This window comes from Malus sylvestris, chromosome 10 (genome assembly GCF_916048215.2).
Source record: "Malus sylvestris chromosome 10, drMalSylv7.2, whole genome shotgun sequence".
Lineage (NCBI taxonomy): Eukaryota > Viridiplantae > Streptophyta > Magnoliopsida > Rosales > Rosaceae > Malus > Malus sylvestris.
The window spans coordinates 39213668-39330550 of NC_062269.1; the positions used below are offsets into that span (position 1 = coordinate 39213668).

The 116883-nt window shown below is 39.0% G+C and overlaps 13 protein-coding genes across 39 annotated transcripts; 5 read left to right on the forward strand and 8 right to left on the reverse strand.

Moving 5' to 3' along the window:
• Positions 1-383: 383 nt before the first annotated feature.
• Positions 384-2622, reverse strand: LOC126587173 (dof zinc finger protein DOF5.3-like). Of its 2 annotated transcripts, none has more exons than XM_050252167.1 (2): positions 2278-2622; positions 384-2151 (listed from the first exon to the last, which is right to left on the reverse strand). In XM_050252167.1, exon 2 carries the CDS (start codon positions 1474-1476, stop codon positions 622-624), a length of 855 nt encoding a protein of 284 aa, XP_050108124.1. In that variant the 5' UTR covers positions 1477-2151; positions 2278-2622; the 3' UTR covers positions 384-621. The 2 variants fall into 2 exon arrangements, with proteins under 2 accessions (XP_050108124.1, XP_050108123.1); XM_050252166.1 differs by having other exon boundaries at positions 384-1730; positions 2034-2622.
• A 6985-nt stretch (positions 2623-9607) lies between these two features.
• On the forward strand, positions 9608-16626 carry LOC126587174 (B3 domain-containing transcription factor LEC2-like). Of its 19 annotated transcripts, XM_050252186.1 has the most exons (9): positions 9609-9866; positions 11694-11806; positions 12130-12228; positions 12339-14459; positions 14546-14620; positions 14869-14969; positions 15083-15129; positions 15225-15298; positions 15873-16626. In XM_050252186.1, the coding sequence occupies exons 4-9, from the start codon at positions 13926-13928 to the stop codon at positions 16458-16460; spliced, it is 1419 nt and encodes a 472-aa protein (XP_050108143.1). In that variant the 5' UTR covers positions 9609-9866; positions 11694-11806; positions 12130-12228; positions 12339-13925; the 3' UTR covers positions 16461-16626. The 19 variants fall into 19 exon arrangements, with proteins under 19 accessions (XP_050108145.1, XP_050108143.1, XP_050108134.1 ...); XM_050252188.1 differs by having other exon boundaries at positions 9608-12228; positions 12339-14081; positions 14112-14459; XM_050252177.1 differs by having other exon boundaries at positions 9609-12228; positions 12339-12890; positions 13047-14459.
• A 14728-nt stretch (positions 16627-31354) lies between these two features.
• Positions 31355-33863, forward strand: LOC126587175 (30S ribosomal protein S5, chloroplastic-like). The gene is made up of 2 exons (XM_050252189.1): positions 31355-32149; positions 33471-33863. Exons 1-2 carry the CDS (start codon positions 31470-31472, stop codon positions 33718-33720), a joined length of 930 nt encoding a protein of 309 aa, XP_050108146.1. The 5' UTR covers positions 31355-31469; the 3' UTR covers positions 33721-33863.
• A 954-nt stretch (positions 33864-34817) lies between these two features.
• On the reverse strand, positions 34818-37127 carry LOC126587176 (uncharacterized). The gene is made up of 3 exons (XM_050252190.1): positions 36908-37127; positions 36622-36779; positions 34818-35489 (listed from the first exon to the last, which is right to left on the reverse strand). Exons 1-3 carry the CDS (start codon positions 36986-36988, stop codon positions 35369-35371), a joined length of 360 nt encoding a protein of 119 aa, XP_050108147.1. The 5' UTR covers positions 36989-37127; the 3' UTR covers positions 34818-35368.
• Positions 37128-37826: 699 nt separating this feature from the next.
• LOC126587177 (nonsense-mediated mRNA decay factor SMG7-like) lies at positions 37827-42939 on the reverse strand. 4 transcript variants are annotated; one of them, XM_050252192.1, is made up of 6 exons: positions 42433-42939; positions 41600-41738; positions 40901-41485; positions 40664-40786; positions 40395-40555; positions 37827-39989 (listed from the first exon to the last, which is right to left on the reverse strand). In XM_050252192.1, exons 2-6 carry the CDS (start codon positions 41660-41662, stop codon positions 37982-37984), a joined length of 2940 nt encoding a protein of 979 aa, XP_050108149.1. In that variant the 5' UTR covers positions 41663-41738; positions 42433-42939; the 3' UTR covers positions 37827-37981. The 4 variants fall into 4 exon arrangements, with proteins under 4 accessions (XP_050108149.1, XP_050108152.1, XP_050108151.1 ...); XM_050252195.1 differs by having other exon boundaries at positions 42379-42939; XM_050252194.1 differs by having other exon boundaries at positions 42361-42939.
• An 11717-nt stretch (positions 42940-54656) lies between these two features.
• On the forward strand, positions 54657-55459 carry LOC126587178 (protein RALF-like 19). The gene has a single exon (XM_050252196.1). The coding sequence runs from the start codon at positions 54754-54756 to the stop codon at positions 55117-55119; it is 366 nt and encodes a 121-aa protein (XP_050108153.1). The 5' UTR covers positions 54657-54753; the 3' UTR covers positions 55120-55459.
• A 1766-nt stretch (positions 55460-57225) lies between these two features.
• LOC126587179 (protein RALF-like 4) lies at positions 57226-58020 on the forward strand. Its single transcript, XM_050252197.1, has one exon. The coding sequence runs from the start codon at positions 57360-57362 to the stop codon at positions 57726-57728; it is 369 nt and encodes a 122-aa protein (XP_050108154.1). The 5' UTR covers positions 57226-57359; the 3' UTR covers positions 57729-58020.
• Positions 58021-63707: 5687 nt separating this feature from the next.
• Positions 63708-64736, reverse strand: LOC126587180 (VQ motif-containing protein 4-like). The gene has a single exon (XM_050252198.1). The coding sequence runs from the start codon at positions 64608-64610 to the stop codon at positions 63858-63860; it is 753 nt and encodes a 250-aa protein (XP_050108155.1). The 5' UTR covers positions 64611-64736; the 3' UTR covers positions 63708-63857.
• Positions 64737-78149: 13413 nt separating this feature from the next.
• LOC126587181 (non-classical arabinogalactan protein 30-like) lies at positions 78150-79405 on the forward strand. The gene is made up of 2 exons (XM_050252199.1): positions 78150-78795; positions 78914-79405. Exons 1-2 carry the CDS (start codon positions 78225-78227, stop codon positions 79210-79212), a joined length of 870 nt encoding a protein of 289 aa, XP_050108156.1. The 5' UTR covers positions 78150-78224; the 3' UTR covers positions 79213-79405.
• Positions 79406-85430: 6025 nt separating this feature from the next.
• LOC126587182 (eukaryotic translation initiation factor 3 subunit D-like) lies at positions 85431-88370 on the reverse strand. The gene is made up of 2 exons (XM_050252201.1): positions 86566-88370; positions 85431-85909 (listed from the first exon to the last, which is right to left on the reverse strand). The coding sequence occupies exon 1, from the start codon at positions 88258-88260 to the stop codon at positions 86569-86571; it is 1692 nt and encodes a 563-aa protein (XP_050108158.1). The 5' UTR covers positions 88261-88370; the 3' UTR covers positions 85431-85909; positions 86566-86568.
• A 1169-nt stretch (positions 88371-89539) lies between these two features.
• On the reverse strand, positions 89540-92029 carry LOC126587183 (transcription factor bHLH162-like). 4 transcript variants are annotated; one of them, XM_050252204.1, is made up of 3 exons: positions 91605-92029; positions 91068-91421; positions 89540-89863 (listed from the first exon to the last, which is right to left on the reverse strand). In XM_050252204.1, exons 1-3 carry the CDS (start codon positions 91755-91757, stop codon positions 89834-89836), a joined length of 537 nt encoding a protein of 178 aa, XP_050108161.1. In that variant the 5' UTR covers positions 91758-92029; the 3' UTR covers positions 89540-89833. The 4 variants fall into 4 exon arrangements, with proteins under 4 accessions (XP_050108161.1, XP_050108159.1, XP_050108160.1 ...); XM_050252202.1 differs by lacking the exon at positions 89540-89863 and adding an exon at positions 90479-90977 and having other exon boundaries at positions 91605-92022; XM_050252203.1 differs by lacking the exon at positions 89540-89863 and adding an exon at positions 90479-90977 and having other exon boundaries at positions 91638-92015.
• An 8172-nt stretch (positions 92030-100201) lies between these two features.
• Positions 100202-103396, reverse strand: LOC126587184 (serine/threonine/tyrosine-protein kinase HT1-like). 2 transcript variants are annotated; one of them, XM_050252208.1, is made up of 4 exons: positions 103220-103396; positions 101666-102800; positions 101001-101456; positions 100202-100660 (listed from the first exon to the last, which is right to left on the reverse strand). In XM_050252208.1, exons 2-4 carry the CDS (start codon positions 102419-102421, stop codon positions 100385-100387), a joined length of 1488 nt encoding a protein of 495 aa, XP_050108165.1. In that variant the 5' UTR covers positions 102422-102800; positions 103220-103396; the 3' UTR covers positions 100202-100384. The 2 variants fall into 2 exon arrangements, with proteins under 2 accessions (XP_050108165.1, XP_050108164.1); XM_050252207.1 differs by having other exon boundaries at positions 101666-102882.
• An 8937-nt stretch (positions 103397-112333) lies between these two features.
• On the reverse strand, positions 112334-114076 carry LOC126587186 (uncharacterized). Its single transcript, XM_050252211.1, has 3 exons — positions 113778-114076; positions 113427-113652; positions 112334-112915 (listed from the first exon to the last, which is right to left on the reverse strand). Exons 1-3 carry the CDS (start codon positions 114000-114002, stop codon positions 112485-112487), a joined length of 882 nt encoding a protein of 293 aa, XP_050108168.1. The 5' UTR covers positions 114003-114076; the 3' UTR covers positions 112334-112484.
• Positions 114077-116883: the final 2807 nt, after the last annotated feature.

The following is a 116883-nucleotide window of genomic DNA, read 5'->3' on the forward strand; positions in this document are numbered from 1 at the left end:
ATTGATCACATTGACCACATAACCAGTTCGAGTCCTGCATACTTGTACACACGAGTTGAATATATCATCTTTGTTATTTAGGTCTGTCTTCAACATGTTAGTAAATCTGGTAACGAATCACATACGTCAGTCTTTCTAAGGCAAGTCCTACGTACAATTCAAACACTTTTGTGTTTATTAGATTTGTCTTCGACAACGTGCCTAGTAAATATGGTATAAATAACGTTAATTTTGGATTATTAAATGAGAGCAAACGATAAAGGCATAAAATACCAAAAAGAAAAGCACAAAACATTTAACTCAATAACTCTAGATGATTTTAAGTTCAAACACAACCACCTAAATAACCCTAACTCATGGAATTGAACAAAAGGCTATATATGTTTACGACCCAAATATTATCCTTTTATTCACAACATAATATATATCTTTGTTCAATGACAAACAAAGATCATACATACCTGAACCACCAAGTACAATTAACCAATTTAGTACATAATTATAAGCACTGAAAATTAAGGGGACACTTTGAGATCCATATGGTAATCTCCCTTTGGTATACATAAGCAAATATATGATTAATTTGCATGCTTGTAGGGATATGCATGCCTTAAAAGTCTCTTAATTAGGAGAGCCATATGATCCGGGCAGATCAGGCAACTGGTTTGGGTTCAGAGAAGTGCTGCCGCCACTGCTGCTGGTGGTGGTGCCCATGGGCCACAAAGCGCTGTCAGAGGCTGCTACTGCAGAAGAAGAAGCATTCAAAGATGGTCTGTTGACGAAGCTTTGGGGGGGCCACTGATCATTCTCAGATGGGTATGGACCAGCTTGATCCACCAGATTGTTGCTCCTACCGCCGCCCATCTGATAAAACTGCTGACGCTGCTGTGGCTGCGTCGCCACCAAAGGAGCTGAGAGATTGAACCCCTGCAGCAGGCTCACGTTCGAGGCAGGATCATGACCACCCCCAACATTGAACGGCTGAGATTGATTCAGAGATTGAAGCCCTGCAAGAGATGACAAGTACCCATGAGAAGCACCAGGGTAGTACTGATGGTGAATAGCCAAACCACTGCTCGGGTTTTCCGTGGACATCCCAACGGAGCCGCCGCCAATTCCCAGAGTGTTCTGCATGTCCTGCTCTTTCTGTGGTGGCTGCGGCTGCTGAGGCTGCACGGTCCTAGCTGCAGACGCCGAGGAGGAACCCGCCTTGCCGCGCTTCCCCTTTCGGCAGCCGCCTCCGACGGGGACATTGCGGAGGGTCCCACCCTGAGTCCAGTACCTCCTACAAGCCTTGCAAAAGTACCGCGGCTGAGAGAGGCTGTAGTTGTTGTAGTAGCAGAACTTGGTGTTCATGGAGTGGCACCGCGGGCACCTGTGTGGCTGCTGGTTCTCCTGCTCCGCCGCCGCCTTCAACCGCTGATCCTGGTTCTGCTGCTCGTTTTGCTCACCCCCCTCCTGCTGCTGTTGCTGCATGTTGCTTTCTCTCTTATGATGATCTGAAATCGTTTGATGGGTTGATGTGAGTCTTCAAGCGACATGCAGAGGTTTATAAAGAGGAGGAAGAAATTGGATTGTTGTGAGGGTGTGCTCAACGTGTCCGACGCTAATCCTTCAGAATCTCTCGACACTCAAAACTGCCAAAACTAACGGCGATCGTTATCGTTATCGTTATCTTGCTCTCTCGCTGCATGCCGTGTGTGCCTTCCTCTTGTTTCCACCCACCCACCCTGGTTACAACCAAAACCATCGGCCATTCATTTCATCATTCACATTGAATTAATGAAAATTAAAGCCCAAGTGATATTTGAAATTTATGGAAAATCTGGTCTTGAAATCGAGCGATATCCGCGAGGATTTCTTTTTCTCCTTCTAAAAATGGTGTCAGAGAGTTTGAGACGATGCGGTTTGACTTGCTTCTTTTTTCTAGAATTTTGGACGAGTGGCGGATATGCAGAAAACCAGAAACAGGAGAGAGAGAGAGAGAGAGAGAGAGAGAGGTTTTAGCAATCTATGGGAGCTGGAGATAATACCAGAAACGATTTTCGGTCACATAACAGCATCTATCTCATCAAAATACAGGAAACCCAATACAGAAAGATTCAACCTTCACCGGAAAACGGTCCAAAGACTCGGCCTTTCCGTGCCGATCTGCAAAAATTTTCAACCCGTTGAACAATATCACCATAACAAACCCAGAAAATTATGAGAAGAAAAAATGAGAGTTCAACTGTACTGGGTTTTTAGATATATGGAGGTGTAGGGTAGGAGATGGACCACAGTAACAGGAGAATAAGATAGACCAGAGTCTGCAGAGGCTGCTGGTCTGGGAAGAAGAGGGTGGCTGCTGGCTAGTGGCGGCCGTCGATAGGTTTTCGTCTGCTGTGTCAGACACTCAAACTTCAGCAACTACTATTTCTTCTCTCTCTCTCTCCTCTGCCTATCTACTACAATCATACATACCCTCGAGTCTTCTATTCACAATTTTTCTTCTTATTTTAATTTTGTGTGTTTTTGTTGGGCGGATTTCTTCTCTTGTCTCTGACATCACCAAGCTAATTGGATGCCAATTCTACTCAGAAAGACAATCATGTCCCTGTCACATTGAAAAAAATTTCGTTGATCAGAACATTTCCATGGTGACTTTTTCTTTCTCTCTCTTCTATTTTCTTGTAAACTACTCAAGTACTGGATTAGTTAAAGTCCATTGTCATTCTTCAACAAACTACTTTTGTCCAGTCGGTGTCAAACTTATGTTGACATTCCAAGAGGAAAATATATTTACCACTTGTGCATATTATCAAGCTATAGAATTATGAACTAGTTTAGCTAAGGGGAAAGTCATGGTCAAGTTATCATTTGTTGACATAGTTATGATACCAAATTGTTGTAGGTTTATGGTGATATGATCAGAATAATTTCATAAAATTTGGCTTAATTGGTATTATTGAATTATATAACCTATGTTTTTAATAAGCAATAGTCTAGACTAAATTCATCTAAAATACGAGCATAAGAATTCGAATTTGAGTATAAAAGAAGGAGCACACTGTTTTGCTCTAGTGCCAACTTGAATAAATTGAAGCTAAAAAATCTATTTCCCATTTAAGAATATAATTGTATGTGAATGGCAAAAAAATAAACAGTTTCCATATAAAACCTTCACATTTAAATCTTTCCAAAAAAAAAAAAAAAGTCAGCACACGTCCAAGTATGTTCGAATCTCTCTTATCTCGTTTACCTAAAACTGTCACCGTTAAAAATGTTAACGTCAACGTACATTCGAATTTGTCATCTGGTTGATCAAAAAGTGTGTCAAAAAACCGAATCTCTCTTTTTATCGGTGATAAAAAAAATTGTGCAGAAAAATATAATACCACGTGGTGATTCGAAACCAGAGTAGATTTGACGCCACATGCGTTATTAAATAGGATGAAAAATTAATTATGTGTCAATGTGTAAGAGATTATACTAATAATGATTATTAATTTAGCACAACAAAAGTAAGATTTTATTGGGTTTTATATGTTAGGCCATCTCCTACACACCAAACAATTTGGACTCAAATATTATATGTGAGTTTAAATATAACATTTTCCTATCCAATGCATTCAGAAAGTTATAACATCTTATATAATTTTTTAGTTAACTTGAAGCTTACATTTTGGTTTCAATCTATGTTTACAAAATTTTAGTCTAAGGTGCAGCCCATGTTAACAAGGAAATATATTATTTCAAATGTGACAGTCTGTCTCTAATTTTACGATTATATAGATTTTAAAAATGTGATTTTACGAAAATACCCTAGAGGTGAAGTTTTTTTTGGCTTTCGTTGATCAACGTATAGTGAGACGTACGAAATTCTTTTAGCGTATTCATGAAGTACTCGACGATATAGACGCGTAAGCGCAAGCAACAGTTAATTTGAAGTTACGGTTAAAGTTCTACGGAATCTACAAATCCGAAAAGTCTGTGGGTACGGACACTATTTATTATTTTATATTTTATACATTTCTCATAATTATATTGTTTCTATTTTAATATTATTGATAGAAAATTTGGAGGGATGAGGGAATCATGGAAGAGGAAAAACGGAGGAGATAGAGAGAGAGAGCCCCATGGATTGGGGGAAACAGAACAAATCAAGAAGGAGAGAAAAGTGGAGGGCCAATCTGAGAGGAGGAAAAGGAGGGAAATGAGAGGAGAAGAGAGGCAGCAAATTGGGTCTTGGACGACCCATCTTGTCGACCCTACTGCAGACCCGGTTTTGGGTAGCTAAATCCGGCGTTCCTCATCAATTTTTTCGACGAATTCTACCTAACCCTTACCTGCATATGAAACCCTAACCTCCATTCTCTCATTTCTACTTAAAAATATGAGGGTTTTGGCCTCTATTTCGTGAGGAACGAAGCTGACGGCTTTAAAGACACCTGGCGGTAATTCGTCGTATTCTGCAACCCTTCCCGTTGATCTCCACCATCAAATAGCTTCTCTGAAGTTCAGGAACATAACCCAGGCAATGATGGAGGCGTTGGAGCACGTACGGACGTCGAATCGAAGCACACCATTTATAGGGTTTTTGGCCGGTTTGAGTGAAATTGGAACATTTCCCAGCCAAATTGGACTTGGTCACGGTATAAAACTTGCTATACTCTTGGAGATCTTCATTTCTGTAAAATTTGGGAATTTTTTTAAATAGTTGGATTTTCCGGCTAGTCGGAGCGACTGACCACCACACACGGCGGCGCATGGCCATGGGGTCATCAATGTTATTCTTAGGCTAAATTAGATACCTTGAATTCAGTTCTGATAATAGTATGACGCAGGTTGATAGTTAGAACTTAAATTCTCTACAATACGTGATTAAGTCATTATATGAATCGATAATCCAACCGTTGGATCGTCATCAAACTTTAATAAGTTATTTTTCGTAATATTTGAGTATTATAGGAACTTACGGATCAGGAATTCGTCGCACGGATCTTTCCAAATTGGATTTGTAAGTTCGTAGAATAAAACGTTAACAGCCACTTGGTTTTGGCAATTGGCGAAGATCCGACCATTGGATCGTTCCGAAATTTTAAGATATTGTTCTAGAAGTATAATGTGGATCTTTGGAAATTATGGATTTGAAATATGTGATGTGGATCTTCCGGATCGAGTTATGTAGGGTTGTGGACCCTACCGTCGATATTTGACCGACGGTTGACTTTTGGTTAATTGTTCTTAAATCATTCTAGAACGTCCTTAAGGATGTGTTTTATGTAAGTTACGTGTTATATTGATAAGAATTCTAAGACATTAATTGATAATTATTCCAGGCGACGATGGTTCGTGACGCCTTGATATTAGGTTAGAGAATTGTAGCGCAGACTTCAGGTGAGGGGGTCTTTTTCTTTTTATCATATATATATGAGCGATAATTCCACAATTGCTTTTAAATTGTTATATGCATTTTATGCCATGTTATATATATATATATATATATATATATATATATATATATATATGTTAAAATACTATGGTATGGTTGAGGTTTAGATTGCATTATTGTATATCTATATGCATATTATCGACATATAATTACTGTAAATGCTTTAAAGTACTAAGTTGAACTACGAATGACTTGATCCAGTTTGAGGGTACGTAGACAGTCTAACAGGACAGTTAGATGTAGCCATAAAACAATCTAAATTTAACATGGTACTTAATTTCTTTAAGGTAAGAAGTTATGATGGTTAACAACGTAGAGATTAACCATGATTTTATTATGGCCTATCACTGGGTATAGTTCTGATTAAGAATGTTGGGATGTTAAAGTGGTTATGTCAAATGATGATGCGGACGCCAGGTAAGCTTCATGTGAGTACATGTTGATGGTAGTGACTGTAGTGGGTATGATTGTGTTGTGAGGTATTTAGAGCTTATTGTCCTGCACCCCGGTGTTAGTGCTCCACTCGAGGACATGGCCTAGCTTTCACGTGATCGTTCACCTCTCGCACCACACACTCACTTTGGATCCAAGGTAGGTGCCAGCCTGTCGTACAAACCACATTAGGTGGTTCTGACTTGTAGGTGACTTGCGATACTTCGCACAGCCTTCATGTGATCGTAGCACTTGAACGTATTTTTTTACACCTAGCCTGTCGTACAGATCACTTTAGATGGTTCCAACTCATGTGCAAGAATTGATTGATGAGATATGGATGAGTCGTACAAGTCACTATAGGTGACTCCGACTTACGTGCTAGCATTGATTGATGAGATATGGGTGAGTCATACTGGTCAGTATAGGTGACTCCGACTTACGTGCTAGCATTGATTGATGAAATATGGGTGAGTCGTACAGGTCACTATAGGTGACTCCTACTTATGTGCTAACATTGCTTAATGAGATATGGGTGCAGTCGTACAGGTCACATCAGGTGACTCCGACCTGTGTGCTAGTATGGATTATTAAGTACCTGATTATTTATATTGCTGATGAGATGCGGTGTCGTGGTATACTTATGGGTTTACTATTAGTATGCAATGGATTTCATACTTATACGTAGTATGATTTTATAGAAACTAAACAGGTGTTACAGCGAGGGGTTATAACGTTTAGAAATCTTTATTAAAACTTTGTTTTCATGCCCACTCACTCTAGTTTGTTTTTCATCCCTTCAGGTTTTATTAGCTAAGCTTTCTAATCAACGAGGATTCGTGGCAAATTTTGGTATTGGAAATTATCTTCATTGGTATGATCCTTAATCCACTCTACAATACTTTACTTATGCTCTGACATCACATGTGAAATGAGTTTATTTCCGCTCCCAACGCACTCTCGTATTTAGGCACTTTTAGGTTTAAAATTTATTCACATTTTTCCTCATCACTACACTTTATGGGTTCGTCACCTTCCAGGTGTCGGCCAGCACACTTCGATTCGGAGTCCTACTGGACTTTCCGGGTCGGGGTGTGTCATACGAAAATTAGTTTTATTCTTTTTGGTTTTGGTGAATTAATTAGCTTTATGTTTGGTAATGAAAATTACATAGAAATAGGTATATAAGGAGTGGCAATTTAGACAATTCAGTATGATCGTATGACTTAGATTGAAATGTGTGTGATAAATGCGTATTTGGATGTGATGTGTGTCGAGATATATTAGGATGATCTCTGAGAGAATGTAAGTGGCACGTGCCCCTTAGCCCTAACCGCGTAATTACGTAGCACAAGTAGAAGAAGAAGAAGAGTTAGCAGATGGACCAGATGGTGACGGTGGCGTCCGTTAGGGGTTGCAACTGCTCCCCCACACCCACACCCCCTCCACTTTTGGACACATTCACTCACTCCACATCGTCCTCAAAGCTCTCTTTGTGGTGGGATAATGCTACTTCGTATCGATGGGGTTGATTTTTTAGTGTGACTAGAACATATTACATAAAACGGTATGCTACATGTCAATATATACAATTGGAATGACACTTGAAAAAAAAATTCTTTAAATTATACAATGATATGTGGGAATGAACACTGAAAAAATTCTCGTATTTATGCCATGTCACATATTACAATTTGTGATTTCAATATAATTGTCGGCTTACTGTTATTGGATGACATTCCTATTATGTTTATGGTTTTTTTAGTTGAGGATTATATACCCACATTCTCAGTCAAATATTTTAATGTTTCCTTATTTAATTAATTAAGGATTAAGTACTTAAAGCCCTTTAATTTTTTGGTGTTATTTCAAATTAGTTTCAATCTTTTTAAACATTCCAAATAAGTACCTAACCTATTGAAAATGTCACATCCATAAGTCCTAGTTAATTTTTCTGTTAAATGTACTTGTGGCAACAACAAATTCCACTTATTTGCTTACTTGGACTCTAAAATAATAATAAACATAACTTCAAAAGAGACATGAATATGGATAAATAAAAATAATTAAACAAATTCACGAATAAAATGGAAAACAAAAGGAAGATCGATAAATCTCCTAACAAAGAAGAGGGTTAAAACATTCAGATAGGGTTTCAATGAGCATGTTTATGTTCATGTGATTTGCTCATCCGCCAATTTTCGGCTAGTAAAGCTTTCACTTCTTTGTAAGTGGTCAAGATGGTGGTGACCGCATCATAACAGTCTATACCATTTCAACAACCTCCTTGACCTTCTATTGATATTGGAGACAAAATAACTCTAATGCAACAAAAAATTTAATTGGAGTTTCACGGATGAGACATTTTCAATAGTTTGAGTACTTGTTGAGAATGTTTAAAAAAGTTGAAACCAATTTGAAATGATACTAAAAAGTTGAGAGATTTTAAGTATTTTATCCTTTAATTAAAAAAAAAAAAATTTATCTATTTATTGAAAAAAATAATAATCGTTAAAGAGCGACATTCAAAATAAATTTCAAAATTATCGTGAAACATTGCAAATTGAGAAGTAAAGCCGAAAAGAGAGAACAAAAATGTTCGAATAAGAAGATTGCTGACATAACGTTGAAATCTAACTCATGCAGTTTACTAATTATAGTAATTTTTGAACCCAACCAGAGTTGACTACGTCACTACGACAATTAAAATTTATGAACATGCTTTCACCTTCTACAGTTACATCAAAATGTTGAAATTAAACTTGACGACGTTTAATTAAGAACCTAAATTCAGTTGAGGAGGATTCAGCACAACAGGATGTACAGTTTACGAACAGCTTCATACATCATCCTCTCCTTAACTCGGCCGGTATTCTCCTATGTGGATTTGGATCCTCTACGAGGCAACTGGTCGGGATCCTCTGACCAGTATTAGTGGACCGTTGGATAAAATCCAACAGCTACAATTATTATAACTTTTAGAGGGGCCCATATTTGTAGCCGTTGAATAAGAATCCAACAGTCCACTAACACTGGTCAGAAGGATCTGACCAGTTGCCTCGGAGATAATCCCTCCTATGTATCTCAAAGTGGGCCCAGTTTTTAAGGTTGTGGGGGTTTACAATATCATGGTGGGTCGTTGACCCGTTCACTGTTGGACTTGGTTCAATCTGGCCTGGCTGTTAATTTCTCTTGGGTCGAGCGATGCACTATCAATTCATCCAAAGCCCATTGATTTGGCTCTCTTCCTCTTCTTACCTGCCCTTCGAAAAAAAAGTTACCGCTGTCTAGAGGGTGCTATGTTTACTTCTCACACACTAATTTAATTTATAGATCACTAATTTAATTTATGTATTTTGATCCGACGGTCAAAAAATTGGAAATCAAGAAGGAAACAAGTTATTCACCAATGTTTAAAAAGATGGTGCTATCCACATATTTGTTTTAACTTTCATACATCCATGTTAATCTATGTCAAGTGATCTCCAATGGATACGCCATGTATGAAGTGGCATATAAGTCATTTGACTCCTTACTTTCTAGCTTCTTTTTTTTTACAGCAAACAAAGAAGGAGTCGAATATATTTAATTTAATTTTTTTAATACATGGATCCCATTAACAATAAAAAATGTGTTGTGCCCTTGCATGACGGCATGAGTTCGAACCCCATCGGTGGTTTATCTAACATTTAACTTACGACCGCTATTGTTTCACTCCAAAAACAAAAAAAAAATTAATTTTTTCACTCTGCTCTGAAGTCCCCACCACCGTCTCCTTGATCTTATACCCTGTCTCCTTCACCGCCCCCCACGCCCTCTTCACCGTGTCCTTCGCAGTCTCTGCCGCCTTGGTCGTCCCTTCCTTCACCTTCTCTGCAACCGTTTCCGCCACGTCCTCTGTTTTCTCCTTCATACTCCAAACATCAGAGCAAGAATGGTACTGACAAAAGTTCCGGTACGACTGCCTCCGAGGCTAGTTTCGGAAGTCCACCATCTTCAGGTACTGACAAAAGTTCTTCTCTTTGCTTGCTTTTAATCACATATCCCTCTCAATTAACAAGTTCGTATTCAAATAAAAGTAGCTTCATTTGGTTGATTTGGTTCTGGAAGCTTATACTCTTTGAGGTTTGTTGTTAATTGGTGTCTCTCTTCCATGTTTAGGTTTGTATGTGCAAATCTATGTGGCTTTGAAGCTTCAATACATTAGATTTCTTAAGATAAATCATTGGCGGGAGCTGTTATTTGCATTCCAAAAAAATCATTCTGCACTTTTCAATGGAAAAGTCATATTTTTGGTTGCTTGCAGCCAACGGTTTAAACTTACTATTAGTTTTGGTAAACCAGGGTTACATTATAAAGTTAAGTAGAGCATTGTCATGTAATTTGACAAACAAGTATCTTTTGTTAATGTTGCATTACTGAAACAAAAGTATGAATACAGGCTGCTCGTGCGAGGGACTATAAATTCGAGTATTTTTAGGACACTTGAAGAGCAATAATGCTTAGTTCTAATTGTGCTATCATTAAAAAGAAAAATTGAAATTCTGTGAAACAAGTAAATGTGGCTGGATGTTATGAATGCATTGCAGTTGCAGATACAAGCAATACAGGTATCTAGGAGGAGAAGCCATCTTCCGCCATTCAAATTGTTCGTATTCTTTGTTCATGATAATTTGGTTTGGTGCTTACCCTGACTCATTTATATGTTCATTAGTTCCACATTGATTTTGCTTAGCTTTCATGTAATCTCCTGCGAGTATCATATCTACATATCTATCTGTGAAGGATTCCCTTGCCCATGTGTTTGAATTAAATTTTTAAATTTGAAAGTTCCAACAAGAATATTTAATGTTTATGTTTTCAGTTTTCAGTTGCTCAAATTGGATTGACTGCTAATGATATATTTAGGTTCTCGTATAGTTGTGTGCGTAAACATTTCTAGCATTATACTTTTGGGACCGTCTTCTGAGAAAATTAACCAACAAAAGCTTCATTGCTCCAAAATTCTATAAATCACGTCATTTATGCACCTGCTCTTGGCCTTTATCATTTTCTTCAAATTTAAGGAATATGTTCTACATATATTTCCAGACTTTCTATAGAATTGGTGATAGCTAATACTTTGTCGTGGTTGCGTTAACAGTATTTGTCCACTGAATGTGGTAGGACTACATAGTATCTATTTGCAGGAGGATGAGTAATAGGTTGTCTTGTAATGGGTTAGATCTCTCAATATGACCCCATTTGCTTCTCTGGCGTTTCCTATCCTATTGTCCCTGGAGATTTTTACAAAATTGTCATGTTGGTCTAGATTTCTGTCTTTTGAAGATTTAATGTATTATTGTTGAATACTGTGTTGTGCTTGAATTCAAGATCTAGAGCAAACAAAATATAGCATTGCACCGAATTAGCACACTCACCTATATTAGAGTTTTGTCCGAAAATTACATCATGATTAGAAAAATATTGAATCCTTCTTTATTCTTCCTCCTCCCTAAAAGGAATTAAACCTCACTTTGTTCATACCTTATAAGAACTAATCTCAAACAGATAGTCTAAAACCTAATGATATCCTTCCTGTCAATTCACTTACTTGAAATAAATTAAAGGAACAGACATAAATGATAACGGAGCTGTTCACACCCTTTTTAGCATCTCTCACACCCTTCTTTATTACTGGCCTTAGATAAATCAAACGGAAACAATGGACAAGAATAAACAGGGGTTGTAGGAGGAGAAAAATTGTGTGTATTTATCATTTCCCATGTTAAACTGATTTACTTACCAATCTGTCTTTTCGACCATCAGTTCTTTCCACGTTGAACAGGTTAAGCGTTTTTCTCCGTGATCGACATCTATGTAACCGCCTGGGGCAGGTGTTGGCTTGCATGCAGCTTCTCAAATTACTTTCTCACCTGGATATGAATCCGCGTTGAATAGGTTGAGCGTTTTTCTCCGTGATCAACATGATAACATCTATAAAACTGTCTAGGGCAGGTGTTGGTTTGCATGCAGCTTGTTGAATCTCTATGCATCCACGTTCCACAAGTCGAGCATTTTTCTGCATGATCAACATCTATACAACCATCTGCGGCAGGTGTAATCACCTAAGCATGTTTGGTTTGCATGCATTTTTGTCGAGCCTCTTTATTACCTCTATAAAAATCCCAGTTATCCTACGGTCTCATCACAATTCAGTATTCAAGTTTTTTCTTCCCCGTCATTGCTATAAATCTGCTAAAGCTTCTTTCTTGTAGAAGCAGTTGAAGTTTTCACTATCCTGGTGATGAATATACGAGCAAATTGTTGTCATGGAGTTTCCTAGTCAAAGTGATTACCACAGTTATTCTGTGGCCAACTCTGTAAGTACTAGGCAGCAATACAGCATTCATATGGCTTTTTTATGATACGGTTTCTAATTTGCAGCTTTGATATGATATATGATATATACATGAATTTCTTTTTTCAGCAGGTACCATGTGTGAATTTGTATAAACGGCTTAAGTTAGCAGGCCTCTGTTAGGATCTCCAGCTTGCTTATGTGCTGTTTGGATTACCTTCTATGCTTAAATTTTGTCAGTGATCCTGTTTAAAGTTTCCTTTCTATTACCTTATGGAGGGAGTCGGAGTATATCAAAATCGTACTCTAAAAAGGAAGCTCATGAAATAGCAAAATCTTAAGTATAATTCGCTTCTAATTTTGTCCAAAAGCAAAGATAGTAGCCTCGTTAGTGGATACAGATGGCAAACGCGTGGGAATAGAGAAGAAAAATAATAATGCAAGGCACTATATATTCAATAGTTTTCTGTTGTCGAACAGATTATGTTTATGCAACCACGAAATTGCTAAGGAGATTTTTTTTATTTTTTTATTCTTTGATGTAGGATGGACTCAAAAGCAGCTTTGATTCTCGCCTTGTGATTGAAGAAATGACAAGCAAGCAGGACATGGAATCCAACCGTGAAGTTGAAGTGGTTCAGTGGACGACGAAAATGAAAACACAAGTTCCATTGAGCTCATCAGGTTGTGCTACCCCCTTTACTCACATTCCCAACATTATAACAATCGTTTACTCACATCCCTAACATTACGACCTCTAACCCTCTAACTAAAAAAATCTTAATATAAAAGTTTAAATACAACAACTTAAGAGGGGAAGTTCTGGGTTTGCTATTTCAGGGGAGGCCTTAATTTGCAATGTTGGGCTTCAGTCTGTCTCGTATGGCGTTTGTGGTACTTGTCGTACTACTCGCTGTGGGGTTCGGTTGCAAAGAGAGGAAATCATCCCTGGAGATAGCAGTCCCTTTACTTCTTCCTTTTATAACGTTCATAAGCTAACACTGACAGGCCAATCCACCTCCACCAGTTGCTCTTGGGATGCTGGCTTTAGAGAGAGACAGGGTGTGAGTCTTGAGAGTGAGAGAGGCAAAGGAGCGAGAAAATGTGGTTTGGCAGAAGGCAATGACTGTATGTGGTAGCCCTGGTTTTCCATGGCGTTCTGTGCGAGAAAAGGATGGAGGAGTATGGCTCCACATATGTCCATACAGTCGTAGCCCTAGTCTGCCAGATTTGAACTAAGAGAGGCGCCAGAATATGTCACTCTCTTCTGCGTCCTCTCTAACTCTCCCTTCTCTCTTCCATTCTCTGATTCTGTTCTCTTTTTACACACTGGTCAGATGGATATTCCTAAACCACCAGCCTCCGGCCACTTGTCATTCGTTCCTCACCTCGTCAAACTTTCCACAACACTGCCAATGTGCTCTCTCTTGCTTTCAACCCAATTTCCTCACTCTCTGGCATTCCTCCTCAGCCTTTTCTTTAATTTCTTTTATCCTCTTTTCGTTCCCTCACGATCCTTACCCCACTCATCTGCACCCCCTTACGTGTTCTTCTCGCTTTGGCCACACCTGTGCTCTCTCCACTGGCAGCATCACAAGTTTACCAACTATACCACGGCCTGCAGCTTATACAACCCCACCCTCACCCACACAAACATATAACCAGCCCCTACCTCTCTGAAGATCATCGCTATCAACAAACGCTCTGTGTTCATAGACAATGGAAAACTTCCATCCACCTTCTGTCCCCTCTACAATGACTGTAACCTCTACTCACCAGACGAATAATTCGCAGTCCTCCACTTGTGAACCAATGAGCTGTTTGCCTTCAACTACTTGTAGTCCTTCAGCCACTCAGTACAGGTATTACCCGGAACTCCTGTACGCAAGAAATTATTACCCGTACCATCAGGCCGGTCTCCCCATGTATCCATTCCTGGGTGGCGCCCAACCGAATATGGTTCTATCCAGAGAACAGGCCAGCCTAGACCGATCCGGATGGATATTGAATGCCCTTATGTCTAAGTCTGCAAGAAACGAGAGAAAGATGGCGAGACAGAGGAGTCTCAGTTTGAGCAGAAACGCAGCCAATACTGCTGTTTCTTGTTCTCCCCCAGTGAGCAGGCATCGTCCATTTCATGGGAATCATGATGATGATACTTGTGGAATCATTTCCACGTCATCATCTGGTAATGGTGCTGATTTGCAGAACACCAAAGAACAGCTCTACCCGTTCTGCACGCCGGATAACAAGGTACGGGTTGATCTTTTGTCTTCTTCAAATCTGAATTTCAAATGAGTTTTTCTTTAACTATTATTTCCGTGTATTCTTATTTACAGAAACTGAGACCGCTGTTTAACAAGGAGTTGAAGAATAGTGATGTTGGACCTTTGGGCAGGATTATAGTACCGAAGGTGAGGTCTTTGTTTGTTTCGGTACTTTCTGTTCCTTTTACTTCTTTTTGTTTTTCCCTTTCTGAGAAACTATGACGGAAGAGAAGAACTAAAAAGGCGGACCAACCAACTTCTTACTTTGATTTCTTTCTCTTTTATTGACTGCTGCAAAATGTTTCTGATTTAGACTGCCTAGTAAAAAATCCCTTCCTCCTTTCTAAGTTTTTGCACCAACATTTACTCTTTGTATGTTTTCTCCTCGTTCACAGAAAGAAGCCGAAAATAACCTTCCAATGCTCTCCGGCAAAGAAGGCATCCAGCTGACTGTCAGAGATGTACATTCCGACCAGCATTGGGAGTTCAAATACAAGTAAGCGTATAGACAATACTATTAATTTTATATTTTAATGCCAAACCATCTATGCAAGAGTTTTCTGCCAATTAATTAAAGCCATTTTTTTCTGCTTGGTTAATTTTACACAGGTACTGGTCAAATAACAGAAGCAGAATGTATGTGTTCGAATATACAGGTAAAAAGTAAAAACCGATGGAATTGCTCTTAATGTTCATTGGCAAACACACGATATGTCGTGTTTACTGGGTATCCATATTTTCAATGTAACAGGCGCTTTTGTTAGGCAAAAAAGGCTGGAGGCGGGAGATTGCATTTATCTGTACGAGGATGAATGCAAGAACATCGTGAGTCCTCTTTTCGTCCTTAATTAATACAGAATCTGTTGCAAATTAAAGTAGGATTTTGAAAGTTGAATACAAATTAAAGAGTCTGAACTGCATGCCTTGTGACAATAACTTTTTCCGTTATGATGACGATGTCCTCTGGAGGATAGTGTGAAGGTACATAATAAGGTGCATGTATGGATAGGATAGGATGGCCATTGATGAGCGCCTAGTAGATTATGCGTTGTAAAGCACGGGTGTAGCACGAGTATTTTGCACGTTGAACCGAGCGTTTAGAAACGGCACTAACTAGTTGGCAGGAAGACTGAAACGGGAGTTTTAGGCTTGGATTATGTGTAGAATTCAGTTCAGTGGGCCATAATCCCCTGAAAATAATAATATTCCCAAATGAGAAAATCTGGAGTTAACGGAAAGACCATTAATACGGAGTCATATCTTATACAGATTTTGAACTGTCATTGTTTTCTGCATTGTTGGATCTAGATTTCAGTTTGTGCATAATTAGACTGTTTTGCTTCTCTTAATATGATGTTATCTTAACTAAGCTGCTTTTTTCGTCCATGCGAGGAAACAGTACGTCTACGTAGAAAAGGTGCCAAGACCAGCACGTGTAGCTGAGCCCTCCTCCTCCTCTCAACAGCGTAATACTACGACTAACCATACAGACCAAACTGCCAACATGAACACTAGCCTCGAGGCCAACAATACCGACAACAAAACTCCCAACACCGATGCTAAAACCCATGGAAGTAACCCCTATGTGGCCTCAAACTTGTCTTCACCTTCACCTTCCCCTTCACCATTTACCTATGTAGCTGGCTACGAAGAAGACGAATTATCTCTAGAACTACTTATGGAACAACTTAAGCAAGAGCAAGAAGCTAACGTTTTCGCGGATGCTGTGTCTATGACCTCTGCTTCTTCATCAGCCTATATGGAACATGAGGAAGCTACTACTTTGTCCAACAACATCGCTAATCGCCATATTGAGATATCTACCAAACCACCGTCCACGTTGTCTGCAGGAATCGATCCTTCATCGTCATCATCTTCACAGAGTAGAGCAATGGTGAGGATGGTAAATGATGATCAGCCTGAGTTCGATGACTGCTACAAAGGCCTTGGGACGCTCCCAGAAGTCGACCACTACAAGTACGTGTGACTATTGCCTCTTCGATCACAACGGGGCCGCAGCGGACGACAAGAGAACTGAGTGTTTCATGTGCTTCAGAAGATATATAGGAAAAACAAATTATCGATGTGATATTAATTTTTATATTCTGATGTCAATTATATTCTCAATGAAATCAAATTAAAGTATTTTCATACTTTATTTTTCTTGAGTTAGTTTTACTTGCTTTCCAAAATTGGAATACGGGAAATGCTATTAACACTTCAAAAATCTCATTTGTCATTTAAAATTTTTTATATTTAGAAAGAAAAATTTACTTGCGAAGTGTACACAATAAGATTTTTGAAATGTCAATAACAATTTCGTTAAACTAATCTAAATTATTGAGACGAAAATTCAAATGCGCATGTGTAAGTAGGAGCTTGTTCGCTGAAATCAATGTGACTACATCCATTACTCCAATTGATGACCACACCTGCTCATATAGTGAGTGACTGTTGACTCTTTAAATGGACCTTTTCGCAAAGAGATTCTTGTGTTTAGAAACTCACATACCGCATCAAACATAAGGAGTTAAATTGAAAAAATCTAGACAAAAAAAATAAACTATTTAGCATTACTCAGACCAAAATACTACAAAGTGAATGTATGGTAAGATGTCACGTGATTTGGCCGTCCGCATTGACAAGTCGTACGAGGGAAAAACGACTAGCCGTGTAATCCTTGATTGACAATTGCACAGTACACATCGAGTGAGGATTCTCACCTGATCTTTTTTGTGAGGATTTCGGAAATCCTTCAATCACATCTATTCATTATACATCTGTTTAGGCCCAAAATAGTAGTTTGGGCCGAGTATAGAATCATTCTCGACCCGGAAGGCCTTGCGACAAGGGTGCTACGGATCGTTCAGTACGTGGGCCTCCAAACCTAGGTCGGCTAGGTCATGACGTAGAGCAGGCCGAGTCCTAGTGCAATAGGGAGTCTCGGCAGGATTAATAACCCGAAAGCGAATCCGGTTCAATAAGGGACTAGGTTCACAGTCATAATGAAAGTAGGATTGGTCGAGTCAATGTTTGATCAGGGGAAGAAATCCTAGTCCGAATAGGGTTTTAACTCGACCTTGGGGGATCCGTTGCTATAAATAGAAGAGGTTGTGCATCATTCAAAACCCCCTGCAATTCAACATACAACTGCCCTGAGCAAACTCTCTCAACAACTTTGAGATTTTTATTTTCTTTTCGCTGACATATCTTCCGTTGGCATCAACAGCACTGTGGAAGCAACCGGTGATATCTTAAGTCGGCATAGATAGCTCTGTCATCGTAGAATCAGTCGGTCTCGCAGTATCTTCTGTTGGCATCAACAGCACTGCGGCGAGGACGGTTGGTTACCTATCCAAATCTCGGTCGAGAAGGATTTCCGGATCCTTATTGATTGAGGTCATCTCATTAGCCTCCTCGACGAAGTGAGGTGTTACAGTATATCGAGCTCGGCGCATTGCACGCCGAGTTATTTTATGATTGGATACTCCCAAGTGGGATTTAGGGTTCGGCATTCGGACGGCCGAACCACGTTCACTATTAAAACTTATATTTTCTTTGAGTATTTGTGCCCTTACACTTTGGTGTCGATTCGGCGTGAGTTTACTCTCACGAATAACATCACTGTGACTGAATCCGACGACGACGACGACTCGTGAACTTCGTAAGAATAGTAACCTTGTCTTCAGGTTCGAGAACCCAAGAGGCCGAGACGCGTTCCTTCCTCGGTCGCAATCGCAAGACGCAGGAGTCAGCCGCGCACCCAACGTAACATCAACAAAGTTACTCCTCGGTCGAGCTCGACCGACGAGTTGGCACGCCCCGCATTCACCGAATGACGTAGTTAGCTTATAGATTACTTGGCCTGCGCGCCACGTAGGTTTGGTAGTTTCTAGGGTCAACATTTTGGCACGCCCAGTGGGACCTAGGGCTAAACTACGAAGTTCATGCCAATTGAAACGCGATCGGTAAAAAAGAAAACAGCTATGGGAAAATCAACAGCCGATTTGCCGATTCAGAATGTAGGACACAGTGTGCCACATGCGCAGAATCTCGTCAGCGCCGTGACACCTGAGTCCACAAGCGCAACCCGCCGAGAAAGGGAGGTTAATCTCGGCGGTCAGGTTCGCAGTCTTGAAATTCCCGACAGGAACACTTGCGTTCTCAATGAAGGAGTAATAGAAGATTGTGATGAAGATGGTGGCGAAGGATCCGATCCACCTACAAGGTCGTTTCTTCGAAAACGGCTTGACGAGCAATCTCGGACGGTTGAACAGACATTGAGTCGAAGAATTGATAAGCTTCATGACGTGATACGCAACTCCAGTGAAGCACAAACCAAATTACTCGAAATACTGGTTAGTAAGGTCAGCGATGGTAGAACTTTCAATCTTGCCCAGCATTTACCGCCGAGGAATAATCTATTATCAAGTGTACCGGTCGAGCCAATTCCTGCTCGGCTCAGGCCAATTAACTTGGAAAGAGGATGAGGGTCGAATAGTAGGTCAGACGGATCCGACCAGAGAGTGGAAGTAACACCCGTCGATATGACAGAGGTCCAACGGATGATCGATTCGGCCATGAAAAAAGGGCCGAAGTTCCCTAAGTTTATACACCCATATCCAGCTTATGTGGAACAGTTCGAATACCCTAGAGGTTTTAAAATCCCAGATTTTAGCCTTTTTGCCGGAGAATCATCCTTATCATCGTTAGAACATGTAGCTCGTTTCACCGCGCAATGCGGGGACGTCAATAGTGACTTTCACAAGCTGCGACTTTTCAATTTTTCGCTTGGTATATTAACCTCCCACCGAACTCCGTCCAGAGTTGGGAGGAGTTGGTCGAGAAATTTCATGAGCAGTTTTATCTGCCGGGAATGGAAATGTCAGTATCCTCACTAGCAAGGATGGCTCAGGCGTCCGATGAGTCACCAATGGATTATCTTACCAGATTCAAATCAGCTAGGAATTGGTGCCAAGTACCTCTCCCCGAAGTCGAATTCGTCAGGCTTGCTCTAAACGGTCTTGACGTCGAATACAAAAAGAAATTCTTGGGGGCAAACTTTCGGGATATGTACGAATTAGCCCAACATGTCGAGCAGTATGATTATTTGCTCCGCGAGGAAAAGATTTCGAAAGCTCCATCTCAGGGGACGAATTACAAGAATCCTACTGTCAATTATGCATCAACCGAGGATGAATGCGTTAGTGTGGATGCAGCTGAGATAGTGATAGATAAGCCTTACGTTTGCAAGGCACTGACTCAAGTTGACTCTAAGGAAGTCAAAATCCGCTCGGCCACTGAAGGAACACTGAAACCGTCAAAAGTTTATACTTTTGATATTACAAAAGACGATGCAATTTTTGACCAACTGTTATCAGCGAGAATCATCAAACTTTGGCCTGGGCACAACATTCCCAAGGCCGATGAGCTTAAAGGAAAGATATATTGCAAATACCACAATTCAAGCAAACATACGACAAACAATTGCGTCGTGTTTCGAGACAACGTCCAAAGCTAGATTGATAGTGGCAAACTGAAATTTCCAGAGAAGAAGATGAACGTTGATACTGACCCGTTCCCCACGGCAACAATAAATATGGTCGACGCGTGCCTACCTAAGGACAAAGGGAAATGAAAGGCCGAAGTTGTTGCGACGCAACGCTTTCGGAATCAGAATTCTCAGCCCTGTTTCATGGCCGATTTTCGTTCAAACGAACCACCTACAGCTTTAACGGGACCCGCTATTGTCAAACTTATGATGGATTACAGCGCCGATGAAGACAGTGGGACGGCGGTTTTATGTAGTAAATGTAGAGCAAAGGTCAACAGTGAGCCAGAGGGGAAGCCATCTTCGCTTATAACGGAACGACCTACGGCCGCAACCCAGCAAAATGTAGCCAACGTAGGCCATCATCAAGGGGTTTTTGATAGGCTCGGTCCTAAAGTGAGGATGGAAGAGACACCCTCAGTCAGGCGGCGCCTTGAGTTTGATGCTCCATTATATGACGAGGACTACTATATACGTAACTCTAGCAGCTCGGAATCATCTCGGAGCCAAAAAACTTTCAAACATCCCGAACCTAGAGATCAACGTTGGTATACATATCACTCTTTGAAAGGCGTCTATACCGCGCTGTCCAAATCTCAGAAACGCCGGCACCAAAGGATAGATTGCATGGCCCGCCAACGGGCAGCCCAAGAAACTTCGGTCCCTAAATGGCGGCCAAATGACACAATTGTCACTGACGATGAACGACCATCTCCAGCTATTATGACAGAGTTGGTTCAAAGGAAACGGTTGGTCAATCGAGATATCGAAACCACGTTCGAAGAGGCTGATAAACGGATCAAACTGCTTCTTCGGCCTGGGGAGATGAAGGCACGCCTCGAGCATTTCAGGCAAGAAGCTGAAAGCAAATTAGCCTCGCCGGCCATTCAAGAACCTTTGATCAAAATTCGACGGAATTTGCATCCACCATTCCTCGGGGAGGCATTGGAATATATGCGAGAATTTCATAAGAAACATTCGGCCAACGATCTGTATGGTTTGCCGAAAGCATGTCAAGACACAATTGATCTGATCCAAACTTGCCCTGATGCCGAGCAAATCATTCAGAATACTTCAGACCCAGGATTGAAAGCAAGGTTCCAGCACATACGAGAAGCTCGTGTTCTTGGATTTGAAGTCGACCCATATACTGATATAGATGCCGCTGACCTTCCTTTCTCAATAGAGGACCTTCAGTATTTACGATATCACTTTGAAGTATTTTCGGCTGTGTCTCTCTTCGACCTTACGGCCGATGAAATAGCACGTGTTGCACGATTGGATGCCTATCTCGACACCAGAGACGCCCGGATGCATTACTATGAGCAAGTTCAGGTCTTGGCCCGAAGCACACTTTCAATCTCAACCTCACCTGAGGCAATTACGCAGAACCAACAGGCTGCCAAAGAGACGCCGCAGGATCAAACCATTGAAGAAGGAACAGAAGAGTCTCTTTGTCTAACTCTGACGGCAGCGGAGGCCGCAGTCGCCGACCAGACAAGAGACGCAGCGAGCGAAGAGGATCCTAACCTGATGGGCCCGTCAGTTCTGGATAACATGGAAATCAGTATGGTTCATGTGTTGCCCGCCGATTTTTAGTCAAGCACAGCTCAACTGAGTTTCCTTGATGGTGACGTAATTGCCGAGGAAGTCGGTCATATTGACTTTGTAACTATTGCCAATGACGACTCTGCAACAAAAGATGACAAAATCAAAGCAGCTTTGGCTGAATTGTTTCCTCGCTCATCATCGGCCAACCTCCATCATTTAAAGCCATTGTATGTCACGGCCCATATCGAAGGGTATCCAGTCTCCAAAGTTTTTGTCGACTGCGGAACGACGGTCAATATCATGCCTGTAAACATCATGAAGGCGTTACGTCGCTCAAATGACGAACTCATTCCTTCCGGGATCACAATGAGCAGTTTCGTCGGAGATAAATCACAAACCAAATGGGTGCTTCCTTTAGCGGTAAATATTACCGGCTGAAATCACATGACCGCCTTTTTTATCGTCGACTCCAAAACCGAGTATAATGCTCTGCTCAGTCGAGACTGGATTCATCAAACCAGCTGTATTCCTTCATCCTTATATCAAGTGCTAGTTTTCTGGGACGGCAAATCAGTCATCGTTCACCCGGTCGATAGTCAGCCCTTCGAAACTAACATGATCCAAGCACGGTATTATGATGATCACGTCGGCTATATCACTCTACAGGGCTTCAATGACGAGGGACGGCCGACTCGGATTTCTGTTCAAAAAGCTATCGAGGTTGGCGCTGAAACTGTCCATCAGGATTCGGCGAGACTCGGTTTAGCTAATTTCATCCCCGAAGCCGATGTTTGACACCGATCGGGAAAAACGCAGGGTCGTGGTTTCATCTACTATGGAACGACTGCTGGCCCATTGGTATACTATATCGAAACAACCAAATTCGGGCGTTAACCTCGTCGAGTTCCTTGCCGAATGAGATAATGGTCCTGTCTTATCTCTTGACAAAATTCAAGCCGCCCCGGCCGAGCTCGAAAATAATCGGCCCCAAGTCAAAGATCCCTTGGAAGAAGTTAATGTTGGGTCGGCCGATGACCCACGACCTTTATTTATTAGTGTTTTACTTCCCCAACCTCTGAAGAACGAACTTCGTGCCCTGCTGGAGGAGTTTAAAGATTGATTTGCTTGGAGCTATCATGAAATGCCTGGTTTGGATCGTACTCTCGTCGAGCATGAGTTGCGTATTAAACCTGGATGTAAACTTTTCCGTCAACCACCTCGACGCTTCTCGACCGAAGTTCAACTCGGTATCAAGGACGAACTAGTTCAGCTTTTGAAAGCCGGGTTCATTCAGATAGCTCGATATGTGGAATGGTTGGCCAATATCGTTCATGTTTTAAAGAAAAATGGTGCATTGCGCATTTGCATCGATTTCAGAAATCTGAATCTGGCAACTCCTAAAGATGAGTATACAATGCCGATTTCGGATCTATTAATCGATGCTGTGGCGAATCATGCAATCTTGTCCTTTATGGATGGACACGCCGGGTACAACCAAATTTTCATTGCCAAAGCTGATGTGCACAAAACTGTTTTTCACTGCCCGGGGGCACTCGGCACTTACGAATGGGTTGTCATGCCATTCGGCCTCAAAAACGCCGGCGCCACATACCAACGGGCAATGAACACTATATTTCATGATTTAATTGGAACCATCGTCGAAGTCTATATTGACGATGTTGTAATTAAGTCTAAACAACAGCGGCCTCATTTGGATGATCTCTAACAAGCTTTCCTTCGTATGCGTCAACACAATCTCAAGATGAACCCTGCCAAATGTGCATTCGATGTGTCGGCCGGTAATTTTCTCGGTTTCCTCGTGCATCACCGTAGAATTGAAGTGGACGAGAATAAAGCACGTGCAATCATCAATGCTCCACCCCCGACGACGAAGAAACAACTGCAGTCCTTACTCGGCAAGATAAATTTTCTCCGCCGATTTATAGCTAACTCGGCAGGAAAAATGAAAGTGTTCTCAACGCTTTTGAAACTTAAGGACTCAGATACGTTTGCGTGGACTGACGAGCATCAGGCAGCGTTTACACAAATCAAAGTCTCCCTCACGACACCACCTGTCCTTGTTCCCCCTCGGCGCGGTAAGCCTCTCAAACTATATATCTCGGCGGCTAAAGAGTCCATCGGCTGCCTCATTGCCCAAGATAACGATGCCGGGCGAGAGCAGGCTATTTTTTACCTCAGTCGAAATCTTAATCAACCAGAAACCAATTATTCCACCGTTGAAAAGCTCTGTCTTGCCGTGTTCTTCACCGCCTCCAAGCTCCGGCATTACATGCTTCCGTCGGTCACACAAGTCATTGCCTAGACCGACGTTATCCGGTACATGCTTACCCGGCCAATCGTAAAAGGTGGAATTGGGAAGTGGACGATGGCGTTGTCCGAGTTTAGCTTGCAATATGTGCCCCAAAAAGCTGTCAAAGGCCAAGCATTGGCCGACTTCCTTGCTCAACACCCTTCCCTCTACGGTTTTGGGGACACCGATGTCGAAATCGGCATGGTTAAAACGCGCAACAACTATTGGACGATGTATTTTGACGGTTTCAGTACTTCATCCTCGGCCGACGTTGGGATTGTCATTCAATCTCCTAGTCACGATCGTTGGTATTTTTCGCTTAAGTTGGATTTCGACTGCACCAATAATCAGGCCGAATATGAAGCCCTTATCATCTGCCTTGGCCTCCTTCATGACTTGCGGGCCACCCGTGCCCTCGTCCTCGACGACTCTGAACTTGTGATTAACCAACTTAATGGGTCTTTCCGCTGCATGAGTTGTACCCTGGCACCCTACCACATGGTTGCCAGCTATTTGGTCGAATCATTCGACGATATTACTTTCGAGCATATTTCCCGGATCCATAATACCGACGCGGACGAGTTGGCTCAAATTGCATCCGGTGCACAACTCCTGGGAGGCAAGCTAGGCCGAGAAATACCGGTGTTACGACAGCTGTACCCAGCCTTGGTTAACCAGCAAATCCTCCGACGCGACGACGTGATACGCACCAGAGTCATGTCCTTACCCTCGTTGCTAGATCGACAAGACTCTATAGAGGTTTGTGATGTCGAGGCAATACCAGATGATTGGAGAAAGCCCATTATGCAGTACCTTGACAATCCCAATGGCAAACATAGTCGCAAGACACGAGTTCACGCCACGAACTATGTCATGTATCAAAATGAGTTATACCGGAAAGGCGAGGATGGACTGCTACTACTATGCCTCGGCCCCCAAGAGGGTGCTCAGGCGATCACAGAAATACATGAAGGGATTTACGGAGCTCATCAATCCGGACGGAAACTACAATGGCTACTTCGACGACACGGCTATTTTTGGCCAAGAATACTAAAGGATTGTATCGAGTTTGCACGAGGATGCGTACAGTGCCAAATCCACGGGCCTATACAAAGGGTCCCGACCGAATCGTTGAATTCGGTCATTAAACCATGGCCGTTTAGAGGATGGGCCATGGACGTGATCGGTAAAATCACGCCGTCTTCTGGGGCTGCCAAGCACGCATGGATAATAGTAACGACTGATTACTTTACTAAGTGGGTCGAAGCGAAATCATATGTCGAGCTAACATCTAAAGAAGTTTGTGACTTTGTGGAGGAACACATTGTGACCAGATTCGACATACCGGAAACAATTATAACCGACAATGGCACGATCTTTACAGCCGAAAGGTTTAGAGAGTATACAGCAGGTTTGAAAATTCAGCTTGAATAGTCTACACCGTATTACCCACAAGCAAATGGGCAGGCCGAGGTAAGTAATAAAGTGTTGATCGGCATTCTCGAGAAGGTAATAAAGGAAAAGGTCCGGTATGTGGCATTTGAAGTTGAATGAGGCATTATGGGCATATCGAACGTCACCCCGATCGGCGACTGGGACAACCCCGTATGCACTAACTTACAGACACGAAGCAATGTTACCAGTATAGTTAAGCATAAATTCATTACGGTTGATTGAGCAAAGTAGCTTGGTTAGCGCCGAATATAATCAGTCCATGAGATAGGAGTTGGAAGATTTGGAAGAAGCGCGACTTGACGCTTACAACCTGTTGGTGGCACAAAAACGGATTGCCGAACGAGCCTATAATAAAAAAGTACGGCAGAAAACATTTGGCGAGGGTGAATTAGTTTGGCAAACGGTGTTGCCCGTAGGACTAAAGGATCCTAGGTTCGGCAAGTGGTCGCTAAATTGGGAAGGGCCGTTTGTTGTGCATAAAGTATACGGCAAGGGGGCATATCATCTTAGAGACCAGACCGGTTTAGTTCACAAATTACCAATTAATGGGAAGTTTTTGAAGAAATACTATCCGGTCACTTGGGAAATGCGGGAGTAAAACATTCATTTCATTAAAATTGATAGAATACAAAGTGACCTGGTCGATCGGTTTACATAAAAGTCAAAATAACGTCAAGGCGAAGAAGGTAGAAGAGTGCTGAGCAGGGCTTTCAGCTCTAACCACCACACCTCACCCATGATGACCTTGGCCTGCCGGTTCTTCATCTCCAGTTTCAACTGCTCGACCCGTTTTGTGTTCGCCGCATACTCGGTTAAGCAATCTTTACCGCCCGACTCGAAGTCCTTAGCAAGCTCGGAGGCAATGGCCGACCTGCGTTTCACCAATTCGGCCATTTGACGGTCAAGCTCGGCCAAGGTCTCTCATTTTGCCTTTAAAGCATCGATCTTTGGACGGAGAGTATCTTGGACGGCCGTCGCAACTGCAGGTCTTGTTCGGCCTTCATAGCGTTCTGGAAGATACTAAAGGCCTCCCAAACCCACTCCAAGGCAGATGACGCCTGAACGATAGCCTCGCCGCTCAGGTGACCATCGGCTCCGAGGTCGTTTAGACATGCACTGAGAAAATCAAGACCGTTGCGCTCGAGTACTTGCGACTCCGAAAGCGACAAGACTTCTTGCAACCGAGTTAGAGCAGTTGAATCAGCAGTTTCAGTCGCGGCGGCCGAAGGACCAGCCCCTCCAGTTGTGCTGGACATGAGGGCTTTGAATTCGACTTCCCATGAGGCCTGCACACAAAATAAAGTTTGAGCTCAAATAAATCCTAAAAAGATAACAAGAGGGTTTCGTTTCTTTTAACCTGCCGAGAGGAGACTTCGGCCATGTCTTCAAGATCGTTGCTCGAACCTAAAGAGCTTAATGGCCAAGCCCAGTGTCTTAGGCTGCTCCTCAGTTCACGCGGCCGATGGAGGTTATCTACATTCGATGGCCATTGAGGGGGCCAAGAAATATAGATAACACCTTTCGGCGCATAGAATTTTCGATGAAAAGAGTGTGCAGGCACCTGACATTTAGTAGTTTCCTGGTTTAGAGTTTTTACGGCAGAGAACTAACCAAGAAAAGGCGGAATGAGGTACTTACAAAGGTCGAAGTAACCTCCTGTTGAGGAATATTGAGATCCTGGTCCTACGGATGAACAGGCGTCTCCGCCGACGCTTCTGGCTTCCCTACAGGTCGTTTACCGCGGTCAGCCGTAGACGGGCCGACTCGGACAGCAGCTTCAAGCACGGACGGGAGGTCCTGGTCTTGCCGGTGAACAGGTGCGTCCGCCGCTGGCTCTCCGGCCGATGGTTTGCCATGGTCGGCCATCGTAAGGCCGACCTGGACAGCCGCCTCGGACACGGGAGGAGGTTGACGGTGGGAACGAGGACGACTCGCCAGAGGCACTTCATCGCTCCCCTCACTCTCCTCCAGAACGAGGACCGAGGTTTGTGCAGAAGTTTTCTCGGTCGAATGGACTGCCTTTTCTAAGACAGGTGCAGCCTCGACCAAGGGAACAGCAACTGGCTTCCCAACCTTAGAAACAGGCCGTGCTTGGACTGCTTCCTCGGCCGGAATTGGCCGACCCTCGACCAAGGGAACAGCAACTGGCTTCCCAACCTTAGAAACAGGCCGTGCTTGGACTGCTTCCTCGGCCGGAATTGGCCGACCCTCGACCAAGACTTGGGAGACTGGGGGAGAAGGGGATACGCTAGGAGTCGTCACCCCCGTGGTTTGACTGGAGATGAGGTGAATCTCCCGTTTTCCTTTCCTCGCCAGCTTCTTGACCCGTTTGGAGGGCCGAGGGGGTTCGACGGTTAGCTCGGCTTCTCGACGAGGCCGTTTACTCAGCAAAGCCTGCGCGGCAACCTCTGTCCTTTTAGAGACGACCGATTTTTTCTTGGCCACGGTTGCATCGGCCGCCTCTACCTTTTTCAACGGTCGACTACCTGAGAACGTAAAAGCAAATCAGCAAAACCGATCAATAGTTCAAAATTAAAAAAAAAAAAAAGGAAAAATAAACAGTTACCCTGGGCTTGGGAGACAGAAGCTTTCTTAGGTCGATCACCGAAAAGCTTGTCCAAAATGGTTTCGACCGGAACACCAAAGAACTCATGGGTATACTTTTCCCACCACTCGCCGAAGGTATCGGTACTAAGTGTTTCTGGGATGGCCAGTCGGAGGCGGAAACTTTGGCATTGCTCTTGAAACTCCCTCTTGGCGATATTGCATTCCTTCTCCGAGGAACCAATCTCGCGTCCACGGCTTAGGACGGTTCGCGAAGAGAGAAGAGGGACCGGGCAGCCTTGGAGGTAGTCAAGCTGTCGAGCCAGGAAGTTGGGATGGTATACTTCCCAGCCCGCTCGTTTCCCATCACAGCCGAGAGGAAGGTCGCGAGTGAGCACGAATGACCCTCAGGACTGACGAAGGTCGGCGTCTTCGTCTGCGCCCCACATTGATGTAGGTAGCTTGATTGAGGAATGATATTCTCGACGACGGCATATCAAGAACTCGTCGTTGGAAAGGTCATCAAGGGCGAAAAAGTATCTAAATACCTCTTCGGCTTGGTGATGGGGTGTTGGTCGAGAGGCCAGCTGAGGCCCAAGCGCTTCGGTTGGTAAGAAATCGACGATTGCCGGCCGAAGGGAGGCGAAGTAAACTTGCAGCCAGAGTTGAAAGACCCAGAGGGGACCATTCTGGTATAGGTCGATCTTGTGAAGGGTCGTCTCAGCCAGGCAGCGGAAGAGATGGGCAAGAATGTTGGAGCTAAGTGACAGGGCGTGACCACTAGCCAGGGCCTCGGCCACCGGCATGTTCTCGACCAAGCATTTGTTCGATTTGGTATAACAAATGTACTTGTTGTACCAATAGAAGAGGAAAGCCTCATGTTCCCCTTCTCGCAGAGCCTCTTCTCCTCGGCCGGTAAAATGGAGATAGAGGGTGTTGTAGTTGAAGAAGTTCTTATGGAGTTTTTGAACGTCTTCTTTCGAGGGGATTTGACCCTCACTGCTCAACGTCTCAAAGGCCCGTCTGTCGAAAAGTGTCTTCAGGTCAAGGTTCGACGGGTACCCGGAGAGGGCAGCATCGATGGGGATTCCAGTTGCTGAAGTCCTCAAAATGGCGGTGATGTCAAGAATGGTGGGGCCAACGGAACCAAGAGGGAAGACTATGGTGTTGGTGGCCGAACACCAGAAGCATAGGGCGGCTAGGAGAAGCTCCTTGTCGAGAACGACATCCATAGACGAGAGGAGGATGGCGTCGTAGATACCGAGGTCCTTCCATTGCTCACCGAAGAGCTTTTCCATTCGTACAACCCAGGCTGCCCAGGTTGTAGTGGTCGAAGGCCAGGAGCCTTGAGGCTTTGCCGCATCCCATCTAGACCATTCAAACCCTTGGAGCAAGGATGATAGGCAATGCTCCTGGAGAAGTCCAGTAATGGCTGAGGGTACTGCCGCTTTAAAAAGAGGGCCCAAGATTTGGTGAGAAGTACTCATGTTACTCTCAAACCGTATGGTTTTGATCGAGCTTCGATCAAGAATTTTGTGACACTGATCACATTCCCTGGAAAGCTTAGAGATGAAGGAGGCCATTGTGGGAAGGTTAAAAAGTACGATGTGAAAGGGGTTTTTCTGGGTTGGAGACTTGAGGATGAAGACTCGGGGAAAAGGAATGCGCTAGAGCAATGGCAGGAAATTCAAAAAATTTGAACGCGTAAAAGTACAAATGAGAAGATTTCGGTATTTATAGGACGATGAAGGGAAGGGCAATCGTTCGAAATTCGAATTGAAGGGTAGAATCGACCGAGAAATTCGCTAATCATTATGAACATTCAGAAAATCCAGTTGAGAAGACCGAGGGTTTCGTGTTTCGGGGGACGCACGATTATGTGTGACGGCGAGATTTATGGTGAAAGACGGTTTGGCGTCTGCACGATGCTGAATGGTTCGTAGATCGAGGCAGCATGGTGGTGTTCAGCAACCGGACCACGATGATGTGACGGTTCAGAGGGCTGCACGCTCCAAACGTCATTATAGAGTAGCCCTATAGAAGAAGGCCACGTAGAATGGTGGTTAGCAGAATCAAGATCGTGTAATCGTGTTCAATAAATGCACCTCGGAAGGAGAGCATTTGAGGTTTGCGTTTTAATTTCGCTTCTTCAAGGCCAAAGCTCGACCAGAGGGGTCAGGCCGAATGCCTCAGAAGCGAGGGGGCAATGTTTAGACCCAAAATAGTAGTTTGGGCCGAGTATAGAATCATTCTCGGCCCGGAAGGCCTTGCGACAAGGGTGATACGGATCGTTCAATACGTGGGCCTCCAAACCTAGGTCGGCTACGTCATGACGTAGAGCATGCCGAGTCCTAGTGCAATAGGGAGTCTCGGCAGGATTAATAACCCGAAAGCGAATCCGGTTCAATAAGGGACTAGGTTCACAATCATAATGAAAGTAGGATTGGTCGAGTCAATGTTTGATCAGGAGAAAAAATCCTAGTCCGAATAGGGTTTTAACTCGACCTTGGGGGATCCGTTGCTATAAATAGAAGAGGTTGTGCATCAATCAAAACCCCCTACAATTCAACATACAACTGCCCTGCGCAAACTCTCTCAACAACTTTGAGATTTTTATTTTCTTTTCGCTGACACATCTTCCGTTGGCATCAACAGCACTGTGGAAGCAATCGGTGATATCTTAAGTCGACATAGATAGCTCTGTCATCGTAGAATCAGTCGGTCTCGCAGTATCTTCCGTTGGCATCAACAGCACTACGGCGAGGACGGTTGGTTACCTATCCAAGTCTCGGTCGAGAAGGATTTCCGGATCCTTATTGATTGAGGTCATCTCATTAGCCTCATCGACGAAGTGAGGTGTTACAGTATATCGAGCTCGGCGCATTGCACGCCGAGTTATTTTATGATTGGATACTCCCAAGTGGGATTTAGGGTTCGGTATTCGGACGGCCGAACCACGTTCACTATTAAAACTTATATTTGCTTTGAGTATTTGTGCCCTTACACTTTGGTGTCGATTCGGCGTGAGTTTACTCTGACGAATAACATCACTGTGACTGAATCCGACGACGACGACTCGTGAACTTCGTAAGAATAGTAACCTTGTCTTCAGGTTCGAGAACCCAAGAGGCCGAGACGCATTCCTTCCTTGGTCGCAATCGCAAGACGCAGGAGTCAGCCACGCACCCAACGTAACATCAACAAATTTACTCCTCGACCGAGCTTGGCCGACGAGTTGGCACGCCCCGCATTCACCGAAGGACGTAGTTAGCTTATAAATTACTTGGCCTGCGCGCCACGTAGGTTTGGTAGTTTCTAGGGTCAACAACATCGTATGGTCAGTTTTTATTAAGTACTGTTTATATTCAATTTTAAATAAAAAAATTTACAATAATTTTTAACCATACGATATATCATTAACAGATATGATTGAAGCATCCAGGATCCTCACATAATCCTCCTGGGTACACATCATCATCGTCTTGGGGATGAGGCGATGACTCATCCATCCTCCAAGCTTCTGCCTTGCGGGGGATAAGTCTCTCTGATCCAAAACCCCCACACTCCCTCACTTCTCTCCTGCCATGGCCATGTCCACAACCTCCTCCTCTCTCTCCACTCTCTCTTCCCTCTCTCTCCACCCCTCTCCCCGCCTCTCCCTTCTCCCATTCACCGCCGCAGCCACCCTCGCAACCAAACCCAGAAAACCCATTTCCCTCTTCCTCTCCTCTTCCCGACCCACCACCGTTATCTTCAATGCTGCCGCGTCCGACGTCGAGACCTCCTTCTTTGACAACGAGGACCCCGAATTCGACGGCGTGTTCGAGCCCCCGGAGGCCCCCGAAGACTTCGTCCCCCCGCCTTCCTTCGATGAGGATTCGACCGAGACCGAGGACGAAATCGCCGCCGCGTACGAGGAGCTGTACGGTCCTGCGTACAGCGGCGTGACCATGCTGGGGAACGACATTTACGTGATGGACTCGAAGGTGAAAAAGCTTGGGGCTTTTGGGAAGCTGAAGAAGGAGAAGATTAGAGATGGGTTCGAGGAGAGGGTGGTGCAGGTGAGGAGGGTGACGAAGGTGGTGAAAGGAGGGAAGCAGCTGCATTTTCGGGCGATTGTGGTGGTTGGCGACAAGCAGGGCAATGTGGGTGTCGGCGTCGGGAAGGCCAAGGAGGTTATCGGGGCGGTGCAGAAGTCTGCGGTGAATGCTAGAAGGAACATTATCAGTGTGCCCATGACCAAGTACCTGACTTTTCCTCACAGGTATTGCCATTTCGATTTATTTTTGTTTGAATTGTGCTTGAATTGTTTGTGTTTGATCTTTTGGTTGTGTGGGAAATACTGCATTTTATGTGGAATTGAATGTCATTGCATTTCGGGCTATATTTGGCTATCTGCGTATTTGTGGTCAATTCTGCATTTCAGTTGGGTTTATTTCAATGACAATGTGTCAGAATTGTGTGAAAAATGATACTTTTGGTCATTTGATGGTGTGGAAAGTTCTGCATATAGGAATTCATAGGAATTGAAATCGAATGTAACTGCAAATTCTTAGAATTGAGTATAGACTGCATATCAGTGTGAGAAATATTTGAGACAGGATGGTGATTGGTTAAACTTGGAGTCTGAGGTCTGAGACAATATGGGGAGTTGAAATTGGTTGTGTATGTGGTTTGATCACATTGCATGCTCGCTAAACTTGAAGTAGTATGTATTCTCTGAGTCTTATGGTTGATATTTGGCGAGTCACTTAAGTGTCATTTACACTTGAAGTAGTCTGTTCACCATACATTTTCTTGGGGAAGTGTCTTCTAATATTGACAAGCACAATTTGGGATGGATGAAGTACATATTTATCAATAACCAGTGAATCAGTAGGTTGGACCATACACGTACAGTGTCTCGTGAGCATTGACGTGTAGCCTAGGAAGTGATTTGATAAATGACACCTTATGTGGATTCTCATTCGATCTGACAGATTGGTCTTCTGGTGCAAACAATACACGATTTTAAATGGGTTCATAAGAATTGAAAAGTTTAGTTAAATATGACATTGCACTATTAAACTTTTGATTAAGTGTAATCTTTAATTATTCGGGAATTGGAAATTCATTTTCACGAGTATCGAAGTAGGTTTCATTGTGAGGTTAATTTAGACTACTAGCAATATTGTCATTACACTGGGCGAGTCCGAATTAAATGTGCATAACTTTGTTCAATTCAAACAGAAGTTGATCTATTGTTTTTGAGAGCAAGGATAATATATATTGTTTGGCTTGTGTGGTTCCGAGAAGAAGCATAATATGATTCAGCCCAAAAGGGTTTCGCTCATCTTGTTTTTGGTCTTAACAAGATAAGTAAGCTCTCTCCGGTTGAGAGAAACAAACTATAATGAGCCTTGTGTGATTGTTGATGGAACACGTTAGGGAGCGAAAGGTTTCATTCTTTTCTTTGATAGGGACTGTTTATATTCTTATCATGGTCCCAAAATTGAATGCAGTTATTGACGATCGGACATAAGCGATTGCCTTCCTATTCTTCTATATATTGCATCTCCTATTTTGTTGACTCTAATAAATCGCAGATCTGAGGGAGATTACGGAGCAGCAAAGGTGATGCTCAGGCCTGCTTCTCCTGGTACAGGAGTTATTGCCGGAGGGTCTGTGAGAATAGTTCTCGAAATGGCAGGTGTCGAAAATGCTCTTGGGAAGCAACTTGGAAGTAAGAATGCTCTCAACAATGCTAGAGCCACTGTGGTTGCAGTACAGAAAATGAGGCAGTTCCGTGATGTCGCTCGTGAGCGTGGTATCCCGATGGAAGAGCTTTGGAAGTGATTGAACAGAACTAAGCAAAAGCACTTACTCTGCATTGTAGATTTTATTACATCAAAATTCTTGTAGTGCAGGCCTCTTGTGTCGTAAACTTATAAGAGCCCCCTTTTTTTCTCGTTTTCAATGAAGCTTTCGATGTCTCTAAACTTGGTGTAGGCTTATCATGTTTCCGGAGAATCTCCGATACTACATTGCATTCAATGTGAAATGAACGGGTGAGATTAAAGAAATTGATAATTATACCTTCATATAGAGATGTGGCTAGAGAAAGATTCATACCCCTAGGCTTGCATATTATTAACGTGTCGTTAAATGTGGCGAATTGCTTAAAAATAGATTTTATGATGGTTTTTGTAGAAATTTCTAAAATTGATTAAATACCTTTGACTACTGTTTTTCGGTAGAGGTGTTAGTGGGTTAAATTGTTAGTTTTTAAGAGAATAGGAACCGGGTTGGGGAGTCGATCCCGCAGTAGGATATATAGGCATGATTTCCTTCCACTACTGAGGTAAGTCATCATCTAAAAGAAATTTAACGTGACATTAACATGGTAGTGCCACTTAGCGATCCGTTACTTTGATTGCCCCTCCAAATTACTTGTTCGGTGAGACCAAAAAAAAGAAATTTGGGGTCCGAACATTAGACCCCGTCAGCAATATGACACCACACCCAAGAAACCAACCGTGCCCACCCAAACCACCACCACCCCCTCCCCGCCCCAATTTCTAGGCCCCCAAACTCCTCTGGTCTCACTACTCTCCCTTTGGTCGGGGCAGCGCTGCATCCTATTCAGGTCAAATTTTGCCAACCTAAGCCAATCCGTTGCTAAATGAATCATAAAATAAAAAGACTTGAACACGATGCCAAAACTAAAGCAATAAAATCGACATCTTCCACCACCAAACATTGAGAGGCGTTCAGTGGTGCCAAACCTAGTTACTTACAATTATGAGAATGGTCGTTTCCTGTTGAGCCCACGGAGTAGGCTTATTCTGTGGGCTCAACACTTGAAAAAATAACTCGGTGAACTTTTTATTTTTTTATTTTTTTTCTAAAACAAAGGAAAGGAAATCAATATCTTATGGTAAAAACTCGTAAAATTGTAACACCACGTAGCAATCTACATAAATTTCTCCAAGAAAGCCACCAGAAAGATCAACCGACTGTGAAATCCCACTACATATTCGTTGCCTTTATGCCTCACATAGTCTATTCCTTTCCTTACATAAAGATAATGATGACACAAATGGAGAAGCAACGCTAGGCATCTATTAATCTTAAAAGAATAAAAACATAAAGTAAAGGGAAAGCATCCTGATCGGAATAAACGAAAGCCAATGCTGGAGGACGGTATATATACCGACCTCTAGACATTGTGATCCCAACACCATCAGAGAGATGAAGTTCTTGTTTCAGCTCCCGTGTTGCTCGTGTTTCTGCTTCATCAAGCCCAAAAGCAGCAAGCACAAGGAGGAGGAGGCCAAGACTGACTGAAAATGCAACTCCTCTCGTCGATATCGCTCGTGAAACAGTGCAGAACTCTTCAGCAACCTGCTTGCTGTTTTGACAACCTTGTTGTTGTCTTCTCATGCCTCTCGAAATGATTGTATCACAACTGTAGTTGTCTTTGAATGAAGTATAAGATGCCCTTTTAAAGGGATTTATCCTCGGTTTTCACAACGCCGTCTCTGTTCTCCTTTTGATCATTTGGCGCTAAGCCCATCTCACGGATTTGATGTTCAACAGAAACCAAACCAGTCTGCGCAAGAAACCTGCAGCATAAAATCAATCCACAATTCAACAAGGATCCATGAAATAATAAATTCTAGCAAGTCATGCAAATTCGAACCTCCACACTAACGCATTTCAAATAAAACAACAAAATCAAACATGCCTCAAAAATCTTAAGTTTGGACTGCTTGCGCTTTTTCTTTTCTAGTTCTACTCTAAACCCACGAATGAGAAAAAGTGTGTACCAAACACCATCACCTCAGAAACAGTGAAACACAACTTAATAAAATGTAAAGACTCGTCAAATCTATCTTATGTCGTAGAATATATAAAATAATGTCTGCAAAGTTTAGCCCTGTGCTGGCTTGTACAGAGTACCCTTAGCTTTGCCCCTAATTCCATCGGGATATGTATAACAAGTGCCCATAGTTCCAACCCAGGCTCCAAAAATATAATTTAGCCCTCTCAAACCTCCCTCAAAACAATCTTTCTGCCGTTTGTATAAAAAACATTGAAAATTAAGGACCTGCTCGGTAGAAAACAAGGTTGGACACGCTAGCTAACTGATATTACAAGTATAAACTATAAAGGCTAAAAAAGATGAGAGAGCAGCTCATATATCAAGCAAGTTTTACCCCTCCGTGTATTACAACAACTTACCATGCCTTAAAATCAAGGAACGCAATCTAATAACATGACAAATTAACCACTCTTGTTGACCGATTAGCAAGCACAAATCCATTTCTGGGGCATTCACAAAGCAACTTAATATGTTCAAACACCAGCACAACTCATCAAACAGGAAGTATAGGTTGCAATGTGAGCTATAGCATACACATAAGTTAACAATTGGACTTAAATACGCTGACGAAATTGGTAAAATTCGAAATCACGGTGACTAAATGTGATTTCGACCCAAAACACAGCAAACAAAACCGTGTTGTACCCTTACAAACAGTTATCAACAACACATACTAATTCCATTACATACCCAATAACATAAAGGCAACAAATTACTCAAAAAATAAAGCATTGATCCAAAAAAGCATAAAAATTAACCAAAAGAGGAACCACATTCATTCACCCACATCCAGATTTACCAAACTGCTAAACTTAAAAAGGAAAAAGTAAATTGTGGGTAATTTACTCGAGATACATATTCAATGAACTTACCAGCTAAGAAGCAGGAAGAGGGTCGCAGTGATAAGAACAAGGAACGCAACGTGAAAAACCAACCAAGAGTCACTGGAAGAGAATGCCAAACCCAGCATCACAGCAAGGCACACACCCAGCATCACAAACGCAAATCTCAGCGTCGTCCACGTCGGACCCTGCAAAATCCAATCACCCCCGAAAAAAAGAAGCAAACTTTCGATTACCCCTTTTCATTTTTGGCAAGAACCGTTCGTAATCGTAGCAAATACAGAAGCTACAGAAAGAAGGGGGAAAGTGTGCGTACGTTAACGCCGGGAGCTAGAGCGCCGAGAAAGACTGCGTTCGCCGACGATATTGGTTCGGGTTCTGGTTGCCTTTCGGCCATCGTGCGGGGTTTGGATCTGCGACTGCCGACTTGCGAGCTGAGAGGATCTGAGTGCAGGGGAGGTGTGGGAAAGCTGGAGCAGTGACTTTTAACTGGTGGGAGAAAAAGAAGAAAACTTTTTTTTATTTCTGCTTGGATTGAACGGTATTTTCCCGGAAAATTTTAATAGCAGGTATAAAATATTGATGATGTCGAAAATATCAGTAATTCAAAAATACGAAAATTTTGATGGAAATATCGGAATATTATCGATATCGATAAAAATTGAATAAAAACTACAGAAATTGTAAGAAAAACTTGGAAATTTTTATTGAAACTTTGCATGATGTTTATTTAGTCAATTATCTATAAGTTTATCAAAAAATTGGAAGGAAATGCATTGCATGATAGATATAACTGATTTAAGTTGATTATATAGTGAACTAGCAAACATTGTGAGTGTAGAAAATATGTAGTAATTTATGAAAGAAGTTTAAACACACCATAATCATTTATATATAATAAATTAGTACAATATTTTATACTTTATACATTGTATGGTAAAATACATATGGATAATATCGGAAATATAGGTAGTCCAAAAAAATATCGGTAATCCAAAAACACGAAAATTTCGATATAAATATCGGGATATTATGGATATTTTAGACCAGACAGATGGTAGATATCCAAGTTCTCAGATATAAAATTTTAAGAGACAAATGACGTTTTACCGCATTGACAGAAAATAATAATACTTATGCAAATTGGTCTATATTTGATCCCCTCTTATCTCCTTTCTCTTGACATTTAACAATTTAATCCACTAACGCTATTTGTCAAAAAAAAAAAAAAAAAAAAAAAAAAGGGTGAGTTTTTAGATATACAAAAGTTAATCTTCATCACATTGTGGACCGCAGGAGGATTTCACAGTTTCATCTGCTTACGTATATACAAAAATGCAGACATGGATATTTCAAGACTATCGTATCAACTTTTACGTGTTAAAATCTCTCAATCGTCCATATAACTAGGACCTCTGGCAGCAGGATCATGCTGCAGTTTAGTTTCTTTCTCCTTAAGGTACTGCAGAAGCGGCTGCTGCTCTTTTCTTACATCCGTCACAGCGCCACACCCGTAGGGGATTGGTCTTTGGTAGCCAGGAAAAGGCGGATTCGATGGCAGGTTGTTCATCTGCATTGGCGGATTAGACGCCACGTGATGTCCCCATCGGTTGAAATGATTTAACCTGGAAGCATCATAATCGTACAAGTTTCCGGGGTTACTGGGCGGATACAGAGAATTTGGCCATGCATGGTGGCCAAGGTTGAGACTCTCTCTGTACTGACGGAGCCATTCTGATGAAGTCATTCGATGCCAAGGTGGGTACTTATCCATGAAATTTAGAATGCCGGAACTATAATCAGGTAGCGCTTGAGTTGCAGTCCAGTTTGCATAGCTGCCTGCCTGTGAATATGTTGCGTTAGCGTCACAGAGATTATCTGTCATGCTGATCCCCGCGGAGCTTTTGCAGTCGCTGAAACTAGATTCGGTTCCACCATCAAACCAAACAGCATCATCTGGCAATAGAGGAGCAGAAGGCACAGGAGTTGTATAAGTAGAGGAAGAGGAATGAGTGCTCGAAATTTCATGACTACTGACAGAATATTCATTTTCATTGATGGACAGAACATCCAGATATTCCGAAGCTATTTCCTCAATGGGGCTCAAGCTCGAGCCACGTTTACTTATTTTGCTTGTGCTTTTCTCCTTATTACTGTTCAAATTTCCTCCGTCCAGGACCCAAGCATTAAGAGAGGGAGGCCCGGCTGTGATTGGAGTTTCCAAAAATGGCTGTTCCTTCACAGAAGGCTCCTGCTGTTTAAATGGCATGTTGCGCCGAAAATTAGTGATATCAGCATGAAAAGATAAGGGATCAGTCTTGGCCTGGTTTTGCGCTATAAGAAGTGATGTGGCACGGCGCAAGCACTCATCAGAAGGTACACTTTGATCCACCATATCTTTCGTAGGGTATGGATCCTTTAAAGTAGAGGAAATCTTGAGTGGTGCTGAGTTGTGCCTTGTAAGAGGCCTGAAGACAATAACTTCTTCCTCTTCCGCGTCAACAGAATGTCCGTTAGAACTCAGATTTTCCCCAGCAATCATCTGTTTCTTGCATTCTTTCAGCGGTTCGTGGATATGAAGACTAGGCATTTTCAGTTTACCATCAGGATTGTTGGACTCGAATCCTCCTAGTTCTTTCCCGTCTGCATACTCATTTGACTCTGCCATATAGAATTTGGAAAATTTTCTTCGAGATTTGTCATAGACAATCCACTTTTGAGAACCTGTTGATCTGTCTGCAATTTTAATTGCAGCCTTGATGATTCTCTGAGCACGACAATCAATTCCGCTGTCATAATTGTCAATATGTTCCGGATGATATGAGAAATCTAGTGATGCATGAACACAATCTACCGGTGCAAATCCCCTCAGCTCATAGTCTTCCCACAGAGGAGTACCTTCTGGATACTTGGCCTCATCCTCGTTGAGGTTGAATTGCTTCAGAAGATCAATGAATGCACCAAAAAAGTAAGACATCGCACTTCTGCATTTTTCATCGACCCCATACATTTCTGCTCCATCAAGCACGACAACTAGCCACTCCACAAAAACAAGCACAGCTGGTAGAAGGGGGCAAGTCTCTACTGCACCAGCCTCTGAACATCTTTCAACAAACCGCCCCATGAAAATGAATGCTGCAGTCAGTGCCAATTGTCTCAGCTCTTTCTGCTGGATATCGATTTTGTCAGTTGATCCTTTTATTTCCGGGGTCTTGATTAGATTCTGTACGGTAAAGACTAGTACAGAAACAACTTGGAGTGCTCGAAAAGGGCCTCTTCTAACTGAATCCATACGCTGATATGGCTCCAATGCAGCTTTTAGCTCTGTATCATCTAGTGCCATCAGTGCATCGAACTCTCTCATAGTAGACGCAAAAGCACAGGGGAATTCATCCACACTGCCCACATACAAAATTCCATAGAGAAAGTCAGAACACAAGCAACAAAGAATTTGATATGTAAATAAAGAATTGGAAACACAAGCATAGATCAAAGGCAAGTAGTTCCAATGATTAAACATTAAATGGCCTTGATTACAATCTTCGTCGAAACATCACTTTGCTCAAGCAATGTGAAGCAAGTTAACAACCTAAGTAACAATGTAAGCTCAAGTTAAAGATCTATTCGGTTTTACAATCTTAGCTGCTATGGATTGCGAAACCGAATAGAATTAAATGAAAAGACAAGCGATTACACAATGACATTGTAACAACAAAATGAGGACGATCACAATTCAACAAAAGATGCACCATCCAAATTCAACAGTTAAATGTAGCAACACTCCATAGTGGTTAAGTGAGTACCTTGATTTAATGTGAAAGAAACTTAACATTCCAATAATAAGAGACCATAACTTTGTATCATCGCTCGACTGTGAAATAGTCTGAACACTGGTTCTTTCAGACGGGTTTAAGAAATTAAAGTGGGCCTCGCTTGAAGGAGAATATACATGAGATGACCTGCTCTGCAAGATCGTAAAAAGCAAATGAGAACTGCTGAAGTATGAATATCAGAAGGATATGACAGTAGTGACTAAAAACAATAGATGTTTCTGTAATTTGTCAGATTTTACCCTTTCAAACAGTAGGATAAGGTTACCCCGAGCATCAGGGAAAGGTTCTTTAACAGCTAAACTTCTTATACAGTGGTACAAAGCGAGGAACTCGTCACCAATATATGTTGCCAATACAGCCAACTGCAAACAAACTCACATGTAACCTTTAACTGAGTTCTGTTTAAATAACACAGGCAGATATCGTAAAGAAATTTAGGTCTTGTAACCAAAATCTTCAGGGAAATAGAAATCTACCTGATTGTGGGGGTTTCCACTATCTGACCAAGTTGCTGCCGCTTCCAAGTAGTGAGTGGCCGCAACTGACCAATTTCGGGTTTGCACATCAGGCTTTTCATATTGTTCTCTGTATCTAGCCAGATCCCCGAGACACACCAAAAAGCGATGGCACAAAAATTGGCACTTCTGCATCTTTTTCTGCCCTGCAAAAGTAAGGTCGCCGCCTCCCTTTCTATTTATCACAGACTCTTCAGGGAGACTCTTACGTTTACTTATCTTCCCAATCATATTCTGGTAGAATTCAATTGCTTCTGATAGAAAGAGTTTAAACCCTTCTATATGAATATCATTTCGTAGCACCACCATATTTTTGCTTTCTGCATTCACTGAACTTCCTTTTAGTCTTTTGCGAAACTCGTCAATATGCTTGTAGTGTAGCTTCCACAAAGAATACTCGATGTCTTGAAATTCCAACTGCTCATGATCACTCAATATGAGATTCTCATAACCAGATCGCACTTCGCAGTACAAGTCCTGGACCTCAGAGTTCAAGAGTCCTTTGGAATGGACCACACCCCACAACTGATTTTCTTTGGTTGCAACCTGAAAGGTGAAAAGTTTCATCATTTTCGAGACTCACAGAGAAAAATCGTACTACAATTATCTCTGATCTTTGAGTAAGTGTTAAGAAGTACCAAATGTAGCTGCAGAATTTACCTCAATCAAAAACTTGGGTCTATCTCCCTGATCTTTGAGGGGCAAAGGTGAAATCGCCTTCATGTTTAACAGGAAAAACTTCTTCAGCTGTTCTTTATCTCCTTTGTGCAAGCTGCAATATGCTTATGGCATAACACATCTGTTGGTAAACATCACAAATTAGTGCCCCTTGCAGTTGCAAAACAATGGAAAATCACTTGATTCATGCAAAAGGCAAGAAAAAAAAATCAAAGTATGAGGAGCATTTGCCACAGGAAGTACCAGATTACAAGAAAATCATGTTTACAACTATATCTTGAGCATAATTGGACAACTAAAGGTGGGAATAAAAACCCTAAACTGAGCCAACCAATTGCATGGAAATTTAGGGAGGGATAAATTCCTAATCTGATAAGTAGTCAAAAGTTGAAGTGAAATCCACTAAATTTCCAAAATATCAATTCCCAACAGAGAAAAAAAGGAAAGAAAGTAGATCTGCTATTGACTTTTAGGGTTTTAGCCACCCAGAAGATAATGATCATCATCATGCAACCAATGAACGTGGAAACTGGCCTAAAAGCAACAATTTGTCCAACCCTAACTCTATTCTAACTTCTTTAATCATGTTCAATTGGTCAATTAACTGATAATTAAATATCAAATTCAGAGCAGAAAACAGCAAATGTAAGACAAAAACAGAAATTATGCAATAAATCCATGTAAAATTCAGCAAAACAAAGTTCAAGAAACAAACTTCAGCAGCCAAAGTTTGAGTCTTTAACTGATGCTGCAGAACCCACCAAACAGAAAAGCTAACAAATGGAAGGGGAGGGAGAGAGAGAGAGAGAGAGAACCAAAGTTTGTCTTTAACTGATGCTGCAGAACCCACCAAGCAGAAAAGCTCACAAATGGAAGGAGAGAGAGAGGGGGAGAGAGGGAGAGAAAGAGAGAGAGCCAAAGTTTGAGTCTTTAACCGATGCTGCAAACCCCACCAAGCAGAAAAGCTCACAAATGGAAAGGGAGGGGGGGGAGAGAGAGAGAGAGAGAGACCAAGCAGAAAAGCTCACAAATGGAAGGAGAGAGAGAGGGGGAGAGAGGGAGAGAAAGAGAGAGAGCCAAAGTTTGAGTCTTTAACCGATGCTGCAAACCCCACCAAGCAGAAAAGCTCACAAATGGAAAGGGAGGGGGGGGGAGAGAGAGAGAGAGAGAGAGGAGAGGAGAATTGGGGGCTTCCAACTGTAGAGACGAGAGGTTCAGTTTGGAAGGGAAGAGAGAGAGAGAGAGAGAGAGGGGAGAATTTGGGGCTTCCAACTGTAGAGACTAGGTTCAGTCTGGAAGAGGAGAGAGAGAGAGAGAGAGACACTCACACACACAGAGGAGAATTGGGGGCTTCCAACTGTAGAGACAAGAGGTTCAGTTGTGAAACAGACAAAGTAAAAGGTGGCTGATGATGATGAGACTCATTAGAACGAGAGAATTTTCAATGTTTTCGTTACACGAAATAGTACATCATGTGCTCCTATATAAATGGTGGATTATGTCTGTTAAAAGGTTAATAACTTAAAAATTAAAAATTTTCACCACTTGCATAAAAACACGTGATGTAACATCCTTATTTCCGGCACAACTAAAAATTTTCCCATCAGAACAAGTCTGCTGTCTGTTATCAGCTATCTTACCCAATTTTTTAACTTATTTTATTTTTCATTTTCCAAATTCTTTAGTCTTTAATTTGTAATAAAATAATTGATTATCCAATGTTAGAATTTGGAGAATAAGATAAAGTGGCTTATCATCATGTGACTCATGTCCAAGCATCAACTTTCACCGGACTAAATTTTTAGAGAGGATGACTTGTAGTTCAAGCCAAGGTAGTAAAAGTCCAACTTGTTCATATGATTAATACCGTACATTGTTGTGAGACACCATCTTTTTTATATCAAGATAGAATTGCATTTGCATTCATAATTTAGGGAGTACATCTAATATCAAAAAAATAATGTATAATTTTTTTTTAAGTCAGTGTCGTTTAATTAAGAAAAGTGCTTAAAAGATTGATATCTTTTTTTTGCGATGAATCCTTGATGAATATTATTTTCTTTGGGAATGATAGTAACCTTCTCATTTTATCTCCTCGGTTATCCCTCTCATCCTACAATGTGAAATGATAATTTGAACTGTCTATTATTTAGGTCATTTTTTAAATATCATTCCTACCAAAAAAATTAGCTAACTCTAAAATTCTTTAGTCATTTAACAGTTGTACACTAGATAGACGAATCATATTTCTCACTTAAACACTAAAATTTTGTCAAGGCTAATTGAATGGTTAAACGATTTCTTTTTTTTTTTTTTTTTTTTTTTTTTGCAAAGTTGATCTTTAAAGTGTGATATAGAATTAAACGGTTCAAATCATGAAGTAACGTGGTAGAATGATAAGGAAAGCCATGAAGGTAAAACAAAAAAGTTTAAGCGAGAAGGTTCTTAGCATATCCCAATTTTTTTCTTTAATCCATTAACATATTTAATGTTTTTTCATACACTAATCATTTGAGTTATGGATTAGTGGCACACGTGTACGCAATGAAGTGGCTGTAGTGTCCCTGGGTAGATAGGGTAGTTTGGCGCTAGGGTGTTTTTGTGACTTTGTCTTGTGCCAATCACAAATGCTTGCATGAGCTTAGTCATAGATTCATAAATAGACCCCTAATTAAATTGGGACGAAAAAAATCTTTGTAAATTTTTTCGGATTTCAGAAATATGAACTATCCTGACGAAGTTACCAGCTGATCTTCTTATTGAAAAGAAAAAATAAAATAAAATGAAGATGATGTGGATGCAAATTTTCTCCTCCTCGATCTTGGACGATTTTGCACCTACAAAACAACTAGCACATTAGGTTAAGACCAAAAGCCTCACGAGCCCACGATGAATGGGGGGGCTTTGACCGAAGAACCTCCGATGCCAAAATTAGAATTTTAGAGAGAAATAGTGTTTAGAGTATTTGTGATTTTTTGTAAGATAATTGGAATGAGTGTTTGGTGAAAATGAGAGCCTATTTATAGGGCTAGGGTTCTTGATTTAATATGATTTTGAGAGTTATGTGATTAATTGACTAATTAATTTGGCATAATAGGATTATTACCAAATGAATTAGCTAACTAATGGGATGAATAAGCAAAGTATGGCCAATTCCTTTTCTAGCAATAGATGGCCGGCCATTTAGTGCATATTTGGGGATATTTGGTGGTAATTGGGATTTTATGAAATAATTAGCTAATAATTCCTTATTTATCTTAGCTAATTATTATCATAAAAGGGAAAGTATGGTAGAAAAGGTAGGAAATAAAAGGAGATGGCCGGTTCCTTTGGGGGAGTGGGTAACCGGCCAAAAGAGGTATTTTTTGGGTGTGATTGGTGATTTAATTGGTTGATTAATGAATTTAGGAATTAATTCATTAATTAGCCAATTAATCTCTATTTATATGGAACAATTTATAGGTTATGAAGTAATTACCTAAAATGAGGATGGATGAGATAATTTGGAATTGGTTACCTTTTTTTGGAGCATTTTTAACTTGGTTGAGTATGATTGTCTACTGCTCGCGCGTAGAAACTTGGTACGCCTCAAGGGTATTTTTGTCATTTTTACCCAAAAATCCACGTGTCACCTTGTGATTATTTTTTGCTCCACAAATGCCCCCACACCTGTTGGGCTGCTCGCAGGAAAGGACAGCAGGTGTAGAGATCTTCTTGCTTTAGGAAACATAGGATTGCTTCCTATTTTGATGTAAATTCTCTCTTTAATTGGAAATTAGATCTTTCTAGGAAAGGGAAATAAATTTCTCTCAAAACCTATTTAAGTCCACCTTAAGTGGGTTATTAAATCAACTTTGGAGAGCGATTTATTCTACCCAACAAGAGAGAATATTTGTTTCCCTTCCTCTAGCAATCTTCTACATCTTGCCCGTGCAAATGACCGTCTTTCGTTGATTTCTTCGTCTTCTCCGTGCCGCACCGATGTAAGAAAAATTTAATTTTTCTTGCCTTCTTTTTGGATAGTGCTATTACAGGGCAGCCGTCGGGGTGGTGCGGCACGTCGGCTGGCAGGGGCCAGGAGTTGGCTCGTCATGGGCTGAGGAGATGTCGTGGCAGGGACCACTGCTTGGGCAGCTTGGCTTGGCTTGAGCTAAGGGTAGCTTATGCGGCTGGGGTCGCGGATTGTGGCGTTGGGGCGCAGTGCTAGGCGAGCCGCATGGCTCATGTCCTTTGGGCTCTTGGACCTGACTCGGACCAGGTTGGCGATTAAGAGAAATGAGGAGATTGTGGGTCTCTTGGGCTGCTGGAATGTTGGGTTGAACTCCCCTGCTGGGTACCACGAATGACGTTGGCTACTTTAACTCTCTTCGTTAGGAGAAACGTGGGCTGCTCCCAAAATAAGAGGTGAATAGGATCAAGGCGGATGCATTGGTTCGTCCAATCACCGTTGTGGATCCTGCTACAAGTGAATGTGGGAAAAGGGATCTTCCCTGCCTGCTCAAGAGATGCCGGTTGAGAAAAAACCAAAGACTTCTTTTGCTGCTTATACAAAGGATGAAAAGTTTATTGCTGCTTATAATCAAGTGATCCACTTCAAGAGAATCGTCGATAGGCTTGAATCCCAAGTGTTGGAACTTCAAGGTGTATTGAAGATCAACAAAAGTTTGAAGAAAGAAGTGGATGAGTTGCAGCGCGTCCATGTTGGTATTGGTGAAGTAGTTGGAGAGCTTGGTGCCCAGGCTGGAGCAGTCGGGGGTGATGCCGCTGCTGAAGGTGTGGCGACCGAATAGTCGTGGGATGTCTAGGCTGCTAAAGTGTAGTCATCTAGGTAACCTTTAAGATTTTCTTTGTTTTTCCTTGTAGCTCTTGTTTTGCTTGAACTCTTTCGGCCTTTGCTAGTTGTTTATAAACATGTTTTCCTCAGCTTTTCTTCATTTTTGCTTCTTTTGTTCATGCCCTAACCTTTAGACTTGATAGACCAGTGGCAAGCATGCTACTGTTTTATAAGTAGACAAGCTCGCGTAGCCTATGCAGCCGTAGGTGTTGGTGTAGAACTTTGCAAAGTTGTTAGCCATTAGGTTGGCAGCCGGATGCCTTACTTACAAAAGCAGACAAGTCCGCGTAACCACTAGGCTGTTAACCTTGACTTTCTCCAATTCTGTAGGTTGCATAGCAAGTATCACAACACTTTAAGACTTGGTGTAGGTTGTTCCGCGCTTGGCAGAGGTGAAGCTTATCGACTACGTAGCATGTCGGCAGTGGATAAAACTTCGTATATGCGTGTTAGCTTGTTTAACCTTTCACAAGAATGTGTGGTTGTATAAGTCTAGTGCAACTTTACTGCTCAAAGGGCAAGCCGTAGGCAGTCTTCCGGAATTCGTAGGCTACCTTAGTGCACTCGGTAGCAGCTTTAGGATTCCAGGGTAACCGTCCATCGGATGTACTGTGTAATGTGCCATCTCCGTCTCTAGGGCCCGGTTCCCCACGGATTAGGCCAAGAGACCCAAAATCCTTCAGTTAGCTAAGCCTTGAAAAAGACCATTGCGACTACTTCTAGGAATCCCGGCACAAGCCATCATGCATCTAGTTATACTAGGGCAGCCCAGCTCATCCACGTCTGGATATTCAGAGTGTAGAGTTTATCCTCCCATTCTTGGAGAGCTGACCCATGTGGGTGTCGGGGAATTGGTTTACCCTCTCGTGTTGGAGAGCAATTAGTTTACCCTCTCGCACTGGAAAGCATGGTTAGTCTCTCGGGGGGGGCACAATTCCTGCGGTAAGTCCCTAAGAAGGGCGCGGTCTTCTTTTGAAGTGCAGGAGTGATCAGTTGTTGTAAGCATGCAGCCAAGCCAAGTCGTGATTACTTCTGAATTCCTTATTGAAAAACGAGTTAAACGAACGAGAACTTAAATGTAAGGTAAGAATTGCATAACAACTGGATAATCATCGACTAGTGAGGTAGTGCCCGTCGAGCTGCTTAAGTCTTCGGGCTTTGATATAGCGAGAGGTCACACATAGTACTTCCTCAGATTGTAGGCGTTCCACTGTTTTTCGATCTTTTTGTCGTTTTATGGTGGCGAGGGTGTAATTGTTCTTGCCACATACTCTGCTGATCTTGTACAGACTTTCCCAAATGGGATCCATATTTTTGGAGCTTTTTCTGCTGGCAGTGATGAAGGGTTTTCTTATGACCAGATCTTTAGGCTGGAACTGCCGGATCTTGGCCCTTTTGTTGTAGCTGGAGAAGAGCTGATGTTGGTAGGCTGCGATGCGAGTGATAGTCTGTTCGCGCCTTTCTTCTGCCAGATCTAAGCTTGTGGCCATCTCCTTTCGGTTGCTCGTCTTTTGGTTGTGCGATATGCACATAGACATCCTTGGAGTTCGTCTGGCCATTTTCTTTTCTTATTGGTGAAGTAGTCGGTTGCCACGATCATCATCCCTTTACCCATAGTAGTCTGGCTGGTGATTAGCTAGGACTCGGAATGAATTGAAAGCTTTTTCACCACCAAGTCTTTTGTCATTCACAGGCCTGCTAGTGGGGCTTCGTACTCTGCTTCGTTGTTAGATGCTTTGAAGCTTAGAGTGATCGCCTGCTTGAGCATTGAAACATCTAAGGTGGTAAGAACCACGACTGCTCACAAGCTTTCGTAGTTGGATGCGCCGTTGACATGCAAACGTCAGAAATCTCCACTGAGGGAGCAGGTGTGGCTAAAGTGTGCTCGGCTGCCTTCGGGGCGTCGTTGAGCCGAGTTGTTGCGTTCATCAAAAAACTTACATCTGTCAGGGTCTACGCCTTTATCGTCACTGGTTTGGATTCGGCGGAATAATACATCATAATGATGACTGCTTGCGTTTGAAGGTAAAACTTAAGCTTTTGGGTTACAACAATTATCGCCAAAGTTAGCTTTTGAATTTTTAATAGCATCGATGAGAGCTTTTGAACTGTAGAATACAGGTAACTGTAGAATACAGGTAGTCGGGCCCCCAGCTTTTCTCGCATAATGGTAGAGCTTATTGCTACTTTAGATACCGTCAAACATGCGAATAAGTCATCTGCTGCTTCTAGGGAGGTGATGTCGGGTACTTCTTCAAGTCTTTGAATGTGCATTGGCGGGCCTCATCCCAAAGTGCATGCTTCTCTGCCAAAGCAAAAGAGTCTGCCAAAGTTAGATCTTCTTTCATGATTAATTTTCCGAATAGCGGGTGGTCTGCTGGAAGTCCTTTTTGGAATGCTGCTCTAGCTATCGAGTCGTTGCATCCGACTATTTTTGTCTTCTCTACTTTAAACCTCCTCACATAGTCGCGAAGCGACTCCTTTGGGTTCTTCTTGACGTCGAACAAATGGTCAGACTTCTTTTTTATCGAGCGATAGGATGAATATTCTTTGGTGAAAACCAAAGAAAGTTCGTAGAAATTTCGGATGGATTGTGGCGGCAAGGTGTAGAACCAATCTTACGCCTCGCCTTGTAGATTGGTGGCAAATATCTTGCACATGAGATCATCGTTGTTTCGATAAAGGATCATTGCGCTTCGGAAGCGCTTTAAGTGTATTTCCGGGTCTTCATCCCCTTTGAAAGATGTGAAATGTGGCATGCTGAACTCGCGTGGAGGCTCTGCTTGCTCGATCTCGTCCATGAAGGGTGACCTGCTTATGTTGGTCATGTTCCATCGTAGTGCCTCGTCGGTGACCTCGTTGCGTTGGAAATCATGCAATCGCTTGGTCAAGAGTCTCTCTACTTCTTCCTGAATTTACCTTTGTTGGGGTAATGGAGCTCTCGGCTGCCCCCAGTCATGACTTGCTGGTCTAGGCTGCTCTTCCATGTGTTTAGCTCATCTATGTCGCGGATGCAGTGCATGTGGTGCGTTCCTAGCAGGCGAGCGAGTTCTTCGCATACTGCTGGTTGAACTTGAGCTAGATTGAGTGACAGCTTCTCTCCGTCCGTCGTGCTGCCTACTCTGATGTGAGGTGGATGATGCTCCTTGTGGGCTTAGCCGCGAATGGACACTTTACCCGGAAGGTTGCTCATGTTGACTATCGGAGTATGACCCCAACCGTGAATGTATGCTCATTCGTGGGCCTAATCGAGAGTGTATGCTCATCTGCGCGCTAAGACGGAAATGTACACTGCCCAAACATTCGGCTCGTGGCTGGTCGAGTGGCTGCTTGCTGGGATACTGCTGGAAAGATCCGTCTGCCCTTGTCCTACTTCGGGATACCTCGTCCGGGGTACGTTGGATCTTGATGCGTTGCAAAAGTTGATTCACCAAGGTTGTCTGTTGTGCAAGGGCGCTCGTCAACTCTATGACTTGTCGAGACAAGTGTTGTTCGCCATTTGGATTGGAAGAGCTTGGAAGGAATGCGCCTTCTTGGGCAGTGGAAGTGTGGTAGACTCCAGGCGCGAGATTTGAGTTGGGAAATGTCAAATCTGCGAAAAAATATGGTGAGAATGCCCCCAGCTCGATGGTCGTCCGGATGGTTGAGATAGTCTTGGGTTGACTTGGGCTGCTTGGAAAGCCATGGGAGCAGGCTGGGCCGTGAGAGTGGGCTGCTCGACTGGAGCTGGCTGGGCCACGGGAATAGGCTGCTCGTCGGGAGCAGGCTGGGTCACAAGAGCAGGTTGCTCGGTAGGAGCAGGTTGGGGCGTGAGAGTGGGTTGCTCGACGGTAACAGGCTGGGCCACATGAATGGGCTGCTCAACGGAAGCAGGCTGAACCACGGGAGTGGGCTGCTCGTCGGGAGCAGGCTGGGTCACGAGAGCAGGCTGCTTGGCAGGAGCAGGCTAGGCCGCGAGAGCAGGTTGCTTGGCGGGAACAGGCTGCTTAATATGTGATGCATGCGAATGCGAGGCTTGGGCCCGGGCCCGTGCAAACTTGGATGGCACGACTTGGGCCGTGGCCTTGGTGCTGTAAGCCTTGGATGGCATGGCTCGAGCCGTGGTGAAGGCACCATGGACCTCGCCACGAGTGGCTACCGAGCTAGCCACCGTGGTGGTTCCCATGGTGGAAACTCGTGGTGGTGGTGCTGCTCCACTTATTGTCGCATTTAGCCTCACGGATTTCCGCAATCCCATTTCTTGAACATTAGAATTTTCACTTGTGGAATTTTCTAAATTTCTAGCCATTATATTTTGCTTATACGTTTTATCAAAGAACCTTTGCAAGTAAAAAATTCTAATAATAAGAACGTATGAAAAATATTCAAATGGACTAGAAAATAAAGAAAAAAACTTTTTTGTGCGAGAGTCTTCTACGAGTATGGATTTCAACTCTCAATGAAAGCACCAATTTGTGGATGCAAATTTTCTCCTCCTCGATCTTGGACGATTTTGCATCTACAAAACAACTAGCACCTTAGGTTAAGGCCAAAAGCCTCACGCGCCCACGATGAATGGGGGGGCTTTGATCGAAGAACCTCCGATGCCAAAGTTAGAATTTTAGAGAGAAATAGTGTTTAGAGTATTTGGGATTTTTTGTAAGATAATTGGAATGAGTGTTTGGTGAAAATGAGAGCCTATTTATAGGGCTAGGGTTCTTGATTTAATATAATTTTGGGAGTTATGTGATTAATTGACTAATTAATTTGGCAAAATAGGATTATTACCAAATGAATTAGCTAACTAATGGGATGAATAAGCAAAGTATGGCCAATTCCTTTTCTAGCAATAGATGGCCGGCCATTTAGTGCATATTTGGGGATATTTGGTGGTAATTGGGATTTTATGAAATAATTAGCTAATAATTCCCTATTTATCTTAGCTAATTATTATCATAAAATGGAAAGATATGGTAGAAAAGGTAGGAAATAAAAGGAGATGGCCGGTTCCTTTGGGGGAATGGGTAACCGGCCAAAAGAGATATTTTTTGGGTGTGATTGGTGATTTAATTGGTTGATTAATGAATTTAGGAATTAATTCATTAATTAGCCAATTAATCTCTATTTATATGGAACAATTTATAGTTTATGAAGTAATTACCTAAAATAAGGATGAATGAGATAATTTGGAATTGGTTACCTTTTTATGGAGCATTTTTAACTTGGTTGAGGATGATTGTTTACTGCTCGCGCGTAGAAACTTGGTACACCTCAAGGGTATTTTTGTCATTTTTACACAAAAATCCATGTGTCGCCTTGTAATTATTTTTTGCTCCACAGATGATACAACATATGTTACTCAACTTAATTCATAAAAAAAAATCAACTGTTAATTTCTCAATTGGCGTTCATTCTCTATTTTGTTAGAGAAGATTTTAAGTTCAAACTCACGACAAACGACAATTGTTAAATAGATGCACTAGTTTCGCACATTCGTCATCGTTTAATTAAGTTTATGACTTGAGTTTCCACTTGTACAACGAGAAAAATCAGTGCACTCGTTCATCGTTATTTGTGTGATTGCCTCAAACGTGATGAATGGGTGCACTTGCTTCGTTGTTGTGCAAATGGCACATGATGCACACCAAGGGAAGCTTCCGTCTGCAGAGAGTCGTATACACATGGAGAACACAGGGCAACAAGACTAATGGGTCCCACATGTAAGACCATTTTATGACGTTAAGATCATAGTGATAAGCCGATCTTAGCCGTCAATTTGATAAATATTATTCTGTTTGACTTTGGAAAATAAAAACAAGCAATATGATGAGTGTATATGGCCACGTCATCAACGTGGGTCTACGTGGTTGTTGTTAGGTTGCTGATTAGGAACCCCTTAAGCAAAATTTTCAACCTTAATCAATTAGCATTATCTGAATTTGGTGAGCTGCAAAACTTGGAAGCAATGAATGTAGATCTTCGTTCTCTGAATCATCGATGGAACCTTTGATTGGCAGTGCAAACATCATTTTTTTTTTCTTTTCTATTTTTATAACAGATGTCGTCTGCAAGATTTGACCAAACGTAAATAATACTTACACGAAAGTTGTAGCCTTATTGCATGATTATGCTTTTCAGCAATTGGGATACAAATATGGAAGACGAATGGGTTTCAACTGTTCAAACAACCCAAGTATAAATGTTAAAAAAGAGAATATTAATGGTTACAAACGATACCAAAAACTGTGATTTTACTTTCACTAAAATCAACCTAAGATGTTTGATGAAATATCTTTTCATTGCGAATGATGTTACAAAGAGGAGGTTAAGTTCGACAAAAAAAAAACGAGAAGGTTAAGAATTGTGAGATATATAGTAGGTGGAGGTTTTGGGGTTGTGACCTTCTTTAATTATCGTTTTCTATTTTAACATGAGAAATGTTAATTAAGCGGACTCTCTGCTAACTTATATTTTTGTCACAACGTTTTATAACTTTGGAATGGAATTTGACGTTAAATTGTGAGGTGACAGAGAGTTCACGAAGAGTTTCACTTTAAGAGAATCTACTTAACATTTCTCTTTACGAACTCATTTTGACAAAATTCTAACTCCACCACCTATCATATCTACGCTCTACCAATATTAAATCTCTGTAATGATTACTGATTTAATGGAAATAATAGAAATTAAACTCATGGCTTAATTTTGGAGCAATTCTTGTGTAGATTTTTGGGTGACGGTACTCATTTGATGGAAAATAATGGAAAACTCTTGCTTCAAGCTCAGGGCTTTGCTGATTTAATATATTTAGCTTGTGTCTACATCACTGGACCCTTAATATGATCTTCTAAGGTTTTCTGATAAGTTCTGGTTTGTCCCACTTTGATTTGCACTCTACTCCACGGGGTCCAGACTCCACCCCCATGATATATCAAGATCTTCCTGTCTTGACTCGAAAACCTTTGAAATCTTCAAGTCAGTAATTTGCAGTTTGTATGCATATCTTAATGAGGTACCATCATTTTATCCCCTTATTACTATGGAGAGAAGTTTACCTGTAACACGACGTATACTTTTTTGTCACGAAAAAAATAAGTACAATTGAATAAACACTACTTACAGCCAAGTTTTAATTCTCTTTATTGAGAATAGCTCTGATAGAAGTGTATGACCAAGTCATCCTTCGACCACCTCTAACATCAGCATAAGGCTCTCGTATTTTAATTTCTCTTGAACTTATGTTGATTCTACATAGTGTGAGAGTCGCTATCCATACGGTGTGAGAGCTGCTTTAGTATATGCGCCTATCTTGAGCCAATCCTAGTATATACAATGGGACTCGTTGCAAAGCGAAGTACAAACTTTGATATGGCTACGAATATATAAGCCCATTCTTACATTAAGACTCAAATCCAGTTTTGCCCTTTCGAAGGTGCAAACTTTCAAAGACAGATTATGGGCCACCATAAACCCAATGTGCAATGTTTCACAAGAAGATGTCAAAATTCTGCTAATGCAAAAAAACTTTCAGAAGAGATTAACCATATTAGTAAACCACAGAAAATAGTCCAGGTCCATATTTCATATGATACATCTTGGGTTCGATTCTTAGTGTTGGTGAATCAAATAATGGTGGCCACCAAAAAAAATAAACTGTCGTGGTATCACCACTGATCATTAAAATAATAATAATAATAATAATAATAATAATAATAATAAAATAAAATAAAATAAAATAAAAAAGGATCCACAGAAAATAGCAATAAAATTTACAAAAACGTGACCTTAGAGAAAAGGTTTAACGTACATTCCAATTCAGCAATCCACTGTTAGAGAAAAAGTTGTCCCATAGGTTCAAACAATATTCACATGCAATACGAAAACAACCACCACCTACAAATGCTACTATCAATCCTGGGTCAATATCTAGAGCATTTTCAGCCGTTAATGAGTGTCACCACATTCTTCAACGGCTGAAACTGAAGAACATTCACTCGTCTGTGTGCGACTTATGGTTAACATTTATTCCTCTACATTAACACGTGAAAGATAAACGAGGAGAAAGCAGCGGGCAGAGGGCATTCAAAATTTGCGTTCTATCACCAAAAACACACCAACAAAATAAATTTTATCCTATTTTTTATCCCAACGAATCATCTGCACAATTTCCTCTAGATCCTTCATTCTCTCTCCTTCCTTTTACCACGAAGGGCAGAGACAGAGGCCAATAAAGCCCTCTCTTTTCTTCTCCTCACAAAAACAAATTAAAAACACAAGTTTTGTGTACGTACGTTCCCTAACCCTAATTCAACAAACACCAACGATGGGATTCAAGCTCTACCTGATCGCCTTCATGGTGGTATTGGCCATGGTGGCCAGGTCATCAGCCAAGGTCCACGATGCCTCGTGGGGCGTCAGCCACTTCGCGGCTCATGATGATGAGTCCTTGATCGACAGCGCCACCAGCAAAACTGGTGACGTCGGAGAGGAGAACGAGTTGTTGATGGATTCAGACAGCGGTCGTAGGACACTCAAAGGCAACGGCAGGTTTATTGGATATGGTGCCTTAAGGCGCAATGCTGTTCCATGCGGACGCCGCGGCCAGTCCTACTACAACTGCCAAAAAAGGGAGGGAGCTAACCCTTACAAGCGCGGTTGTGAGTACATCACCCGCTGCTCCAGACGCTAAATCTTATCGAGGATCGATTCTATCCAGTTAATTAAAATGGCAAATAAAAAGTACGTACGTACAAGGATATATAGCGAAGAGAGAATGAAAGTGGGATCGCTCAGCGATCACCATCAACATTCATGCTTGCACGATTTATATAATTTCCCCGTTTTTGTGTTTTAATATAAAAGAAAAAAGAATAGGATGAATGTGTTTGTTTAATTATGTGTTTTTTTGTATTCACATTTTTGTGTATATGTCTATTATTATGTATTATTAAGGAGGAAATGAAAATCAAGATATATGTACTTGGGTACGTATGAATTAAATAAAATGAGGAATCAGGAGTTTTCTTTTTCTTTTTGTCTTCAGCAGCTTAATAATTTTCTATATGCTTGCTTGTGAATATCATGCATGCAAATTACGACGAATCAGTAAGGCCAATTGCCTTTGATAATTAAGGGTGGTGTTATTCACAAACTCATTTTTACTTCTCTTATATTTTTTTATTAATTTTAGTCATTTGATTTTCTTTAATTCATTCTATCCAACAGCCAAAAATCGAGAATAATGTGTGAGAGATAAATAGAGGTGTGTAGATAACACATCCCATAATTAATTGTTTTGCATCCTTTTCCATACTCCTATACTTGCATCCAGAAATAACATTTGGTTGCAGTTGTACAAAGAAAATGAATTTAGCACTTTTTTCTCTCTTCCTGCATTTTCTTTTTTCATTTTTTGTCTTTAGATTGAATAAATCGAATGAGAATCAAAGGATATAAGGCAAGGAGATGAGTGTAGATAAAGAAATGAAAGAGGGGAAATCAATTTCCTATAATAGATATATCTCTAGAGAAATGATATAGAGACTCTCAAAGTGTGGCTCTTCATGAACTTTCCACTACCTCATATTTTTAGCACAATGTTTTAAGATGTTGGCACATAAATTGTGTCAAAAACATAAAGTAGCGGAGAGTACATGAAGAGTCTCACTTTTGAGAGAGTCAATCATTTTTCGTATCTCTATTACCCCATAGAAAACAATACAGTGGGATTAATTAATGAGACACACATACACCCAAATTCTTATCTTTTCGTTTAGTAAAATTAATTTTGAAGTTGGTAAATTACGCAAAATCACACACATAAATCTCTATATAGTTTTACTTGCAATTTGCTATGCAATAAGCTATCAATTAACAATTTTTTGAGTAATGCTATTCATACCATGTTTTTATACCACCTTAGGTGGCATCTGATGTGGACAGCCACATCATTTGAAAAATTTGCAAAACCCAAGGAAATGAAGAAGAAAGACTCCTCGTATACCACAATAATCGTTTAGCTAACTAGTTTTTCTTAATTATTAGTTTATTAAATAATGAACTAAATTTAAAAATATGATTAATTCAAATGATGTGACTGTCCACATCAAATACCACCTAAGGTGGTATGAAAATGTGGTACAAAAACATGGGATGAATAACATTACTCTCCTTAATGATGACACATCACGTGTTTTGCACCTAAGGTGGTATGAAAATGTGGTACAAAAACATGGTATAAATAGCATTACTCTCCTTAATGATGACACATCTCGTGTTTTGTAAATGTGGTCCAAAAAATTGGTCTATCTAGCGTTACTAAAAAATTACTGAAATAAAGTGCATGGTGATGTCATCATGCTACTAAGATTCGGCTAGGTGGCCTAAGGTTTTGGTGGTGCTTGGCTCGATCCCAATCCCAATCTAACTACTCTTGTAGGGGTAATGCTGGGAATTAAATGTGAGGACTAAATTTGTTAAACTAAAATGCATAAAAGTTGATGACTAGATTATTATTTAAGTGTTAATTAATATGGTTATTTCTTAGTGGTGACGCATTATTTAATTTGCAAATTTAGTTTACTTAGCATTACTTTTGTAATATAATTTACAAGGAGGAGAAATAAACGGCTAGGTGGCTTAACGTGAGAGATAAACGAGGAGAAAGAAACGGGCAGAGGGCATTCAAAATTTGCGTTCAATCACCAAAAACACACACCAACAAGCTAAATTTAACCCTCTTTTTTTATCCCAACGAATCATCTGCACAATTTCCTCTATATCCTTCATTCTCTCTCCTTCCTTTTACCAGGAAGGGCAGAGACAGAGGCCAATAAAGCCCTCTCTTTTCTTCTCCCCACACAAACAAATTAAAAACACAATTTGTTTGTGTACGTACGTACCCTAACCCTAATACAACAGACACCAACGATGGGATTCAAGCTCAACCTGATCGCCCTCATGGTGGTATTGGCCATGGTAGCTAGGACATCAGCCAAGGTCCACGATGCCTCGTGGGGTTTCAGCCGCTTCGGTGATCACGATGATGAGTCCTTGATCAATAGCGCCAACAACAAAGTTGGCGACTTCATCGGAGACGAGAATGAGATGATGATGGAGTCAGAGAGCACTCGTAGGACACTCATAGGCAACGGCAGGTTTATTGGTTATTCTGCCCTAAAGCAAAATGCTGTTCCATGCGGACGCCGTGGCCAGTCCTACTACGACTGCCAAAAAAGGGATGGGGCTAACCCTTACAAACGGAGTTGTCAGTACATCACCCGCTGCGCCAGACGCTAAATCTGATCGAGGATCGATTCTATCTTGTTAATTAACATGGCAAAAAAGAGAGAGTACGTACGTACAAGGATATATAACGAAGAGGGAGAATGAAAGTGGGATCACTCATCGATCATCACCATCAACATTAATGCTTGCAAGATTTATACAATTTCCTCATTTTTGTGTTTTGATATAAAAAATAAGATGAATGTGTTTGTTTAATTTGTGTGTTTTGTTCTATTTTCTTTTTGTGCATATGCCTATTATTAAGGAGGAAATGAACGTACGAACGTATGCCTTTTTTGTTTAATCAGGAGTTTTCTTTTTCTCTTCTGGAGCTTAATAATTTGCTACATTCTTGGGAATATCATGCATGCAAATTACGAAGAACCAATTAGACCAATTGCCTTTGATAATTAAGTGTGGTGTTATTCACACAACATTTTTTACTTTCCACATATTACTTGTTAATTTCTGTCTTTTGATCTTCTTCAATTCATTCAATTCGACAACATGAAATTGAGAGGGGTTTATGAGAAATAAAAAAGGGTAATTGATGAAAATGAATTATGCACTTCTTTTTTTTCTCTTCCTACATTTTCCTTTTTCGTTTCTTACCTTTTTTGAATAAATAAAATGAGAAAGAAAAGACAGAAAGAAGAGATGAGTGCAGAAAAAGAAAATAAAAGAGTGGAAATCAATGGAGGTGGATTGTCTGCACTCCCATTTCCATACTTTTCCCATCCCCTCTTATTTTATGTGATCACGGTTAAGCCACATCCACATTTTATATTCATATTACTTTTTGTTTTATTATTTTTATAAAAAATCAATATAAAATGTTAACGTAGCTTAACCGTGACCACACAAACAGAAGAGGATGGGAAGAGTATGAAAATGGGAGAGCAAACATTGCACCTCCGAAATCAATTCCCTACTATAAATATATCTCTATTAATTACCTCCTAGAAAAAAGTACAGTGGGATTAATTGATGGAACACACATGCACCAACAAAATTCTTATCTTTTCGTTTAGTAAAATAAAATTTTAAAGTTGGTAAATTAAGCGAAATCACACATAGAATCTGTAGTTTTAATCAGCAATTTGTTGTGCAATAAATTGTCAATTAATGTACTTATTTTCTATTACTGACACATTATATTTACAAATGTGATCTAAAGAATTAGTTTACTAAAAGAATAGTGAGATCGAGAGTGCATGGTGATGTCATGATGCAACTAAGAGTCGGCTAGGTTACGTAACGCTTTAGTAGTGCTTGACTCGACCCCAATCCCAATCTAACCAATTAATCTTGTAGTATATACAATACACGTCAATGTTACAACATATACAAGTGAGAGTTATGTTGTTAATTGCTTTAGAAGCTAATCATATTTAAATTAGATCTAAAGACAGATTAGGTTGAATCTAATATGATGAATTGACCCAATGGATGAAGATGACCCTATCTTTACATTGAACAACACTCTACTCGTTGACTATCCAATCTATTGATCCAAGCTTGATTCTAGGTCAAATATTGGACTAGATAGACTCGTTTGGACATTTAGTGTACCGGGTCATATTTCTAACACATTAAAAAATTTCTCCCAAGCTTGATTCTAGGTCAAAGTATTGGACAACTCGTTTAGAAATGTTTTTATCATAAGTACTTATGAGACGTTATCTACTATAAGTGCTTTTACATAAAACTATCAAACTTTTATTGGGAGCTATCCTAGAGAGACATTTGAAAGTGCTTCTCAAAAATGCACTTGAAATTCTTTCTGAAAACATCTAGATTCTAGTTGAAGCCATTTAATATTTTGTCAAACATACGCAAAAAACGCTTCTAGTTTAGAAAGCACTTTTATCCTTCTCAGAATCATTTCCCGTGTTAAAAACATTGGTGGCATGACATAGTTGATGTTTCACATACCTTAATACAATATTAATAAATAAATACACGTATTTTTTACCAAAATTGATCCACAAGTAGGTGATGGATATTGATTGGAGGGAGGAAAGGCCAAATAGGTGTCCAAATGGTGCACATGGAAAGTTTCAAATTCGCAATCAATCCCTCAGCAACCATACTAGCGTAGTGCAAAACAAGCAAGGCAAACAAAAAGCACTAGAAGCCAAGCAGTCTCTTGTTAACCTGCACTACACTTGCCATGTTTTCTGGCTTTCCCGTTTTGATTTTTCATCACTCTTTCTTTCACTCGGTCTCTTTTTCCTCTTCTTTCATCATCACAAGTCCCACATTCCTCCACCTCCTCCTCCACTTTAACTATCTCATGTTCCCCATTACACGCTGTTTTTTTTGGTCTTTTTCTAAGTCAAAAAGTAGACTTGAAAATAATGTTAGATTTCAACTAAAGAGGCTTGGGAACCGCCTCGGTCGGAGGCGGGGAATGTCATTATCATCTCCGTCCTGACAGAGTCACCTCTCCTTTGATAAGAGACTCTGTCGGGAATTCGGGGTCTGATAAGTTTTCTTATTAAATTTCTAACAATTAGAATAAATAAATAAATCATGACACAGAGATAACTTTGTTTATATAATACAACACAGAATGAAACAATTACATAAAAAACAAAAACAAAAACAAAATTAAAGTTTTTTAAATTGTAAATCAAATAGAGAAATGTAATTTTTTTATATGAACTTCGAGATCGTTTTGTGCGTAAAAAGAGAATGGATAGGGTAATTCATAAAATATAAGTAGATGAAGGCATGCCTTAAATCCAAGGTATACGGAATAAGATTAGACACAATTTTTCATTTTTTACTTCGACATCCTTTGAATATGGTAGATTATCCAGTCCAATCAAATCTCAGAAACCAAACGTGTCTTTAAAAAATCACTTAATATTATGTTTTCATGGTATTTATCTTCACTTATAAGTGAGATGTCTTAGGTTCGATTCTCTCTAAAGACGAATTTGAACCACATTGTTGCTGACATATTGTGAGACTTAACCCACTCTCCACCCTTTAGTGTAGATAATATCGTTTGTTTAAAAAAAATGTGACCTTAAAAGGAGACTCGGGCGGAGACCGGCTAGCAATCCCATTCCAGCTCAAAACGGCGGGCACCGCGGAATAGCGTGTTGGGGGAAAAAATTGCCATGTCCGTCCACTCTGGTTTGCATGATTGCTTTTACACCAATTCAAACCTCCAACAAGAAAACTCAAACGAGTAGAAGATACCAGAATTCAATTGGGACCCCATAAATTGACATCTCGAGCCTCCTAACATAAACTAATCAGCAGCAGATCAGCTGAGATAGGGCAACCATTATACACTTGGGAACTTTTCTGAGGCCGATCACCTCAAAGCCAGATTGTCACTGAAGTCAATATGATGTAACATAGGACAATTCAAATGGGTCCCCTCCTATATTCCCATATTTATAGGTCACTTTCTCACCTATTATGATCCATAATATGATAGATCTACCATGCTTAGACTATGAATTACATTAGTGCTTCCTTCTAAATTTCATTCCTTGAGTCTTATTTTATTTGAAGGATCGCGATTAAATTACATCAACATCTTGTTTTGACCTTTTTATAGAAAGAAAAATAAGAGGAAGATGAGATAGGAGGGAAGGAAATTTGGAGGGGAAATAATCCTGTTCTGCTTTTTACATAGGATTTAGAGGAGAAATAGTATTGATTTTGGTACTAAAGTGCTTTTATAAAAAATGGTGAGCTCAAAAAGGTATTTGATAAACACTTAAAAACATATTATTTTCACAGTTTTGGGTGAAAAAAAATTGAAAACGTGAAGCAGCAAAAATGAGTTTATTCTCACAGCATAGCAAAAACAGTTTTTTTTCAAAACACGCAATATCAAACCAGCCCATAATCCTATTCTACTTATACCATTGTTTGTAACAACGTAAGAAATATTTTCACACACACATTTTTCGTTATGTACACAAATATTTATTTATGTTTCCTAATGTTTTTTTAATTTCTTCAATATGAAAAGCTAAAAATCAACAATAATGTGTAAGAAAGGTACATACTTTGCTAGATATTAAATCATTGCAGCACAAGACAATTTTCTTTAAAGAAACAAAAAAAAAGCTCATCTGCATCTCAACCCCCCACTCTGGTTTGACTCCTCAGGCATTTGGGGGCCTACTAACCATACAACCTTATGCATCAACTTACACCCTAGGTTCATAATTCTGACATCATTCAAGCCAAATATTACGAGGTCAAATCTTCTATATCCAAAATCTAAAATAGGTATGGTTTTTCTGTGATCGAAATAAGTGTTTTTCGCATTAAATTTAAGAGAGTTTTAACGAAAAATACATTTTTACTCTAAAAAGCCACTCTTGATACTATTCACTTACAACCTTTTTTTATCATTTTGATTAAAACTCAAAGTTTTCAAACTCTTTTCAATAATTTTTCTTTAAATTTATGATAATAAAATTAAGAAAAGTTAAAATAATAAATACATTTCAATCACTTATTAAGACCATACAAAAATCGCACCCATTTGTGCAAAAAATTCGGTCTCAACTATCACATGAATTTCGATTTCTAAAAGTAACTATTTGGTATCATATCTTATGATCATTATCTCATTCGTTGATGACAAATCTTTTTAAGCGAGCAATTTTCAATAAATATGATACAAGTAGCATTATTTTCTCACCGATCATGAAACATAAAATCATATCAACCCTAGGTGAAAAAAAAAATGAATGATTAATCTCATTTTATTTTATTTTATTGCGAAAAGACCCATGTAATAAATACAACACTATCCACACAGAATCCAGTCTGCCTTAGTTTGCTTGCCGTCTTTGCCTCACTGAAAATTACAGCACAAGAGTCAAGATTCCTTGCCCATTCTTCTACTCTTTCTTTGACAGCTATCCATGCTCTTTTTCCCCTCTCACTCAATCAATCCTCATAAAGAAATGCTAAAGTGACTTGAAATCTTGAATTCTTATCGCTTCATAATTTAACGTTAATTTTTGTATTAATATTATAATATATTACATAAAAATATAAAGTAACAGAGAGTGCACAAAATATCTTTCGCTTGAGATGAGAGATTTTTTTAGTGTGATCGTTACACGAGATGGTACATCACGTGTTATTATATAAATGATGAAATATGTGTGTTAAAAAATTAATAACTTAAAAAATAAAAAATTTCATTATTTACATAAAAATACATGATATATCATCCATATTTCCGTTACAACTAAAAATTTCTTAGTTTGAGAGAGTCCCTTTTCTCATTCCCTATTCATCTCCACTACTCACACGGTCACAATTAATGTCAAAAAGTTTTGGAAGTAAAATTAGATATTGCTATTTACTTCCTCCATTTATTGAAAAAAAAAATAGAGTTGGCAGAGACCATATCAGAATTCAGAACAGTAGTTGACCCCCTCATGCAGTGTATGGTGATTCATAATTACATTAAAATGAATTCACTCCCCCCAATTTGGCTTATTAACTCCCAATTCAAATTATAGATTTCTTTTCCTTTTCGTAAATAGTTAAGTCAGTTAGTTAAGACATAATATCCGCTTCTATCGTTGTGGTTTCGAATTCTCTTATCTTATACATTTAAGAATGCAAAATTTCAATGTAACGGTGTTTAAAAACAATTCACGCAATTAAAAAGTTAAAACACATACGGGGCACTTGATATGTTCGTTACACTGCCACCTTCGCGTCTCTCTTTCATGTAAGTCTCTATTGTATATTATAGTATGTTAGAACATATATCAGTTAAAATAATATATAGTTTTTATTTTTCACCCAATTGGCCTTTCCATATAAAATTAGTAACACAAAACTAAAAATTGAAATTTTATTCAATTTTCCACCTGTCCCTCCATTTTCTCATCAACCAAACAAGCATAAGAAATAAGTTAAAAATTAAAAAAAAAAAAAAAAAAAAAAAAAAAGGGAGAGACATACATGAAATTTTACAATTTGCTACAATTTGCTTAAAGGCTCTCTCATTTCTCTGCAAATATTCCATTACAATTTACCCTTCCCTCATCATCATAATAATCAATGTCAACATTAATAACACATTAAAATTACACAAAACTAAAAATTAAAAAAAAAAATCGAAATTTCATTTTTAATTCAAGAAGAAGATGAACCTGAAGCAGCTCTCGGCGACGTCGTCGGGAACAGAGGCAGCAGCCGGGGCTCCGATTCCCGCGGCGTCGTGCTTGGGGACGGGTGCAAGTAAAAACTCTTTTCTTTAATCGCCTTCTCTTCCGCCTCCCTGTTCAAATTCGAACACCCATTTGGATTCGGGCCGTAATTCGCCGTCCCGGACCGGCCAAACGGGTCGGATATCAGCGGCGTGACCGGGCTGAGAACCAAAGCAGGAAAATCGAGAATGCTTGGAGATAAAATCTCGGGATTTCGCGGCGAGAATCCGGAAGCTGCGGAGCTGAAGACGGGGATTAGAGGGTTAATCCGGAGGTTCTTGAGGGAGTTCCGGCGCTCGTAGAGCTTGAACCCGGATCCGGATTGTTGTTTTGTGTGCGTGGATTTGATGGGCGGGATGTGGGTTTTTGGGTGCGGGTCGGATGTGGGTTTCGAAGAGGCTTGCTTAGCGGTTTCGGTGGAGCCGGTGAGCATTTGAACGACCTGTTTGAAGGAGGAGGTGTCAGCTTGGACGAAGGTGGTCGGGTACGGGTTGGTGGGTTCGGATCTGGTGTAGGGTTTAGGGGGCTGGGGAGTTGGGGTTGTTGGGGGAGCTCCGCCGTTGAGGTGGTGGTTGCTGTTGGAGCTGTTTGTGCTGCTGTTGGAGCTGTAGCTGTTTGGGGAGGTAAGCAAAGAATGAGTTGGGTTATCCGGTTGGTGGTGCCTGGGTGAGGATTCCATTGATGGGTCTCTGATTTATTTTCTGTTTGGTTGCTGAGAAAGTGCGAGAAAGTGAGAAAATTGAGAGGGGGCGAGAGGGAGGGAGGAAGAGAGCGAGTAAGTTTTTTATGACATGAGACTTTTTTTTGTTTGGTAAGAAATGCTTTGGTGAGTAGACTTCGGGTTCTACTGTTGTTGTGGTAGTCTCCTCACGCGCTTGGGAGGAGCGTGGTGCGTACATGTTCTATATCATGTTTACACAACGGAGGAGAGAGTTTTAATTTCTTAATTTATTTCACTAATTCTACTAATTAAAGCAATAAATTGAGTTAATTATAAAAATTAAAAGTAATAAACCAAATGACACAGAATTATTATGAGCACTTCAAAAGAATCATTTTGTTCAGTTTTTTTTCTAAATCATATAATAAATGTGTCTACAACACTCATCACGTGATTGACAAATTAACAATTATCTTAAGCCCTGGCACTTGATTGCAAACAAAGTTTTTGACCTTTGGAGTGAGCATTTACCTTGAGGGTACTATCCTTGGATCTACTTTGCAAATTGATCTTATGGTACGGATCATCCATCTCATAAGTTCGTTTTCAAGATTATAAAATTACAACGTATAAGCTATTAAGGGTAATGCTGTTAAATAACAATGAGTGTATTGTTATAGTTTGCTACAAGAGTTGGTTATACCTTACTTGTGACAGTCCGTCCCTAATTTTAAGAATTTTTAAAGTTTTAATAAAGGATCTTACAAAAATGCCCTTTGAGGCACGTGCATTATTCGAGGTTAATCATTGTGTCGTGCCATCTAAAATTTGTTTTCTTGACATATCCTCGTAGTACTCGTCGCTACGGACGCGTGGGTGCAGACGGTTCGCTATTTGAAGTTATAACGAAAAAGATTTTAACATTTAAAGTTTGGGACATTTTAGTAATTCAATTATTTGTGGTAGAATTTCAGTTTTAAGAAGGGGAATTAAAGGTTGGGCGATGCCCGGTTAGAGAGGGGAGAGAGGTGGACTGCCCTATCAGAAATAAAAGAAAGAAGAAGGGGGATTGGCTGCCCAACCAAGGAAGGAGGAGATGGATCAATCGGAACAGTGAGAGAAGGGAAGGACCAATCAGAATCAGGGAAAGGAGGAAAGAAGGGAGAAGGAAAAGGAGGGGATCGGCCGGACCCATTTCGACCCGCGCACGACCCGTCGGGTTTTCTACACATTGCCGTCGAAATTCCACCATTTGTCCGGCGAATTGCTTCAAGAAATCACTTGGAAACTTCTCCATGACCTCCCCTCTATCTATTTCATCTCAAATTTGATGAGATTTGGCTTTGAAAATGGAGACAACCGCAAGGAGGGGTGCGGCGGCTTTTTCTTCGAATCACCTGATCCATAAGCAATTTCTTCCAATTGCCACCACCCATAGCTTCCTTTTGAGGCCTAGAACAAAGCCCAAGCATTAGTTGGAGCATCGGAGTTGATTTGAGGACGAATTGGAACTCACCCAATTCTAGGGTTCCGCACGGATTTGGGTGACATTGGAGCTCTTCCAGGCCACATTGGCCTTGGCCACAGGTATAAAGTTTGCTCTACTCGTTGAGATCTTCAATTCCGTATTTTTTGAGAATTTTTTGAAATAGTTGGATTTTCCGGCGAACCTGGGCGGCCCGTGCGGCGGCGCGTGGCCAATGGCCCGCCAATGTCATTCTTAGCATGTGTTTAAGGTTCTAGGTTCAGTTTTGATAATTGATGGACTTAAATTGAATAATTGAACCTAAGTTCGTTTCGATTCGTGGTTAGGTGAAAATGTGAATTGACGATCCAACTGTCGGATCGTCACCAAACTTTGATACGTTGTAATACGTAATATTTGAGGATTATAGGAACTTATGGATCGGGAATCCGATTTACGGATCTTTCGGAATTGGAGTTGTAAGTTCATAAAATAAAATGTTAACCGTCACTTGGTTTCCGAAATTGACGGAGATCCGACCGTTGAATGGTAATGAAATTTTAGGATGATGTCCTTGAGGTATATTGTGGACCTCTGGAAGTTATGGATTTGAAATATGAGTTGCAGATCGTCCGGACCGAACTACGTAGTGACGTGTCTTATATAAGTTATATATTCTATCGATACGAATTCTGAGGTTTGATTTGATTATCGTTCTAGGCGCTGATCGTTATGACGCCTTGATGTGTGGTGCTACGGAGTTGTTGGGCGAACTCCAGGTGAGTGGGCAGTTTTTGTTTTTCGTATTACCTATATACTATTAATTGTCCCGGAAATTGAATTTATATGAAAGTGTGTTTTCAATTGCCATGATGCATATTATAAATTATATGAATTGATATTGATGCATATATATATATGTGAATTGGTGCTGTGGACGCATAGGTGAGTATCAGGTGAGTTTATATGGTTTATACGAATGAATGTTGATGTGAATTATGTTGAGAGCTCATAACCTGCACCCCTGGTGTTAGTGCTTATGTTATTCACCCTGCATCACACGCTCACCTTGGATCCAAGTAGATGCTAGTCGTACAGACTACTTTAGGTAGTTCCGACTTATGTGCAGTGTAGTGCCGTACAGGTCACAGTTGGTGACTCCGGCAGGGCTGTACATGTCACAGTTGGTGACTCCGGCTGGATGGGATATTGAGCTATAGAATCAGCCGTACAGGACCACTATAGGATCTCCGGTTGATTTATTATTTCACCTGATTTATATTGATGCATTCATATTATATTTTGGCATATGGCATGGCATGGCATATTCTTTTTGAAAAGCGTTGAAGGATTGTGATTTGAGCTTTTGATGATATATATATATATATATATGTTTATATACTTTTTTTCTGGGAAAGTATACAGGTTTTACGCCGAGGGGTTAGAAATATTTTAAATGAAATGTTTTCGAAAAACTTTGTTTTACTGACCTACTCAATTTTGTTTTGCGCCCCTCCAGGTTCTAGTTGCAGAGCTTTGGTGGCTACGAGGAATCCAGCGGTGTTCTGACAGAAGTTACAAAAGTAGGACTCACCTTCGGGTGTTTCATCATAGTAATTGTATTTTTTTAAAGCTTCCGAACTGTGTAAATGGTTACGTCACACTCACGTGACGGCCAGCACGCCCTCCTTCAGGACGGGGTGTGTCATTACTTAATCATTAAGATAGGTGGTTACTCTTATATGTAAATGTTGGTATACATATAAATACCATATGTGTAATCTTATTCAATCATGAAATACACAATCTTATTTTACTTTATGTCTCTACATATTTCTCTTACTAAATCTCTCTCTAGATTCTAATATAAGCTCAAATACGATACTCTATTTTTCCCACTCACAACGCTAGAATAAGGGAGAAAATAATTAGATCACCAATAAAAATCATTAGTATTATGTTTATGTGCAACAACGTTGGCTTCGTGATGAACATGCTTAAGATGACATGTTTTTTTGACTTGCAACTAAGATAACGTCGAAATGGAATATACGAGACTACAAGGTAGGGGAGCGCGTGGGCGTGAGCAAAAGGGAAGAAGACCAGCTGGTAAAATGGCATTGGTGGCGTTTGGAATTTTGGAAGACATGGGTGGAGAGGTGGGGCTTGTGAATCATTTCATAAAGGAAAAAGAAAAAGAAAAAAAGAAACAAAAAACGTCAAAAGAGCTTCAAAGTTGTCATTGACTTTGAGAGAGAGTGGATTAAAGTCTTAACTACGCTACTTGACATTAAACAAATTATTTAACTAGTCAAATACCATGACCATGCATAGTTAGTGCACTTAATCTGCAGATTCCCCCACAGCACAAAACCAACTCATTTGTTATAAACAAGGATTAAACTCTTTAACTAAAATATCTTTAGATTTAGATGCAAACCAACTCCTATAGAATACAATTAGTTAGAAGCATTTATTTTGGAGAATTTTAACGAAGAGTTTTCAATACTGTTCATTTTAACGAAAAACTACATTTTTACATTAAAAAGTCAATCATGGTAATATTCATTTTACTATTTATTTTGTCATTATCGTTAAAACTCAAAGTTTTCAAGCTCTTTTCATTAGTTTTCCTTTTATTTTGCACCAGAAAATGGAGATACATGTTCGACTTTGAGAAAGCTTGAGTATTTTAGTCTTAAGTAATTATAGGAAAACTAAATTTTTAAATCACCAATAAGAAATAAACACGTTAATTAATACTTAGTTAATAATCTAATCATCTATAATTACATTATTTAGTTTAAAAAAATTTAATTTCTTTAACATTACCTTTTTCGTCTCACCACCTAAAAAACATAGCACTTTTTTTGGTAAAATAAGAGAGTGAATCACCTAAAAAACTAGCTCAAAGAATTATTGCAAATAATTCAACGTAAATACAACTTTTATTGAATAAGTCAACTATTTATGAGAGTTAACCGACCAACTAAGTATTTTTCTGGTTCGACTCCTCCTTTCCCAATATCGCTTTATAAAAAAAAAAGGTCGAACCGCTCAACCTTGTAAAATTACTAGTTTACCCACAACATTTACATGAAGCCAAGTTTAAACCTTTGAGGTTCATGACCAGTGGATAATGTCAACATCTGCAGAATTTGCTGCATAATGTGTTTGTCATATGCCAATTATTAAGTACAAGCATGATGGTACACATGACAGTACCTCGACCATCCCTTCATTTTCTTGCACGTATTTTTCGGGTTTTCCCCCCTTAAATCTCTTCTCTTTTTTTCTTTTTTTTATTGGTTTCACAAGATTTTTGATGATATTCTTCTCGCGATTTGGTTAAACTCTTGAAAATTCAATTATGCTTCAGTGTATAGAATGGATCGAATGAAGCCTTGGATGTACGAATCCAACAATTAAAGATCACATGGTTATAAATATTAATCACGAACAAGACTCGACTTCTTTACAAGATGGTTTGGTGATTCGAGACACAATTACGCAAATTAAACTTGCACTAGTGTCCTCGCTTGTATTTTCGAGTAATGCACATCAATCACAACTATGGTTGTGGGTTGGTTTACGATGTCGGACTATACTTTGACATAATCAGATTCACTTGTGTCTAGTTGAAAAGAGAAACTTTGATAGAATTGTTTCTCAACACTAGGTAGATCAAGTTAGAACAAAATATAAGGGGTCACATGCTTTTATGAAATGGATATACAGACAACGTGGTCGGACATCCTACCAAAACTTTTTCTCGTAATTCTCGCCCAAGTGAGGTCAATTTGACACTTGTACATGTCCAATGTTGTCAATGCAAGACAACAAACAAAGCCCTAGTATTAGGCATATTATAAAGTGATCAATAGACAGAAAGAACCTACTTCTAATCTAATTGAAGTTAGAAACTAATCAAGATTTGGAATCCGAATTTCGAAACTCCTATAATTCAGGCGGATGAGAATTTTCAAAATTTGTAAAAATGTATGTAGCCTTTGCCTTTACTACAAAGTCAGACAGAGTGTTGGCCAAATTGAAGTTGGCACTTAAATGCCGGATCCTAAAGTGAAAAGGAGAGGTGAATCCAATTCTCATTTATATTATGAACTAAAAGCGAACCTACCTATACTATAAAAGTGTAAAAGATAGAAACGAGGCATGGAGTAAGATTTTTTCCCCTTCAAATTTTATTTAAGAAATTTTATTTGAACTCACGTAATCTCTCTCTACACCCAACTTAAATTGTGAATGGAAACTATCTTTTTACTCTATCGCATAATTACTATCAAGTACAAGATGAAAATTAACACTAAAACTAAAATTTATCAATAAACCCACACTTAATAATCAAATCCTATTATCACGCAATATTTCACTTACGTTCATTTTGGCTCAAACCTAAGAGGCTCTCATAGAGAAAAATAAACTCCTTTTTTAACAATAGATGATGATTTTGAAGTTTTAAATCCTCTAAGTATGAATCGATTTATGCAAGTTTTTTTTTTTTCCGTAAATTTGATACATCAATAATTGCCAAGTAACATTCTACTTTTCTCCAAAACTTCAAATAGAGAAAATGACATATGCTAAAATAGTCTTCAACAAAACAAAAATTATTCCGCTAGAATGCCCGATGATATTATGGTCCACCTATTTGGGCTTCTCCCCTTATATTTACAATGTACCTACATATCTGACGAAGAATGAATGCCTGATGATATTATGCTTCTACAGATTCAGGGAAGAATGCCTATAACGAGTCACCTTTATACTCTTTGAAACCCTAGACAAGTCAGCCATATTACCAGGTTTTCCATCTGCACTTGCAAGGTTCAGGTTGTGTCAGCCATTGCCAACACACCTCGCCAATCTACAGGTAGAACTCAACAAACTCAAACCAAAGCAGGCTTTGCATCTGTGCAGTTACAACATATTCGATACCATGACAACACCATACAAAGCAGACCTGGCTTATAAGTCCTGAATCATCATGAGTTTATACCAACACAAGGCTATTAATTTGCTTTCTTTTTTTTTTTTTAAGAAAAAGTTTTGTTTTTATTTTAATGAAATTGTTCATTCTTGATATGGAATTTCATGTAGTTTCTGGTTGTGTAATTTTAATTAATTGGACGGATAAATCTTGGCCAGCAATTACATATTGTTAGCCCCGTAAGTTTAAAAGTTTAATGAATTTACGTGATTTTTTTATTTTTTTGAATGGGTGTAAAGATAAATTTACATATTGAATGGAGTTTGTGAGGATAATTTGGGTAGTAAATTTGGGTTTAAAGAGATATTGATGGTTTCATTAAAAATAATATAGGTGTAGAGAGTAAGTTGAGTGTAAAAAATGTTACATGGGTGCAAATAAAATTTCCCATTTTTTTCCTCTCATATTTGAACAGTCACAAATGCTCTTTATTGGTCTCTCAATAGGCAAGCAAAACAGAACCACACTTAATCTAGCACTAGCAATGAGGAAAAAGAGGTTTTTTGCTTAATAGTCGCCTTTCTCTTGTCTAGATTAGAAGTTGGAAATAAAGATTAAGCCACATTAGCATTTTGTGTACTAAGAGGAAAGGGATAGAGGAAGGGAGGGAAGAGAAAGGAAATTTGAAGGGGAAAGAATCGTAATTCACAAGCACCCTTATCTTGTTGTCAAGTGCAAGCTTGTCATGCATGGCACGATTTTTTTTTAGGCCCCGTTATGTGGTGTGACAGAGTTTTTAGAGGAAGGAAAACTTACCATGAGATTCACGATTGCAATTGTCAATGTAAATTTACGTTGTCTTTTATTTTGACGAAAATGCACCTACAAAACAATCAACATATTTGATCAAAGATCTAAGTCTCACATGCTCAAGAGAGGGTTAGCCCAATGGATTTCCGATGCTTAAGTTAGTTTCTCTAAAAGGAGTAAGTGTTAGGGCTTTTTAGGGTAGTAAAAGTTTACCGAAATTTGGTAGAGATTGATGTATTTATAGGGGAGTGGTCGGCCTTGGTGTTAGGGTTTTATCTACACATGGCAGCATCCTATTGGCCAAGGTTTATGGAGAGAGTATTCTCAAAATATTAAATATTAAATAACATCTTGAGATAATGGTGTAAATATCCTAAATTGATTTAAATAGGGATTACTTGAATGAAGTCAATCTTCAATTGGGAATGTATTAAAGATGAGATTTGGGTAATTAATATTTATCTTTAATGTTTTGACTTTTCCTTCCCATGGCCTGTGAGCTGTGGTTAATCGTATTCAGTTGCATGGACCTTCAGGGGTGTTGAGCTGCACGTGAGAGTATATGAGGAGTCTGCCCATTTAATGAGGGCAATCTTATCTTTCTTGAGCAAAAGTTCACATCTCACCTCTAAAATTTTTTAGATCATTTTGGGCTCCACAGTAGTATCTCCAATTAATCTCACACTTATTGATTTGTGATGTTGCATGAATAACATCGTTGGTTAATCGCACACTCATTGACTTAGGTATAAAAGTGATGGCATCCCAAGTGCCACGAAAATTTTCCCTTTTTAAAGGAGAAAAACTTACAAAAAAACGTACATAAAATGGATATGTCCACGTGACAATGTCTTAAACTTAACACACGTTGTCACGTATTTTAACTTTATCACATAAAATCGTAGTAATTGAGAAACTACTACCACTTTTACATCCTCGTTTCATGTAAGTCTCTCTTTTTAAGAGCGAACATGGATGAAGATTTCGATCCTTGTCCTGAATAGGCCTATTAGACATGTCCATTTATGAGTGAAAATTGTAGATGCAATCGTTGTGCGCGTTTAGGAAATGAATTAGTTGTGAAGACGGCATTTGTTTTTTGTAATCACAACATTTCTGCATATAGCACAACGTGGGGGAGCTTGATTTGAATGTCATTACACTAAAGCCACATATTTCATTGGGACAGAAGCTGAAAATCCAGGGCGTAATGCACATGCATGGAAAGGGCACTCTTTAAACTTGCTTTCCTTGCTCAATTTACATGAACTGGTGTTTGGGCCAATTTTTGCAGGTTTGGTGGTTCGGGTGCATAGGTGACTTCGACTTAGGCACATAACGGATGGCCCTTGATGTGTTGGGTTTTGGGCTTCATATAATTTGTTTGAGAAGCTTTGGTGTACCAAGGGCTTAACAGTTTCTGGTTTTTTAATTTAACCTCTTGCGCACGAGAGACTTGCATGTTGCTTCCGCACCGGTAGAAGCTCGTGTTCAAGAATGTCTGCGGATCGGGTTGAATAGGATAACTCTAATGTTTAGTGGATCTTAAATCTGTATCCAAATTTGGGGAGATTTTGAACCTAAGCTCACCAAACACGTAGTAAGCATTTGAGTACCGTAAAACTTATTAGCAATATGGGGAGCAGTCCACTTACTTATAAACACATGCACGGTCTCTTCTCTTATCAATGTAGGATTCATTCTCAACATACCCTTTCATGTGTGGTGAATTTCAAGCCTAATATGCGGAGAACGGAACTCAGGTGATGTGGAGCACTTGTGGTCGTTGGACTTTACATATAGGACAACCTACTTTGATATAATAAAGAAGGTTGAGGTTCCATTATAAAACCACTTGGCAAAGGGGAGTAGCCCAACTACTTATTAGACATATGCAAAGTAATGTAGAATTCATTCTCAACATATATCACAACTCGCACAATTGTGCTAGCAGCATTGAAAAATATCAACAAAATTTGTTGATTATGTCCCCTGATGCTTCTACTAATATTATTATTGTTTATCTGTAAGTGAAATATTATAGATTCAATTTCGACTTTCATAAATTGATCCCAAAATTATTATTGGCTCATTGAGTGATTTAGCATTAACCCCACACCCCAATATATATAAAATAATGGTTCAATCAAAACAAAATAATTTTTTTGGGTATCACCAACCGCTCTTAAAGTCTATAAGTCAAAACTATTTGAGAGAAATATCAGTGTGAAATAGAATATGAGCAAGAGCAACGCAGTCACGAAATTAGGTTAGGATCCAAAGGACAAGCTTGGAATAATCAAGATCTGCAGCGTTGGATTGCGGGGCAAACAATTCAGAAACTTAGCAGAATTTTTAGAATCAATAGCTCTGTCTGTGTGAATCTATAAACCATTCATTACACTTTAAACAAACGCATTGACTTCAGTAACTATATATCGGACATGTCGGTTGATAATATCCAAACAAAAAATGCAGATGGGTGTAGTAGGATTTAGGGCATTTACAATGACTCAGAAGAAAATTGAGGTTCTACCACATATCTCTACTAATTAATGAAACTTTCTTTATCAATCAAAATTTTACTGTTTTTATTGAAGTATCATCTAAATGTGATATTAAAATACCTCTAATATTAAAAATAAAATTTTAAAAAACCAAAAAACCATAAACAAAAAAAAAACCTCCCACTCCCCCCCCACCTTCGATCTCCCTCTCTCCTCTCATTTTCTAAAAAACGTGTTCATACACACAAAGTGTGTAGACAAATGCTAGTTGCTTATTAGAAGAACAATCGTTTACATATTCTCGCATATTTCTATATGTGATGTACTCAAGACAAATACATGAACTGCATATATCGTGTGATATGAAGCATATGTGCTTGTTTTCACAAGTGAGCCAACTATGTTCTAATATTATAAAGAAAGTTAAAGTTCTATTAACTAATTGGTAATATAAAAAGCAGCCCTACTTCTTTACAACAACATGAGAAATGCTAGGGAAACTCCCGTTCTCCCGCTATCTCATGTTTTTTACACAATGTTTTATAATGTTAATACATAAATTGTGCAAAAACATGATCCACTTTTGAGAGAGTTTCCTTAGCATTTATAATCATATAAGGTTTTTAGCTTCCCATTGTAGGGCAACATTTCCTATCTTCACAAATTGAACATTTACGACAACTTTTACAATGTATCCATCGTGCCACAACAAAGCCAGAATAGAGTTAACCACAACTAAAAGTATAAAAGAACTTTCACAATATACGGGATCGTCATCCATATGAATCGAATTGTTTGTTTAAATTAAGAAAGGAAGCAAGTTTGAAAATGCCACATTGGACTCGACTAAAACTATTGGGTTATGACCTATAAAGTCAGTGCATGATGCCCAAAAACTCGAGAAAAATTATGGGACACGATAATAAACCATTAATTAATATTTATGATCGAGTAAATTATAAGTCTGCCACTTTGATGTTCACTTGCTTTATATGCCATATTTAATTTGTACCGAAAAATCCGGTCAAATCTGAAATAGAGGGATCCAAGGTCGGCCATTATACAGTCTAACCAGTGGCCACCACAATCAAGAAGAACGGCATGGCGTTTTGTTAGATGTCGCCCCAAACACAACCTCCCACAACGAGTTTGCTATTGAGATTGAGAATGTGAGCATTCTCACAATGGGGCAGTGATTCCTTCTGGTACCGTTTGGTACGTGGGACGGGATGAAACGGATTAGGACGAGACGTTCTATCCCACGTTTGGTGCTCCTAAAACGGATAGAACACGCTGTTCTACGAGACGAATTTTGAGTGAATTTTCGTTCCGCCTCACCCCTTGGAACGACTTGTTCCACATCCATGGAACACAAAATTATAACCTCTTCGTCTTCTTCTTCTTTCTCCTTGTTTCCATCCGATGGCATCTTTGCTCCATCTCCGTTCTGTCTCGTTCTGTCCCGTCCCGTCTGCATACTAAACGATACATCTAGCCTTGCTCTTTTTCGTATTCACACGAATCGACTTGTTTGATTAATTTGATATCATTCGTGTCAACGTGACAATGTCTAATTAACTTGTCCCACATTTTTTACCACCTAAAATCTACATTTTTTACCCCTCGGCATGCAAATTATACACGAGAGGGAATTAGACATTGTAGAGATATAATGGATCAATTTTTAACATTTGGTATTGTTTTTACATATCTTCATTGTAAGATCATTATGTTATCGTTGTATCGTTGATATATGATCAATATATCGTCATTACTAAAAATAATTAAATCTACAATTAAATTTCAAAAACTAATCATTCTAGTTAAATATCTTTGAGACCTAAAAACAAAAATCTCAAACTTTTTTCTCTTTCCCAAAACTTTTTCCCTCGGTAGAAGCCAACTGACATCTTGTAACGTACAATATTCCCTCATAGATCAAGGCTTTAGTCATTCATTGCCGCCACTTTTTGCTTTGGCCCATCCTAGTCTCAGTCTACTCATTTCTTCTTTACGGAATCGTTTTAATTAAGTTGAATAAGTAGTACTAAAAATATTAAATTTGTAAATTAAATGATGTATCATTAATAAGAATAAGTATGTTTATTAACGTTTAAATAATAAATCAATCATTAACTTTTATGTCTTTTAGTTTTCAAAACTTTTTTTCCAAATTTAGTCTCTCCAACATTACTATAAGTTCAATATATTCTTCTATTTTAAGTATTTAAACCAAGATTATCCATGCAGCATCGCTAATTAACTCGAAAACCAAGACCTAAAGTGCCATTTAATTACCAAGATAATACAGGGTTTGGTTCAACCCTCCAAGGCCTTGGAAACTTCTACATTTGTCTTGCTGCATGCAAAAGTATTCCAAATATATTGGCCACTCGTTGCTGGGCACGTGACCCTCTGTGCAGCTTGTCCACAATTTCTCCTACATTTGAATATGGGTTGTGTTGAATATCTAGAACATCCTATTTTTACTTCTCACACATCTTTTGCTAATTTCTATCATTTGATCATCTTCAATTCATCCGATCCGAAAACCCAAAAGGTATGAGAGAAGTAAAAAATTATGTGTGGATATCACACCCCTTGAATATTATAGTAATTAGAATGCATTTAAATTCAAACCCACTTATTTAAATCTAAATAAAAACTTATATTTTGGCCAATAAAAACCCTAGTTGGCCTTGCCTGTTAAACATGAGATATCGTTAAACATGAAGTGCATGTTAACGTAATGTTTCCAATTAACTAGTCTTGGGAAAAGGCCTACCAATTACATGTGGTACATTTACACAGAAACGTGAGTTTGGATAGTAATTTAAATAGAAGCATTTAAAAACACTGTATATACACATCAAACAACAATTTTAACTCCAAAACTAAAGAATCTTCGACCTAAGGCCAATTTCAACCCATGGTCTAAAGCCTATTTTTTTTCCTTTTATTCTCTTCCCAATTCATTCCAACCCAAGTTCCAATTTGGACTTAAAACCTAAACCAGAAACAGCCCAGGATTTAGCCCCAAAAATGGTGTGGACCCCACCAGTAAGAATGAAAAAATTGATGTGAAGCACAAATGCCCAAACCCACTCTCCGGACGCGCCCAACGCGCTAGGCCCAAAACCAGCGAGATCCCACCCACGTGGGCATGTCCCCCGCATGTCAGTTTTCAAAGATAGCCTAACGGCTAGTTTTTGAGATCCAACGGCCATATTTAGATGGGCCAATGATTGATCCAACAGTCCATGTTCAATTTTTTATATTTTTAAATTTATATATTTATTGAATCCAACTGCTGAAATAGAATATACTCAAGCGGCTAAATAATTAAAAAAAAATATTTAACTCAAAATTCATCAAAATTTAGTGATTTTTCAATAATTTATCGAAATCTAAATATTTTTAAGTTAAAATGTTCATAAAATTAAATTAGGATAGTGTATATAATTTAAAAAAAAATTTACTTAAAAGAAAAAATTAACCTAAATTTATTCTTTAATAATTTTGGGCTAAAAAAATCAGACCAGAATGATGGAGCAGAAAAGTTGTTTCTAGGTTAAAACTTAAATTTTATGAACTAAAAATTTTAAGTTTTAGGCTAAATGTTGAAGATGGTCTAAGAAGTTAAATATTTTCGTCCACAAATAACATTTTTATTCTTTTTCTTGATGTTTTCCAGTTTTCACATTTCTAAGGTCCATCATATCTCTTTGAAATACCAGCCCAGCCCAATCCTAGCTTGAAATAAATTTACCAAGAAATTCCGCAGGGAATCCTGGCTTAAATTCCTATAAATCTCACTCTCTTGAGCTCCTCACTCCATATCTCTAGTCTCTCTCTCTCTCTCTCTCTCTAGAAAAAAAAAAGACTAGAGAAAGAAACAAAACATGGGTTCTCCTGCAGTGTTTGTGCAGCTCTCAGTCCTCCTACTGAGCTGCTTCGCTGTCTTCGGTGATGTAATTACCACTTTACCCGCCATTCCTCCACACCACAGCATTCACTATTCTCATCCAGTAGCTTCCCCAACCCACCCACCGGCACACCCGCCTACACACGGCCACCACCACCACCACCCACACCCACACCCACACCCTCCCACTCACTCTCCGGTCCACCCACCAGCTCACTCTCCCGTCCACCCACCAGCCCACTCTCCGGTTCACCCACCAGCCCACTCTCCGATTCACCCACCAAACCCCCACCACCACCACCACGGCCACCCACCGGCCCACGCTCCCACTCACGTCCCGGTTCAGCCTCCGAGCCACCCTCCAACCCACCATGCACCACCTCCTCACCCTCCGGCTCACAGCCCGGTACACCCACCGGTTCACCCACCTATGTACCCACCTAAGAAACCTTTCCCAAGGAGCTTTGTAGCGGTTCAAGGCGTCGTTTACTGCAAGTCTTGCAACTACTCCGGCGTCGACACCCTTAACGGCGCCAAGCCAGTTCTTGGTAAGTCCATAAATGTGGCTATTTTATAACTATTATTACAGACGTCACATGGTTTGAGTTTACCCATTTTTCTAACAATTTGTTTGAATTAATTTTTTTCTTTTGTTTTCCTGGGCAGGTGCTACGGTAAAGCTCCAGTGTAACAACACAAAGTACCCATTGGTTGTGAAAAAAACCACGGATAAGAATGGCTACTTTTTTATCACGGCACCAAAGACCGTCACCACCTTTGGAGCTCACAAGTGCAAGGTGTCGCTCGTCTCAGCACCCTCCACCGCCTGCTCCAAGCCGTCCGATCTGCATGGTGGACTAAGCGGTGCACTCCTGAGGCCTGTGAAGCCATTTGTCTCCCAGAAGCTCCCATTCCTTCTCTACAATGTCGGTCCATTTGCCTTTGAGCCAAAATGTCCTCGTTAATTTAATTAAAAGTTCAGTAAAGCTTGTCTTAATTAATGGGCTTTGTACTTAAATAGTAAACCTAGATTAATGTGCTATTGTTAGGGTTTCCCCTCGCATGGTTTGAATGAGTGCCTGTTTGGAAATAAGGCTTTGTTATTTGGGTTACAATAATGAATGGTAATTGATCTGGATTTTAGTTTCGTCCATATAATCTTGAATTAATTATATGTTTAAGTGATTTTAGTAAGACGATATTTTAATGTGAACTTGAATTTAAATACAAAAAGAAGAAAACATCGTGAGGATTTTGGAATTGGATCTTCTCTGAGGCAACAACCCCTAGGGTTTGAATGAGTGCCTGTTTGGAAATAAGGCTTTGTTATTTGGGTTACAATAATGAATGGTAATTGATCTGGATTTTGGTTTCGTCCGTATAATCTTGAATTAATTATATGTTAAGTGTTTTTAGTAAGACGATATTTTAATTTGAACTTGAATTTAAATACAAAAAGAAGAAAACATCGTGAGGATTTTGGAATTGGATCTTTTCTGAGGCAACCCTTAGGGATCCTCTGATCAGTATTAGTGAACCGTTATCCAACAGTTACAAACAAGAGGTTATTTAAAAATTATAATAATTGTAACTTTGTAAGTTCTATAAAAATTATAATAATTGTAGCTGTTGGATAAAAATTTAAAAGGTCTATTAACTCCGTTTTTAACCTAAGATGCATATACTGACATACTGTGTTAGTTTAACTTGTAGTGAAAAGTGATGTATCTTCAACGGTAAGATACAGTATAGCTTGTCCTATGGCAGACATGATCGTAGCTTTCGTTTCGGATAAATAAATAAATAAATAAAATAAAGAAAGAGAGCAATAAAGTTGAGCCTCGGCATGCATGCATGCAGTGTCTGGTGCACTGAGCTTGAGCCATTGGATTCTTTGAAAGGTCCGTAAAATCACGTCGAAGAACCCGAAAAAGGAGCTGCAGTGGGGGCCGTTTTGGTCTTTGAAAAATTGGCATTTTTTACCAAACAGAGGTGTTTCAAATTTTGGGTATGTGAAACGTTAAAAGTTACATCATATCATGGGTATAGTGGGGCCTGATCAAGAAAAATTGTGTGGAGTAGAAGACTTAAGAAAATGTTACGTGGTTGGTTAACTTGGTTTCATTCATTTTATTTATTATAGCTGATAAGTTTAAATTTTGAGATTATGTAGTCATAAAACATAATAGATAATCTGATTGGAGATAAAAGAATTTAAACTTCTCCCTATATTTTGTCTAAAGCATTCATTTAGGGAGCCAATTAGATGCTCTTATTTCCTGGATTATACAGAGAAGTTGGCGGATGTGTGGATTTAATTTGATGAGGGTCAATTTTTTTTACAAGATAACTGCAGTTTCTATGGTCGTCTATTGGCTGTGAACTATGTGCATGCACAATCAAGTAAGGGTTCGTGATGGGTCATGCATGCCTAGGGCAAAATCTTGTGTCAAACGCGTAATAGAGTGTTTGTAAGTTGACGTTTCTCTATCCGCATTCAAGTGCATGTTAAATTTGAGGAGACTCCCACGCATATATATGTCAGTTGTAACAATAGACATAGGGTTAACATTATGAAGGTTGATAGAGAACAATTAATTATTCTTGGATAATACATAGCATTAAGTGATACTGTTTGGATCCAAAATTACACTATCAGCCTGAGTAATCGAGGCCGTTGGATAAACAAAATTTTAAACCTTTGCATGACAAAATTATTGAAATGATTTTCAATTATTATTGAGAAATAATGTTGTGATTTTAATCATGATATTATCTTTTAGTAATATATTAAATTATTCAAACCTAATATTTGTCTAAATCTCTATTGATTTGACCATTTGAGATATTGGGATACACACGTCAGTTGCATATTCGAATGGAGTTGCATGCAGAACCAAGTGGAATAATGGGATAAAGGAAGTCATGGTCTTGGATAATGATGACACAAGGAACCTAAGTAGGCTAGGCCTTTTTTCTATGGTATTTTGATGATTAGAAAAAGCATGGCTACTGATGGGTTTTTGATGAAGAGAAGTCTAGGTGTGCTAGAAATATGATGTGATAAGTCTAGATGGACTTTTATTAGGTTTGAAAAGTCTTGGAACAAATCCCATGGCTCAGTTTGAGGGATATACCTTGGTTTCTGATGTGGATCAATTTCAATTCCACGAATTAGAGTTGCAGTGGAACTCTGCAAAATTATATGCCCATGCCAAGCAAAAGATACATCCCTATAAATACAAATATAGAGGCGTTGTGCAACGGAAGAAGACCTCCAATTCAACACACAAACTACCATGCACAAACCTTTTCCTTTTTCGCCAACACATCTTCAGTTTGGATAAACAGCACTGTGAAGGCAACCGGCGAACATCTTCAGTTTGGATAAATAACATTGTTGCAGTAGAATCAGCCGACCGTGAAGCACCTTCAGTTTAGATAAACAGCACTGTGACATGGCTGACTGGTTATCTATCCAAGTCTCGGTCGAGAAGGGTTTTCGAATCCTTATTGGCAGAGGTCATCTCATTAACCTTTTTGACGAAGTGAGGTGTTACAAGTTACTACATTCGACACATTGAAAGCCGAATTTGATATTGAACTTCACAGAACTAGCAGCCTTGTCTTCAGGCTCTAGAACCCGAAGGTCGAGACGTGTTCCTTCCTCGACCGCAATCGCAAAATTCAGAAGTCAGCAGCAAACCCAACGCAACATCAACAAATTTTACTCACTGGAGGAGCTTGGCCCTCAAGTTGGCACGCCCTGCACATAACCAAATGACGTAGTTAGCTTATTAATTATTTGGCCTGCGCGCTACATAGGCTTGATAGTTTTTGGGGTCAACAAATACAAATAATAAATGGTTGAGATTGAAAATAAAATATTTAATAGTTGTGTAAATCAAATTTAACGGGTAAGACACTAGTAACACTAAGTGCTACGTACTATTAAAGCTACACTATTTTTGTTTTTTTAAGATGACAGTTAGTGATTTTGCCACAACTGTTCGTTCTTCTTTAAAGGCAAAAAAGATTCGTAGAGGCATTTCCACGTCCTCGGCTTTCTTCGTAATCGTATAATTCACCAACACTAGGGATCTTCTCTGGATCCCTTCCTCCTAATCCACCAAGTCCGGGGATCCGGACTATTAAAAGACTGTTAAAATTTGATCAAACGGCTAAAGTTATTATAACTTTTAAAATGGATACTTGTTTGTAACTTTTGAATCAAATTTCAGCGACCAAAATTCCCGAACTTGGAAGATTAGGAGGAAGGAATCCGGATCCCCGCCAAGCTCCTAACATTTTAATTCCAAAAGGCATGCGTGATGATTGGGTACGTTATCTATGGCCTTGTATTCATGTTGTTCAACATAAATACTCGATAACTGCATCCACATACTACTTATAGTGATGATTTGGTTCCTTTTTCTGGTAAAAGTAGTCTCTCACAACCACGCTTTTTCTACATTTCCCCGATTGCATTAAACCGACATCAAAATCTAAAACGGTGTTTTTTCTTTTCATTAAAAACACCAAAAAAGCAGAGACTCGATTTTCCGCTTTGCTCCTATCATTATATATATGGGTCTCAGTCACTAGTTTCGCCACGTATAGCTCAAACTCCATTATATGTTTACAAGGCACTCGTTGTCGATGGGTCGAGCTCTCGAGAGACTGTTGGGCGGCATATTCTTAAACATATGCAATCAAACGGCCATAACTCTTCATTTTGATTTTTGAAATTTAAAATTAATAAAAGTGGTTCATGAGATTTGAAATCAATAGTGGTTTCTGAGTTTGTCCAACATCAATTATTTTGATCATTTCGTGAAATTTTATGTTAAATAAGAATCAAAATGACAAAAATACCCTCAATTTAATAAACAAAGGTCCAAAATGATTTGACAAAATTGAGGATATTTTATCATTTTATCCTTACTTAATGGAGATTTTTCACAAGTGGACTAAAATAAGTGATGGTGAACAAACTTAAGGACCACTTCTATAAATTTCCAACCTCAGGGATCAAAGTGAAGATTTATGTTAATATCAATGACCATTTTAGGTAAAAAAAACCTATATTTTATAATGTAATTACAAAATATGGTACATCTCCTATTATAATATAAAGACAGATACTTCGAAAACTATATTATCATTCGATTTATATTTGAAACTTGGTGTACCACCTTATAATACGTGGACAAAATGTGTTAACAACTTTTGCATTTTGATCTTCTCATTTTATCAAATGCTATTTTTATTTTTTAAACATAAAAACGAGACATTTTAATATTTTTGACTTGAGATTGAAGATGAAAAGCAAGAAGTCTAATTTAAAAAGCATTAAATGTATTTTTTTGATAAAAAAATAACACGTTCCATTTGATAAAAGAAAAAAAGATCCAAATACAGAAACTAGTGTTAATGTTGCTCACATTTCTTCCTATGACACTGAATATTTTCATAAGCTCAATTATGTAAAAGAGGATCTGGTGTTAAACTCTTAGTAATGGGGCAACAATTTCACTCTCATTTTTTCTTTCTGCCTTCCTCGTTTTATTCTCGCTTATTGATTTTATTTGATTTATTCAATCATACTGCTACAAAGAAGTGCATCAAAAATTAAAAATGCAAAAATCATTTCACTAAGTAATAAGTCCCACACAGCCACACAAGTAATTATATATCGAAGTTTTAACAGAATGAACAAATAATAGGATGAATGCTCACATGGTACATGGGAGAGTTGCAGAATATAAATATATAGGATGAATGAACGCAGCAGCTCGAGAGATTTTTCAGTGTGATCGGTATACGGGATGGTACACCACGTGTCACTATACAAGTAGTGAGATATGTGTGCCAAAAAGTTAATAACTTAAAAAATAAAATTTTCCACTACTTATATTAAAACACATGTGGTACCACTTTACTTCTATCCGAACTAAAAATTTCTCCAGCTCAGCATAAAACATTAATAATTGATCTCTTCTTATTTCAATATATTTTGGTGGAAATTTGGAAATGTAAATTCCAAAATGGCAGTCGCAGTCGCGGACCAATGATGGCTTCCAGACAGACCTTTGCCGTTTGCCAAAAGCCAAAGTTTAAAGATAAAATTAAAATAATATATAATGATAAACGCAATCTGATCCTGACCTCCAATTATCAAACATTTTTCATAATTAAAGTGCAATGAGATTATTTTTCGAGTGCCTAAGTGCCAAGTATGTTTGAATCTGGACCCTCTCGGTGAGAGGATTTCGGAGATTCGTGAATTGTGTCTGTTTATTGTACATCGTACGACAGAAATCGTTTTAATTTTTTTATTTAAAATTGAATATTGATAATACCTGACGAAAATTGATCGTACGATGTACGATGAACGGACATTATTCACGAAACCTCAAATCCTCACAAAGAGAATCCTAAAAAGATCCTGTAGAAGTATTTTTACCTTCCTATCTCGTAACTTAAATAAAATGAATTTATCGTTATTGTAAAATTCTATTTAATATGTAAGACATTATAATGCTGAGAGAGCCGTCATGTTAGGTGAAATGTTTCATGAAAATCCGTTTCCTACATAGCTCCCATTGATTCAGCAGCGACGCTAGTGGTCTTGTTTATAAATACATTATTATTAGTACTAATGCATGCCAATTATTTTGTGTTTTTCTCGATGGACATGCATAGATGGAAGATTTTATCATAAAAAATCTCGGTGCGACTATTACATGTTATATTTTGTCTATCTTTCCGACGCATAGTTCTTGCATTCTTTCAATAAAAACATGTGTTAAGATTCAAATTAATCTGGAGTCGATTTGCTATTCTTTCCCAGCTATGTAACCAACGAGAAATGGTGAAAAAATGATTTGTTTGGGTTCGAATCCTTCCAATGTAACCGACATACCCGTAGCCTGTAATCCTACGGTGTAAATACAAGCCATGACCAAACTTTTTCAACCCAATCTGGTCGTCGCATGTTCTTCTTCTTGTCCACTTTTCGATGGCAATGAAGGATGTAGCGCAGAAACTCACTTTATCAACCGTGGCATTGCATTATTCAATCAAAACGCAAAAGTGACAATGAACTCATTCCATGTAAATTGCTATCGTTTGGTTGAGCCAACGAGTTGGAATTATTGAGAAACAAGAGCTACTCTAAAGCTGGTAAAAACGAGCAATCTACTGACATCACAATCAAAACGCAAACGTATTTACAGGAAACAAAACATGTTAAGTTCCGAATACCGTGGCCAAGAAACCAAACAAGACAGTCAAGTAGATATGCCACTTCGTCTGGTTTATTAGGCATGGTGATATCGAAAAAATGAGGGAGGTAAACGACTTCAATACAAAATAGCAAGACAAAACTGAAGTGCTATAAAATAGCATAACATATCACAAAACTCATGGTTAAAAAAAGAGAAACAAAACCATTCCCATGATCTGATAGTTTCCTCTAACCGGTTTAAAAAATGGCGCAGCTACAACATATGCTCGTAAGAACTTTATGCCAATGATGCAATAAAAGTTAGCTTAACTTCAAATCCGAGCCTTTGATAGCCTTGTAATCTCTCGCATTGCAACTATTAGCGACGTAGCCAGGTCTCCCCGTTGTTAGCAATTGTGAAAATCGATTTCAATCTGCAGTCACCAATCAATGAGGAATAAATCAATAACACAAGGGTAAGAGATATCCGACGGTATTATGACCAAAAGTCAGACCGCATCATACAGCAGGCAATACATGTGAAATATCAATTAGTGACCTCAAGAAGTAAACACATTCACCACAGAACCCACGAGTTCGATTCAAGATCAGTAACGAGAAGAGTTCAGAGTGATTCGGGAAATACACGAGTATCCTAACAAAAAGATCAATTCTAACATTGTCCAACTTGAGTCTCTACTACAATAAAAACTCCTCTAACATAACACAAGAATGAGTCGAGACTGAATAAACAAAGTGCGGTTCTCATACATTGATCGATCCCCTCTCTCTCTCAGTTCAATCCAAGAGTCCATGATAGAAAAACAATGGAATCTAAATCTGAAGAAGAAAGGACTAGAGTTACTCGCCAAGATTTTTTCCTGCAAACTTGCACGGTCTAGTCTAGGTTTAAGTTTAATGACTAAAGGAAACCATTACGTTAATCATCAGGTACCTTTAACATATGCTAAAATGTATACATGATTCAATGAGATTATTAAAATGCTTAAGCCCATAATTATTCAAAGTAACAAAAACGATAAGGAACACAAATGAGACACTACAGTAGACAATGCAGATAGAAAATTACCCTTCAAGCGTCAACCGGCTTATCCTCAACATCATTAGCAGCAACATTCGGCTCAGCACCTTGCCCTTCCTCCGTGGGTGGCTGAACTTGCTCATCCTCGGGCAGTGGTTCCTCCACATAATCATTCTCAAAAGCATCTGGAGGCACCTCATAGATTCTAACTTGGGGCTTCGACGGGTCCTTAACAAGCACGTACTTGCCCTCATTTAATTTCATACACAAGTCCACAATCGACTTCACAATCCCCCACATACTGTTTTGGTTGAGATTAATCTGCGAGGCAAACTCCTTGGGCTTGTATCCTACCACAGCCAAAATCACATGGTTAAAGTGATCACGAGGATGAACCCTCGAAACGTAACCCAACTTCATCAAATCGGCACTGGCCAAGAGGGCTTGGGCAGTCCATTTAGCCAACTTGTTGGCATTGTTCTTAAGCTCAGTTGCCAATACAGCACCCCTCTGAGTCTCCAATTTCTGCCTCCAATCGACACCCGAATACTTGGGATCAAACTCATTAAGCGCATTCAGGGTCAAAAACGACCTCTGATTATTCACCTCCATAACACTTTGCACCTCACACCTCGCAACCAGATACATTCCCTCCTCAAGCTTCCACCTTCGGTAACGATAAGCAACGGAAGCAACCTCCTCTCCTTCGTTTGCAAACGGGTTAGGCTCATCGAATGTGACCTTATTCCCATCCCTAACCAAAACCTGCTGTGAAAAGTTCTGATTGATATAAGCAGCCTCGACACTCAACGAATAAGCTGAATTGATATCATCCTTAGCTTCAGGCAATGGCTCCTGAGATGTCTCGTGAACCGAAAGCAAATCCAATTGCGACCCATCACGTTTATCAAAGAACAATTTGTTCCCAACTTTCTGAACAACAATATCCCAAGAGTAAACTGACCGGGGTGCGCACATAAGAGTCGAGAGAATGGTGTCAGTGGCAAAGACTGTGGCTTTATCCTCGTTTGCGAGGCGGCGGATGACGGGGTCGTCAGTGGTGGTGACCTTGAAGAAGTTCCTGTTCTTGAACCGCTCGAGCCGCCTCTCGTTCTTGGGGGTGATTCGATCGACGGAGCGATCGTAGAACTCGAGTCCGCCGCAGAAGAGGAGATCCTCCGGCTCCGGAACCGAAAACGAGAGCTTCGAGAATGTGGAGAAGGGGATCTGTTCGAGCATGTTCCACTCAGGTTGGATATCGACGGAAGATTTGAAAACCGCAGCTTCTCGCCGCGGGGCATTGACGTTGGACCGGTTCATGTTGTACTGGCGGTCACGGCGGGCTCGCTCCTTCTCGGCCTCGCGCTTCTTGGCCTCGACCTCCTCGTCGCGGCGGTGGGGGAGCTGTCGCTGCTGCTGGAACCGCCACTTGGGGCCGAATCTTGGCCGCGGCGGGGGCTTTCCATCGACGAGACGGAACGACGCGTCGTCATCGGCGGAGCCGGGGAACGACTCACCGTTGGAGAAGTCGAAGACGGCGTCGGATGGGTTCTTGGAGCGGGCAGGATTGTTGAAGGTGCGGGTCCAGTCGGCGATCCGGCCGAGCTTCTCGGAGCGGGAGAAGGGGGCGAAGGGGACGTTTTGGGGCAAATTGGAGGTGGTGGTTGGGGTGGTGGGGCTGTCCGGTGGGCCCCACCCGTCGGGGTTGAAGGGGACGCCGCCGACTTCGAAACCTTCGACCATAATTGCTGGATTTGTGAGATTCAGAGGAAGACAGTGGAAGTCGGAAGCTTTACTCCCGGTTGGGTTTGCGCTTAAAACCCTAGTGTACGCACGGTTTTTATGCCATGTGAATTTACCGTTCTGCCACTGGCCGTTATGAATTGTTGGTGATTCTGGGTCTTGAATATCGACTAAGATACGGGGGTTCTCCTAGTCCAATTATATTTTATTGGGCCTCTTAAGTAGGCCTGACATTTTGGACCCAACCCGTTAACCCGATCCGACCCAACCCGTTAATATTTGTATTTGGGTGGATGCTTAACGGGTCGGGTCGCTAACCGGTGAACCCGTTAAATAACGGATCACTTTGGGTCAACCCGTTAGATCCGTTAGGACCCATTAACACTCGTCAGCACCCGTTAGTTGATGATATTTTAGTAATTTTAGTAAAGTCTTAAGAACAAAAAATAAACTTTATGCAAAAATAATAATAATAATAATTGTTAACGGGTGAAACGAGTGACCCGTTAGCTTAACGGGTCGAGTTCGGGTGACCCGTTAGCTTAACGGGTTGGGTTCAGGTAACCCGTTAACTTAACGGGTCGGGTTCAACCCGACCCAAACCCAATAAACCCGACCCGTTTACAGGTCTAATTATATTTTATTGGGCCTCTCAAGGTTTTCGAAAATTAAGGGCACGTTTGGAAGTGGCTAGGGTTTTCTCCCAAAACTAGAAGTACCATTTTTTTCTTTTTTCTTTTTTCTAAACAAACTATATTATTCATTATGGAAAAGGGGTATGTTAAGTCTTACAACGGACTAGTAATAATGTGGTTCAAATTCATCTTTCATGATAATCGAATCTAAGACCTCTCACTTTCAAATGAAGAATCTAAGACCTCTCATTTTCAAATGAAGAGGAATATCATTAAATCGAAGTACTAAGTGGCATCTCGAAGTACTTTTAAAATGATGGAAATCGTTTTTGTTGAAGATATTTTTAGAACCAATCCTTAGTAAAATGCAAGTGAATCCTGATAAAGCACTTCAAATACTTTTGGAAATCAAAAATATTTTATCTAAAACGCTTTTAACCATTTTAAAAATACTTTTAAACGAACTCTAAGTAACTACACAGAGTCTGATGCCAAAAACTAAAATAGTAAAAAAACAGTAGTTGAGAAAACTCTGACCACTATTCTTGCACCCCAAACTTTAAGGATTCATTCCAGGCTCCATCAAGTTTACTCTGAGACGACCGCTCGGAGGACGGGACCATTTGGGAAGTAGATTAGATATGTTTTAATTTTTGTGAAGCTAGCTGGTGGATTGTTATAGTTTTGACGGCCATCAATCCATTTGAGTTATGTCTTCATAAGACAATACTAATTAAGCTAATTCTGAACCCTAAACCCTAGAATCAAAGACTTTTCATCACCACTTAATCTTAATTAATCAACATTGCTCTAGCTGCTCCATATCGTATCAGAACTATTAATCAAGAATACTAAGGGCTTTCCCACATACACCAGCTGCTCCATATCGTATCAGAATTACACAGCTTTTCCAGTCGCATTCTCTTTTTCTGCAAATTTCATTCCAGTACAGCCAAAAGATGCTCATACTGTCCACACGCACACACACATATAGCAAAACTGTTAGCACAGAGTCCTCTTTGACTCCAACTTAGTTGTAGACTGCATGATTATCTTAAAGTTTTGTAATCACGATAGGACTTGTATATTAGATGTTATACAGTCCCTGTAGGACTCTCCGTAACTCTAGCAGATCTTGTATATTTATACTTGATTATGAACAATGGAATAGTGTGACTTCCATCAATATTATTGTTCTATACTTACTGTGTTCTTCCTCTGATTATATATTTCTACAAAAATATATTCAGTTAAGAAATAATTAGATTCATGAGGTGTGACTTGCTACACTATAACTGGGAGAGAGTTTTAACTCCGAACTCAAACACAATAAATATCTATGGTGCTTAATTCTTCTACCTTTTAATAGATGTTTTGATGTAGGACTGAAATTAGTTCCTTCACATGCAATAAAATCAAAAGAACGGAGCGATGAACAATCAGGAAATGTGATTGGAGAATTTGTAATTCAGATATCCCTTGTTTTGCAAGTAAGGAATCGATGGTCTATCATTTTTCATTTTTTTTTCCAATAAACATTGTGATTTTCCTTGTTGTCTACCTGACTATATCTCCTATATATATTTCCATAGATTCAAATAATTTCTGTCATTAAACTGTACGTAGTAAAAATGGTAACTAAGAATAAATTATATACATAGAATGCTATAATATATATATAGAGGCCATAGGACTTGAAAATAAAATCTTCAGATCAACAAACGACATTAGGACTAGTAATTTTGATAAGCTTCAGGCTCATAATTAATTAAGAAGGCCAAATTCGGATCACCAAACGCCATTAGGACTCGTACTTTTGATAAGCTTCAGGCTCATAATTAATTAAGAAGGCCAAATTCGGATCACCAAACGCCATTAGGACTCGTACTTTTGATAAGCTTCAGGCTCATAATCAATTAAGAAGGCTAAATTCAGATCAACAAACGACATTAGGACTTGTACTTCAATGAAGCAGATCATATAATTATAGGTTCAAAATGCACCATCTTGATCGTTCACAAACTTTTTTAGTCTCTCTGATATCCTTGCAGCTACTGAGCCTGCTGCTGCAGACTCTCTAACCTACAGTATATGCGCAGACTATAAAAATGTGTATAATTACAGTACAGTCTAAAAAATTACGATTAATTGTGTGGTTGTTTGCTTAGTTACCTTGGAATGTATTGTGTGAAAAATAGTATCTTTGACAACTGAGAAACTGGCATTAACAATGTCGGCTCCCTCTTCTTGAATCACTTGAATCGACTCATTGAAAATGAACTGGTAATCCAGCCCAGTTATCATCAGAACCCCTAGAGCTGAACCCATTTCATGAATCTCAACCAATGGTGATGAATTTAATCCCTCGGTTATTGCTCCACCACTGCGGCCAAACCCTGCATTACAATGACCGCTCTTCTCGATTCCCATTAGCCTGTCTTTCTTCTCCCTCAGCTTCTCCAAGTTTGTCTGTAATTTTTTAATGTAGTTTACAGCATCATCTAGTTGATCCGGCAGCGATGCTTCCTGCAACAATAATCCCATGAACAAAAACTCATTTCTTTTAGCATGCCTGTATTAGCAGACAAATGTTGTGTCGTTAGATTGTGAGTCTGAATTATCTAATCTTAACAATTGCATAAACAGACACGCAGTCTGACAAGAAAACATGATCTTAACAATTACAGTCTAATCTTAACAATTACACACCCACAAAGAAGATTCAGAGAGTGAGAGAGAGACCCTTGATCGTTGGTGGGGAACAAGAGAATTGAGCTTGGAGAATAGAGCTTTCATTTGATTTCTTCTGTTTTTTTCTATGGTTTTCCTATCAGTTCTAGATGAACTAGGGCACTTCTCCATCAATATATTCCAAACTAGAAAGATGTCAAACAATATCCACCTGCAAATTGAAATACTTGATGATGATATATACAAATAAAAACAAATATTGGTCTTCAATTTGTGGTATATTGCGCGCCCTTATAATTAAGACGCTCAGCAAGAGGAGAGAAAGAAAGCCAAAGGTGAAAGCAGTACTATCACAAGATGCTACTGGAAAAAGTTTACAGATTTCAGAAGGCAGTAGGACCCTTCCCTCTCGTTTTGTTAGAAGAAAATCTGTCTTATAACCAATTGTTTATAGTTTTAAATCTATTTCTCTCGTTATATGACAGACATATAATTGTATATATAAATGACCACACTTAATATCTATCATTTAACAAGGTCCCACGAACCCACCATTGCCCTTGACCGGTCATTTGACAAAGGAAAACGCATTTACTACTGTGCAATTTTCGGCTTTCACAGTTCTTGTGCATATTGCTTCAAGTTATTGGCAGATTTTACGTGAAACCTAGACCATTTATTTTAAGTTCAAATTGTGCCGATAGTAGTGTGAAAATGATGGGCTGGCATGTCACATTTTGCACCCCTTTAACCTAAAGAAAGCGAAATTCCAACGAGTCAATTTCTGCCATACAAACCTTGAACACATGCAAGGGACCCATCTTAAATCATGTAACGTAATGTAATACAAAAATATATAATGCCTCATTCATTTTCTATTCAAAACCTAGTAATTTTAACACTCATTCTTTAACTTCCACCTCTCGTGAGTACAACGAACAAAACAAGGGTAAAACATTCAATTTGGAGGATATATGATCAAACAAAGAAACCCGAAATCGCTAATCTTAATAAACAACAAACAGCGAAAATAAATTAAACAAAACAAGATGAACTATATGAGCCAGAAACTTCCATTACAATGTTAATTTTCTTTCAAGGTTTTTATTAATCTTATGAAGTAGCTAGTTAACTAAACTGAGCTTAATTGTTCCTTTTCGTTTTCTCATATTTGAGTTTGCATTCTAAAATTCATAGATAATCCGTACTCCTGATCAACCTTATCCAACTCATATTTGGGTTGGCTATATTTCACTTACTTCTACACGTGCTCAAAGAGGGTCGATCAGGCCCCCAAAGGGATGTTATTTCCCTTTTCAAGTAGGCATATAAATGTTATACATGTGATAAGGAAACCAATAATTAAAGCTGATATACTGCTGCAACTTTAATCTGCATTCACATATTAAAAAATGGCGTTTCCCCCCCCCTTTTTTTTTTTTTTTGTTCTTCTTTTCCGACAGAAAACTTCAGGAGCACTATATGATTATCAGGAAACAGTATAACAAAGAAATATAATTCAAAGTGGCTTTAGGTGTAACTACCACATCCACATATAAGTGGTTGCTGTTTCTTGAGATTTATGAAACTAAAGTTACCAATATCTGTTTACTTTATATTAAATCTGAAAGGAACAAATGAGATGCATAGTCTCTCTAATTCCCATACAACCTGGGTATCGTTGCTTTCTTCATGCACAAAAGGTGGAGACACATAGTCTCTCTTGATCATCTTGTTGTTCGATTTGATCCCTTGAGTGTTCAAATCTTTCTTGCTACGTCGTTTCATTTCTCACCACATATTCGTAACTAGCTATCATATTCTTAACTAAATTATCATAGGGATGATCTTTTTGAAATGCGAATGCCTAGAAGTATCTAGGCTTCACAGTTGATTTTCCTGTAGTAATCATTACAAAACCGAAATGATAGATAAATAACATAAGATTTCTTCACAAATTACTGGATATGTACGTAATACAACTAAACACACTTTGTGATGCGAACAAGTTTCTTTTTTACACTTTCACTGGTTAGATTTATGGTCCTAAAACTAGGAAAAGTATACTCGCAGGATTCTTTTTCTAGTCATCTCGTGATCTCATCCGTTCATTGTATATTGTGCGGTTAGTTTTCGTTAGATACTATTCATATTTAATTTTAAATTTTAAATTTTAAAATAATTTCTGACCGCATGATGTACAATGAACGAGTGAGATCACGGAATCTTTAAGATCCCTAGGAAAATGATCCGGCGAGAATCTTTTTCCCTAAAACTATGTGTCATCATCTCATCACTCAGCATTTTTTTTTCTGAGAATATGACTTTAGCCCTTGGAACTCAATTTTCTCCACATAAAATCCGATGTAAATTTTTTGCTCAAATAAAACTCATTGACTAGACTCCACATAAGCAAATTCATTAATTATGTTTGACTTTACCCATTTAAAAATTTTTGGATGCCTAAAATACCCTTACTGAATGTTTAATGTACACAATTAATTCTATGCAAATTGTAAGGGAGAATTAATGATTTTACAAAAATAATATTTTGCATATAAATGTAGGGATTTGTTGGTTAGTTTGGCTCTCAAATTCTAATTTACCATTACAACGTGTCCATATTATATATAGGTAAATTATTGTACTCTTAAATACATATATAAAAAAAATTTGTTGTTAAAGTAAAAATATATAAATTAAAGGAGATAAAAATTGCAGGTAAATTAATTTTAGGACAAATAAAAAGAAAAGAACCAACCATAGGTAAATTATTTACATGTACAGTCTAGATATTTGATTCACATAAAAAATGTAGGTAAATCACGTGTGCATAATTTACCTACTATTATTGAAATTTACGTACTTGCATAATTTACCTACTATTATATTAATTTACCTACTTGCATAATTTAGGAAAAATGCCAACAAAACATGAGAATATTATTTGCATATATCATAGGTAAATTGCAGGTAAATTAATTTTAGGACAAAGAAAAATAAAAGAACCAACTATAGGTAAATTATTTAAATATACAGTCTAGATATTTTATTCACATAAAAAATGGATAAATCACATGTGCATAATTTACCTACTATTATTGAAATTTACCTACTTGCATAATTTGTAACATCCCACATCGCCTAGGGGAGTGTATCCTATAAGCCTTATATGTATATTCCTATATCTACCTAGTACGAGGCCTTTTGGGAGCTCACTGGCATCGGGTTCCATCCGAACTCCGAAGTTAAGCAAGTTCGCAGCAAGAGCAATCCCAAGATGAGTGATCCACTGGAAAGTTCTCGTGTGAGTTCCCAAAAACAAAACCGTGAGGGCGTGATCGGGACCCAAAGCGGACAATATCGTGTTACAGCGAAGTCGAGCCCGGGATGTGGTGGGGGACCCCGGGCCGAGATGTGACAATTTGGTATCAGAGCCAATCCCTGGCCAGAAGTGTGCCAATGAGGACATCGGGCCCCTAAGGGGGGTGGATTGTAATATCCCACATCGCCCAGGGGAGTGGATCCTGTAAGCCTTATATGTATATTTCCATCTCTACCAAGCACTTGGCCTTTTGAGAGCTCACTGGCTTCGAGTTCCATCGGAACTCCGAAGTTAAGTGAGTTCACAACGAGAGCAATCTTAGGATGAGTGACCCACTGGGAAGTTCTCGTGTGAGTTCCCAGAAACAAAACCATGAGGGCGTGATCGGGGCCCAAAGCAGACAATATCGTGTTATTGCGGAGTCGAGCCCAAGATGTGGTGGGGGCCCGGGCCGGGATGTGACATAATTTACCAACTATTATATTAATTTACCTACTTGCATAATTTAGGAAAAATGCCAACAAAACATGAGAATATTATTTGCATATATCATAGGTAAAAATTGCCTAAAGAAATATGAGAATATTTTGTTTATATACTGTAGGTAAATTACAGCGAATAATAATTTAATCATTATTTAAAGTAATGCACTAGATTGTTGTAGAAATTAAAAATAAATAAATAGAAAAAACGTCAGGATGATTAATTAGATTTTAAGGCCCTTTCAAGTGTGGGTTGTGGCAAAAATTGTAAATAATTTGTGTTAGTAGGTTACTTATATTCTTATGTGGCAGCTTATTTGACTTTTTGGTTTTTGTTGGATGTTTAATTATATGTGGGTTTATGTTTAAAAATCATGATTTTTCAGGACCAATATCTAATGAACCCTTTTTTTTTTTTTGCCCTGAACCCTAACCTAACCCTAGTTTTAGAACCAAAATTCCTACCTTTATAATCGATAATTTGATCGATACCATGCATAGTAACCAGATTGTTCCACTATAACAAAACCTGTCAATTTCATTGCCAGTGCTCGTAGACATATTCATTAAAATTAAGCATTATCTTATCTTTCCAGTTTCCCCACATCCAAATCAAAATGTTGGCCTAGGCGGCAGAAGATTAAACAAAGAGCAAAGAAAAAGCGTTGAATAGTAATTTACCAAACCCTAATTTAAAAAATATATATTCACTTCCAATAAAAAAAAAAACTCCATTTCTATCTTTTCGACAAAACAATAAAAAATAAAAAAACTCCAATAATTAGTTGGCATGGTATTTGCCTTGATATTCTGGGCGATTCTGTGATTTGATTTAGTAGGATTGAGATCCTTCGGATCTTTATTTGGAGTTTACGGATCGAAAGATTCGAACTACTCAATTTCATTCCAACGTTCTCCATTAGCTCATCTTATTAGCACATTTCACAAAAATTCACAAACTCGAACGGCTCTAGTCTCTTTTTCTTGAACAACTCAGATCTCTTGGTCTGCAAACTCGAGGGAGTTCTCAAGTGGATCTCATTCTGTTTTGGTAAGTTTGGAGTCGTGCAAAAGGACCAAAAAGGGTCCCCATCCTTGTGGCATCTGCCATGAACTAAAGTTGATTGAATTGGCCGGTCTGCCACTAAAAATAATGACCAAGACTCGTACATAAGCACTTCCACAAAAATATGAAATATAATTAAAACTTTCATATCGGATGTCTATTTTTGTATCACAATTAAGTACTATTCTTTTGGTTGGTAGTGACTTTCCAACTTGCCACAAGACTCAAGTCATACATCATATGGTTAAATTCCCTACTGCAATTCTCCAACCAAGACAATTCATTGGATCAAATATTTGACCATAACTTGCAGGAGCCAATTAGCTGGGTGTTAATGGTCTAGATTCCTCTTTCTTTCCTTTGGGTCCTTTCCTTTGGTACATGTTATGTGTTGGGATTAGGGTTGGAGAAAATTTAGGGTAGCGTTATCCACACATCCATTTTTATTTTATCCACACACCTATTTTTACTTCTCAAACATCATTTGTTTGTTTGTTTTTTTTTTTTTTTTTTTTTGTTGTGGATCGAATAAATTGAAGAAGATTAATGACAAAAAATTAACAAGAGTGTGTGAAAAGTGTTAACCATAGTACCGAAACCTTTAACACGTACAAAAGAAAGGAGGCTTGAGAGAGAGAGGAAGGAGAGACTTAGAGAGGAAGTAATCACTATTTCATTTAACTTTCTTAATGAATCATTACACACAATCTTTACACTAATATAAATGAATGTAAAAATGAATGTGTATCGAAAATCTGTTGTCACTAACGGTCTATTATTTTTGGTTTGCAATACTTATTACGTGACTTAAGTTATAAAACATATTTTATCATTTGTGTCTGATTGAAGTATTGGTATTTCAAATTCATTTTCATTTCATAAATGATGGAAGTTTTTCTCAATGTTCTTCTCTCTCTTCTTTTGTTTCCAAGTTAATCAAGCGGAAATAATATTTGAACTTTAAACCTCCTTTAAAAAAAGGCTCTTTAGATATGGGTCCAAAGTAACTAAAAATTAGACATATTTCAAAAGTCAAAAGTCACTAAAAATTAGACTTATTTAAAAAATAAGACTATAAAATTGGACATATTTCAAATTTTCTCATAAAAAGAACATAATACTTAACCAATTTTGTAGTTTACTTTTGTCTTCTTATTGAACTTGAATTCATCAAACTAGTCTACCATCTAAAAGGATAAAGAACCAGGCTTTCCTTTGCCCTATTGGGCGGGTAGCATCCATCTGCCGCTTTTTTTTTTTTTGGTTATCCATCTGCCATTTGCTAAAGGGAATTTGCTTGCTTTCTCATTGGTTATTCTGGTCAAAAAGGAAATAATTAAGCTTTTAAATCACGTCAGTTGGTATTCTTATGGCAAATTACGTCACTTAAATTACGTCACTTAATTTATAGACCACAAGTTTCACAAGTATGTTTAGGTAGTTGAGAAACAATAAAAAGACTCTTTTTAATGTGAAACTCTTCATAAATTTTCTATCACTTTTCCTGGACTATCTGTTCTCTCATATTTTTTTTTACAATGTTTTATTATTGGCATGAAATTTATGTTAAATTGTGAGGTAGTGCTCATATAAAGAGACTTTGAAAGAGCATTGTACCTCCAAACATGCAGGACACAGCACCAGGCCTTGTTAAATGCCACAATTGAAAAAATTAATTCAAGTCAAGTTTAGGAGAAAAACACATAAAATGATTTACGGTCTTGTAATTTTCGGGTCTAATAATATATTACCAGGTATAATATTTTAAATAAAAATATGTAATTAGTTAGAACATCACAATAAAAGACAAACATGTTCCATGTAAATTACTCTAAAATTTAAGACTTCGAGTGGTTAGATTTTTTTTGACAAAAAAAAAAGTGGTTGGATTTTTATTCAATTGACAAGTCCACTGCATGTGAAAAACTACAAATCACTGCAAGAGATTGGGATATTTTTGCTGGTTTGTGTTAATGTTGCTTGTTGCAATTGGCTTTCATGTTTTTTGCAGAAAAGAAAACGTCGAAGGCATGAGAAATTTAAAGTATCACGGATTTAAGTTGAAAGTTATAGGTGGCAAAAATTATAAATAAGAAGGGCCATTCCATGCAATGCATCTAAATAAATTCTGCAATCGAATTTGGTAGCGAAATGTGATTGCTATAAGCGTTTTTACTTTAAGCACTTTAATTAGAAGCATAACAAATTTTATTGATTAAAAGTGCTTTTAAGAGCAGCACAAGAGAAACAATCTAACAATATATCACGTAGTATTATTCTAAGAAAATACTCATGCTCATAGTGTTTTGCTTAGATTCACTTTTGTTACAAGGGAAGTCATTTCTGCACATTCCAATGCTTCTTCCAAAAAATACTTATTGCCTTTCGAACCTAAAATCAATTTTATCAAAAGCACTTTCAGTCATTTATAAATCACTTTCAAACGAGTCCTTAAAAATTTTCAGCCAAACGTTGTTAGAAACACATATGGTCAACCTAAAGCACTACGAACATGCCCCAACACTTTTGCTACACAAGGACAACGTGGTTCTCTCTTTAATTGTCCAAGTTGAGTCCTTGACAATAAAACACACAAGAACATTGTGAGAATTAATGTGAACATGTCCTCTACCTACCTATTTAAAGATCAAGGGGTTCTTTTGCACCTGCCTTTCCATACAAGTAACGAAACATAATGCAAAGATGGTAGGCCACGCATCCATGTCTGGTTCAGAAAGACATCTATGTTCTGCATTAAGAGTTCCCAAAGCGTTATTGCAGCAGGGAAGGAGACGATTAGACAAAGGGGTCGATGACTAGGTGGTTTAAACAACAAACCGGGAGTTGGGGGTGGGGGGTTGTAAGGTAATTGCCTAATTGAAGGAGTCACTCTTTCAACATTGATGGAGAATTATTTGAAGAAAACTTTAACGAAAAGCTTCCGGTACTATTCATTTTAACAAAAAACCACATTTTTACACTAAAAAATCAATCTTGGTACTATTCACTTGACCCTTTATTTTGTCTTTACCATTAAAACTCAAAGTTTTCAAGCCGTTTTCATTAGTTTTCATTTTTAAATGCTTGAGAAGATGATGGGGGAAAAAAAACACCAATCATTCTGGTTGTGAAAATGACCTGTGAAAAGGAAAATCCAAATCCTGATTGGGTGGTGTATCCATACTTCTCAAACACTCCTCTGAATTTCTGGTTGTCAGATAGAAAGAACTTAAGATGATCAATGGACAAAAATTAACAAGAGTGTAAAAGGTAAAAAGAGGTGTGTGAGTAGCACTACCCTTCTTGATTTCATGAAATATGAATCTCTCAAATTTGAATCATAAATGACATGAAGAATTCGGTAAGGCAACATGATCAAATGACTGGTAAAACCACCCTCACAAAAGCATTATACCCCCTATATTTTGGTCCATGAAATTTTTTTATAGGACAATATGATCACGTGATTGGTAAGCATGATCACGTGACTAATAAAATCACTAACAAAAGTATATACCTCCTGTATTTTGGCACGACCCAAAACTACGCATGCTCGGTGTGAGAACTACCCTAATTAGAAACTCTACCCAAGTTCTCTTTCAATCAAATCAAACTTTGCAAAGAAAAGGGAGTTATAACTGTCACCATATAGCATTTTCCACCCCTCAAATTCTATAATTTATAGACAGTGAGTGAGAGATTAAAAAATGCAAAATTGATAAGCATTTGTGGTGTACGTGTATAATATAAAAAATATATATTTGCCTATCAATCTATTAATTCAATTCCACTTGTTCAACGTGAATGTGACATCACAGAAGATTACAAATCAAAAGGCTTAGAGAAAACGAACCTTTTTTTTTAATTACAATTTTGACCTGGTGACGCTACAAAAGCCAGGAGGTCTCACAAGAAGGATGATGATTCAAGAGAACTTGGGTTTAGGCGTTGGTGTGCTATGAGGATGCACAGGACCAAGCTTCTGAATCCGGTGAAGGAGCTTCCCCTTCTTGTGATCTTGGCAGATTGGACTTGTTACATGATTCAAGGTTCCGTCACGGGCGAGGGAAGACTCGAATTGCTCCAATGCCTTTACGACCTGCGGAAACTCGGGCCTTTTCTCCGGATGCAAGGACCAGCATTGCTCGATCAACGCCCGCATTGCAGATGGGCAACCCTTGGGGATAACAGGCCTCAAATTCTGAAAAAGCAACCCACAATTTGTTAGAATGTGGTTAACATGCAACTTTAACTAAGAGCTGTTCTTTTTGATAAGTAACTTTCATTCAGAGATCTGCACAAAGAGCTTCGCGAGAAAGAGTAAATGGCGGAAATATTAGTTCAGCGCACCAATTTTCAAACAAAACACCCGAATCTTTTGCAAACTCGTTTCATTGTTATCGTCATTGGCTACTCCTCGAACACTAGACTTTGCAGTGAAGACAAAAGCTAGAACTAAGGAACTAACAAAAGTGTGGATGAAGGAGCCTAAAATGCACACTTCTAACTGTAGGCAAGGGAGACAAAAGTTATGAACGTACCTTGTTCACAACAGCAAAAGCAGCCTGAATGGGATTCATATCCTCGTAGGGGATTGCTCCGGCTACCATTTCCCACAGGACGAGTCCAAAGCCGTACACGTCAACCTTCCGTCCATAGGATTTACGCTTGATCATCTCTGGGGCCATCCAACGGTATGTCCCAGGGTCGTCGGCCAACGAATCACAGTACGCCTCCTCACAGGCTATGCCAAAATCAGCAATTTTCAGGTGGAATTCTTCATCAATAAGAACATTTTCGGGCTTAAGGTCCCGATGAGTGACTCCTTGCGAGTGGATGTATTCCATTCCCCGAGCAATGTCCAAGGCAATAGCAACCAGTTTCTCCAGAGGAAGAGATTTTTCCTCAAGCTTGTGCAGATATGCCCTCAAGGAACCCTCTGATAGATATTCCGTGACTACACAATAAACCGGTGGCTTTCTGCACGCTGCAATGAACTGTTTCAAGGAAACAAAATATCAGTAACAAAGGATACACCGTTCTGCAACCTCGAGCTCACGATTTGCAATTACGAAAGTTCTAAACATGGTTAAATCATATCTGATGTTTAAAATCTTCAAGCTAGGATACATAATTCGTTCACCAGCATAAGAAAATGTAACAATCCAAATGCATACAAGGTGGAAAAGAGGAAGAGATTACATACCTTTATGACGTTCGAATGGTGGAGACGAGATAGAAGAGTGACTTCTCTGTTAAACTGTTTCTCCAATCGAGCTGCCAACACCCCGCCTTCGTCATCCTCCGGCACCCTGATAATCTTAACAGCAACAGCTTTGTCATTGTAGATACCATGGTAAAGCCTGCTATGCGCCCCATGAGCAAATTTAAGCCCAAGAAACAGCTTCGACAAATCAACGCAAAATTCATCGGCAGCGTCCACGGCATTGACTCTCCCGCCGGCATGATCAAAGTACTTGGCCCAAGGCGACTCCTTCCGGCTCTTCGTCTTGTCATTGACTTTCATAGAAGCCAAGTGCCTGAGGGGGCTCGTATTCATCGAATTCGATGACTTACTGTGAGAATCCTTACTGAACAACCTTCCCAACCCCTTTCTCTTAGGATGTGGTGTCGAAAACCTCTTCGTATCAGACTTGGCTTCCTTAAACGCATCGGAGATGTGGATCTGACGCACAGGGGACAAAGATCTCTGCTTATTGGTAAGAAGATTTCGCCTAACCGGCGTATGAACAGAATTCCTCTGAATCTTTGAATTACTGGAACTCGATTTCTGCTTCGAAGGAGCTGCTTCCGCTTCTGCCACCGCTGCTGGTGCAGGCCTTGACTTTAATCCGGCTATCCGGACGTCCTGCAGGGCTAACGGAAGGGCGGCCAATCTTGAAGAATCAAACCGATGAGAAAATTTCGTCCTCCGAATCCAAGAATACGCCTCTTCCTCCATCCTCCCCAGTAATTATACCAAATCCCAACCCAGCTTTACACCCACAAAACCACCCTATTCACCTCCTCCTCGTCCTGGAGCCGAGAAGAAGGCCTAAATCCAACTGGGAAATCCTCAAACAATCTGAATTCAGCTACAAACAAGCTCGAAAATCCGAAGTTCTTCAAGCCCATCAACAACGACCTCTAACTTTATCAAACTAGTTGAAGAAAAAGAATCAAACTTTTTGCATCACTGAAACTAAGGAAGTATTGAAGCCCTTACGGAAGAATGAGGCCGCATCAAATCCTCAAACCCACCAAATCTCATCAATCTGCAGACCCTTCCAATCAAATAATTTGGACACCCTCCTCAGCACCACCAAACCCTCTTAGGCTCTCTAAATAAATATAAAAAATAATAAACCAAATAAAATTAAACTTGTTTTTGTTTCAAAGTCAAACACCACCTTCCGTAAAAGCCTGAAAATTCATACGAAAACAACCCAATAAACCAGTCAATAAAAATAAAATTAAAGCCCCGAAAAACAAAAGTGTATTCAATTATATTGAAATCGAAGAAACACCCATGATTACAACCCATCAAGCTCGGTAGAAAAAGCTAAAAAAACAATCATTGTGTCAAAACAATCATAACTCCACTAAAATAATGCAGAATAAAAAAAATCCCCAGATGCAAAAACCTAAAAAAAAATTAATAAATCACACGTAATATATAACCAGAAAAAGTCAAAAAAATCATATTTTAAAAAAAAAATAGCCATGTAAAATGCCCGAGCTGAGCTGATGAGGAGCTTACCATAAAGGGCATGGCTTCTACTTCATGGCGACAAACCACCATAAGCTTCAAGGGCATTTCACCATCTGAAATGGGCGACGAGGAGGTGAGGTCGAGGAGGCGAGACGGAGAGGGGAGAGAGAGAGAGAGAGAGAAAGAGGAAGAAGGAAGAGAGAGAGAGAGGAGGAACTGTTTGATTAAAATAATGAGAAATGTGGGATTCCATGTGTCGTTATCGGAAAGAATGAGGTACGGACACGACTTGTCAAAAAGCCAAACCAAACCAAACCAAACGCCAGCCCAAGAGACCAACTAGGCAATTTGCGGTTCCTGGTACGGTTCGCACGGACGCGCTCTCTCTGTACGTGTGCGCTGAGACGTGTTACTTGAATTTACTAATTACCCCTTTGTTTTTGGTGTGTGTGATTCCTGTTGGGTTATGGAGGTTAGAGGGCTAATCTTGGTATTATCGGGTATCACATTCGAACTTTCATCCTGAATGTGAGGGACAAATAGGCTGTATGTTTGTCGGGAGGTAGTAGGATAGGTAATGCCATAGATAGCTATGCATGTATGTTAGTATAGGAGAATTCGGTTGGAGTTGGCCTTGTAAATTTTTTTTGGGTTTAGGTTTATTTGTACTTCAAGTAATAGATTAGTATATATTCGTATATTGTGTTATCAATACAATTACAAATCTAAAATGTATGACAGTGTATTGTTTATACATGATTCATGCACAATTTTAAAAGAATAATGATATCCATGCTCACAGTTCTAAAAATTTCAACATATGCGTTAGGCAGCTGGTCACCGCCTAATTAATTCCTAGGCATTTGAAAATTAAGAAAAGCCAGCTAGACCTGCTTAGGCGCCTGCCTAGATCTGCCTAGCACTTCCTATGTCGCAACTATCACTTAGACATAAAATATATAACTCTCATTTTGCATTATGTTCTAATACTTTATAATCTATTTGATTCTATTTTGCATTTTAGGCCCTCGCCTAACCTCCTAGGCGCTAGACCTCAGCCTATCGTTGTCACGCCCCGACCCGCAAATAAAGACTATCCACGAGCTAGGGTGTGAGTCATATCTTAGCTATAGAAATAAATTCTATAACCAAGATATGGTGGAAAATAAAATAAAATTATAACAATTACACCATACATCAACAAAATTTTACATAAAAATTTAATGAATACGCAGCGGAAATAGAATAGTACATAAATTAATTCACAACAAAAACTACTAACAAAATAATAATTAAATTGTAACAATTCTTTCAAATGCATGAAATATATACAAATGGAATGGATGAATGTACTCACTCCCTTCTAATCTCGTCAACGCATACCTAAGGCACCCAAGCGTGCACGTCCCATACCATACTTATACCACTTGGCTCTGAGTACGTTAGAATATGAGTTAACTCCCGTTCATCCCTTAAACCCAATTTTTGTAATTAAACTCTCAGTTTCCACTTTATTAAGTAGGCACTTCACCCAACGCTCAAATGTATATTCAAGCCATGCACCCTACGCTTGACATATACAAGATTTCATTATTTTTAACAATCAACCAATTGTATACTCAAGCCATGCACCCTATGCCTGACATATACACGATTCATTATTTTATATTCAAGGCAAACTTTAGCCCTTGAATATCCTCACAACTTAAACACTTTATACAAGTGAGCACTTGACACAACACAACTCTTTTTCTTGCTTTGCAATGCATATGTATATGCCATGTTCACGTATATATCAATACTCACACTTTATCTAACAAGCCTGCAACTTCAACATAAATCCAATTGATTAGTAACAAGGGTAATATAATCATAATATAAACAAAATAATAATCTATAATTCATCATATAAAATGTTACTCGTGGACCACTCCATATATATTTGTTCATCGTCTCGTCCATCTTGGTCGGGCAACCTGTTTTTATTAAAAAAGAATAGACATTCATGTTAGAGAAAATAATTATTAGAGTGAAATATATGTCTCCAAGGCCACAAGGCATGAAATTATGTCTCTAGCTTTTCCCTTTCCAAACATCATCTTTTATTTTTATTTTAGCCCACCATTTCTTCTTCTTCTTTAATATAGCTGAAACTATCAGCTGTTCGAACTGGGATATAAGTCAGCACATAGATTAGATTGTCGTGGTTTTTGGATATGTTATAGAGGAGATGATAAGAAACAACTTTTGTGAAGGAAATGTTTTGATTCGAGTTACAAAAAATGGGGTTTTGGTACTCATAACATAGCTGTCCAGTTTTCTGCGGGATTAGAGACATGAGTTGGTATTTCAGACATATTGGACGATCACACCGTTGGATGTTTCTGGAATTTTGATATATCATGGTAGAAAGACAAAAGAACAACTCTCATGAAGGAAGTATTATAATATAATATATGGATGATGATGTTTTGATCTGTTAAATAGGCTGGACGAATTTCTAGTTTTTAGATATCTTTCTTTTAATAGATGGAGTTTGGTGGAGAGACTTGTTGGATAAGGTCTCATGTATTTTCTGGGATTTGTCCCACACTTTTGTACATCATTCTCAAGGGAAAATAAATGGATAATTTTGATGTTTTGGTGGGAGTGTTCTTTTGGCAATGATCTCAAATGTAAACGCATAAACACACAAGATTTAAGTGGTTCGCCAAATCAACTATATCCACTGAGGTTTGCTTTCATTGTATTTCACTATATATATGAGGGACTTACAAATACAATGAAAGATGGCTTAAAGCCTTAACAATATGTAAAAGAAAGGTAATTGGGTAACATGAAAGGGAGGATGGCTTTTTATTGGAGTTGTTCTTTTTCTTTCTTTTTATCTTCTTCTTCCTTTGTCTTTTCTCATTCTCTCTTCTCCATATCCTCCGTTGGTTCTTTGCTCCTTCCTTTATAGAGATTGCATGAAATCTTCCTCTCCAAAGAATCTCCACAAGTGTGCCAATAGAAAGAAAACAAGTGTAGTGCCAATCATTAAACATATGTGTTCCAATAGAAACACACCAAATGTTAACCTAATCATCACCATGAAATGTGTTCCAATCACAAGGCAACAAATGTTGTCCTAATCCTTAGCAATGAAATGTGTTCCAATGGAAAAACAACAAGTGTTAGATTAATCATGAATTAATGAATATCATGCAAGGTGTTCCTTGCACCCAAAGGCCACGTCCAAACAATTTGGGGAATGAATCCTCACCAATTATCAACCATGATATGTGGTTCAATAGTAAAACAACAAATGTGAAGTTAATCAATATCATGCAAGGTGAACAAACACTCAAAAGTCACGTTCGAAGTCTAAGGGATATGCATCCCACCCATTCTCACCTCATTGGAAAATTTGGAATGATAGATTGAAGCATTGAAGAGAGAATATAGACAATTAATTGAAATTCCCCTAGGCTAGTGAGTAAACATTCTAAAACAACAACATACTGCCACATGCATGCCAATACATATGCATACCTAGTCTATGGCTCTATATAGACTCACACCTCTCCAATGTTTAGGGGTGAGTAATCTCTCTACATTAGCTCAACTTGCCAACTCACTCCTACTTGGTAAAAATATCAAACCAAACTCAACACTTAGCCACACGTATAAGCCAAAGGCTTCCCACCTCCACACCCTAATTATTAGCTTCTATTAATTACCAACTTCCACCTTAACCTATCCAGAGTGGTGACTAACCCCTCCTCTTTATTCTCTAATGGTTGGCAAAACTCTACTTAGCCTTTGTGAGAAAATAAAGTCAAACTCATGCACTTAGACACATGCACGTATGCTATATAGACTTCCACTCCACATTTAGAGTGGTGAGTAATCACCAAATCATTAACTCCTAATGTTACAAACTCTCCACCTCATCTTTGAGAGAAAATAACAAAACAAAACTACTCATTTAGTCCAACCTCAAACTCTTGGCCCTTTGTGAGGAAATTCAAACCAAGCTCATTTAATCTCCCTTCTCCAATTCAAACTAACAATATCTCTAATTACATATGAACATGAAATAGCTAGTTTTTGAAATAATTTGTAGGAAAAAGGATTTTACATTGAAACTATAATTTACATATCGAAAATAGGTTCTTGTACGTAAAAATAATTACCCACGTACACACGTATATACATATAACCATTTTTTTAATATGGGGTATTACAATCGTCTAACTAGCGCTTAGCATCTTTTGGAACTTTGCATACGCCTACTTTGACTTCCCAGACAACTCAATTTTTGAGTGTCGGATCTAACAAGGTTATGTCAAACGTAGAAATGGATGTGAATAGCTTTATTCTTTTTAAGGTCGTTGGAGTTGGAAAATAAATTGGAAAGGGAGACATAGTTTTTCTTGCTTTTACGAAAAGAAAAGAAAAGTGAAAATAAAGAAAAGGCCTTTGGCAAAAGAAAAAAAAAACAAGAAAAATATATAAGCTAAAGAAAAAGGCCCAACGGCCGACATAATCAAACCCAACCGGTTCAGCGGGATTTGATCCAACTCTTAGGACCGGCCCAATTAGTTCCAACCCAATGGATATTCCAAGCGTGAGCTGGACGGGGTCGATGGGCGTGTTAAAACTTTATGGCGCGTGTTTTAACTGACTAATCAGAGATTAATGTAATTACTGGCACGTGCCTTATATAGTAAATAAAAAATTAGATAAAAGGAAAGGAAAAATAGAAGGAACACAAAAAAAAAAAAAAAAAAAAAAGAGGAGAGAACCCAATCTCTTATATAAAGCACTATTTGAGCGTGTAATTCTAAAACAGAGTTGTTTCCTGTCCTTTTTAATTCCGAATTATTGATCTTTTAAGTGTGTGTTTTACTTTTCCTTTAGTGTGTTTTTGTGATTTGAATTTGTGGGCATTAGGGCAAGCACACGATTTTATTCAATTTGTGTAATCCAGGTTTGCACCTCCTTAATGTATTTCAAATATGTGTGAAGTTCTTAGATCATCTCCGATGGAGAGAGTTCAATGGCTATTTACACTCTAAAATTTATGATTTATACTTAAAAGTAGCTCTCTTTTTTTTCATCCATCCTCCAATATAAATTTAGGCTCCTAATTGGTCGAATAATGGTTTTTCCCATTGAACTTTTGTTTAACAATATATTTTGTGTTATCTTAATTTATTTTTATAAATGTTTTAACTTTAAACTATTCAAATTGTGACCAAGTATGAAAAATCACACAACCAACCATTCCAACACACACTAACCACACTTCAATATGTTGCTAAACACACTAAATATTTTTATTTGGGTGGAATATGAGTTAACTATTTTTCAAAAATATTTTAATTATTGGATTAAAATTTGAGTTGTTAGATTCAATACCAAAAAAATTAACTCAGAGAAAAAAGAAATTCAAACCATGACTAATCATTCAACTCTCACTAAATTGAGCGAGTCCACGTGCACTACCATGCCTCTGATTCTCACCGGATTTAGGTTGACCTAAATTCTTGTGTATATTTGGTTTGGGTTTGGGTTTTAGGCTTGTGTTGGGAAATGTTTTAAAATTTAAACCTCTACATTTAGGGTTTGGGTTAATAAAAATCTGGTGTTTCTTTGAGGTCAATCTTCAATTTGTAAAGAATATTTTTTAAGTATCTATATTGTGTCCGAAATTACGTGTTTTTTAGAAGCGATATTGGATAGGGAATTCGAGCTCGTACTTTGGATGCAGAGTATACGTTAATAATATTGGTATATGTTTTTGTTTCCGGACAGATTTGAGTATATATAATGGAGGGTTCACTAGATATGTTGTGGTGCGCGCATTGCAGGGATCTTATTCCTCCGACACAAGATAACTACTTTACGTAAGAATTTAAACACCTTGTTATTATGTTAATTGCATAATTAATCAGTTGAATCAGTTCAAAGAATTACCAGAATATTAGATAATTCTTGTATTAATCACTGCTTAATAACTGTGTGTCTCTTGACCAGATCTTGTAGTGTTTGTGGAAAAGTTCTCTATCAAAGTGTCATTACTACTGAGCCTGCCCTTGTCAAAAACCGTGGAACAAAGGTAACATGCATTGCGTATTCCGCTTGTTGGCGTGAGATTCTTACATACAACTGAAAATACATCCTTGTATTCGTACGATACTCATTATGTGACGAATATATGACTCGTCATTATAGGGCGATTGTAAAACTCTTAGCATTCCTGATTCTTTTACTGCTACTGAGATTTGTTTCTAAACAATCTGTTAAATTTGTAATTTGCAGAAGAGGAGGGCAGGTTCTTCTGTAATTGTGAAATCCATCTCGAGTGACCATTCACAATCATCTAAAAGGACTTTAAATAAGGGTATGAGGTTGTGTTGTTATTTCTTTTTACTTGTTATCTGATTTGTTGACTTGCCTTATCATACAAAATATAATTTGCATTTCTCCTTTTTCTATTTCTACAGTGTTGGTTTTAATCTATCAAAAACTATTGACAAATCTCTCTCTCTCTCCTGTTTTTCTTGAAATTAGGGTTCATGTCAAAATCATCTGCAGAAGCAGCCCAAAAAATACTCAAGAAGGTTAGTGTCTGACATAGCTGAAAGCTCGAAGTCTTATATATGTGACACTGTGGCATCTTGTTTTTCTCTCTTCTTGACAATAGTTGACATGCATAGTGGAGAAATTCTTAGGTGCGGTGCCCGTACAACGTGGCTGTCTGACCACACATACAAAGCACCACATCCTACCTTGTATTTTGCCCATCTAACCCTTTTGCGTTTTGTACCCTATACAAAGTTCAAGAAACAATAGTCTATTGTGTAGGAGTGTAAGAAAAAATTAAAAAAACCAAGGAACCGAAAAAACCGATTGAACTAGCCTGATTAGTGGATTTGGTTAGAGCATAACCAAACCAACTAGGTAAGAGTGATTCAACCAACAATTAAAGGGCAAACGTGGACCGAATCGAACCATGCCCACTCATTTTGTTATAGGCCGGCCGGCCTCATGATTCTCAATTGAGATTGCGTTACATTTTGAAACACTTTAATTTCCTATTTGTACATAATTATATTTTGCCTTGCACCAAACATATAAGGTAATGTGGCAAAACCTACTCCTAATCCAAAGCAAAAGTCCAAGGCCACAATAATTCGTGACTGTGAAGCCAATCGACAAAACCACCTCACCACACAGCATGACAGTGACTTTGAAATGATGCAGGAGCATGGAAATGTCGGAGGAGCTGCAGATTGCAAACCCCACGTTGGGAATCAAGAGAATGTTTATGACTGTAGCTATGATGGTGATGATGAGGATGATCACAATTGATGTTTTGGGTGTTTAATGTGTCCTTGTTTGCATTTGTAGTAGCCTCATCCTTCTGATAACATGTCCCATCTACCAATCAAGTTTTTGCGGAGATCCCTTCATGTCACGTCTTCTAACACACAAGATTTATACGAGTTTTAGAGTCCCAGTTTGTTTTTCGTTGTAAATGACTAACTCAATAATATGTTTAATTAGTATAGAAAATTAATGTCCAATAGACTTGTGTGGGTCTAACCTTGTTCAGAAATGTGTTTAAAATGACTGAAAGTGCTTTTTGTGAAATTATTTTTGAAACCAACTCTTAGCAAAAATCCAAGTGGATCTTGAAAATGCACTTGAAGTGCATCATACAAGAAGTACATATTTGATGTTTCTTCCAAAAACTACTTAATCAATTTCACCAAAAATACTTTTAGTCATTATAAAAGTATTTCCAAACGAGTCTTCATTGTCTATAAAGCACAATTTTGGAGGTAATTGGATGCAAGGTCTAAAATATCGATATTATTGGCGAAATATCGCCGATAATATCGTTTTTTTGAGAGGGCGATATTTTTACACTTATCCATTTCATTATCGTTAATATATCGCGATATTATCAATAATATCGTCGAGGCTCCGTCGTTGCAACTACAGCCGAGTCTCCGTCGTCGCAGCTGCCAAGATATGCGCCTCTCTCTGCAATACATGTTCAGACCCATCAAAATGAGCAATCCCTTTTCTCCGGATCCCAAAACCCGCTCGGGTTTGATGGATCATCCTCCTCGTACGGCCTAAACAAGGCCTCCCCTTGCCTGATAGTGCTTACCGGGAGGTGAGAAAGGGAGGAGGAACGGTCCACAGGTGGTGATGGTACTCGCCGGAGTGTGCGCCACTATGGTGGAGGTCACGGTGGGGTGTGGGTGTGGTGTGTCTGTGCTCCGGGAAGGAGAGTTGCATAGAGATAGCCATGGTTGCTTTGCTAGAGGTTTCTGGGAGAGAGAGAGAGAGAGAGATTTCTGGGATTTTGTGTTTCACGAGCTGATAGGAAATAAAAGAGAAAGAGAGAGAGAGACTTATGGGATACAAAAAAGAAGAACATAAAGTAGAGGAAGAAGAAGTGAGAGAGGAGGAACAGGATACGAAAAAGAAAATGTTAGATATAGTATTGGGAGTCTCAATTTGGGACCTTGGGTTATGTGAGGGAGGTGAGGTGGAGGGGTCACATGTGGTTTAAAGAAAATGTTAAACACTAATTTCATTCAAAATATCTTATATTTATTATTTTATTTTTTTTAAATTAAATTGTTTTATTTGGGAAATCCATCTTTGAGACCTTGAAAGTCTCTTTGAAGATTAGATCATGCTATATACTTGAAACTCTAACGTCACATATACTATTTTTTTGTAAAAAAAAAAAACATATTTTTCATGTCTTTCTTATATTGTACTAATTCATTATATATAAATGATTATGATGTGTTTAAACTTCTTTCATTACTTACTACATATTTTCTACACTTACAATGTTTGTCAGCTCACTATATAATCAACTTAAATCAGTTAAATCCATCATGCAATGCATTTTCTTCCAATTTTTTGTGATAAACTAATAGATAATTGACTAAATAAACATCCTGGAAAGTTTCAATAAAAATTTTAAAGTTTTTCTTACAATTTCCGTGGTTTTTATTCAATTTTTATCGATATCGATAATATCCCGATATTTCCATCGAAATTTCCGTGTTTTTAGACTACCGATATTTCCGATATCATCGATATTTTATACCTTGATTGGATGTTATTGTTGATTTATTACCGTTTCTCTTGAAACTTAATGGTTTGTTTATTTCATAACGAATACTAATTAGACGATTTTTTCTCGTTTACATATGTACACATACTCTAACTTGCAAAGTAGGAAATTATTCTTAGTATCAAAGCAAGAACACGAACAAAAACTTGCTTAAAATCACACAACTTGAACTGCTGTCATGCAATGCCTGTTATGCATCATCTCTAGCAAATCTACGGTCAGCATCGACTCCTTAGGCTTCGGTCCCAGCCTGGCGGAGTCTCCCACGGCCAGAAGTGGCGTCGATGTTGTTCTTTTGCAGGGGCCGAGCCACTTTGCTTGCATGTACTTCTGCTTCCTCCATGGCCCCATGTGCATTTTCTTTTCCTTCATGCATTTCTTGGCGGCGGAACATAAAATTTTAATCAGGCTTTGCAGTCTCTCAACTTTGCCGACAAACACTTCAGGGAGTTTTTGAACCAGATCGTTGTATTCGTCGCTCGCTCGAGCCATCTCGAATTCGTCTCTGAAGTTCAGCTCTACGATCACCCTCACCTCCCCCTTCTTTAGACTTGAATTGTTCACCACATCCAAAAATGAGTGCTCTCCTGAAGAACATAGAAAATAATCAATGAGATGTTTTTTTACTTCATAATTTAAAAAATTTATCGTTTGACAAAAAAAATTTACCCGACAACAAAGATGGTGGCGCAAAACCACGAACTTTATTTTACTATATTCATAGAAAGTGTTTGGCGGTAGGTTAGTATTTATAGAGAAATCAACATTTGTCTCCATGCAGTATACTCAAATAATTATGAAATGTGCTATCCACACACATTTTTTTATTTCTCTCATACTTCTTATTAATTTTTGTTATTTGATCTTCTTCAATTCATCACCGAAAATTAAAAGGGTGTGAAAAAAGTAAAAAGAGATGTGGATATCACATCACATAATTATAAGGCGGTGGATACAAAAAAAAAAAGTAGGTCAAAAAAGAGTTATGTGATGGGAAATATATGAATTAATAAACTCATCCGATTCCATTTAACACAAAATTAATCTGATTTATTAATTATATATTTTCACAAATAATGCTCCAGTATATGTTTTTACCTGAAGGAATGTCCGGTGAACTCCTCCACTTAGACTTGCACATGGCACTGTTGTAACCAGCATTGCTAAGTCTGCCGGAAACTTCTCTCATGAGGCAGCTCCGGCAACCGCTCGCCATCGGTTTCCCACAACCACACTCCGTCCCTGACCGCTGTATCTCCTTCACTGCCTCCCTTGTCAAACTTCTAATCCTCGTCTCTAGAGAGCTAGTCCTGCATAAGGTAGCCTGCAGAACATATTTGTGTAACCATTAATATCGTGCTCGTATAATAAACAAATGATTATGTTGTTAGACTGTAAATTAAAATCCATCGTCGGATACCATAACATAATATAAGTAAGATCAATTACTTGTAAAAGTTGGTGCTGTTTTTCCCAAAACCTCTTGTCCTTCTCCTCCTGATCTCCGGCTTCCTCTCCTTCATCTAACAAAAAGGCGTCATTTTCTTGGCTTCCGACGCTGCTGCTGCCGTAACTTTCCGGAAACTCGTGGCCGTCTTCGAGGAACCCGAAAACCATGCCGGAAAAACTCGCCGCTAATAACTCTCGAGCAGTGGCCGGAGCTGCTCTTGCCATTCACGTTAATTGCTACTGAATATTTCTAGTTGCTACACAAATGGTGTGACTCGATTGGCATGAACCATGTGAGAGATGAGATCGGACTTATATACAAAACCCGAAGTTTGGATCAAGGTGGGGCCCACCAAGCCAACGTGGACAAACAAGCCGCGGCGCACATGATGCGGGAGGTCTGGTATTCTTACGTGGATGGATATGATTCGGGGATGCAAATCGAACCGGTTTCTTAGTAATTTTTGCGAAGATTGGGCCGGACAGCCAAGATCCACGTCAGTTTTCTCCAATTATTGCAACAGGGTCTATCTGGATATACTCGAATATTATCTACACTAATTAAGATGAGAGTGAGCTTAATCTCATAATACAATAGCATTTGCCTACATATTTTGTGTGTATGAACACATTTTTTTTTAGAAAATGAGAAGGAGAGAGGGAGAGAGGGAGAGAGAGAGAGAGAGAATGTGAGGGGAGTGAGATAATTTTTTTTTGGGGTTTTTTTTTATTTTTAATTTTAAATATCAGAGATATTTTGGATTCAATAAAAAACAATAAAATTTAGCCATGTGAAATTACATTATTGCCCATCATTTTTTTGTGTGTGATAGAAGACTAAGTTATATTTTCACCCTCTTTTGATTGACAAAGAGGGTTTCATTAAATAGTAGAGATTAGCAATAAGGTTGTTCAAATTCGTATTTGGCGAGAATCAAACCTAAAACTTTGCACTTACAAGTGAAGAATAATACCAGTATTCTAAATGTTTTATTTATAATTGTTAATTGTTTGATAAACATAAATAGCTAAATCGTTTTTAAATTCATTAAATTTTCTAATAATAATTATTATATAGCAACAAGGAGAATGAACTATTCTCACGAAGGAAGAATGAATTGTTGATAGATATTGTTATTTAAATACCCATTTTTATATTTTACACGTCTTTGTTAGTTTTAGCCTTTCAGCCGCTTCAATTCATTAGATCAAAAAGCTAAAAATTAAAAATTTGTGAAAAATAAAAGTGTAATGTTAAGGATACTAAATTAGTAGACTAAATTTTGTAAATTAAATGATATGAAAGTTGATGATTGAATTATTACTTAAACATTGATAAGCGTAATCATTTTTTATTGATGATACATTATTTAATTTGCAAATTTAGTCTAAAAATTTATTCTCTTTAACATTATTCAAAATAAAATATGACTATGACAGTAATACAGAGTATATTAATAATGTAACTTAAAATGATGCATCTCTATCATGATCACGTGGGTGGTGGGTCCACCAGGGATGAATGATTAAGATGACTTTTAGTTGAACGTCTCAAATTTTGCAATGTGGATGGATCGAAGCCGTCGATGATCGAGCTTTATCCAAATAAGGGGCCCACATGTCTCCCCACTAACCAACGCATTATTTCGCACATTGTTGTTAATAGCGAAAAAGGATAGGATTATGTTCAAAACTGTCACACATACGCGGCGTCGCGACGTCGCGGATCATCCGGTTTTCCGCATAAGGACAGGGAGCTGTTTGGCGAAGGTGGGGAGGAGAACTTAAGGGGCGTTTTTGTCATTTTGATGGCCCAATAATCTTGTACCATGCCAATAAACGCGTCTACGTGCGTTCAATTTGTTTCTTAAGAAAAGATTAGTCGGTGGATTGATCATGACAATTCAATTTTTTTAAGGTTGAAAGGATCGACATAGGCATGTCAGCATTATCTGATCATCATCGTCTCATTCACCAACCACAAAAATCGTAACTCAAAACGTCTCATATAAAATACGAGTCTGTGATTTGTGCTTAACTATTGGACCACCTCATTATGATTGTCACATGGAGAAACAATGATAAAATAAATGATTTAACTGTTTCGCTATGTGACATTTGAGATGGATGATGTAACTGAATTCTTATTTAAGTTTGGTGTTTTACATGGCTGGATTTTGAAATTTATCTTCTTGGAGTCAAGATGAAGCATGATTTCGACTTTTTGCCAACCGCATTGTATTTGAGGTATTTTGTCAAACATTTTGTATGCGTTGCAAATTTACAGTCATGTTCATGAATATAGGTTGGATTTTTTTAAGTACTCGTATACGAGTATAAAATTTAAAGGGATAACTTAATATAAATCCAATTTTGTGAGTTATTAGTAGGATTAGTCCACTTCATTGAAATAGGTCCAATAATTAAGATTCCACATATGCTTATTTGTGGTTTGTACCATATTTACCCCTTAGGCTTACGAATTGTAGCAAATACACAAAATTTCTTAATTATGGGATTATTTGTGGTTTAACTAATCCCTTAATTGTAGGATTAGTTGTAGCCATATAATTACCTCAACCCGCAGTCCGTTTCATCCATCCTTCTCTCCTTCTTCCACACAATTCCATCTGTTAGATCATGAAATCAATCCTCCTCTTTTTTGTCTCTTCTTTTCATGGGTGATATTTTTGTGTTTTCCCTCCAAATTCGTTCATTTAATGGAGGTATATTATATCATATTTATATTTCTATGTTCCGCCATGTAGGTTCCCAAAATTTTTCTTCCGATACAATAGGTAGTTTATTTTTGTTTTGCAGGTAGATTATATCTGCTTTGTAGGTATAAAGCATCTTTAGATTATATCTGCTTTGTAGGTATAAAGCATCTTTCTTCCTATACAATAGGTAGTTACTTAATTATATCGGTTTTCTTTTCTTCATAAATAGTAGGTACTTACTAGATAATATTTTAGTTTGAGTATTTAAATATTCAAAATTTAAAAACTGAATAAATGATAAAGAAATGTAAAGAAATTAAAAAAATTTATTTGAAGGGGCAAAATTGATATCAAAATATGTAAATGGATAACTGGACTCGGTCCCA

Coding starts and splice junctions, on each gene's coding strand:
- LOC126587174 (XM_050252171.1), top strand. CDS start 13,926: ATGGAAAACTTCCATCCACCTTCTGTCCCCTCTACAATGACTGTAACC. Junction 14,621..14,868: donor GCAGGATTATAGTACCGAAG/GTGAGGTCTTTG, acceptor CCTCGTTCACAG/AAAGAAGCCGAAAATAACCT. Junction 15,299..15,872: donor AGGATGAATGCAAGAACATC/GTGAGTCCTCTT, acceptor GCGAGGAAACAG/TACGTCTACGTAGAAAAGGT.
- LOC126587179 (XM_050252197.1), top strand. CDS start 57,360: ATGGGATTCAAGCTCAACCTGATCGCCCTCATGGTGGTATTGGCCATG.
- LOC126587181 (XM_050252199.1), top strand. CDS start 78,225: ATGGGTTCTCCTGCAGTGTTTGTGCAGCTCTCAGTCCTCCTACTGAGC. Junction 78,796..78,913: donor CGGCGCCAAGCCAGTTCTTG/GTAAGTCCATAA, acceptor TTTCCTGGGCAG/GTGCTACGGTAAAGCTCCAG.
- LOC126587177 (XM_050252192.1), bottom strand. CDS start 41,662: ATGAAGGCGATTTCACCTTTGCCCCTCAAAGATCAGGGAGATAGACCC. Junction 40,787..40,900: donor GTGGAAACCCCCACAATCAG/GTAGATTTCTAT, acceptor GTTTGTTTGCAG/TTGGCTGTATTGGCAACATA. Junction 39,990..40,394: donor TTCTTTCACATTAAATCAAG/GTACTCACTTAA, acceptor GTATGTGGGCAG/TGTGGATGAATTCCCCTGTG.
- LOC126587183 (XM_050252202.1), bottom strand. CDS start 91,757: ATGGAGAAGTGCCCTAGTTCATCTAGAACTGATAGGAAAACCATAGAA. Junction 91,422..91,604: donor TCTCTGAATCTTCTTTGTGG/GTGTGTAATTGT, acceptor TTATTGTTGCAG/GAAGCATCGCTGCCGGATCA. Junction 90,978..91,067: donor TTCACACAATACATTCCAAG/GTAACTAAGCAA, acceptor CATATACTGTAG/GTTAGAGAGTCTGCAGCAGC.
- LOC126587173 (XM_050252167.1), bottom strand. CDS start 1,476: ATGCAGCAACAGCAGCAGGAGGGGGGTGAGCAAAACGAGCAGCAGAAC.
- LOC126587182 (XM_050252201.1), bottom strand. CDS start 88,260: ATGGTCGAAGGTTTCGAAGTCGGCGGCGTCCCCTTCAACCCCGACGGG.
- LOC126587178 (XM_050252196.1), top strand. CDS start 54,754: ATGGGATTCAAGCTCTACCTGATCGCCTTCATGGTGGTATTGGCCATG.
- LOC126587186 (XM_050252211.1), bottom strand. CDS start 114,002: ATGGCAAGAGCAGCTCCGGCCACTGCTCGAGAGTTATTAGCGGCGAGT. Junction 113,653..113,777: donor AACAGCACCAACTTTTACAA/GTAATTGATCTT, acceptor TATGTTCTGCAG/GCTACCTTATGCAGGACTAG. Junction 112,916..113,426: donor TTCACCGGACATTCCTTCAG/GTAAAAACATAT, acceptor TATGTTCTTCAG/GAGAGCACTCATTTTTGGAT.
- LOC126587180 (XM_050252198.1), bottom strand. CDS start 64,610: ATGGAATCCTCACCCAGGCACCACCAACCGGATAACCCAACTCATTCT.
- LOC126587184 (XM_050252208.1), bottom strand. CDS start 102,421: ATGGAGGAAGAGGCGTATTCTTGGATTCGGAGGACGAAATTTTCTCAT. Junction 101,457..101,665: donor ACCATTCGAACGTCATAAAG/GTATGTAATCTC, acceptor TCCTTGAAACAG/TTCATTGCAGCGTGCAGAAA. Junction 100,661..101,000: donor CTTTTGCTGTTGTGAACAAG/GTACGTTCATAA, acceptor TTGCTTTTTCAG/AATTTGAGGCCTGTTATCCC.
- LOC126587176 (XM_050252190.1), bottom strand. CDS start 36,988: ATGGCCGAAAGGCAACCAGAACCCGAACCAATATCGTCGGCGAACGCA. Junction 36,780..36,907: donor CTCTAGCTCCCGGCGTTAAC/GTACGCACACTT, acceptor TGGATTTTGCAG/GGTCCGACGTGGACGACGCT. Junction 35,490..36,621: donor CTCTTCCTGCTTCTTAGCTG/GTAAGTTCATTG, acceptor TTTATGCTGCAG/GTTTCTTGCGCAGACTGGTT.
- LOC126587175 (XM_050252189.1), top strand. CDS start 31,470: ATGGCCATGTCCACAACCTCCTCCTCTCTCTCCACTCTCTCTTCCCTC. Junction 32,150..33,470: donor TACCTGACTTTTCCTCACAG/GTATTGCCATTT, acceptor AATAAATCGCAG/ATCTGAGGGAGATTACGGAG.